This window comes from Chrysemys picta, chromosome 1 (assembly GCF_011386835.1).
Source record: "Chrysemys picta bellii isolate R12L10 chromosome 1, ASM1138683v2, whole genome shotgun sequence".
Lineage (NCBI taxonomy): Eukaryota > Metazoa > Chordata > Testudines > Emydidae > Chrysemys > Chrysemys picta.
Genome location: NC_088791.1, coordinates 76,261,581 through 76,405,759, shown reverse-complemented (window position 1 = coordinate 76,405,759; position 144,179 = coordinate 76,261,581). Strand labels below are relative to the sequence as shown.

Below are 144,179 nucleotides of genomic sequence, written 5' to 3'. Positions count from 1 at the left end.
TTCTACCTGTTCACCACTTCTTCCTGTAGCAGGTTTTCCTTTTAAGCTCCCCTCCCACCACCTCTAGGCAGAATAAGCCTTGCAGAATGTGCCTGATTGGTGTTGAACGGGCCCAGATGAGCTCCTAATTCTTTTGTCCACCAGAGTGAGGGTGTGTCCCTTCACACTCCCCAAGATCCCACTCAGAGGTCCTACTGTGTTTGGTACTGTGCACTCCAAACATGTTGCTGGCTTTTTGCTTTCCTAAGGTTATTCAGATGATTGTGGCAGATGTAGCACATGATTATCATGAACTGCAGGAACTATTTCTAATTCCTGGACTATAGTTGTTGTCTGTGCTATCTTACAGGTTAGAGGGGGTTATTATGCTACTTGCCAAAGGTAACTCACCACATACTGGAAGCAAGTCTATTCAGATTCCTTCCTCCCATTATGACAGCTGATCTTTTGTTATGCATACTGGTTCTGGTACCGATACCTTACAGAAAATCTGTTTGTAGCTATGCATTAATATGATAGATTCTTTATAGTAGCTTTTCCCCTCCACATGACCGTCCTCGGGGATTTGTGCTATAACCTGTGTCCGTCTGCTTATCCTCACATTTTGGAGCCCACCTTTGCTTTATATTCTGCTCTTCAACAAGAGCCAGATTCTACAGTTAGGCTTTGATTTAGCAGTCCATCCCTCACTTGACGTCAATGTCACTGTACAATTTGCACTAGTGGAGGACCTGTCCAAGGAGCTCAATTGGTCCTGAACTCTAATAATGGATTCCCATATTCTGAAGTTGTTCAGTACAACATAGTGTATTTCCACCTGGCATTTTATGTGTTTCCATTTCTGCCTGTAGTAGTGTTTAATACACTTTTCCAGACTCAATGAAAGGAACATTGCAAGCTCATCTTGATATGAGAATTCTGGTTTATGTGTTGTGGGGAATTTCTTTAAACATCATATGCCCCAAAAGAACAAGGGCAAAGCAAGAAGTTTAGTTTCATCTAAAGTGTGTCAATCTTAAAATTGCTGATTACAAAACCAATATTATATTAAAATCAGCAAATGCCACAGATTTAATAGCAGTGTTAACTAAGTTTCAGTAGTAATGCATCCTCCACCTGGGTGTTTACATAAAATTTATTAGGCAGAGAGTTTCTGCTATACTAATACTACTAAAACGTATAGCTTCTTATTGCCATAGAAACCTCCAGATATCTGGACAGAAGTTTGCTGTTGGCCACCTAACCTAAGGTCCATGCCAAAAGCCACTTATGTCACAGAAGCAGAAACTGGACACTAAACATATCCAAGTTAAGTAATCATACTACCCTTTTCATTCTTCTCTCCACAGTCCTGTTCAATCTAATAAAGAATAACTTTTACTGTTTGTAAAGCATTTTGCACATATAAAGCACTATATGAATGCTAACTCATTAAAATTCATAAACATTTACTGGTGTTTGTGTCCAGAGCACACTTTGAGCTGCTGGAGAAATTATTGCTAAATCCCTATGCCTTTTGGTGGATTTTTTTAGGCAGCTGTAGTATGGGTTGCCAGCTGCAAACAGCTCTCATCTGTTTATTTTTTATAGAATTCTCTACTGCTTTTCAGATGTTGGCTGTTTTCAGCCAAACAAGCATGAAAATAACTCTGACCCCTCCTAGAGTGAAGGTGGGGGGCTAGAATAAGGTCACATTGCAATATTAGACAAGTAGTCTAAATCATTTTCTTTACAAAAGTGAACAATGCGTTTGGAAGAGTATTCCTTAGTACCACTAGTTATAACAGCCTGTCCACTAATAAAACCTTTCATTCAGCAATGAAGAAATTAGTTGTACAAATAGACACGCAGCAAAGTTGCCATTCTACACCTCATTTCAGCACTAAATATGTTAATTTTTTTTCCTTATCCAAGACTTTTACTGTTTGTAAAGCATTTTACACAAATAAAGCACTATATGAATGCTAACTCATTAAAATTCATAAACATTTACTGGTGTTTGTGTCCAGAGCACACTTTGAGCTCCCATACATATCAATTGTTGGGAATGAAAGCACATGAAAAATGCAATGTATATTTATCACTTAAAAATATAGGTTTCAGTTTGTATAACTGAAAAGGAATTAAGAACTTTTTTCCCCCCTACTAGACGATGTAGTCTGATGATTTTTCTTTAAAACATAGTTCCCTTTCAATAAAAGCCAAATCAAATTTTAAACCCCCCAAATTGTTACAATAACCTTAGAAGTCTCAACTGCCAAACCCCATCCAATTTCTAGTCCAAACTGTAACTTCATACATAAGCCCACTACATTTTTAGTTCGGTATTGCTACACTTGTGGTATGTCAAAAAAATTCACTGGTTGGAAACCCCATTAATTAATACTTGTGTATCACACTGGGTTGGAGGATGAAGTTTCAGCCTCAGCTGTACATTTCCAGGCAGGTAATCAGTTAATCTAAAACACTTGTACCCTAATGTATGCAGGTCAGGCATGTGGTAGTCTAGTCAGGGCTGGATCAAGTACACGTGGGCTAGCCTATTCATTTGGGGCTACCCTATTTAGTTACTAACAAATTTATTTCAGCATAAGCTTTCGTGGGCTGCAGCTCACTTCTTCAGATGCATAGAGTGGAACACACAGACAGAAGATATTTATACATACAGAGGCTGCCTTTTCATGTTCTCTGTATGTATAAATATCTTCTGTCTGTGTGTTCCACTCTATGCATCTGAAGAAGTGAGCTGCAGCCCACGAAAGCTTATGCTGAAATAAATTTGTTAGTCTCTAAGATGCCACAAGTACTCCTGTTCTTTTTGCGGATACAGACTAACACGGCTGCTACTTTGAAGCCTATTTAGTTACTCATTCCTCTTCAAATAACACTTATAATTAACTAAATTTTGAAGAGACTGGGAGGAGTAGGTGGAATTCAGTTCCCCTGCAAAGGATGGCAGCAGCAGCTGAGGTGTTAGTCAGAGGACTAGAAGCTACTTGGACAGGAGTCCTTGGAATCAATCTCCAGTCAGGCTGATTGAAAGTAGTAGGAAGGGAGCAGTAGTCAAAACAAAAGCATTCAGTCAAAAGTAGCATGAAGTGTGGAGCCTGAAGGGAACACCCATTTACAGTAACTAGGGCAAAGAAACTGGCCCTCCCCATGGAAAAATCAAATATCCTCTTCTTCGCCATCTCTTCTTCTCATGTCTGCCTCAGCATTGGCTGCTAGAGGGTAGGTTCTTCAGGTCCAAGCAAATACTGGGCCAGATTTGCTCCTCCTATTCTGACACTCTCTGGTGTGGGGGAGTTCTTAACTGGTATAGCTAGATCCTGTACCAAGTAGGAGGAGCTGTTTGGGGGACAGAGTAGTGCTATATCAATTCTCAGCTTGCATATGGTCCTTTGGAGAACACAGCCAGTTGGCATAACTTGGAGTAGCCTGTAACTCCTAGATATTTTATACTCCTATGGCTCCTATTACTACCATATGTGTTCTATCCTTTAACGTATGGTAGTCTGAGAGGTAGGGGAGTGCTATTATCCCCATTTTACAAGATTACCAGTAGTAGTGGTTGAATTGTATTATGCTTAATAGTAAATTTGCCCCAAAATGACTTTTTCAGGATATCAAAACTATTCACTAATTTTGCAAATACTTTTGGCTGGGAAAAAAAATAAGATTTTTTTTAAAAAGTCAAAATGACAGTTTTTAACCATTTTGAAATTAAACATTCTATTTCAGAACTTAGCTATATTTATTTAAAAACACACACACAAAAGTGAAAAACACCCAACAAGAAAATGAAATGAAAAAACTAGAAAAAATAGTTTGGTATTGAAAAACACCCCCAAACACCCCCAAAACAAAAACACCTGCCCCCAAAATTGATTAGTTTGCTGTGCTCCCTAAGCTGAGATGCCTGCTTCTCACCCACCGCAGCTCTGTTTTCCAATGACTGTTTGTTCTAATTTACAAAAATGTGTAACCCCTTTGGGGTTTAGAGAGCATGGGGGAGGGGGAGAGTAAGAAAAAAGGAGGGAAACTCCAGGGGGCAGCGCTGGAGCTCCAAGGAGAGGGAGAGGCAACCTGCAGGCCCTGGAAAAGTGAAGCAGAGAGAACCTGCCTGAAGTATCACTGCTTCCCAGAGCTGTGAGCACTGGGGCTTGTGACTCTGCATTGGGAACGAGGGAGGCTGTAGCTAGTTAAGTGGGGAGGTGGTCGCTCTGGGTGGCTTTGCAGAGAGCGGCAGAAGAGGGCACTGGAGGGGTTTGTTGGGGGAAAGTTCACTGGTTCCGAAGACGACCAGGAGCACCCAAGACTCACCATTGGACTGGACCTTTGCTCAGGACTCCTGAACTCTGTGTGCAGACACATTGCTCAGTGTCTGTCCTTCCAGACTGTGCTACCACTGGGCCTGTGGGGCCTTGACTTGGATGCAACCCTGTTCTACTGCTCCCCCTATATTTCCCTTGTTGTTTTTCTCCTCTCATCCCTCTGTAAATAAATATTTCCCTTGGTTATATCCACTGTACTTTTCCTGTGGGTGTATGTGTTCACTAGGATTACCATACGTCCGGATTTCCCCGGACATGTCCAGCTTTTTGGTACTCAAATCCCCGTCCGGGGGGAATTGCCAAAAAGCTGGACATGTCCGGGGAAATAGGGAGGCAACATAAGCCAGGGTCCGCCCGGCCCCAGCATAACACGTCGCGTCCACAGCGCAGCCCAGCCGCCCGGCTACATTGTAGCGAGCTTGGACAGGGGAAGGGGCGGGGCGCAGCGGCAGAAGGCAGCGAAGGGGCCGCAGCTACCCCCGGAGGCCGGGCGGACCGCGCGCCCCAGCCGAGCCTGCAGGACCATGGGGAGGCCGGGCCCAGCCAGGGACCCTTCCTGTGGCCCCGTCACCCCACGCAACAGGAAGGAGGCTGCAGCGCGGGGCGGGGAGTGCGGCGTGTGCCGGGGCTGCAGGAACTCACGCTGCCCCGGTTGCCGCTGAGCATCCGAAGCCCCTGCCAGGCAGAGGCTGCCGGTTGAGCGGGGGAGCAGGGCAGGTTGGGGGTGGGTGCAGAGGCTGCAGGGTGAGGAGGAGCAGGGCAGGCGGGGGGCGCAGAGGCTGCAGGGGAGGAGGGGTGCAGGGGCTGCAGGGCGAGGAGGAGCAGGGCAGGCAGGGGCATAGAGGCTGCAGGGGCAGGGGCAGGGGGTGCAGGGGCAGGGCAGGCGGGGGGGCACAGAGGCTGCAGGGGTGGGGGGGTGCAGGACTGCAGGGCCAGTGGGGAGCAGGGAAGCACTTAGCAACCTCCAACCAAGATCAGAGCGGGAGGGAGGAGGGGGAATGTGGGGTGCTCAGAGGAGGGGGCAGAGTTGGGGCAGGGACTTTGGGAAAGGGGTTGGAATGGGGACAGGGAAGGGATGGGGTTTGGGCGGGGAAGGGGCGTAGTTGGGGCGGGGCAGGGGGCGGGACTGGGACCCCGTGGAGTGTCCTCTTTTTTAAATGTTTGAATATGGTAACCCTAGTGTGACGTTATTGATATAATCTGGGACCATATAGATCATTGTTGCAACCAAGGTCCTGTAGTGGCATGCAAATCTTGTATAAAGGGGGTCAAATGGGGTGTCTAAGACAAGGTTATGGTTTACTGGTTATGATTATGCTGTCTATATGTGTGTTTCAATTCTGTAGTTGAAGTTATGAATATTGGCTCTATACTGTCTGTATTTCAAACTTATGCTATGCTGCTGGGTGACATCCCAGACAAACTGGTGTTAGCTCTTCCTAGCCTGCTTGATGGCCCATTAAGGACCATCAGCTATACAATGGACCCATTGAGAGAAGGCAAATATGCCTTGAGACTCAGCAAAGTATGCAGGGACTTGCCCATGTGACTCCAGACTCCATTTTGCTGTAATTTTCCACAGTAAGAACAAAGAGGTGTTCTTAAACCTGGAAAAGACTATATAAGGCTGATGCCTCATCTCCATCTTATCTTCAATCCTGCTTCATACCTCTGGAGGAACTTTGCTACAAGCTGAAGCTTTGAACAAAGGACTGAGGACCCATCCCAGCAGTGGATGTATTCCAGAGATTTGATTTGAACCTGCAGTTTATTCTATCTCTGCTGCAAGCCTGAACCAAAAACTTTGCCATTACTGTATGTAATTGATTCCATTTAACCAATTCTAACTCTCATCTCTATCTTTTTCCTTTTATGTGTAACCCTTCTGCCCATCTAAGTTGGCAGCAACAAGGGCCGGGTTCTGTATCTAGGGGTTCCGTTTCAATAACGCAATGCAAAACCGGCTCGAGCCCCCACCCAGTGACCTGGGACAATTACATACCACCCCCTGGGCACCTCTAAGAGGCAATACTTCCCCTCTCGCAAGCACGGAGTCTGAGTGTAACAGAAAATGTTTAATAACATGAGGTACACAACATCAGCATTAAATGGAAAAAACACCACAACTAGAGTTTTTAGACCAAACCATGAGCGAAGACCCACCCCAGCAAATTGGGCCGTGTCCTCTCCCGTTGGTTCTTGAAACCAGCGACCCAAGAATCACCAAAGTCCCAAAAGTCCACCAATCCCAAAGTCTCTTGGGTCCAGCAACCCAAGAATCACAAAAGTCCCAAAAGTCCGACAACCCCCCAAAGTCTCTGTCCATGATCAGTGCAGCCCCAGAGTTCAGGGGGGGGGGGGTGAGCAGGGTGTTAAGGGGCACCTTACGTGATCCGAGGCCAACCGGCTGCTTCTCCGTGGGGTTCCACTGCAGCCTTCACCACGAACTGCTCCACTCCACCCGCAGTCCCACGAACTGCTCTGGCAGCCGCTCCGCTCCGCTCACCGACCTGTGAGCCGCTCCGCTCCGCTCACCGACCTGTGAGCTGCACCGCTCCGCTCACCGACCTGTGAGCCGCCCCGCTCCGCTCCGCTCCAGCCATCCCTTGGGCCGCTCCCACAAGGCTCTGCTCTGCTAGCTGCTCCTCCAGCCGCTCCGCTCACCGACCTGTGAGCCGCTCCGCTCCGCTCACTCCCCGCTAAGCTAAGTTAGCTTAGCTATAGCTTCAGGCTCCCCCACTAGTTAACACAGCCTCAGTGATCTCAGCTCTTAAATAGCTTTAGCTCTTTTGTGATTTCAGCTCTTAGTGATTTCAGCTAGTAGTAGGGGAGCCCCAGTGCTGGTGCACTATTGGCCCAAAGCGAACTCAGCTCAGCAGTCTGTAACTAGACTCCTAAGGGAATCAAAGTTAGCTCTGACATTCAACAGTGGAGAGAGGAGGTAGTGCAATTGGTGTTTCAACCCCCCCTTGGGGAGGGGGCCACACCATCAGGTACAAATACCTGTCCCCATCCTCTCTCAATTCACTGGGTTTTGTAACCCATGCCCCTTGACAAGCAAATGCTACTTAGGTAATGGTGAAAGACTCACTCAGTCCTTCTGTCATACAACAGTTCCACTGGCCTTGATTCACAGAATCAGGGTAACAAAACTTTATTCTTCCTGCCCCAATAACAGAGAAACTGGGGATCCCACACCAGCCAAAGTAACCACTTTGAGTTGCTGTGGTTTCATGCCAGGCGAGTGGGTGTGCCTATGCAAACAAGGTCAGCCCCTGGAGTTCTTTTCCACCCTCGCCATAATTTACCACCAGATGTCAGGGTAGAGCTCATCCTGACTCTGCTTACATATGAATAAACCTTTAGAATTTAGATTCTAAAGGATTGACAACAGCGTGATTTGTGGGTAAGATCTGATTTGTATATTGACCTGGGTCTGGGGCTTGGTCCTTTGGGATCAGGAGAACCTTTTTCTTTTACTGGGGTATTGGTTTTCATAACCATTTGTCCCCATAACGAGTGGCACTGGTGGTAATACTGGGAAACTGGAGTGTCTAAGGAGATTGCTTGTGAGACTTGCGGTTAGCCAGTGGGGTAAGACCGAAGTCCTCCTAGTCTGGCTGGTTTGGTTTGCCTTAGAGGTGGAAAAAACCCCAGCCTTGGGCTGTAACTGCCCTGTTTGAGCAATTTGTCCTGAGTTGGCACACTCAGTTGGGTTCCGCCAGAACCGCATTGTCACACCTAGTGTTCACTCTGGGGGGTTTGGAACAGGTGCCCCTGGGGTGGAAGGGATTTCTCCTGCTGCATTCCTGTGCACACTTTCTCTTGGCCAGAGCTGCCTGCAGAGCAGACTCCATCTTGGCCACGAGGGCGCTAAAGTTACAAATGGATACACCAATCATTTAACTGTAAACTGAATAACTTAATTGTAGCAACATCCCCCTCTACGGATGGGAGAAGCCCTATTGGTGGTTCTTCCCTTAATTCCTTCTCACCCTTTTGGGAAGTCAGGGACAGAGTATTTATTGACTCTAGATCTGAGATTAGGTTGAAGACCTGGTGGAGCTCAGGAAGAAGCTCATTGGGCCAGCGTCACTGCATTTGTCCAGTCTGTATCTCAGTCATGATTTCTTCCTGCCTGTTCCCACACAGGGTAAATTCTCTTCCCTTTCCTATCTCAAAACACACACATGTCCTAATCTGATTTGGAAGGATGAAGCAACTTTTTCTCCAACACCCTCACATTAACAAATACCTGGGGACAGCAGAGTCTGGACATAGGTGCATGGAAATAGAATGCTTATACAGTAGAACCTCAGAGTTATGAACACCTCAGGAATGGAGGTTGTTTGTAACTCTGAAATACTCGGAACTCTGAACAAAATGTTATGGTTGTTCTTTCAAAAATTTGCAACTGAACATTAACTTAATAGAGCTTTGAAACTATAGTATGCAGAAGAAAAATGCTGCTTTTAACCGTCTCAATTTAAATGAAACAAGCACAGAAACAGTTTCCTTACCTTGTCAAATCTTTTTTAAAACTTTCCCTTTACAGCACTTTACTGAATTTGCCTTTTTTTTTCTTTATCTCTGCTGTTGCCTGATTGCATACTTTCAGTTCCAAATGAGATGTGTTGTTGACAGGTCAGTTTGTAGCTCTGGTGTTCATAGCTCTGAGGTTCTACTGTATATCTCATCTGTACATAATCACAGAATGTCGGAGGGTCCAGAAATATCCTTCTTAATCCAGGTGCTTGGATGGAAAATTGAAAAAGCTTTGATGTTAGTAAACTAGTGTTGTGAAGTATGGAAGGTTTAGACACTATTTGGTCCAGCTCATCAGTAATGATTTCATATTTGTACTAATACCTGGAATTTGCTTAAATTATAAATTAATGTAATCCACTTACAAAAGGTTCTTTGTCTTCCTGTGGTAGCTACACCACATTTACAAGTTTGAGACTGCTACTGTCTCTGAACTAATAGTCTTAGGGTCAGATTTACCAAGATATTTACACAGCTAAAGATGCAAATAGGTACATAGGAAGATGAACAAAAGCAGGTGCCAAACTCCCACTGACTTTAGAAATCCATATGGTCCTGGGTCAATCCCTGACAGGTGACCTAAGGAGGGGTATCCTAACACTAATGTGCTTGAGTTGTGTCCAAAAGTGTGCTAAGAGTTCTATATGTATTTTATTAAAATCCTTGGTTAATTGTCTGATGGCGAGCAAGGGAGAATTGCCAATAGTAGCACAGTTGGATGGACTTTGAAAAGTAGCAGCTTCTTTAAATGCTCACAGGCAGCACATCTGTTTGAGTTCTAATGGTGAGAGCTCAGACTGATGACATACTGATTTAATGTAGCCCTAGCCAACAACTTGCAGAGCTTTAGTTGTTGGAAAAGATACTCCCTTCAGGGCTTTCTTTTAAAACTTGATTCTGTTACAATTTTACATCTAAAACAAAACTTGGTAAACATTGGTTTCTACCCTGTTTTTTTTTCAAAAGGGTAAGAAATACATTTGTTTTCCTTGCTTGTGCAATTTTTCTTGTGTTGTCCATAGCTGTAAAGGCGTTTGACTATCAAAACACTACATATCTCCTGAAAACTAAATTCTTATGTTGTTGCTGAGGACCAGGTAAAAATATCTTTTGCAATGACATGAGGTTTTGTGCTAAGTCTTATCCATTTTAAAAGCAGAAAAATTAGATTTAAAAAAAAACTTTAAAAAACATTCAGGGTAGAAACTATTCTCTATTTTTTAATTTCACACCTCAGAACAAACAGTCCTAGTATTACAAGAGCAATAAAACACAGTAACAATAAAAAAGCTACCAGCACACTCTGAAGATTAAATATTTTATACAGTTTGCTTTGTCGATGTTCTTATCTCAGTAAAGTTGTGGCTCTCCTGCCCTTATTCTAGTCTCACTCTTACATGCTCTCTGTATATTGTGCTCCTCTCATATGAGCCTGTAGAGTCTTTTTAAAATTTATGTTTTCTTGGCTTAGTCTACACCGGGGTTCCCAAACTTGGTTCGCAGCTTGTTCAGGGTAAGCCCCTAGCAGACCGCTTTGTTTACCTGAGTGTCCGCAGGTACGGCTTCTCGCAAGCTCCCAGTGGCCGCAGTTCGCCATTCCCGGCCAATGGGAGCTGCAGGAAGCAGCGCAGGCCGGGCCACCGCTTCCCACAGTTCCCATTGGCTGGGAACGGCAAACCACAGCCACTGGGAGCTGCAAGTGGCTGTAATTGCAGATGCTCAGGTAAACAAAGTGTCTCGTGGCCCGCCGGGGCTTACCTTGAACAATCCATGAACCAAATTTGGGAACCTCAGTCCTAGAGAGACCAGCAACATCTTCCTTGCTTCCTGTTTTCCTATCCAGTCACAGTTGCTAATACCTAGCCTTATTCAGACATTCCCACTGTCTGAAGGATTTAGGGTGCTTCACTGACATCCCCTCCTCTAGCACTACAAATGCTGCTCTCCTCAGAACCCCACTCTTATCAGCTGTTTTTCCTGCTGATGGATTCAGACATTGCTAGAGTTTAGGCAGCATTAGCTGTCTCTTCCTGCTGCTATCCCAGTCCTACTGCTGACAGAGGCTCTGTGTGCCTCCACCCCAGATCCATGTACTCAGGAGAATCTTCTGCATGTAAAAAGGAGGAGGGAGAAGCCAACTCTGCAGCACCATCAACCTTCTCCCTAGAGCTGGTTGAAAAATAAAGAAATAATTTTGCCAAAAAATCAATGAGGGTTTTTTTTTTCTTCAGAGCCTCCATGGGGGACTTTTCTCAGGGGAATTCCTGGTAGCTCAAATCCAATCGAGCTGCCTGCTGGGGATAACAGGATGGGGAGATGTGACAGGGGCTGAAAGAGCTTCAGAAAGTTGTGGCCTTCTGGGTAGGCTGTGGAATTCTGCATGAGGATCTTTATGGACAATACCTTCTCTTTCTGTTCAGAAAAAAAATGGTACAAGCCCATCTATTACCCAACATGACCCCCACTTTAATTGAAAGTAAGGCTAGTGGTATCAGTCAGCCTTGAATGTTAAATGAAGGTAAATAATATACTAATTAATTGTCTACTTTAATATTTTCCATCTAATTTCAATTTTTTTGTTTCCTGTACTGTTCCTAGCTGAGTTAATTTCTTTTGCTTTAATTTAATTTTAATCAATTGCATTTGGTTTAAGTAAAAGAAGATGGCCTAATGCTGTTAGAAGAAATGCCTTACTTCATTCCTTGGCTAAGTGTGATATGCTGTTATAGTTTACAGTTGCAACTCCTCAACAGTGCAATACCAATAAACTCGATAAGGCTTTCCTGTGGTGAAAGGTTGATCCAAGTATAATCATTCCTGACATTGTCCTAGCAGACACTGCCAATGGTATCCCTTATATGTTTGTTTTATTTTGTAGTTTCGCTGCTCCCATGGGAATTTGGATGTCTCAAACACTTTTCATTTATGTTCAGAGTAAAAATTAAAATCTTTCCAAAGGAGGACAGCTGTTTAGATAAATCCACTGGGTTACTTTGTGCTGTTTCCTCTTCTAACTAATTTTCTGACCAGTTTCCAGACTTCTGAGCTTTTAATCCTCTGAGACTGTTAAAATGAACTGAATCTTGCTTTGTTTAATTTTTTTCTTTTTCTTTTTAAGACAGCCTGTTGTGTGACTACTCTCCTGCCACCACAGTCTGAGAGAAATTCTTTAAGGTAAGAAAAGCTAAGGGTAAACAGTGAAGGGAATGTTGAGGGGGAAGAGGTCAAAAGGTAAAATGAGGGGTATTTGGTTAAGAACTGACAAATTATTTGCAGGCAACAATTTGAGAAATTTTGCCTCTTTTTCTATTCACAGATTATCCACAAACAGATTTTTAGGGGCGTGTTTGTTAATTTAAACAGTTTATTTTCCATGTGTACTATTTGCCTTAACTGTTGCTTGGAGTATTCACTATTTGTAATTTGTTATTCATAGTGAATGACTGGTTACCTGAATCACATGATACCACTTCTGCTTTGTGACTGAATGATTCCCAAGCCCACAATTTTCAAGAGAGCTGTACGAACATTTACATGTAATACCCAAAGATGAATGCATACCTTCATTCATATCTCCATGAGAGTGCAATGATGGACCAGTGGATAGGGTGCTAATATAGGACTTAAGACACTTGGGTTCAATTCCCTTCCCCACAGCAGGTTTCCTGGATTACCTTGCAAAAGTCACTTAGTCTCTCTCTCCTTCAGTTCCCCATCTGTAAAATGGGGATAATAGCACTTGCCTACCTCACAGGGTTGTTGTGAGGATACGTACATTAAAAGAATTATGAGACAGTCATATCCTATGATAATGAGTGTCGTAAGTACCTTAGATAGATATTTATATGGATATTGCATTCATTACTCCATTTCAGCAAACACTACTTAACACCAAATTTTACTCAACTATATATTTGCAAAAATGAATAAAAGGAGTTGCAAAACTGATTCACATCTAATGCAAACATACATTCACGAGGGTTTGCTTTTTGTTTTGTTTCTTTGTTTTTTGGCATAGCATGTGGTCAGCTCTTACTGTGACATTATCTAAACACATCCAGATCCAGAAGCAGAGCTCAGCTCTGAAAAACAACCCATAACAATAAAAAGAAGAACAGGAGTACTTGTGGCACCTTAGAGACTAACAAATTTATTAGAGCATAAGCTTTCGTGGACTACAGCCCACTTCTTCGGATTCTATATGCATCCGAAGAAGTGGGCTGTAGTCCACGAAAGCTTATGCTCTAATAAATTTGTTAGTCTCTAAGGTGCCACAAGTACTCCTGTTCTTCTTTTTGCGGATACAGACTAATACGGCTGCTACTCTGAAACCCATAACAATGGCATTTTGGGAAGAACTTGGGGAAATTTTCAATGCAAAATATTTTTCACTGAAAAATGCAGATTTGGGTCAACTGAAACAATTGACAAATTCTGATTCATTCAAGGAATTGTTTTGGTTGAAAAAAAAATGTGGAAATTTTGTAATGCTTCATTTTGGCATTTCTGAAACTAAGCGTTTTAACTTCATTTCAAGAAGACATTTTGTTTAGAATGTCCCTTATTTTTATTTAAAAAACAATTATATAAATGTGTCTAAAAACTCAAAAATCAAAACAATTTAATTTTGGTTCAACTGAAACATTTCAGTCAACACAAAACAAAGGATTTTTTTTTATTTGACATTTTGGTTCTTGAAACCTTCAAAACTTTTCATTTTGGGCTGATCAAAAAAAAAATCTGTTTTTTATACCTGTACCCAACTTTAATATTCACACAGTCCTAATTGTTGGTTTCCATGTTTAGGATTTCTGAATGGCTTCCAAACCATTTGTTTTTTCCAGTTGACAATTTTTTTTTTTACAAAATCTGCCCTGCAACTCAGTCTGGGATCTGAAAGACAAGCTGGGTTCTCCGACTCATGCAAAATCACTAGTAAACCTGAACTAACTAATTACTATATAGAGGTAGTTGAGGTGTAGGACTCAATGTAAAGAGTCTGCAATTGGAATTTTGTTAACGATTCTGTTGATGTATGAGCCAGAATAGAATACAGCTCATTCTCCCCTTCCTGCCTTTTTTCTTCAGCAAAAAGAGGCAAAGTAAGTAGATACACAGAAATACACACAGGGAACAGAGTAAAAAGGTTCAATGTTTACAGAGTCACTTTTCTGACAGCACATTAGGAAAGTGTAAAAAACAAAAAATGTGACCAGACATGCAATACTTACTTTTCCTGACCTAAACCTTCTTTGGATTACACAAGCCTGGAGATTTGGAATTATTTAAGTGAAAGGCAGAGCAAGGACAACTCAGCTCTCAGAAAGATATAACAGCCAGAAAGTGGGGTCATCACAACTGTCAGCACCGAATAGTGTTATAATTTACTGCTCTATCCAGCTGGTTGACTATCATCATAGCATTACCCACAGAGCTTTCCAAGCTGTGATTACTTAACCTGTAAAACAAACTCTAGTGTATCTCTGAAATGTTTTAAACAGGATGAGTCAGTTTTATGTGCCATACCACTTACACTGATGTGCCAGGTTAATAGTTAATGTCAGACCCATAAATACTTCATAGATATTCAATCTAAGGATAATCAGTGGATTCAGAAATAAGACCTTCAGACTGTAAATTTTTCCACAGTGCCATACACTGTGATTGGTGGACCCAGTAGAGTACATTAACAGAGTGTAAAAAATTCATTCTGCCACAATCATTTTTTTTCTTCGGGCTTAGTGTCCTGATCTATTTATCGATTTGGTTTCATCTGAGTAGTAATAGATGATGAAAATCTAGCAGTGAAAGTTTCTGTGTGAAACATTCTCTCTTTATTTTTTTTCTTTGTTCTACTGGCAGGTCTTAAACAGTCAGTGCTAAATCTACGTGGCCTTTGACACTGATGATTTAAAATGAAAAAAAAAAAAAACCTGTGTGATTTATAAAATTGAAATAATTTCATGAGCAGCATTTAACATTTTCCTTCTTTTGTTCCAAACATAAGTAATAATGTGCATTCAGGATAGCATTATTAAGTGGAAATACATTTGGTATTATACTGGGGTTTGGTTTCAGTATAAACTACTGCCAAGGGCCAAATTATCTGAGTTTAAATTCTGACCTTAGTTACGTTTTAGCACTATCTAAGGAAAAGTCATTCCAAGCGCCTCACAAAAGGGAAAACTATTAATTAGGAAAATATCTGGAATAGAAAGAAAAATAAATTATATAGCAAAAAAAGTTTTCAAGAATTTCACTTCATGCTTTCTCCAGCAGTGTGGTTAGCAGTATTTCAAAGAACAAAATAGTTCCAGCTGTGAACTGGACTTTATTTAGCTGACAGATTAAATTATTTTTAAACTGATATATTTTAATTACTTTTGATAATAAACCCCATTAAATGGTTTAAAATGTCATCTGCATGATATGAAATACTTTTATATTTACTAAGATATGGGCAATTGCCCTCTGTGTTCAAGTAGTAAAGTACTGGGCCTAAGAGTTAGTAGAAACAAGATATGCACTACTATCTATTGTATATTACATGTAGCACATCGGTTTACACTTCACTTCCAATGTGCAAGCAGGCCAGGCATTGCAGCAGTATTGACTTCATATTTTACATAGCTTTGTGCGAAGGCTGCATCCCCTGGGTTGTCTGGGTAACTATCTTCAGAACAGTGGACAGGAAATGGTTGACATGACAAAAGTATGTATCAAGTACAAATAGATGGGTAAGCCATGCTACTACAACAATAGTAACTATGCATCTCTTTTCCTGGGTAGAGTAACTAGCCCAGACCAGCAGTAATTCTCCCTATGCAGTAACTTCTTATGGGACTCTAAAGACAGCTGATGTATTTTCACATATACATTTGCTATGTTAATATTCCAAATGCTATTGTCTAAATTACATGCAGTTTCATATTATTTTAAAATCTCAAATGCCACTGCTTTTTGTTGCCTGCTCTTTACACTATCACAAAGCAAATGTCCATGTAAATAGAAAAGTAGATTATGTCTCCCACAACAAGGAAATGACACAGCTACCACCAGTCCTGGACTGTATGACTCGTGCAAAAGGCACTTTATGAAGGGGATCTGTACACTCTCTATGGCCCAGTCAGATATCTCTTTACAAAACCAAATATGTGGCTATGTATACGAATTGTGGATTTTGTTTAGTGCAGGATTAAGTACATAATGAGGCACTGGACTACCTTCTAGTCATTCTTGACTTTGAACACTCCTCTTCCCATAATTCACATAGCTGTGCATAATCACTTCCACAACATTCCCTGTGTATACCACTATCTTGCCTCCACCTCTCCTGGAATTCTCTTTCATGCCTTCTTTAGTCCTGACTATTCCAATATGCTTCTCCCTGGTATCCCCAAGTCTAAGCTCTATTGACTCCAGCATGTATAGTTGCTCACTTTCTCTCATGTACAAGGAGGCATGACAACATTCACCAAAACCTTATTGGCTTCCAATTTATTTCAGGATACAGTTCAAAATTGTCTTCCCTGACCCATATTCATCCAAGTATCTGTATAACTTTCAGCCCGCATAAATCCCAGTGAGTCCTGAAATGGTGGAAAGTCCTCTGAGGGTCTGCATGCAGTGATGGAGAATAGAAAACTTCTCCTCCACTGGGAACCTGTGGTGCGTTAGCACTGCCCAAAGCAATGGGTACACGGGTAGGATGGCCAGGGGATGCTCTAATTTAGCAGATTCCTGTGGCAACTTCTGTTGGTGCAACTCCTATGGACATTCAGCCACCACTGGCAGGGTTCTTGTGGAGTCCTGGCTGCAACTCAAAGATGTCCTTCCCAGGCAGTCACCCCCTAATGGGGAACAGATGGTGGTGAATCAGCCTAATACACAAAGGGTCAGGCTGTCTCTGAGAGATGTACATTTAGACTTCATTGTACCAATTTAGGTAATTCTGTCCCATTGTTTATTACACTGTGAGCGTCGCTGCTGGAGGGGCCACACTGAGACTGCTCAATCAGGGCAAGCTGCAAAGAATGGGGCAGATGATCCCCCAAAACTAGTGGTTTATTCTCATAATTAGCTGCACCAAACCAGTCGCAAACCAGCTTCTGTAATACCTTCCTGGTTACCAAGAAGCCCCAAAATACAGCTCCCCTAAAGCAATCCAGCCTTAGGCTCCCACCCAGACAGCCAAGTCAAACAGAGGGTTACTTAAAATCTTAATCACCGTATAGAAAATTCTACCAATCCAAAGAGATCGGATACATTACACACCAGGTCAATGAATATTTCATATTTTAGCCCAATACAGGCCTACAGCCAATCCTTATTAACTAACACCAAGATTTATTTAAAAAGAAAAGAGAGTTACTGTGGTTAAAAGATTATTATACATACATGAATAAAGTTCTTAAGTCAGTTTCATAGCAGAGATGGTGAGCAGCTGATTTTGTTAAAGTTCTTCCAGAAACAATTCAATAGGCAGTCCATGTGCATTTGTTTAAATTCTTCCAGGAGAAATTGCAGGGCTGATCCAGACAGACGTGGAGAAGTCAGTCTTGCGGCTTGAACTTCCCCTGACAAAGTTTAAGCAGATCTGAGATAGTAAGGATCAGGCCTGAGGCCTTTTTTATAGTTTCTATAATATCCTCTTGACAGCAGACATCACAGCAAGCATTTCTTGGATGAACAATAGGTAATATATATTGTTACTTTGATTAAATTTATTCATTAGCATAAGATAATTAACCATTCAAGCAGTTCATAGTTTACTACAAACTTCAAAGAGAAATAAAGACAATGATATTATTATGCCACAAATTTCATCTAAATGTTAATATTTCCTTTTGATCTCTGAAGCAATAGAATATAGTAACAGACAGGAACAGAATTTTATCATCTACAAGCTAATGAGATCACATTGTGAATCTTTTAACAAGATATAGGTAAACACAGACAAATACAATTAGTATTTACCTCTAATTCTCTAACAATACAGAACTCTAATCAATTTAACATGGCTTTGATAATTATCAACAAGGAATGGCCCTGATTACCATTTCAATACTTTTCTAATATGTCCTTAAAGGTTGATTTTAGGTCACTTGGCTCACTAGTTGCTTAACCCTCACTGGCTCAGTGTCACAAACACACACAGTGGAATTTCCCATCTGACTCAGAAAGGACTCCTATCTGCCCCTCCAGACAATGCTGGGACTAATGGGAAGAGACTTCTTTGCAGCCCCTATTGTGTAAACCAAGCATTTCTATTTCTCTGCCTCATCAACTCTCCATTTCATTTCTAATATTAGCTGAAAACATTGCTTTCTCTCTTGCCTATACCTCCTAATTTCTATCTCCCTCTGCTATGACTTAACTATACAAAATAAAACTATTGTATAGATGAATTGCAGAGGCCATAAAGTCTGAATCCATGGGAAAGTTATTATAATCCGTTTTCTTTTCTCACTATTAATTGATTCCAGAGAGAAAACACACATTACTACAAACTATCTAGTTCACAGTGCAGATGCCTAATCCTGCAGCCATTACATATATGTAACTACCATTGAAATAAATCAGAATCATGCATTTAAGAAGATTGCAGGATCAGGATCAGATTTACTTTCATATCACTTTTATTCATTGACAGAAAGTGTTTACTTCCCAGTGCATTATAAAGAGCGATAGGCAAACCACAAAAAGGCACAATGCTTGGATAAGCAACAAAAACTCTGGATCAAGAGTGGATGCTCTTCTGAATTATATCTCAACTGTCAAAAAGTACATGATTCTGTACTGCTGGGCTGGAAGTCTCATAAGATTATGTACTTCAGCACTTCTGTTTCAGTCCTGCCTAGAATGAGGCAGTGTAAAAACATACACAAACTATTCTATAAGAGGAAGCAAGTTACGCACATTTTTCAAAACTTAAACTTGATTCTATCAATATGCCAAAAAGGGTTGTGCTAATTCTTATTTTAACCAGTCTGACTATCCCTATTAATAATGTTCAATCATTGTTTTGTCATTTTTATAACACCACCTCTTTTGAACACCAGGTCCAAGCCCTGCTGCCCTATGAGGAAGTTCAAATCCAGATTCAAACCTTTCTAGCTTGGTCAACCTCTATAAAGTACCATTCCCTGGGCACACCGAAGTCAATGAAAAGACTCCTACTGACTTCAGATTTATATCAAAATTGTGATCCAAACATCATGATTTGGGCCCATCTCTAGTCTCTATGTAACAATAAAAACAAACACTGAAAGACAGTCCTTTATTTTGTTTTACATAATGTTTTACATAATGTGAAGTATATTGTAAGTTTTACAAAAAATCCGGTGGCTCCTGAGGGAATGAAGGTTAAATTTTTAATGACACCCACTTTAACTGGTTCCCTTCCATATCTAATATTGATGTTTCCATTATAATCAAATGCAGGTTTAAGTAAACAAAACTTAGTAATATCCAAGTTCTGGTATTATAATACACATTTTTCTTGATGTTATAGCTGTGCATCAGATGCCTTATGAAAGCAAACATTGCTCTAGATTAGTAGTTTCTCAACAATCTTACACTATATTTGTTGGCCAGATGTTATGAGTTTAATCCCAGGCAGGTTCTAACAGGTATTGATGATTTCATAGAAAACACTTAAGCAAGCAGTGTCAATGGAAGCTTCAATGCTTCATTATGAAGATAGGGAAAGTTCACAAATACAACAACTGTTTTTGCTCCGTTAATGTAAATTAGATATTTTCAATAAAGAGCTGAAAAATCACTATTTCTAGTATATAATTCTTTTTACTACCTAAGCTCTTTTTATACAAAACTTTTCAGAGATTTATAGATTCTAAGGCCAGATGGGACCATGTAGTCTGACCTCCTGTATAACACAGGCCATAGAACATCCCCAAAATAATTCCTAGGATATCTTATATATATATATATATGTATTTTTTCTAAAGCTAGCTAGATAGATAGATCCTTTAGAAAAATATCCAATCTTGATTTTAAAATGGTCAATGAAGGAAGGAGAATCCACCATGACCCTTGGTATGCTGTTCCAATGGTTAATTACTCCCGTAGGTAACAAGACATACATTTTTAACAATCTGGATTTGTCTAGATTTAATTTTCAGCCATTGGACCATGTTATACCTTTTTCTGCTAGATGAAGAGCCCATTATTAAATATTTGTTCCCCATGTACATACTTATAGACTAATTAAGTCACGCCCTTAACTTTCTTTTTGTAGATTCAAAGAGCTAAATTTATTTAGCTTATCACTATAAGACACGCTTTCCAATCCTTTAACCATTCTCATGGCTCTTCTCGGGACTCTCTCTAATTTATCAATATCCTTCTTGGATTGTGAACACGAGAGCTGGACACAGTCTTCCAGCTGTGGTCGTACCTGTACCAAATACAGTAAAATAATCTCTCTACTCCTACTCAAGATTCCCACGTATATGCATCCAAGGACTGAATTAGCCCTTTGGACCACAGCATCACATTGGGAGCTCATGTTCAGCTGATTGTCCACCACAACCCCCCATCTTTTTCAGAATTACTCCTTCCCAGGATAGAGCCCACCCCACATCCTGTGAGTATGGCCTGCATTCTTTGTTCCTTGATGTATACATTTCAATTTAGCCATTTAAAAAGGCATATTATTGCTTGCACCCATCTTATCAAGCAATCCAGATCACCCTGTATCAGTGACGTGTCCTGTTCATTATTTACCACTCACCCAGTTTTGGGGTCATCTGTAAATTTTATAAGTGCTGACTTTATGTTTTCTTCCAGATCATTAATAAAATTGTTAAATAGAGGTGGGCCAAGAACCAATCCCAGTGGGACCCCTCTAGAAAAAACACATGTTCTATGATGATTCCCCATTTACAAATACATTTTGAGACCTATCATTCAGCCAGTTTTTAATCCATTTAATGTGTGACATGTTAATATTATATTGTTCTATTTTTTTAATCAAAATGTCATGAAGTACCATGTCAAATGCTTTACAGAAGTCTAAGTATATTGTGTCAACCCTATTACATTTATCAGCCAAACTTGTAATCTTATAAAAAAATCAAGGTAGTTTGAAAGGATCTATTTTTCATAAACCTGTGTTGACTGGCATTCATTATATTACAATCCTTTAATTCTTTATTAATCAAGTCCCATACCAGTTGCTTTATTATTTTTACTGAGATTGATGCTAGACTGACAGGCCTATAATTACTTGGATCATTGTTTACCCTTTTTAAAATATTAGCTTTCTTCCAACCTTCTGGAACTTCCCCAGTGTTCCCAAACTTATTGAAAATCAATGGTCTAGTAGCACCTCAGCCAGTTATTTTAAAACTCTTAAATGCAAGTGATACATACCTCCTGATTTTAAAATATCTAACTTTAGTAACTCCTGTTTAACATGCTCCTGAGATACTAATAGAATAGAGTGTTATCATGATATAACTATCATCTGTTTTTCCCTCCAACTACAGAACAAATATTTATTGAACACTTCTGCATATTATGCATTATTATGGATAATATTGGACCAATACGATGGTTAAGATTATTTTTTTCCCTAATAAGCTTTAAAAGCCCTCCTCCTTATTATGTTAAACTCTGCTGGCTATAGATTTCTCTTGCTTACCTTGTCAATTTCTTCTATATCTCACTGGTCAGCACTTTATTCTGTTTGCTCATTATAAATGTGATCAAGTCATGATCACTTGTACCTAAGCTACCATTAATTTTTAGTTCTGTGATCAATTCCTCTTTATTGTCAAGACAAGGTCTAATATTGGATGTTGGATGCATGTTCGATGCAACACTTTTTGAGTTAGGAAATTGCCATTTATCATATTTAGAAATTCAAAGGGTGTTGTAATTCTGGCCTCATGAGACTACTCCCATATGTCACTCAGCTTGAAGTCCCCCATGATTACACAGCTATTTCCCCCTAAAATTACAGATAGGTGCATAGGAACCCAGTCAACCTGTTTCCTTGTGTTATTTGGTGGTCTGTTGCATACACCAACTAATACCCCATTTAGTACTTCATTTGTTAGGACACTGATTCATAAGCATTGAGGGTGGTTTTCCCCCCTTCATATAAAGGGGGGTTTTTTTGGAGTTTTTTTTTAGAAACAGAGTTTCTTTCCCGCCCAAACTTTTCATTGCAAAATTTACATTGTCATACACTGAAATTACAAATATCTCATGTGTGTGTCTGAACTGGTCAGTGTTAGGATAGTAGCCATTCACAAGAGGTTTTAACCCTTCAAATTTAGCTAGTGCCTAACAGTTTGAAAAAGGCCAGCTGGGGTGTTGTGCTGGAAAGAAGGGAAGGTTTATGACTGCAGGACAGGCCTCCTAAAAGTGAAAAGGAAGTGTTATTTAACCTTTCACATAACACAAGAACCAGGGGTCACCCAATGAAATTAATAGGTAGCAGACAAACATGAGGAAGTACTTCTTCACACAATACGCAATCAACTTGTAGATCTTGTTACCATGGAATAATGCAAAGGCCAAAATTATAGCTGGGTTCAAAAAAAAGAACAAGATAACTTCCTGGAAGATAGGTCCATCAACAGCTATTAACCAAGATTGTCAGGGATGCAATCCCAAGCCTTTGACTGACAGAAGCAGGGACTGGACAACCAGGGATGGATCATTTGATAATTGCCCTGTTCTGCTCATTCCCTGTGAAGCATCTGGCACTGGCCACTGGCAGGGGACAGGATACCAGGCTGGATGAGCCACTGATCTGATGCAGTGTGGCTGTTCTTATGTTCTTACCTGAACCAATTATTTTGTTTTTTCATTTTGGTGAGAAAAACTGAAGTTTCATTTTCAGGTAAACCCAAGATCCTCCCCCCCCGCCCAATTTTTCAGTTCAGCCACCAAACCGAAACCTCAACTATTCACAATAAGAAGCCGTCGAAAGAATTCATTGGGTAATGGAAGAATGAGGGGAGTTAGTATAGTCATTGAGCCACAAAATGATTCCTTGAAATCTGATAGATGGGGAAGTTAAGGTGGCTAGGGAGTATGAAGTTATATCAGCAGGCTCAGGTCACAAGGAAGGAATAAGGGACATCCTACAGGGCCAAGAGAGGAGGATTTTGATAGGGGACAAAAAGCCTAAGGACATTAAGATTTAAAGTTGCTTTCAGATAACATACTAGGCAAATTAAACACAACATATCAGATTGAAACAACCACCTTTTGTTCATACTTTGAGTCTGAGACATGCCTAACCTCCTTCCTCCCCCCCTTACCGCCCCCCCAAAAAATAACAGCTGATAAAAGCAATGTTACCACCAAAATGTGGAAGTATGTTGTTTATTTCTCCAGTGTGTCTTCTTGGCTTTCTTAAATCAACATAAATAAGGAAAACAGTTTTACAGAAATGTAGGAAATTTGAAATTAGAAGGTGACAGGGAGATGATCTGGTGCTCGGTTTATATTGAACAGTTGGACCCTCCACATAGTTGTCTATTTCCCCTTGCAAATAGAGGCAAAATGTATTGTACCTGCTGTGATTATATGTAGCTAAACACAAAGGCAACTGTTCTTTGTACTAGCTATGCTCTCCATGCATAACCCCTGCCTGAACTCCTTCAGTAGCCATCATTTTGTAGCACAAGTCAGTGCCCTCAAGTTCTTGCATTTCACACCAGCTTAGATAGTTGTTTTAGCATCTTGCCTAAGAAAGACCAAATCCATTTGACAATAGCTGGGGGCCAGCATGGTAAGATTCACAGACGATTCAGGGCAGCACAGCATGTGGCATGGAACATCCGAGTCCCTGTGTCTCTGCTCCTTAAAAAAAAGAAGACAATCATCAAAATCTATAGTAGCTGGGAGCCACATAGGGGACTATGCAGAAACCAGACCTAAAATATTTCATACAGAAAGGTGACATGAATTACAGAAAAGACAACATTGTGGAAATATAGACACAACCTAAGACATAGCTGTAGCCAGTGCTCCATAAAAGTTAGATATAAAACTAGCCCCAGTATAAGGAGTGGAAGAATGTCATGAAGCTCAAGGTTTGCAAACCTTTCATTCGATGTTTCCAGTTTAACAAAAAGATTGTAATGCACACACTAGTTTATGCGCTAAGCCGGAAGGACTTCACTGTGCATGTGAAAACAGTTCTGAGTCTTTCAGTAATTCCCTTTCAAAAACCCATGCTCCTTGCCAAGCCTAACACATTTGATCAAGCTATCTTGGAGACAATCACGATAAGATTAAATAAATTTAGGAAAGTGAACGCTATCTGAATTTCCGACTAAATCCATCACCCAAATGCTTTCACAAGTCTGTCCAAAAAGAAATACCATGGCCTAAGATCATGTATCTGGAATTTCAGGCAGGCTAATTCAGGTTCCAGGAAAGCTAGGATGGGGGTTCAAGTCAGGCATATAATGGGAAGCTAACTTCAACTTTGATTTAGGAGAAAATTGAGTCCTTTCATCATGAATACTGTTTTCACCAGAATTTTTTCCTCTTATCTCTGACTCCTGTTTTGTAGTCTCTGTACATCATTACTATTATTTTACGGTGTCCCCTCTCTTTTGTTTTTCACCATAGTCGCTCGCACACACACACCAGCTTTTTATATCTCTGCTCCTTTTATCACAGGATTTCCTTAGAGGACCACAAAGCCAATAATTCAAACTTGAGCTAATATTTCAAGCCCAAGATTTTCACATAGGTTCAAAACTAGACAAAATGAATTCACCCATCCCTACCTAACACCAATCTTCCTTGGCACTCCATTAGTCATTTTCCTTAGTCCCAAATTGATTTCAGTCATAAGCACAGTACTCTCTAATTTCAATATAAAAGACAAGCCATTTTTTTATCCTCTGAAGTAGCTCACCCCTGAAATTCCTACTTGCAAATTAGTCTCTTGTGCATCATGAAATCAAAAGCGTTTCATATGTCCAGGTAAATTAAACCCATACCTTGTTCTGTAAATTATTTGGTTCTTCCTCAAAATTCATCAAGTTTATTGCATATAGTCTCTGATGTGAATAATAAAAAGTGTATATGGACTGTAAAGATAATCAGCTTTAAAGAACCAATGGTACTTTATGGAGGAAAACATGAAAAATATTATTTGGAAGAAGTGTACCTACTGATCTATAGGCATCTTACATTCTGTGCTTGGAATAGGATTTTTGTTAATAATCGATATGTTCCTGTTAGTTATCCCTCACCTGAAATCATTCTAGGTTTGTAACATTTTAACAACTTCTCAACAAGCAAATTGTGTTGTCACAAAGACAGGATTAGGAAGCAGCAAATGAAAGCGGGCAGGAGCAGACTCTGAATAACAAACTTTTATTTTCAAGAAAGTCTCCCCAGAAATTAAAACATGTGAAGAAATTTCTGAAAATGAGTGCCTTGATGTCAGAAAGGTCTTCAAATTGAACGTTTTGAAGGTTTCTCATGAGTACTGATGACTCTTTAAATTATGATTATCTGGATTTGCCCCATTATACCCACCTTGCATTTGTAGCTTTCTAGACCCCTTCTAGAATAAAAGCATTAATTATTTCCACTCAAGATAATGTGTACTCTGTATAAGGTCTGGCTTAATTTCTGCACCAAATATAGCAATAAACCAATCAGAAGTAACATCAAATATATTGATATTATATTGAATGTGTCAATCTCACAGCTAAGTGTAGGGTGACCAGATAGCATGTGTGAAAAATCGGGACAGGCGCTTACATGAGAAAAAGCCCCAAATATCAGGACTGTCCCTTTAAAATCGGAACATCTTGTCACCCTAGCTATGTGTGTCAGCCTTCAGGATGGGTGTGGTTAGGATGGGAAGGATGTAGAGTATGAGAAATTTAGGCTTTGTTCCAGTTTCCACTCAAGTCAAAGAGGTTGGATTGGACCCTTAGTGAAGACACAAAACGCTATTATTTGGAAGGGGTGTGAAGGAACTCTATAAATACATTGAAGCATGAGAACTGGGTCATAGGTAGTAACTGGGAGGAACGGATTAGGTGTGAAAACAAAGTTTCAGGAAGGGTTTGTCTTGGTGATAGGCTCTACCCAACTGTTAAATTAAACAAAAATATACATAATTCGCCTGTCACAGAATATTTTCTTGTTTTCCCAGTGCTTAGTAGTCCTTTCCCAGAGAAAATCAGTCTCTCATGCTCAGCAGGAATTTACCAGGAAGTAAAAGAAGCTGAAGCACAAAAGACTTTAAATGTAGTTTGACAGTAGAATAATAGAATAGCTGGTCTACAGGAGCTAGACAAACTGTAAAAATACACTTTACCAAGCATGTTATTAGAGTACTTGAAGCAAATTGAGCTTGTAAACTCAGATATGGCCAAACCTATACCATGTGATATTCATTCCAATGCAATGAACATTCAGAGATTTGCAAAAAATATTTCAAACTACTGTTCTCCAACTTAATGTTAATATAGTGTATCAGATAACTGGAATTATTACAGCATTCAACATCAATTACAGCCATTAATCAAGACTATTGGTTAGTATTTACTGAATTCTTAACTTAGTTAACCATATGAAAGCAATTAGATCTCTGTGTTAGTGTTTAAATTGGTATGTGAACTTATATCAATTTCAAGAATTGTCACTGTTTTTTCAGTGAGGTGAGGTGGAATTTGCCTAGGGAGATGGAAACCTCGGTTTCTAATTTCATTTGTAATTTTTTTCCTGTATAATCACTATTAACAGGTCCAATGTGTAGATTGACTAATGATGGGTGAACATCAAATGGTTTAGTGTTTTGATTCAGATAAACAATTCTAAAGTGTGCATACTAACTCTGAACTTATTGTCTTCCTTCTATTTGGGGTAGAAATATCGAAAGAAATTTCTCTAATTTTGCATCTGGTGGCTGCAGGGAGTGGTAGCAGGCAAAATTGGAAAATAATGAAGAAAAAAAGTTAACTATTTTGCACCTCAAAATATTTGAGTTGGGATGTGGTTTGATTTTTGGGCTAAGATTAAGAAGCACTCTTCTTTTATCCCAATCTCAATCTACTACAGAAGATCAGCTTCAATAGCATACATAGAATTCAAATTTTATAGCCCAAGATTTAAAATCTAGAAGGCAATACAACATTCAATATGCCCAACTTTTGACATAATAATATAACATTTTTATTCTAGCAGTCAACCCATAGGATCAGACAGTGATCTCAAACAAGTGCAAGTCTGAGGTTACTCAGATCTGGAAGTGATGCAGTACTAGTTCTCACAGTGCTTGCAGTGCTGAATATTGACTTGGGCTTTTATTTGGATTTTAGCACTCAATTTATCCCTAGAGCATCTCCAGTTATATCTTGCAAATTGTTGTGCTTAACTAGATAGTTGAAAGGAAATGTTCTCATTATTTCTGCATCTTTCAATAGAGGCAATTCCCATTTTGTTTCATTTCAGATGTGGCACACAAAGCAAGTTACTGTGATATCTGTCTTCTGGAGACTTATTATTTATTTTTTGCTGGAATCTGAAATAAGTCACCTTGCTTCAGTTTAAGTCTTTTACTTGTTGTCCTACATTCAGTATACATAGAGAAAAGTTGATCACAGTCATCTTTATAACAGCTCTTGACCTATTTAAAGACTTATCGGGTCCCCCTTCAGTCTTCTTTAATCATCCCCCAGAGCTCTCCCGCTTCTCTCTCTTAACGCCTTCTTCACCCTTACCTTAGGGCTCCCTCTCCAGTGGCTTGAGGGTATCTTCATTACCCAGCCCTTCAGCAGTATTTCCTCTTCTCTGGCGCCTGGGCTTTCTCTGGACTGACCACAGTGAGCCCTTTTACAGTATCAGAGGGGCCTTAATTAGAGTCAGGTGTTCACATTAGCTTAACGGCCTCATCTGACTCTTTGCAGGTTAATTGGAGTCAGGTGATCACCCTAGCCTGGAGCAGTCCCCACTCTGGTCAGTCAGGGAACCGAAAACTGCTTATCCAGTGGCCAATATATCTGCCTTTGACTACTCTGCTGTACCCAACTGGCCTAGGTCTATCACTATATATATTTATATATAGTGATAGACAATATATATCAGTATATTATATTAAAGTCTCATAAAAGTAAAAGAATGAAGAAACTGAATAACATAATTTAAGAAAAACATCTTTTGCTCCACTAGTTTCACTCAATTAAAATAAATATTCTAATTCATCCTGTCGCTCATTCGGATTCCATTTGCATGTCTTTTCATCTCTCTTTTCATCTCAGATTATTTTTTAGTCTGACCACAATTGTCTTCACAGGCTCCAACTTTTCAAAGTGTCTGGGGTACATGACCACCAGCTCTGTCCCAGGCCCCACCCCCACCCCACCCCTTTCTCCAAGGCCCCATCCCTGCTCCGCCTCTTCCTACCCCTGCTCCACGACCAGTTCCGCCCGCTCCACTGAGCTCAGCAGATCCTCGCTCCTCCCCCTCCCTCCCAGCCTCCTGCACACCACAAAACAGCTGATTGTGGTGGCCAGGAGGCACGGGAAAGGAGGGGGAGGCGCTGATCCGTGGGCCTACCAGCAGACAGGAGGCACTGGGTTGGGGGTGGGGAGCTGAAAGGGGGCTGCTGGTGCCTATGATTGTCTCCCCATTTATCTCTGAGACACACTTGTTCCTCTTGTCTCTGTATCAGACCTGTCTACTAGATACATTACTTGTTTGAACTTTAAGAGTTTGTAAATTGTTTATTACTCTGCTTATGTCCCAAGTGCTCCAAAATGACAAAGGCGGAAAAGGGCATTAAAAATAACATATTAATATTATCTCAAAGTTTGGAGAATGCAGAAGGTCCCCCTTCAGTCTTCTTTTATCAAGACAAAACATTCCCATTTTAACTTTTTCTCAAAAGTCAGGTTTTCTAAACCTTTTATCATTTTTGTTGGTCTCCTCTAGATTCTCTCCAACCTGTCCACATCCTTCCTAAAGTGTGGTGTCCAAAACTGGAGTCTATATTATATCTAATGCCTCAGCAGAGCCAAGTACAGGGGAATAATTGCCTCCTGTGTCATATAGGACACTCCTATTAATATGTGCCAGAATTCTTGCTTTTCACAACTGCATCATAATAATGGCTCATATTCAATTTGTGATCCACTATACCTGCAGATCCTTTTCTGCAGTGCTACTGCCTCACTAGTTATTTCCCATTTTATGTTCATGCATTTGATTTTTCCTTCTTAAGTGCAGTACTATACACTTGTCTTTATTGAATTTCATCTTGTTGATTTAATCTGGACCGCACCAAGTGCTTTACAAAGCTGGGCCTCAGGCAACAGGTGCAACTGCACAGGAGTCAGCAAATAGATCTGTAAGCTGGGGAGTTTGAGTGGGAGTTCTGTTGGAGGAGAAGGGAGGAGACTGGTCTTTAGGGGCAGTGAGGGATCTTTTTGTGGATGATCTGTGTGTTTTTTTCTGTTTTGTATGGGGTTTTTTTCCCTTTGTTCAGTTTGTGAAGGCTTATAGGGGGCAGTGCAGTGTGAGAGAAGGAGAGCCCTAATTAGCAGGCACAGCTTCCCTAATTAGGGGGGCCTATAAAGACAGACAAACTGTTAGCCAGCAGCACGGGAGCCAGCAAATAGAGCTGTGAACAGGGGAGTTTGAAAGGGGGTGTGGGGAAGGAGTGTGTGGTGTTTTGGTTTTGTTTTGGATTTTTGGATGTTTTCTTTTTGGCTTTTGTTTGGTTTCTTTTTCCGTGACAGGAGTTTAGGCTGGAAGGCTACGACAGATACAGAGGTAGCAGTAGTAGTGACCCAAGAAATGGAAGAGACAATAAAGATGACCGGATGTTGAAGCTGCAGCATGTACATGATCCTAGAATGGGTACTTGAAAAGAACATTGTATGAAGTGCCACCTGCTAAACCTCCAAGTCTTGGAGATGCAGGTGTAAACTATGGCTGAGTTTCAAAGGGGATTCAAGCAGATGATAGAGCAAAGGCAGGCGGAGGCTGAAGGGACAAGTCTAGACTTGCAGGTGAAAGCTGGCCTGAAGAACTCCAAGGGGAGGCTGCTAGATGAGGAAACAGTCAGTGGAAGCATGTGATTATGAGAATAAGGCAGAGGAAAAGACCAGATAGTGAAGGAGAAATACAGTTCATGAACAGGTTTCCTGAGTTGGAAAATGAAGAAGGGGTATAGCAGGCTGTAACTGAAGGAGGGAGGGCAAAGAAGAAAAGAAGAGCAGCTAGTCCTGTAAGAAGAGAAGAAGAGCCAATGGAGATACCCAGAGCTCAAAGCCCCAGGAGGATAAAGGATGACTTGCAGAAGATTGAAAGGGTGAATAAAAGATAAGAGGACATAACAGAAGGAAGGATGGAGAATCACACCATCACCAAGAAAAGGCAGGTATATGTGATTGGGGATCCCCTGCTACAAAGAACAGACAGGTCTGACACTAGAGCTGGTTTGGAGAACAGAAGGGTTGTGCTGTCTGCTGGGAGCTAAGATATGGGATCTGGCTAAAGAGGATCCTAATGAGAGCAGGAAAGAATCCACTTATTGTCCTTCATGTGGGAACAAATGACACAGCCAGATTCTCACTGGAATGTATCAAGGGAGACTGTGCCAGGCTGGGAAAGATGCTTAAGAAAATGAAGGCTCAGGTGATCTTCAGTGGGATTCTGCCTGTCACTAGAGGAGGAGAACGAAGGGGAGACAAGATCACGATGATCAACAGATGGCTCAGGCAGGTGCTATAAGGAGGGCTTTGAGATGATTGACCACTGTGATACATTAATTGCCAGTGGAAAGTTCTTGTGGGATGGACTCCATCTGCGTAGGGAGAGAAATAGAGTTCTGGGATGGAGGTTGGCACAACTTATTTAAAGAGCTTTAAAATAGGAACTCAGGGGATATAGTTGTGAGATGCTCATGTAATTTCCATGCCTGATTTTAACATTGAGAGGGAGGAAAATAAAGTAAGAAAAGATGCAGGAATGTGAAAGGAACAGCTGAAGGTAGGAGAATGGATATTAAGAGGAAGGATAGTGCTGATACCAGTCAGATAGGCAATACTGGGAGTAAAATAACTGTACCCAATCGGGCAAGGAATGTGGGCAAAGCCAAACAGCAACAATCAACATGTTTGTACAAATGCAAGGAGCCTGGGTAACAAAATGGAGGAACTAGAACTATCAGTGCAGGAGGTGAAACCAGCTATTATAGGGATAATAGACACATGGTGGAATAATAGTCATGACTGCAGTAAAGGTATTGAAGGGTATGTGCTGTTCAGGAAAGACAGAAATAAAGGCAAAGGTGGTAGAGTAGGCTTATATATTAATGATGAGGTAGACTGTAAAGAAATTAGAAGGAATGGAATGGATAAGACAGAATCTGTTTGGGCCAAAATCACTTTGGGAAAGAAAGCTACCAGAGATACCCCTGATATAATGGTTGGGGTGTGCTACAGACCACCAGAATTCGCTCTGGATATGGATCAAGACCTCTTTAATGGAATTGTGTGATTATGGGAAACTAACTTCCCAGATATAGATTGGAGGTCAAGTGTTACTAATCATAGTAGGGACCAGCTTTTCTCGGATGTGATAGATGACACATTTCTTCACCAAATAGTTGCTGAACCAACAAGATGTGATGCCATTTTAGATTTGGTATTGGTGAGTAGTGAGGACCTCATAGAAGAACTGGTTTTAGAGGACAACCTTGGTTCAAGTCATCATGAGCTAATTCAGTTTAAACTAAATGGAAGAACAAACAAAAATAGATTTGCAACAAGAACTCAAAAGAGCTAACTTTAAAAAATTAAGGGAATTAGTTAGGGACATGGACTGTACTGAAGAACTCAAGGATCTGAATGTGGAGGAGGCTTGGAATTACTTTAAGTGAAAGTTTCAGAAGCTATCTGATGCCTGCATCCCAAGCAAGGAAAAAAAATTGTAGGGAAGGGTAGCAGACCAAGCTGGATGATCAAGCATCTCAAACAGGTTATTAAGAGAAAGCAGAAAGCCTATAAGGAAAGGATCAGCAAGGAAAGTTACCTCTTGGAGGTCAGAAAGTGCAGGGATAAAGTCAGACCTGACAAAAAACAAGCAGAGTTGGACCTTGGAAAGGGAATTAAAACTAGTAGTAAAAGCCTCTATAGCCATATGAATAAAAAGAAAAGAAGTGTGACCACTAAGCATTGAGGATGGGGTGGAGATTAAAGATAGTATAAGTGTGGTCTAACACCTAAACAATACTTTGCCTCAGGTTTTAATGAGACTAACGAAGAGCTTAGGGGTAGTGGCAGTGTGGCTAATGGCAACGAGGATAGAGAAATTACCACATCCAAGGTAGAAGTCAAACTCAAACAGTTTAATGGGACTAAATCAGGAGGCATGGATTATATTAAATGAATGGTCACAATAGCAAGGATTTTTATTGAATCTGTAAACTCAGGAGTCGTACCTATGACTGGAGAACTGCTAATATAGTTCTTAGTTTTAAGGGGGGGGGAGGCGGAAAGTGATCCAGGAAACTATAGGCCTGTTAATTTGACCTCAACTGGAATAAATTTTGAAAGGGAAAGTAACTAAGGACATAAAAAAACAACAAGGAGTCTGGTGGCCCCTTAAAGACTAACAGATTTATTTGGGCATAAGCTTTCGTGGGTAAAAACCTCACTTCTTCAGATGCATAGAGTGAAAGTTACAGATGCAGGCATTATATACTGACACATGGAGAGCAGGGACTGACATGTACATTGGTCAAACTGGACAGTCCCTCCGCAAAAGAATAAATGGACACAAATCGGACATCAGGAATGGTAACATACATAAGCCAGTAAGTGAACACTTCAATCTCCCTGGTCATTCTATTACAGATTTAAAAGTCACTATCATTGAACAAAAAAACTTCAGAAACAGACTTCAAAGAGAAACAGCAGAACTAAAATTCATTTGCAAATTTAACACCATTAATCTGGGCTTGAATAGGGACTGGGAGTGGCTGGCTCATTACAGAAGCAGCTTTTCCTCTCCTGGAATTGACACCTCCTCATCTATTATTGGGAGTGGACTGATTGAATTGGTCCTGTCAACACTGGTTCTCCACTTGCGAAGTAACTCCCTGCTCTCCATGTGTCAGTATATAATGCCTGCATCTGTAACTTTCACTCTATGCATCTGAAGAAGTGAGGTTTTTACCCACGAAAGCTTATGCTCAAAGAAAACTGTTAGTCTTGAAGGTGCCACCAGACTCCTTGTTGTTTTTGTAGATACAGACTAACACAGCTACCCCCTGATAAGGACATAGAGGTGAATGGTAAATGTAATAAAATACAACATGGTTTTACAAAAGGCAGATCATGCCAGACCAACCTGATCTCTTTCTTTGAGAAGATAACTAATTTTTTTAGACAAAGAAAATTCAGTACATCTAATCTACCTGGATTTCAGTAAGGCATTTGATACAGTTCTACATGGGAAATTACTCATTAAATTGGAGAAGATGGGGATTAATATGAGAATTGAAAGGTGGATGAGGAACTTGTTAAAGGGGAGACTACAACAGGGACATTCTGAAAGGTGAACTTTCAGGCTGGAGGGAGGCTATGAGTGGGGTTCCTCAGGATCAGTCTTGGGACCAATCTTATTTAATATTTTAATTACTGTGAAATCTGGAGTTTTATTACTGATTTCATTGGGATCAAAATCAGGTCCTTAGCAATTATAATTTACTGATGTTTCCAGACAGTTCAGAAAAAGATCAAGATTCTTAAGTTTGAAGCTACAAATCCACCCGTCTTTTTCAAGGATACAGTTTAAAGGTCATTTTTGGAAAGTGGCATCATTAAACCAGAAGTTTCATATAGCACAAGCTACTTAATGTCACATATAAGCCGGTCAAATTAAGAAAATAAAAAGAGGAAGACACTTATTTCAACTAAATGCAGCCTCTCAATGCAGGAAGCCCAAGTGAGCTCAAACAACTTAATGTTCCATTCTCCACTCCCAAGCTTTTAAAAATGAAAATATAAGAAATACACTTGAGTAGCATTCCATTTAAATGTAAACCATTCTTTCCAACCATAATCCATCTATTGGCATAATACATTTCCTGAGAATGATTAAATATGGAAAATATATAACATGTCAATTAATGAGTGGAGTCATTTGTTATGTGCTTATATATACACGCTAGAATTCTAGAATTTCCAGTTTTTGTTTCTGAAGAAATTATATCTGTTTTTGTTGAACAAAAGGAAGTAAGATTTTGCTAATTAGACCCTATGAAGTAGTAAGAAAAATATAAACAGACAAACAGGACTGTCTCCGAAATGACTTTTTATTCCATTTTCAAGTGTAGCTAGATAATGTTTTCATGTAGGTCCTGCAGCTTTAGCATGAAACAGAGTATCTATACATGAGTTTTTGTTGTTTGCATTGTATGACTTTGTTTTGCATGTTGTAACTCAAGCTAACTGATAGTCAATTGACCCCAGTGAACTAACATGAAATCGTAAATTATGTCTGATACATGTCACAAACATTCATCCCTAGAGACATATACTGGTTCCTGATTGTGGTGTACCCTACACAGATCTCTAGGGTAAACTCCGCCAGGGCTGTTTATGAGTGTCTCTTTTAGTAATTACAAACATTTGAGTGTCCAGCACTAGAATTTACCATTGTGTTAGTTACTTGGTAGTCAGATAGCCAGAGTTACAGCACAATCAAAAATTTTGGTGTGGATAAGTCAAAAGAAAAGCAAGTATTAAGCGGCAGAGAATCAAAGGGAATGAGGGAAATGTGTGAGGAACATGTGTAGGGCCAAAGTGACTTGGCCCTTACAAGATGATTTATGGGGGGTCCTGAACCTAGTTGGGGGAAAATATGGAATATCAGGGACTACTTATGTTAGGGTATATTGAGGTAAAAGCCTGGGGGACAAGTGAAATAAAGAAAAGGTTCAATTGGCCAAAAGGTCATTTGAGGAACCTTGACAAGTGTGAATAAGCTTTTTGATAAGCAACCAAGGTTTCAGGAATTTAATACATGTATCCCAGCAGAACCGCTAAACTTTTTAAAATTCACCAATCCCCATGTATCATCTGCTGCATGTTTACTGTGAATAAATAGTTTGCTCTGTAGGTAATATTGCTCCTGACTAAAATCTAGTCATATGACAAGATATGAAACTAAAATGAATCAAAACATTTACTGATCGATTTTAATGCTGCTCATACTGAATACTGACTTAGAAGAAAAACATTGGATTAAACAGACTTTTGGGGTATAGACAAAAATAAACTATTTTGGTATTGCCAGTCTCAAGCTTTCAAAACACATGAGTCAAGGTCACCAAGAATCATGAGATTAAAAAAAAATAAAACACCTCCTAGTTTTTAAACTAATTATCTAATTTTGGTTCTTTGGGCAGTTTTTAATTTGCCTTCTGCTTCCTGAGACATCGCACTACACTTGCTTCTCATTTTCAAGGTTTTCTCTAAAACCTTCAGGGCTTGAAGCTTTTTTTAAATGAAAAATCTCATGCAATCTCTTTCTAAAGTCGCAGCTGCAGAATCAAAACACCTTTCTAAATTCTCAGTTCGTCTTTCTAAACCTGTCCTGCCCATTTTGTTTTGTCTTGTTTTGTTTATTTAGTCTTCATCTACAGAGAAATGTAAATAAAAGTATGATTTTTTAAAACCAATTTTTGTTAAACCACTGTTTGTGTTTAAACCTGGCTTACATTGATTTAGCTTGTTTCTGTACATTTACAGGCACAAGATATACAGATATAACCATTTCTAAACCAGTATACAAGTACACACATAAAGTTGTGCTGATTTAACTAAGGTCATTTAAATTAGACCAGTGCAGCTTTTGAGGGGCAAGAACTGTCAGTTTCTCTTTTTGTACACAATGGGATTTGATGTCTTTTGGGCCTCTTGACACTACTGTAATAGAAACAACCACCACCATCACCAAAAAGTCCAGTAATCCACAAGCACTATGTAGGGAGAATCATACAATAGTAAAGAAACTTTTGCAAGGCAATCTAAACTTGGAAAATAAAGACCCTAGAAATGGACCTACTTGTCATATGGTGTCACTAGAATCATTCATAGTTCTTCAAATAAATTACATGAATGAAGTGTGCTTCTTACAGCCTATAATATCATCATAATCTGCACTATACAAGACCCAGGCATGACATAGGAAAGCATTCAAAATTTACAATCACAGTAAATGCAATCTCTTAATCAGCTAAGTACACATAGAAAAGATATAAGAGCATACTCATTCATGCTTTCCACATCTTCCAATAAAAGATATTCAAGACCTTTCATGACATCTTATCAAAAGAACAGACTACTAATGAGAATGCTGATTGAATCTACTGTAAGTTCTACTCCTTTATATATATATATGTATTGTGGCAGAGCTCTGACCTTGTCCCTGTGGGTCCTGCGCTTTCAGGTGGTTTATGCTAGCCTCAGAGGCTCACTACAGCCCTCCATGTAGCCCTTCTCTCTCTAGGGCCAGGGTTACAGTCTACTGAGCCCTTTTCATCATAAGCCAGCAAGGAGGTTGGTGAGAGAACTCCCACAGTCTCTGTTGTCCCTACAGGCTTATTCAAGAACAATTTAGCCTACTGTCCTGACAGGGGCCTGTCTTCCCCTCCCAAGAGGTGTTTCTGTAGTGGCAGGTTGGGGGGAACCCTGGCCCACCCTCTACTTCAGGTTCTGGCCCAGGGACCCTAGTGGCAGCAGCTGTTGGCAGCCGACATTTCATTGCCAGAGCTGCTACACTTCCCTGGGCCACTTCCCCACAGCTCTCCCGCTTCTCTCTCTTAACGCCTTCTTCACCCTTACCTTAGGGCTCCCTCTCCAGTGGCTTGAGGGTATCTTCATTACCCAACCCTTCAGCAGTATTTCCTCTCCTTGGTTTTCTCTGGACTGACCACAGTGAGCCCTTTTACAGTATCAGGGGGGCCTTAATTAGAGTCAGGTGTTCACATTAGCTTAACGGCCTCACCTGACTCTTTGCAGGTTAATTGGAGTCAAGTGATCACCCTAGCCTGGAGCAGTCCCCGCTCTGGTCCGTCAGGGAACCGAAAACTGCTTATCCAGTGGCCAATATATCTGCCTTTGATTACTCTGCTGTACCCAACTGGCCTGGGTCTATCACTATATATATTTATACACATATACAATAAATATCAGTATATTATATTAAAGTCTCATAAAAGTAAAAGAATGAAGAAACTGAATAACATAATGGAAGAAAAACATTTTTTGCTCCACTAGTTTCACTCAATTAAAATAAATATTCTAATTTATCCTGTTGCTCATTCTGATTCCATTTGCATGGCTTTTCATCTCTCTTTCCATCTCAGATTATTTTCTAGTCTGACCACAATTGTCTTCACAGGCTCCAACTTTCCAAAGTGCCTGGGGTACATGACCACCAGCTCTGTCCCAGGCCCCACCCCCACTCCACCCCTTTCTCCAAGGCCCCATCCCTGCTCTGCCTCTTCCCACCCCTGCTCCACCCCTCCTCGTCCAGTTCACCCCCTCCTCTAAGCACACTACATCCTCGTTCCTCCTCCTCCCTCCCAGCCTCCTGCACACCAAAACAGGTGATTGTGGTGGCCAGGAGGCATGGGAAAGGAGGGGGAGGCGCTGATCCGTGGTCCTACCAGCAGGCAGGAGGCACTGGGTTGGGGGTGGGGAGCTGAAAGGGGGCTGCCGGTGCCTATGATTGTCTCCCCATTTATCTCTGAGACACACTTGTTCCTCTTGTCTCTGTATCAGACCTGTCTACTAGATACATTATTTGTTTGAACTTTAAGAGTTTGTAAATTGTTTATTACTCTGCTTATGTCCCAAGTGCTCCAAAATGACAAAGGAGGAAAAGGGCATTAAAAATAACATATTAATATTATCTCAAAATTTGGAGAATGCAGAATTGCAAAGCAGTAACAACAAAAGGAGAGACACTAGGCTTAGCTGCAATGTCAAATGCTAGTGAAGAAGCTTTTGTCTATGGAAAAGCTGACATGGTAACCATCTCAGGGACTGTTAATGTGACACAGCTGTTTAACCTCACAACACATTAGTTCATAGAAATAACAAACATAATTAGGTTTGGTGAACTTTAAGTTAATTAGTATCAATGGAAAATAATGAATTATTTCAAATAGTGCCAAGACATAAATATAAACCATCAATGCTTTCTTAAATATTATTTACAGAAGTTAAATATGTTTGCAAACCTCAAATGTTATAGCAGCCTTCTGCTTCTTTTGGCAGGAAGAATAGTAATGTGATTGAGGACTTATCTACACTAGAAAGGATTTGTCAGTACAACTATATTGGCAAAGCTATTAACAAGCAAATAGTGCTAGCTGAGACATAGTTCATAGAATCATAGACTTTAAGGTCAGAAGGGACCATTATGATCATCTAGTCTGACCTCTTGCACAACGCAGGCCACAGAATCTCACCCACCCATCCTGTATCAAACCCCTAACCTATGTCTGAGCTATTGAAGTCCTCAAATTGTGGTTTAAAGACTTCAAGGTGCAGAGAATCCTCCAGCAAGTGACCCTTGCCCCACACTGCAGAGGAAAACCCCCAGGGCCTCTGCCAATCTGCCCTGGAGGAAAATTCCTTACCGACTCCAAATATGGCAATCAGCTAAACCCTGAGCATGTGGGCAAGACTCACCAGCCAGACACCCAAGAAAGAATTCTCTGTAGTAACTCAGATCCCACCCCATCTAACATCCCATCACAGGTCATTGGGCATATTTACTGCTATTGTCAAAGATCAATTAATTGCCAAAATTAGGCTATCCCATTATACCATCCCCTCCATAAACTTATCAAGCTTAGTCTTGAAGCCAGATATGTCTTTTGCCCCCCACTGCTCCCCTTGGAAGGCTGTTCCAGAACTTCACTCCTCTGATGGTTAGAAATCTTCATCTAATTTCAAGTCTAAACTTACTGATGGCCACTTTATATCCAGCTAAGGAGTTCTTTTGCTGGTACAGTTTATTCCAGTTCCCTGAACATAACAAGCTATACCAGAAAAAGGGCTTTTTTTTTGCCACTATAGCTATGTTAGTAAATCTTTAAGTATAAACTATGCCTAAAGTATTATAGTTGTATTCAGTAGATATGGATCTAACAACTTCCTATGTGACTAGCAATCTAGGCTAATCCTATGATGGTGTCCCTTGAATAGATATGTGGACAGAATTGGGAACGGGCTTTGTTGCAAGGATAGGTTCCTGGGTTAGTGTTTTTGATGTGTGGTGTGTGGTTGCTAGTGAGTATTTGCTAGTATTTGAAGGGATCGTCCTTCGGGATAGGCTGTAGATCCTTGATGATGCGCTTGAGAGGTTTTGGTTGGGGGCTGAAGGTGATGGCTAGTGGCGTTCTGTTACTTTCTTTGTTGAGCCTGTACTGGAGTAGGTGTTCTGGATTGTCAACTCTGTCCACATATCTATTTAAGGGACACCATCATAGGACCTAATCACATCAGCCACACCATCAGAGGCTCATTCGCCTGCACATCTACCAATGTGATATATGCCATCATGGGCCAGCAATGCCCTTCTGCCATATACATTGTCCAAACCGGACAGTCTCTATGCAAAAGAATAAATGGACACAAATCAGACGTCAAGAATTATAACATTCAAAAACCAGTCGGAAAACACTTCAACCTCCCTGGTCACTCAGTTACAGACCTAAAAGTCGCAATTCTCCAACAAAAAAATCTTCAAAAACAGACTCCAATGAGAAACTGCAGAATTGGAATTAATTTGCAAACTGGACACCATTAAATTAGGCTTGAATAAAACTGGGAGTGGATGGGTCATTACACAAAGTAAAAATTATTTCCCCAGGCTAATTTTCCCTTACTGTTACTCACACCTTCTTGTCAACTGTTGGAAATGGGCTATCCTGATTATCACCACAAAAGTTTGTTTTTTTTCCTGCTGATAATAGCCCACCTTAATTGATTAGTCTCGTTAGAGTTGGTATGGTAACACCCATTTTTTTCATGTTCTCTGTGTATATATATATCTTCCTACTGTATTTTCCACTGCATACATTTGATGAAGTGGGTTTTAGCCCACAAAAGCTTATACCCAAATAAATTTGTTCGTGTCTAAGGTGCCACCAGTACTCCTCCCGTTCTTTTTGCTGATACAGACTAACACAGCTACCACTCTGAAACCTGTCACTTAATCTCTGAGTCTCAGCTCCCCATTTGTAAAATGGGGATACTTCCTTTCTACCAACTTTTGTTCACTATTTCGATTTACCTGTCTCAAAAGAGGTTACAATCTGAAGAGAAAAAGTAGACAAAAGAAGGAGAAAGGAAGGGTAGCAGGGTGGTCACTGGCTCATAGCCAAGGATGGCTCCTGAAGTGCCCTGCCTCTGTATCCCCTCTTCAGGGCCCCTTAAGGACTCCATACAGTCTTTCCTGGGGCTAACATCACCCCCACCTCAGGTTGATGTAATAACAGAAAAGTTCAACAATCCTCGAAATAAAGTCCATCACCACAACACAAAAATCCACACAGAGCTCTGTCATTTACCACCACACCCAGAGCTTTTCTGGCTCAGTCTAATCTTCATGAAGCCACCACTCCCAGCCCATTCTAGCTGGAGCTCAGCATTGTGGTTCTAGTTTTCAAGACCAAAACGTTCTGCCAGTCTGGGGTATTCTGCAGGAGACTTCTGCTCATGGTAGCTCTTCTTTTGTAAGGTCCAGGACTGTTCCATTGAGTCCAATTGGAGAGCAAATTTTTACTGCAAAAATTTAGGACTGAGTAAGTTTAGGCACCTACAGAGTTTGGCAATAGTTAAGCGAGGGTTTTGATGATCCCAGTGGGGCCTGATTTGGGGGTTTAGGCACTTAAAGTGGAACTTATGCATCTAAATCCTTTTGCGAATCTAGTCCCTGTGGTTTTGGTTCTTCATTATTAATTGAAAAGTCTGATTCTTAAATTATGCTAACCTTCAGTTTGTAAAAAAATAAAAAGTCAATGATTGCCCAATGTGGGTGTGACATATTTTATATTTTCCCTAGGGAAGGGTAGATGAAATGTTAGCAGCACCTCAAGGTCCCCTTTCCAAAAAAGGAATAAGCTCCAAATCTGCTATGACATCTGAGATGTATGCAGTGTTGTTGTTGCCATCTCGGTCCCAGGATGTAGAGATACAAGGTGTGTCAGGTAATATCTTGCATTGGACCAACTTCTGTTGGTGAGAGAGACAAGCTTTCAAGCTACATGGAGCTTTTCTTCAGGTCTGGGAAAGGTACTAAGTGTCACAGCTAAAAACAAGATTGAACAGATCATTTAGCATAAGTAGTTAGCACATTTTCTAAGTGACCATTCAAAGTGAAATGGCCCATTAATACCCCTGACCAGGACACACCAACTCAAAGCACACCAGACCATGGGAGAACAACAGATGCAAAATCTGCAGCTATATCTCTACTGCTACAATGACCCCCCACCTTTCAAGATCCATGGATCCTACACATTCTGATCACAACATGTGGTGTACCTCATCCAGGGAGAGCAGCACCCGGGAAGTCTACATCTTTCAAATTTTTCCTTTGTTTTTCATAGATGACCTACAACTCCATATAAGGAGAGAAGAAGGTGACTTTATAGACCCCCTCCAGGCTGATACTGTGAAAGCCAACCACTGTGGCAGGTTCCTCTTCTCTGTCCTGTATTGACACTGAGATCTCCTTCTATGCAGGGCTACCCAGCAAAATTAAGCCAATAGCCCCAGGTCTGGCAGACTCACTAGTTTTCCATCTTCCTACAGCCAAGTTTTTTTGGAGTTTTGTGAAAATGTTATCCACACGGTTATCAAAATGTCATGGTTTCTGAAAATGTGGTTGACAAATGGTCCTTGACAAATGCAGGGCTAAGTCCTCAGACTCAAAAATCTACCTCATTTACCGGAAAAATCTTAGCTGATAGTTTGCCACCCAGAGTGAAGTGTATTTCAAGACATTAAGGGATGTCATTTGGTAAGATGGCAAAGTTCCTTCCTTTTCAGAAATGCTGTTTTTATAATTTAATGTTCCTGAAAATGCTAGGATGCGGGTGAGTATGTAGATAAGACCACAATACAAATTGTCTCTTGGTATAAAATTCTGGCACACTTCTGTCCTCAAATGAATTGCCGTCTATTCAGGTTCTCACGGGTTGCCCCTCACTAAAGTATAATATGTGAGCATCTTTCAGGTTGATAAGAATAAAATCCCAAAAGAACCATGTAAAAATTCAAAGCTTAAATCATTCAAGAATATCTTTTCTTTTAGCACTAATCTGTTATATCCATACTGTCAGCCAAGATAGTCTTAGACAAAATCTGCGCTTGTCGGAGTTCAGTTCCAGTTTAGCCTATTATAAAAACTGATTTCATATCTGTTGCAGGAAGCTGTTGAATCTGTATTTCTCCCATGCCAAAACAATGTTTATGAAATAATTCAAATAGTCATTTCTAGTCCTAGTTTACCCTGTACAATCTGACTTTTAGCCTGAGGAACTGAGTCACATCTAAGCACTTCCATAATATGCTTCCTGAAAGCACTAGTATGTGAACTGTTAGCCCTGTAAAACTCTTTATCGCAATGAGCTTTGGAGCATTGTTTTTTTTTTAAAAACCTAATAAAGTGATTTAGATGAGCAGTGCACTCCACAGTCATGCAACAATAATTCATTCTTGGGTGATTATGGGTAATGTGTCATATGACTAGAGAAACTGGCAAACCAGAGCAGACCAGTGGATCCATCTAGTCCAATATGCTGTCTGTGACGGTGGTGAGCATCAGATGCTTTAGACTAAGGTGCAAGAAAACCTCAACTGAATGAAATAAACTGCCTTGGAAGAAATCTCTTTCTAATCCCCATTAATTTGGGGCTGTCTTATGTCCAGAAGTAATGAGGACTATATCCTTCCTCAAAATAATAATGATAAAAAATTACCCGTTTAATGGTGGGTGGTCTATATTAATAGCTAATCTTTTTGAATCCTACTAAGCTCTTGCCCTCATTGATATCTTGTGGTAACGAATTCTACAGGTTTAGCATACATTATGTAAAAAAGTATTTCTGTCCATTTTAAATTTGCTGCCTTTCAATTTCATTGAATGTCACCTTTCCTCTCCAAACAAGAGTCTCAGTCTTTTACATTTCTCCTCATACAGAAGTCTCTGCAATTTTCGCTACCTTGTCTGAAGGCTATTTCCGTAGAATTTTTTTTGAAGATATGCATACAAAATACATTTTGTTAATCAATGCAATCTTATAAGGTTAGTTTAATCAAAATTAAAACACATTTGAAGTTCGGGAATCATCAGCATGGAGTCCATTCTAATAAATAGAGTAGTCCTGACAAAAAACACTGAGATCAAATTTCTTGGATGAATAAATTCAGATCTTCTCATAAACCTATTTCTTTTCCAAATAATAGACTGTGAACTGATAACCAAAACATCTGGCAGAATCCCTTCTGAGTATTGTGTTCTGGAACTACTAGGAAATAACATTATTTTCACTTTTCTTTTAGATATTATTTAGCTTTTTAAATATAGTTATTTGCATCATGTAAAATGCATTATATTAAAGTGTTTCCTGAATCCAGATTAACTAAATGCTGTATCTATAAACCTTAACACAATATTGGCATAAGATGCACAGATACTACTATGCATAAGTTTGTGAAAATACATTGGGTAAAATCCTGACCCAACTGAAATCAATGGAGATAGGATTTCACCCATTACATTTTTTTTTTGGCGGTAGGGCACCTAGAGATGCCACCAGTATAGTATATTGTGTACTTCTACTTTAGTTTAATTCCTTAATGGTTTAAATAGGCCTCTTGGGTTGTGTCTGACTCATAACCTTAAAGCGGTAATGACTTGGATGCAAAAAGGATGTTAATACATCTCTCATATTTTCATCACTATCACACAAAATGACTTAATGTGGAATTAACACAACTTGTATTTCATGCTAATCTCCCGAAATAGCAGGATAAATTACTTAACTCCCCTGGTAGTGAGGAGGGGGGGGGGGAAAAACACCTGCACCTATGTCAATATGTTCAAAGGCTACACATGTAAACAGCATAGAGAGCAAATGCCATAGAATGAACAGGATGAAATTACTCCTTGGTCAGATTTTAAAATTGAGATTTCCCAAGTATAGGTGGTTATTTGCCTGAAAAATTGTTTCTGAACTATCATGAGAATTACTGCTGCCACTATCATAGATAGCTCATGTTTCAAATTCTTAATTTCACATTGCTACAATGGCCATCTATTGGTTCATTGAATGGAGGAGGGAAAAGGTCAAGTTATCCATTAGTGTCATTACATACTATATGAGCACTTCTGCCCAGATGCCAGTATGCATGACATTATACTGTTCCTCAGAACATATTAAGAAAATAAGAATGGTCATACTGAATCAGATCAATGGTCCATCTAGCACACTATCCTGCCTCCGACAGTGACCAGTACCAGAAGTTCAGAGTGAGTGTACAGAACAGGGCAATTGGAGTAATCCATCCCTGGCTTCCCTTCCTGGCTTCTGGCAGTCAGAGGTTTAGGGTCACCCCCATGTGTAGCATTTCTAACAATCTTGGCTAACAGCCATTTATGGACTTTCCCTCCATGAGCTCCCCTAATTATTTTTTGAACCCAGTTATGCTATTGGCCATCACAGCATATCATGGCAATGACTTCCACAGGTTATATATGTGTTAAGAAAAAGTACTTTCTCTTGCAAGCCTGGGAGGGAGGGGGGAGAAGCAGAGCGGCAGCGGCAGTGGGGCACTCAGGGGACCAGGCAGAGGCGGTGCAGAGGTGAGCTGGGGCGACGGGGGCACTTTTTCTCCATGCCACGGAGTCGGTGCCTATGATGGCCGGCGCCAGAATACCGCCCCTAGAAATGTGTCACCCCAAGCACCTGCTTGTTTTGTTGGTGCCTAGAGCCAGCCCTGAGAGGACCTTCCCTGTTAGCCTATGATGACTTACATTCCTTAAGAGCCTTTGGTGAGGCACCTTGTCAAAGGCTTTCTGAAAATGCAAGTACACGATACCAACTCAATCACCCTTATCCACATGCTTTTTGATACCCTCAAAGAATTCTAATATATTGATGAGGCATGACTTCCCCTTACAAAAGCATTGTTGACTTTTCCATAACATATTGTGTTTATCTATGTGTCTGATCATTCTGTTCTTTAGTTTTTACCAAGTTGCCCAGTACTGAATTTAGGTTCATCAGTCTGTAATTGCCAGGATCACCAGGAGCCATTTTTAAAAATCACTGTTACATTACTTACCTTCCAGTCATCTCATACAGAGGATTGTTTCAGCAATATGTCACAGTTAAAACAACAAGGAGTCCCTATGGCACCTTAGAGACTAACACATTTATTTGGGCATAAGCTTTCATGGGCTAGAACCCACTTCATCAGATGCATGGAGTGGAAAATACGGTAGCAGGTATATCTACATAAAAAGATGGGAGTTGCCTTACCAAGTGGTGGATCAGTCTAATGAGACAATTCAAGTAACAGTAGAATACCAAGGGAGGAAAAATCACTTTTGTAGTGGTAATGAGGGTGGCCCATTTCAAACAGTTGACAAGAAGGTGTGAGTAACAGTAGGGGGAAATTAGTATGGGGAAATTAGTTTTTGAATGACCCATCCACTCCCAGTCTTTATTCAGGCCTAATTTGATGGTGTCCAGTTTGCAAATTCATTCCAGTTCTGCAGTTTCACATTAGAGTCTGTTTTTGAAGTTTTGTTGTTGAAGAATTGCCACTTTTAAGTCTGTTATTGAGTGACCAGGGAGATGGAAGTATTCTCCTACTGGTTTTTGAATGTTATAATTCCTGATGTTAGATTTGTGTCCATTTATTCTTTTGTGTAGAGACTGTCCGGTTTGGCCAATGTACATGGTAAATGCCCCTCTGCCATGTACATTGGCCAAACTGAATAGTTTCTAAGATGCCACAAGGACTCCTTGTTGTTTTTGCTGATACAGACTAACACGGCTACCACTCTGAAACATATCACAGTTAGTAGTTCTGCAACTCCATATATGAGTGCCTTCAGAACTCATGGATGAATACCATCTGGTTCTGGTGATTTATTACTGCTTAATTTATCAATTTGTTACAAAACCCTATTGACTCATCAGTGTGGGACAGTACTTTAGATTTGTCTCCCAAAAATAAAACTCTGGTGTGGGTATCTCTCCCACATCCTCTGCAGTGAAAACAGATGTGTAAGTTGGGTCTAAATAAGCTCTCCCCTGACGGGTAGCAATACACTGGGGAAGAGACTTCAGGAGCAGACTGCATTTTCATAGACACACCTACTCTGTATAAGTGTTCAGCCAACAGACCTGCTTTACCAAAGTGGTCAACTTTGGCTGGTTTTGGATTGAATGCGGGGGTAATGAAATATTCTTACCCTTATTGAATGAGTAAAGGGCAGCAGAACTATACCTAGCATGCTTTGATTGAGGGTGTCACCCTAAACTGAACCTCAGTTGCCAAGAAGGGGGCAGGCATGTCAGATCCCACTGAACATGAAAGGGGGTTAGAACAGGTGTTCCTGCCTGCTGATGTGGACTTTGCATTAAAAGTCCTAGACACCCTTTGACGCTCTGTTCTAGTGCTTAAAGAAAGGAGTTGACTGGACTCAGAGTCCTTGTTTCTGTTCAGTGATTACTAGAGCTGAAATCACTGATGAGCTGCTGCAAGGGTTAAGCCTTAGATCTGGTATGGGAACACTGTTGAGTGCAAGACAATGAAAAGGCATCAGCAAAGAAGTCCCCTTCTACTCACAGAAATAAATAGATCTGAAATCACTAAATGCTGGCCTAAGTGGGGGAACCTCAAAATGTGGCATCACAGACATGGCAGTGAGCAGCATCAGCGACAGCAAGCCATTTGCAGGTGTGACAACAGTAGCATTGGTATTGCTCGATGCCTCCCTCCATTTTTTCAGGGATAGGAGGTAGACCCATATGAATGAACCTCTGAACTCCTGGTTTACACTAAGGACAGCCATCTGCGAGTAGGGTGCAGTGGAGGGAAATGGGAGTGGCTTGTAAAAGGGGCATTCATTCATCAAACTTTCACAGCACCAGGTGGGAAAATGAGGTAAAGGACACTGCTCGACGTACTGTGGGGTGGGTGTTTGCTTATAGTTACATGCTTTTGAATCATGGTTCTGGTGTTTTCCCAAATTAATGCTGGGTTTCCTTTTCCTTTTACTAAAAGTTTTCTTTTGTTCTACACAGACTCAGTGCTTACAAGTGGGCAAGTATTGCCTCTTAGAGGCATCCCAGGGTAGTGTTGAGTTTGCCCAGATTACTGGGTGGGGCTCAAGCCAGTTCTGTTTTGCATTGTTAAAAGGAACACCTGGATATTGAACCTGGCCCTCATTGCCACCAACTCCACCTGACAGAAAGGTTTTATATGCAAAACATTCAGTTAGCTTTTCTGCAATGGCTTTGTCTTCTCTAACACCTGGATCATCTAGTGGCCCCACTGACCTTTTGACAGGCTTCCTGCTCCTGATACACTAAAAAACATTCTGTGCAATGTGCAGGAGGTTTGACTAGGTGAGCATGATGCTCCCTTCTCACCTTAACATCTATGAGATTTGCACCTTGACTTCTTTCCTGGCCTGCCTCATTATACTTTTATACTTAGCCTGCCAGAGTTTGTGCACCTTCCTATTATCCTCATAAGGATTTTACTTCCAAATTTTAAAGGATGCCTTTTTGCCTCTAATGACCTCCACTACTCTCCTGTTTAGCCATAGTTTAGGTCCTTTTATTATCTTTTTCTGATTGGGGTTATATATTTAGCTCTATTATGGTGTTTTTAAAATGTCCTCAACATAGGTGCTGACTCTGTGGGTGCTCTGGGGCTGGAGCACCCATGGGCAAAAAAATGGTGGGTGCTGAGCACCCACCGGCAACCCCCCTGTCCGCTCCTCCCCTCCCCCCCCAGTGCCTTTTGCCTGCGGGTAACTGTTTCACAGTACGCAGGAGGTGGGGGGGAGGGGAAGGGGAGGAGCGGGGACACAGCACATGCTCAGGGTGGGGTGGAGCGGGGGCGGGAAGAGGTAGGGTGGGATGAGGTCTTGGGTGGAGTGGGGGTGCGGCCTGGGGCAGAGCTGGGGGACGAGCATCCCCGAACACTTGGAAAGTCGATGCCTGTGGTCTGGGCAGTACCTTTGATAAGAATACAGCATTGAGAACAGAAGAAACTGTAACCTCCCTATTTCTAACAGTAGCAGAAGTACTGCCAGTACTTGTGAATGGCTTTTGCTGTTGCTGTTCTGTTTTTATAATTTTCTCCTTTACATCATGTATTTAAACTAATATTTGTTACAAAGTCATGTCTTATGGAGGAGCCTGGAAAAAAATAATTTTACTAAGAAACAGGACATATTAACACAAATGCTACTGGAAAAACTGAAATATCAATGTTGTGTGTCCAAGGTTGTGTGATACAGCTTACAATGAAAACTGTAACCACTGCAACTAGACAACACAAGTAATATACAGACCTGGAGCGTTAAAAAACTACCAGGCCTGAAAAAAGGGAGTTTCTTATGGCAGCTCAATGATATTTAATAGAATTCAGCCTCGAGCGGACAAAATCCCCTTCAGCAAAGTAGAGATTCTAATGTTTCAAAATGGTAAAACTATGGAGGACCACATACAATCCCAGCCAAAAGAGCTCTTAATCCTCTAAGAAGAAGAAAAAAAATCAGAAAACAAAAGCTCTTTAAAATATTTTTAAGTGTTTCATCTTTCCCCTCCCCAAGGCCAGCTCCGGCTTTCTGGCTGCCCCAAGCAAAAAAATAAATAAATAAATAACCGCGGCGGCCAGAACAGCAAGGCAAAAAAAACCAAAAAAAAACCCTGCGTCGCGGCCAGAGCCAGAGTGCAGGGGGACTCCCTGCCCTGCAGATGTGCCCCGGCAAGCGGGGGGATAGGAAGGGAGCGGGGGGAGAGAGAGAAGGGGGGCGGCCAGGGCTTCAGCGGGGCGCTGCCACGCGGCCCCTCCCGCCGTGCCCCCTGCCGGGAGGGCTCCACACCACTCCGGTCGACGGGGAGGGAAGGACACGGGCTGCCCTGCCGGGCTTGCTGCAGGGCGCTCCCGTCCTCCACGCCGCTGCCTCCTACAGGGCGGCCGGAGCGGAACAATAACAACAACAACAACAACAACAACAAAAGCGGCCATGCCGCCCTAGGATTGGGCGGAATGCCGCCTTATACAAGCTGCCGCCCCAAGCACCAGCTTGCTCGGCCCTGCCCCTCCCCCAGGTCTTTCACAGTAGAAGCCATTGAAAACTTCAGACCTAGTCAATAAACAAAAGTTTCCTTCCTAAACTCTATGAGGGAAATCTTGGCCCCCTTGAAATCAATGGCAAAACTCCTATTGACTTTAATGGGACCAAGATTTTCTTCCATTAATACAAAACTTCTTGTTCAGTCATATTCAAACTGAAATGACCACTGACAGTACTAAAACATCCTAGGGTTTGTATTAGAAAATGTTAGTGTTAGAGTCAGCTGGGTTTTTTTGTTTTGTTTATCAAATTTTCTCTATTAATTTTTTGGGGTTCAGGTAAAAAAACTGAAACAATTAATTTTTACAAAGTAGCCATTTTTTCTTTATAAGTATCTATATTACAGAAAATGGTTACTTTGTCAAAAAATAGACATATCTCAGGGAAATACACACATGCACAGAATGGGTAATTTTTATGCACTTTAGTTATGTTTAAATACAGTTGGGAACATTTGAATTAGAAAACATCATTCTGGCCACAATTCTGCAGTCATTGTAGACTAAGACAAGTAGACTACTGAGCATGTATGTCAGCTAGTCTTGGTTACATTGACTGCACAGTCATAATCAGCATTGTGTCATCTAACTCAAACATCCTAAATCACGTGTAAACAGGATAACATTTTCTAATGCTGGCAAGACCTGTGAGAGGGACATTTTATTTTTGTAAAGAAAAAAATGCCTCTAGAGGCAAGGGGAAGAATTTACTCAAGATAAACACCTCCAGAGTGAGGAGTAGCCTGCGCTACTAGAGTGCTAATAGTGAAATTATTTGCCACAAATAGGCCTCTGAACAGCCTCACAGACTCTGGTTATAATGCTTACTAATGAGGTATAGCTAGTTCCTTAGCATGAATCCTTATACTTAAGCAAGTCTCACTTCATTACTAACAGACAAAGTTTATATTGTATAACCCTAAGATTCACTTCTTGGCATTAGATTTTCTGCATATACGGTATGCAATATGGTAAATCCTTTTTAATCCTCTAAGAAATTACTGCTTAAACTAGGAAGCACAGTAATGATACTATTGTATTAGCAGTCATCCTTGAACTGAAATACTCATAACTGAAGAGCAATCCCTCCTCCACTCCTACCAATAAACTCTTGGATGAGTGATTTCTAGAGCTGGATGAATATAACAACAAATTCTCATGAGTGTTCATGTGAATTTAAAAAGGAATTCACTTCAGACAAACAAGTTCACACCCCTTTTAAGTTGGCTTTCTGTAAACATTCAAGTAATTGAATTTGAGTTGTACAAATGCTTAAGGAAAGTGATTGTTAAACTTGCACGCTTGAGTATAATTTATATGGGATGAGACACTGTTGGGAATAGCAAGATTCCCCAAATCCCTCAGAGTCTTGACTTAAAGGCAATTAAACAAGCCAGACAAGGGTCTGATTGCATCCTTCACAACTAGAACTAAGCATTCACACACAACTACTTCATGGCAATGTGACACATTGCATTTAAACTGTGCACCCAGCCAATAAATATTACAGAAGCCTATTTTTTTCTAGCAATACTGCCTCAGGCACGGCCAGTGTGACCTAGAAGGGAAAAGCTTTAACCCTGAACAAATTCAGGCTGAAAACTAGAAGAAGGTTTAACTGTCAGAGGGGTGAGGTTCTGGAACAGCCTTTTAATAGGAATGTGGAGGCAAACATCTTAGTTTTAAGGAAGAACTGGCCACATTTATGACTGTGCTTGTATGATGGTGGGGGGCAGGGCTCGACAGCCCTGGTGATCCCTTCTGGTTTACATCTTATGTCCCTAAAGCTCATGTTTCAGGGCTTCAGACAGACAGTCACCAGTAGGGGTCAGTAAGGGATATTTTTCACCTTTGTATCCTGGTGTGTTTTTTGGTCTCCTTCCTCTGACACATCAGGAGTGGACACAGCTGGAGACAGGACACTGGAGAGGATGGGCTCTGAGGTGGCACCAAGCATTCTCTCTTTCACATATTAAGCTTCCTATCTCTTGCTCACATGTTCAGGGTCTAACTGATTGCCATATGTGGCATTGGGAAGAAATCTCCCCCCCCCCTCCCCAGGTCAAACTAGCAGTGTCCTTGGGGGATTTGCACCTTCTTCTGGAGCACGGAGTGCAGGTCACTGGCCAGGATCAGCGGGGTATATTACACTCATAGGTGCTGACTCTGTGGGTGCTCCAGGGCTGGAGCACCCATGGGGAAAAAATGATGGGTGCTTAGCACCCATCGGCAGCCCCCCTATCAATTCCTCTCTCCCCCCAGCACCTCTTGCCCGCCGGCGGGCCCTGCCGATCAGCGTCTCCCCCTACCTCCCAGCGCCTACCGCGGATCAGCTGTTTCATAGAATCATAGGACTGGAAGGGACCTTGAGTGGTCATCTAGTCCAATCCCCTGCACTCATAGCAGGACTAAGTATGATCTAGACCATTCCTGATGGGTGTTTGTCTAATCTTCTCTTAAAAATCTCCAATGATGGAGATTCCACAACATCCCTAGGCAATTTATTCCAGTGCTTAACCACCTTGACAGTTAAGAAGCTTTTCCTATTTTCCAACCTAAACTTCCCTTGTTGCAAGTTTTGCTTCTTGTCCTATCCTCAGAGGTTAAGAAAAACAATTTCTCTCCCTCCTCCTTGTAACAACCTTTTACGTGCTTGAAAACTGTTATCATGTCCGCTCTCAGTCTTCTCTTTTCCAGATTAAACAAACCAAATATCTTCATCTTCCCTCATAGGTCATGTTTTATAGACCTTTAATCATTTTTGTTGCTTTTCTCTATACTCTCTCCAATTTGTTCACATCTTTCCTGAAATGTGGCACCCAGAACTGGACACAATACTCCTGCTTAGGCCTAATCAGCGCAGAGTAGGGTGAAAGAATTACTTCTCGTGTCTTGCTTACACACTCCTGCTAATACATCCCAGAATGATGTTCACTTTTTTTGCAACCGCATTACACTGTTGACTCATATTTAGCCTGTAGTCCACTATGACCCCCAGATCCCTTTCCGCAGTGCTCCTTCCTAGGCAGTAATTTCCCATTTTGTATGTGTGCAACTGATTGTTCCTTCCTAAATAGAGTACTTTGCATTTGTCCTTATTGAATTTCATCCTATTTACTTCAGACCATTTCTCCAGTTTGTCTAGATCATTTTGAATTTTAATCCTATCCTCCAAAGCACTTGCAACCCCTCCCAGCTTGGTATCAACTGCAAACTTTATAAATGTATTCTCTATGCCATTATCTAAATCATCGATGAAGATATTGAATAGAACCGCACCCAGAACTGATCCCTGCGGGACCCCACTCATTATGTCCTTCCAGCATGACTGTGAACCACTGATAACTACTCTCTGGGAATGGTTTTCCAACCAGTTTTGCACCCACCTTACAGTAGCTCCATCTAGCTTGCATTTCTCTAGTTTGTTTACAAGAAGGTAATGCGAGACAGTATCAAAAGCTTTTCTAAAGTCAAGATATACCATGTCTACCACTTCCCCCCAACCACAATGCTTGTTACCCTGTCAAAGAAAGCATTCAGGTTGGTTTGACATGATTTGTTCTTGACAAATCCATGCTGACTGTTACTTATCACCTTATTATCTTTTAGATGTTTGCAAATTGATTGCTTAATTATTTGCTCCATTATCTTTCTGGGTACAGAAGATAAGCTGACTAGTCTGTAATTCTCTGGGTAGTTCTTATTTCCCTTTTCTTAGATGGGCACTATATTTGCCCTTTTCCAGTCTTCTGGAATCTCTTCCGTCTTCCATGATTTTCAAAGATAATTGCTAATGGCTCAGATATCTCCTCAGTCAGCTCCTTGAGTATTCTAGGATGCATTTCATCAGGCCCTGGTGACTTGAACACATCTAATTTGTCTAAGTATTTTTAACTTGTTCTTTCCCTATTTTAGCCTCTTCTGATCCTACCTCATTTTCACTGGTATTCACTATGTTAGATGTCCAATCAACACCAACCTTCTTGATGAAAACCGAAACATTTTCTGTTATTGTGTTTCCCCCTCATTGAGTAATGGTCCTACCCTGTCCTTGGTCTTCCTCTTGCTTCTAATGTATTTGCAAAATGTTTTCTTGTTACCCTTTATGTCTCTAGCTAGTTTGGTCTCATTTTGTGCCTTGGCCTTTCTAATTTTGTCTCTACATACTTGTATTATTTGTTTATATTCATCCTTTGTAATTTGACCTTGTTTCCACTTTTTGTAGGACTCTTTTTTGATTTTTAGATCATTGAAGATCTCCTGGTTAAGCCAGGGTGGTCTCTTGCCATACTTCCTATCTTTCCTATGCAGTGGGTAGTTTGCTCTTGTGCTCTTAATAATATCTGTTTGAAAAATTGCCAACTGTCTTCAATTGTTTTTCCCCTTAGATTTGCTTCCCATGGGATCTTACCTACCAAAGCTTTGCTAAAGTCTGCCTTTTTGAAATCCACTATCTTTATTTTGCTGTTCTCCCTCCTACCATTCCTTAAAATCATGAATTCTATCATTTCATGATCACTTTCACGCAAGCTGCTTTCCACTTTCAAATTATCAACCAGTTCCTCCCTATTTGTCAAAATCAAAACTAGAACAGCCTGTCCCCTAGTAGCTTTCTCCACTTTCTGAAATAAAAATTGTCTCCAATACATTCCAAGAACTTGCTGGATAATCTGTGCCCTGCTGTGTTGTTTTCCCAACAGATGTTTAAGTAGTTGAAGTCCCCCATCACCACCAAGTCCTGTGCTTTGGATGATTTTGTTAGTTGTTTAAAAAAAGCCTCAGCCACCTCTTCTTCCTGGTTAGGTGGTCTGTAGTAGATCCCTACCATGACATTGCTTTTGTTTTTTATCCCTTTTATCCTTACCCAGAGACTTTCAACAAGTCTGTCTCCTATTTCCATCTCAACCTCAGTCCAAGTATATACGTTTTTAATATATAAGGCAACACCTCCTCCCTTTTATCCCTGCCTGTCCTTCCTGAGCAAGCTGTACCCTTCTATACCAATATTCCAGTCATGTGTACTATCCCACCAGGTCTCTGTGATGCCAACTATGTCATAGTTGTGTTTATTTACTAGCATTTTGAGTTCTTCCTGCTTATTCCCCATACTTCTTGACACTGTTGCCAACTTTCATGTGGTAAATAAGCACCCCAACTTTCACAATAAACCAAAAATCAAAGTTCAAAACAAAGCCAAAACAAGCCAATCCCTAAGAACCCCAACACTCTATCAGACTAGATCCCCCCCGACATGCAGTATGGGACTTTGGTGGGCCCACTGTGCACCCCTGACTCTCTCCCCCCATTGCCCCTGCTTGCCCTTACCTCTGCTTGCCCCCTCCCCCTTGGCCCAGCTTGGCAGGAGCCGATCAAAAAAAATAAGCAACAAGCTACAAGCCAAACAAGCAACAAGCTACAAGCCAAAAACTAGCCAACAAGTAACTCACAAGCCAATTAAGCCAAAAACAAGCCCAATTTCTGCTTTTTTCCCCCCACGATTTTGGCATGTCTGCTTCTTTCATTAGTATACAGACATCTAAGATACTGATTTGATTCCCCCTCCCCCAGTTCTGTCTTTATCTCTCTCCTTTATCCCTGCTATAACAGCCCATGCTCCCCCCAAATTCTGAACCTTCTCCCAGGTCTCCATGTTCTTGACTTACCTGTGGGCTTTGGTCACCTGCCCCCTTCGAACCTAGTTGAAAGCCCTCCTCACTAGGTTAGCCAGTCTGTATCTAAATATGCTCTTCCCCTTCCTCGATAGGTAGACCCCATCTCTGCTTAGCAATCCTTCTTCCTGGAACAGCTTCCCGTAGTCAAGGAAGCTGAAGCCCTCCTGGCAACACCATCTTCGCAACCAGGCATTCACCTCCAGGATGCATCTGTCTCTGCCTGGTCCCCTACCCTTGACAGGAAGGATTGAAGAGAACACCACCCGCACTCCCAACTCCTTCACCAGAGCCCTGTAGTCACTTCTGATCTGCTGAGGATCATACTTCGCAGTATCATTAGTACCCACATAGTTGATTAGCATCGGGTAGTGGTCAGAGGGCTGGATGATCCTCGACAATCCCTCTGTAATGTCTCATACATGGGCCCCTGGCAGGCAGCACACCTCCCGGGAGGCCATATCAGGGCGACAGATGGGTGACTCTGTCTTGCTCAGAAGAGAGTCACCAACCACCACTACCCTGTGCCTACTCCTGGGAGTGGTGGCTGTGATCCTCCCAGCCTTGGGAGTACATGGCTTCTCCTCCACCTCTGGGGGTGATTCCTCATCACTTGTTGCCAGGGCAGCATATGAGTATTCCATCGCCAGGGTGGGTGGATTGGGAGTAGGGGTCAAGCACTGCCTGCTGCCAGAAATAACCAACTGCCAGTGTCCTCCCTGGATATGTGACAGAGCCATATCCTCCTCCCCTGCTGGCATGACAGCAATCCTCTGTAGCTGGATAGCTTCCTCAGCCTTGGATGTCTCCATATGAATACTCTTGAGGAATTCCTCATGGGCACGGATGCTCATCAGCCTAGCCACCTCCTCCTGTAGCTCTCCCACCTGCTTCCTGAGAGATTCTACCTTTCATACTGGATGGTCCCTCCAGCCTGGCTTTCTGTGAGTGGGAAATGTAGGCCACAGTCTCTGCAAATCTACACCAGGATCTGGGTAGAGGCACCCATGGTTAGGTTCTCTGTTTGGATACAGGCGCAGGTGGAGGAGACAAAAGCAGCGTTGGGACTGGCGATGTGGCCCTTCCTAACCATAGCGATTATATTACAACTCCCTCCTACAAACTCCCATGTTTGCGGTCCCCTGTTCGTTAGCTTCCCTTAGTCGCTTAGCCTCTGGCTTTTAAGGCCTTCTCTCCTAGGTCAGCCCTACCCCCTTGTTAATTATACAGGAGGAGGGTGATTGCAAGGCTGATTGAGGCTAATCAAAGATGATCAAGGATGATCCAGGGAACAAAGCCTCAAAAAGTCTCCAGACACACAATCCCAACTGACCCAGTAACTGAAATAACCAGAAAGAGAAAGAAAAACACAAACAGCCAAACAAACTCACTCACCTCAAGGTTAGCACTCACACCTTGTTCGTTCAGCAGGGGGATCTCCTTCTCCCCCTCTCAAACTGCCCCATTTGTGGTCCCCTGTTCGCTAGCTCCCCTTGGTTGCTTAGCCTCCGGCGTCTGGAGGCACTGGGGGGAGGGGGAGGAGTGAGGGCATAGCGCGCTCAGGGAGGGGAAGAGGTGGGGCAGGGGCAGGAAGAGGTGTGGCACATAATAGTAGAGTCTCCTGTAGGCTGTAATATTTTGGCCAAATTTTGGTGGTGGGTTTAGAACGCTGGAGGTCAGACTAGATGATCTGATCATCCTTTCTGGCATTAAATTCTATGAGTCTAGCTATTTTCTAAATATTACTCCTGTTTACCTAATACCTTTCCCTAAATCTTTTCTCCTCTTTCAGATCTTCAAAGACACAGTGGCTGCTTCAAGTCCTCCTCCTGGTTATATTACTATCCAGTCAGAAAGCAAAAACGATTCTGAGATTTAATCAAGTCTGGTGGTTTTATCACAAGTCTCAGACTATCTGAGTTTAAATCCTGGCTTTTCTGAAGTTAACACAAGCTTTGGTGTTGACTTCAGTGGGGCCAGGATTTCACCTTTGATGTCCTTCTTAAAGCCCCAGCTCCTGGAATCCTGCAATTATATGAGACTCTCAGCTTTCATTTGAAAAAGAGAAGTTTATAGCCCTCATGGTTACAGAGAGAAACTTGAAAATGTGAATCTTAATGCCCCCAAAACCAGAAGGAAAATGAAGAGTCCAATATGTTTTTGTTAAGAAATCTCTTGGATTGGGGTCCAATTCACAGTATTTGAAAATTTGAGGTCGCCAATGCTGCTTATGAAACCAGTCACAACTTACTAACTAACCAGTTTGAATTTAGAGTATTGACTTTTGAATTCTGTATGCAAACTGTTCAATAATCCCATACATGGAAAATATAATTAAATATTTCTTGAGGAACTCTGAATGAAGAATAAATGTGAGAAAATTGTATTCTCCTAATAATAAATGGCTAAGTGAATCAAGTACATTAGTCAGCCAGCTGTAATGATTGGTAACTTAAAAGGTATCTTTAAACTGATTTATCACAATGTGCTCTTCAATCTAGTAACAAACTGTAGCAGGCTTCATTCTGGGGTCAGCAGGCCTAGAGGTCAAACCATATCCAACCAGTCTCTCCAAGTCTTGGGACAGCCCTTCCAGGCAGTCTGTGGGTGCTAGCAGCCATGCACACAGGTCATCTTCCTCTTACCCCACAAGTCCTCCAGGATCTCTCAGGCATCCAGGGAGAAGGATAGAGGGACCAGGTCTTCCCTTTCCACCAGCTTCTAGCCCAGGGCTCAAGGGAAGAGAACAAGGAGGGGCTCAGTCTCTTGTGGCTGCTACTCCAGATCAACCTCCCCTGGGCCACTTCCTGCCTTCCTTGGCTCTCCTTCAGTTTGTGGTGTTGCCCCAGCCTTCTCCTTGCACAGTCTCAACAATTCAGAGCCCCAGCTGGGAGGGGGACCTTCCCAGATCACTCCCAGAGTCCAATTGCTTCCCCTATCAGGAAGAAGGGGGAAAAAGAGGCAGGTCTGAGTCTTATTCACAGACCCAGTCTTCCCCCTCCAGATTACCCTACTCCAGCAGTTACCAGCTGTCCACCTTCTTGCACCCAACTCTTCCCCCAGCCAGAGCTCCCTTTAAGCAGGTCCTCCATAGAAATCATGCCCAGCAGCTGATGAGGGGTGCGACCTTCATGGTCCAATACTGTTCCACCACTCCTTTACCTTAGTGTGAGTCTGTGTAATGGGGTTTATAGACCCCAATCACAGCTCAACATTTACATTGAATGTCAGCAAAAGCACCACAATGACTGAAGATTATAGAAAGAGAACTATGACACAAATACTGTAGGTTCAAGTTAAATTACTAGTCAGGTTAACTTATAAATAAACTCCATGTACTAATGAGATATTTGGATTAACCTTTGTTTTCCCAATTTTTTTAATATTCTTATTTATTGGTAGGGCACCATTTATTAAATATGTATGTCTGAGGACAACCAAAAGATTATAATATTTAAATTCTCATGAGACTCTGTTATATTTGAAGCATTTTCTGTTTCCATTTACAATGTTTGCCATGAAGCTGAATTCATGTTTTGCCATGGCTCTGTTCTTTAGTACATGCTGATACATATGGATTTCAAAGTTATCTACATGAATATCAACAATAGATATCTGACTGAAAAAATAGGGAAACTGGGTCTGAGTCATGGATAGAATAATGAATATAGTTTTGTTAGTGGGTTATTGGCATTCTTAATTGCTATATTTTCTTTTTATTGAAAATGTGCAACTCTAGTGATCATTTCTGATTTTTAGTGTTTCTAAAGATGAATAAAGTGGATAAGAGCACTTTCAAAACCTTCCATATAATTCAGTACATCTAAGTTGTGAAAAATGTTCCCTACTTTAATTTATAACATAAAATACATTCCTTTTTCTGAATAATTCGTGCTAAAATGGAAAAAAAAACAGAATAAGTTTACAGTAGATATTGTTTCAATCTGACATGTAGATTTATTCATTATTCCTATCAGTAACATTCTAGGGGTGAAATTCATCCCCGAGCAGAGGATTAGCATAATGTATATGTAGTGTACATACAGGGCTGAAGTAAGTATGTAAAGCTTGTGTCAGCACTCTGCATAAGGGTTAGTTATTTCCTAGGTACAGACCAAGTTTAAAATAAACATAAGAACTTTGGATATGCAAATTTGGATTAATCAAACACCTCTCTAACCTCAGAACAAGGTATTCCCTGCCACATTCCCCTAGTTAACCACTCACCTTCTTCTTCTTCTTTCGTATGGCTTGGGTAGGTAGCAACAACTACAAATGCATATCTAAGTTTGATAGCCAGCACATTGCTGCAGCAGTGAGCTGGTGAATGTCCTTCAGGCTCCCAGCAAAAGAACGAAGGGGACATTCAGATATGATGTGCTCTATCATTTGTGCCTGGTGACCACAGTTGCATACAGGTGTTTGCATCATTTTCCATTTAAGGAGGGTTTGTCCACATCTCCCATGAGATGTCCTGATGTGATTCAATCTGCACCAGTCTTTCTGACATAAATCAAAACAGGCTGGTTCTTCAACAGGGACAATGATGAACTGTTTGTTTTGAGCAGTTGAAGTGCTCCATGTGACTCTCCATTGAGCTTCAGCATCAAAGTTGGGTGTAGGGATCTTGATACAGTTTCATGGAGGGTAGCAGGATTTTAATCTCATTTTTGGCAGGTTCTGCAGGTCATGGTGAAGAGGGAGCCTCGTATTTTCATTGACATGATTAGAAGAGCTGGTCAGACATCTCGCTTTCTTAATCTGCAGAGGCTGGATGTGCGATAGGACCAGGAGCCAGTCAACTGGAGTAGATTTGAGCATCCCCGACACTATGAGCATAGCATTATTGAGTTGATTGTCAAGGAGTTTAGTGTGACTGCTGTGAGACCACACTGATGCACAATATTCAGCTGCAGAATATACCAAGGCAATTATTGCAGTTCGGGTCTGTGGACTGGAGCCCCAGGATGTTCCAGCCAATTTTCTGATAAGTGTGACACGACACCTGACTTTATCGCGGGTGTTCTCAAGGTGTTGTCGAAAGGTGTTGATGTTAATCTAAACATCAAGGTCCAGTCCAGTGTAACGCCAAGATACTTGGATTAGCTTTGTGGCTGATGCTCTCACCTCAGAACTGCACATCAAGTTTGGTATTAGCCATTTTATTGTTCAGGTGGAAAGCAATTACCATGTTTTTTTGGATTAGTCCTAAATTTCCAGCATTAGAAATAATCAGCCATTGTGCTAAGGTCTCAGGTTAGGGTGCAGCTGATGGTATGGAGACTTGTATGCTGAACAGCTAGGGCAATATCATCCACATACATGAATTTCCATGACTCCGTTGCTGGTATAGCTGTGGTGTATAGATTAAAAAGTATTTGGGCCAGGACAGAGCCCTGAGGGATGCCCGAGTTAAGAATTCTTGGTCTACTGATCTGGACATTAAGATGTACCTTATAGCGGCAGTCCCCTGTCATTGCCGCCAAGAGGCGGATCGTTTGCCAGCAGTGAATGACGTGGGAGACCTTGAGGAGGAGGCCCTGTCTCCAGACAGTGTTGTATGCCGAGGACAGATCAATAAGATCAATTCCTGTCTTCAACTTACGTTGGAATCCTGCCTCAATTGGGCTGGTAAGTGAAGCTACTTGGTCACAACAGTTCCTCTTCAAGTAAATTCCTGCCTACTCCACTGGGAGGATGTCTTCAATAATATCATACAGATGGTGGACCAGCACCCATTCCATGAGCTTGCTGGTGGTTGAGAGGAGAAAGATGTGGTGGTAACTGGCTGCGTCTTCTGAGGGGTTCCCAGGCTTCAGTAGGGCAACCATTGTTGTCTGTCACCAGCTTGTTGGCACTTCTCCGGTTCTATGCACAACAGTAAAAAGCACCACCAGCCATTCCTCTCCCCATCTCTCCAGATTCTTGAGAAACTCTGGTGGAATGCCTTCAACCCCTGAAACTTTCTGGCTTTTGGTTTCCAACTGCACAACATTGATATCCTTCACAGAATATGTGGGAGAGAGTGGGGATTTTTCCAGTCATTGTTGAAGTTTTCTGTGGAGTTCCCTCTGGACCTCCTGGCATGTAATCTTCTCTGTCGGCATCTTCCTGTTAGAAAGAAGATGAGAGGCAACAGCATTTGCTGTCACCTTTGCTGACCGTTGAATTATTGGCTGGGATCCTCCAAATTGCCGCAGAGGGATCCTCCAAATTGCCGCAGAAAAGTCCATGTCTTACGCCTCGAATGGGTGAAATTGAGGCTTTCAATGGTCTCTTTCCACCTTTCCAGATGCACCAAATTCAAGCCATGCAGTGCAATGGCTTTATCTGGGTTGCTGCTCTTTTCATATTCCCTCTGGAGAGAGACTCAGATTCTTTTGTCCAGCAGGGGGTGAAAGCTTTGCAGTGACCATGAGGGATGTACTTCTTAGTGGTAAATTTTAGGATGACCGAAGTTTCTAGGTATTGGTTTGAGCTGTGGGATCTGAGATTCTGTTTCTGATGTGTAGGTGGACAAGTCAGCCTTGTGGAAATTCCAATGCAGCTTTGGCTCAGACCACAGAAGAGGCACTTCCAGGCTAATCTGGAGGATGATTGGGAGCAAGACGACAACCTTCACATGGTGCTTCAGTTAAGTGCTGGTGTTTTTTGTGCTCTGTGTTTTGTGAAAATCCATCAACATACCAATGTCGTCAATTGGTCACTGAACATCATTTTACTGACCTCCCAGTGAACGTAGCAATGAACCACTCACCCAGCTGCTACCATTAACAAAAGCCTGGGAGAAAACAAAGTTACTCACCTTGTGCAGTAATTATGGTTCTTTGAGATGTGTATCCCTATGGGTGTAGGTATATTTGTGCCCATGCTTCTAATCAGAGATTTTAGGTAGCAGCATCTGTTCGGCCTGCATATGCGCTCTCCCTCACTCATGGTTTGCCTTGAGGCTATCTAATGGTAGAGGGGTGGAGGGGAGGTTGAGGAACACCCATGAAGGACACATCTCAAAGATCCATCATTACTGCACAAGGTGAGTAACTTCATCTTCTTTGAGTAGTGTCACTATGGGTACTGCACTGTAGGTGACTTCACAGCAGTATTCCCCATGGAGGGCTATGAGGCTTCAGAGTAGAGTCCATTATTATGGAGAGTAGTGTGGAGCCAAAGATGGTGTCAGAGGCTGAGTCTCCAGTGATCGCAGTATCCCAGAAAAGTTTGGGCAGAGGCCCAAGTTGCAGCTCTGCAAATTTAAGGAATGCAATAAAGGTAGAAAGTGACCTTGAGGCGTGTGTGTGGATTCTGGACAGAGGCAAGAGGTTGTGTCCTTGGTAACAGTGAGTAATACAACCAGATATGGATAGTCTCTGAGCCAATATTGCGGCACCTATGGATCTTTCTGCAAACTAAAGGAAGAGTGTAGCAGACTTTGTAAAGTCCTTAGTCCTGTTCAAGTAAAATGCTAATGTTCTTCTAACAGTATGTGGTTTTGGGAAGAAAACAGGAAGATGGATTTATTGATTCAAATGAAAAGTGGAGGCTACTTTAGGGAGAAACTTGGGATGTGGCCTCAGTGTTACTTTGTCTTTAAAAAGACTGCGAATGGCACATGTACCATCAGGACCGCTATTTCTCCTATGCACCTTGCTGAGGTGATGGCCAGCAGGAATGCTGTCTTTATGGACAGGTGTAAGAAAAATCAAGTTGCCATAGGCTCAAAGAGAGGGCTAATCAAAGTTCTGAGATCTAGCTTAAGATACCAGGTTAGAGCTGGTGGTTTCACATGTGGGAAGAGGTTTCCAATGTCTTTAAGAAATCTACATGTCAGTCGGTGAGCGAACACCAAGTATCTGTCTACTTGACAGTGGAAGGCCATAATGGCCACTTAGATGTATTTTAAGGGAGCTGAGAAAGGGAGTCCTGATTTTTTATGGTCCAAAAATATATTCTAAAATCAGAGGGAGGGAGGGAGGATGATGTTCTGTCTGTGTGCTTAGAATAACACCAAATTTGGAATAGTTTTCATTTTTGCAGGGAAGTGTACTAAGTGGTCGATTTTCTGCTGTGTAATAATGTCTTTAACCTCATCAGAGTATTCTACCTCTAAGTTCTGGAACCAAGAAGGAGTTGAGCCTGGAGGTGGAGGATCCAAAATTGGGGTTTCATGTACAGTCCCTTCCCTGGGCCTCTCCCCAGTGGCTGTTGTGAGGGACCCAGGCTTGCACACTACTCCAGGCCCTAATCCAGGGACTATATAAGTAGCAGCCATGTGTCATTTCCCAATAACTAACTGCATTTCAGTTCCTTAGTCCAGTTCCCCACAGCCCCAGCCTTCTCCAAAGCTTCACCTTGTGTCAGGGCTCTTCTAAATTGAGGCCCAGCAGCCAGCCAAGAGCGCTTTCTTGCTCCCCTGGTCCCTGCCAGCACTGAGCTATCTGTGGTGCTGCAGTCTTTCAGCTACTAGGAGCACTGCCTTCACGCCTCAGGCTCCAAGCAGCAACTGACTCTGGTCTGCACTGCATCTCCTTTTATACTAGCCTGCACCCCTCCGATTGGCTAGCCCCTTGCAGGCTCCCCTCCTGATTGACTGATTCTCACGCAGCCTCTCTAAGCTGCTTGGAGGACTTAGCTCCACTACTAGTTTCCTGGGACCGGTGTGGCAGGACCCTTAGGCCTCCAGCACCATGCCTCTTGACCTAGTCCATCCCATCACAGAGGGTCAGGCAAGTTCAGAAGGGATGTGACAGGTGCACAGATGGCAGCTGATGTTGAAAGGGATAGCTATTTGGGCCCTCAATTAACCTGTCAAAAGTGCTTAGAGGAGTAGGGCTGAGAGGTCGTGGATTGGACTGAATGCTTTCATTTTTGCACCCTGGGTCTCTTACATTGTGGCTCATAATAGCACTGTGACAGTGGGTATTAAGGTGGTCATGACCTGTGCTATGGTTCAGAGCCATATTTTCTCTTTTGCCCAGCCATATAAATTCCAGGGAGCATAATTTGGCACCGGAATCCTTCAGAGTGTGAAGAGAAGCATCAGTCTTATTGGTGAAGAGCCTGAGCCCTTTAAATGGGAGAGCCTCATCTATTGTATGAAGTTCTTTGGGAAACCCAGAAAGGTATTGCAACAGGAGACCTGGTTACACAACTGCCATGGAGATTGAGTGGGCAGCCGTATCTACTGTGTCCAATGCTGTCTATAGCACTGTTCTGGCCACTAACTGGCCTTCCTTGACAATAGCCTGGAACTGCTCTTTTTGCACCTTTGGTAAATGTCTAATGAACGCATCAAGTTTCCCATAATTACTAAAATCGTATTTGGCCATTATTACAGCCTAGTAGTTCATACCTCTGAACTGCAACATCGCTGGCAAGTATGCTTTCCTTCCAAAGAGATCTAGCCTTTTCCAATCTTGATTGTATGAGGGTGACTTGACATGATGTTGCTTGCCACATGCATTGACTGAATCTACTACAATCAAGTTGGATTGAGGATGCTGAAAAAGAAAGTCTGCCTCTTTGGTTGGGACATAATATTTCTTATTGGCTTTCTTGAATGTTGGTGCGATGGAGGCTGGTGTCTGCCAGATGACTTTGGCAGGATCTAGAAGTGCCTTGTTATTTGGGAGGGCAATTCTGAACGAGGAGGAAGTATGCAGAATATCAACCAGTTTGAGATGTGTATCTGCTACCTCCTTTAGGGGTTGAAGTGCATCCACCACCCTCTTAGTAGGATCCTTAAAATGTCAAAAATCATCTGCTAGAGATGGGGGGGGGGCATCACAGACTCATCTGGTGATGAGAAGTAGAGGTTTGTTGGTAGAATAGCCTCAATTTTTGGGCTTTCCTCCTGCCCCTCAGAAGTTTCCTCCTCAGGTTCAGGGGCTCGGGATACTAAAGTCAGAGGAAAGCATCTGGCAGACTCTCTTTGAGACATACTGGATGCCTGGGAAGTGTGGTATCTGTAAATTGCCCAGGGTCCCAACAGAACCACTGGAGTGGGATAGCATGGGTGGTGCAGGTGCCCAAGGAGGCCCATATCAGGTTTGGGTTGTCATTTTGGTGGAGTTTGGGAGGTCCCCAATATTGTGACAGCAGACCCTGGTGAGAGGCCAGGGAAATAACTGGTCACTATCTGATTCATCACTGGGTAAGGGAGGTACTGACTGGGGTGCTGGTGGCAAATGGCCAAGTGTCATTGGTGAATACGAGCATTGAGACTTGCTTGATACCAGGGCCCAACTAATGGGGATTCCAGTTCTTCTGTGACCACCAAGTCTAGAAGGTACTGGAACTCTTGCGGTACTCTTGACTGACTCCATTCTGTGAAGGAGTGGTGATGCTGTGTTGTTGGTACTGATGGTTCTTTGTGAGAGGAATACTCCACTGAGGGGAGCTTTGTCTCACTTGGTACAGATTTCTTTGGTGCTGGTCTTTTTGAGGTGCTGAGATCTTTGTCCTTTTGTCTAGGAGGCAGTACTGCTGCCTCGGAGCCTGAGCCCCTGGCATCCTTACATGGTGCATCAGAGCTCATAGAGGAAGGACCCTGATGTTTATGTGTATTGTGCTTCAGAGCCGCTGGTGCTGTTGGTACCAAGGTGGCAAAGCGTGCTGAGAAATCCCTCTGGCTGGCCAAGGACTTTGCATCAGGGCTTGAAGCCCTTTTTCTTGAGTCTTTGTGGGTGGAATCCACTGATTTTTTCCCATGATTCTACCCATTTGAAGGTTGAAGGTGCTTCATGAATGTCCTGGAGACGGCTGGTGTCAGTTGGTGGCAGAAGTGCAGTCTCCATCAGGAGGAGCTTCAACTTCAGCTCATGGTTTTTATGCAATCTCACTGTTAGCTGCTGGCAAAGGGTGCACTTTTGTGGGATGTGTGATTCTCCCAGGCATTGGACACAGCTAGAGTACCCGTTTGTCACCGGAATTGCCTCTTTGCAGGAGAGGCACCCCTTAAAACAAGGGAGTTGGGCATGCCCCTCATGGGACTATCAGCTTCCAAAGGCAAGGAATGCAAAAAGTAATTTATTTTTACAAAAAACAAACCAAAACAACAGAAAGTCTAGACTACTAAACATGGGAGATGAGATCAAACAAATAAAACTTTTATTTCACAACGGGGAAACGAAAACTCTAACTATTAAAGGAAACAAAAAAAAGACTAAACTTAAACTACTATTTATGCTAATGACACAGATAAGGCAGAGATACTGCTCACTCTGTTCAAGGCCAAATGCAGTTGAGAAGGAACTGGGAGTGGTTCACCTGCGCAGTGCTAGATAGCCACGGGACAAACCATGAGAGAGGAAGAGTGCATGTGTGGGCCAAATTGACATTGCTACCTAAATCTCTGATTAGGGGCGCAAATACACATACAGTGGAGAACCATAGGGACACTACTCGAAGAAGAATAGACAAGTCTTACAGAGCCTGAAGTTCTGCCTCTCGTAAGTCAAGAAGCGAGGGAAGAGGATTCCAGAGGCAAGGCCTCCTAACCGAGAATGCCCTGCCACCAGTTCCCTTCCATGTAAACTAGGAGGTTGTTAGCCTGAGCACTTCAAAAGTTACAACTGTGGTGGTACCCCTGCATCCCTAAAGAGATTTCTCAGATAGTCAGGATTCTAATGGGATTAAGAACCAGGTGTTTATAAGGCTATAAGGCTACTATTTAAACAGTGTTGCTAAATCACAGAATATTATCTCATGACCAAATTTCATGTTATTTGGTGGCTTTCTTTAAGCTCAGCTCCTGGAGATGTGTGATTACAAGAGAATCTCAGCTTATATTTCCAACGTAAAAATGGTTATAGAGAAAAACCTGAAAACATAACCTGCAGGCAGCTAGTGGCTCAGACACAAGGAGACAAATAAAAAAGAATCCTAAATGTATTACTTTTAAAATCTCATGGTTCTTTAAGCCAATCTAATGACTTTGATGGCCTGATTCATGATGTTTTAATTCTTGGGGGTTGCAATACTGCTTACGTCCCACTTAAGTCTTCAGAGCAGTGAAGATTAAGTAATGCGGAGGTCTTGTTTCTGGCAGTCTGCACAGCGGTGAATTTCATTTAAAGATAGAAAGCCTGGGAAGTAACACAATTTAAAAAAAACAAACTGAAATGTAGATATATTAAAATAATGATGATTATTGCTGTTCTTAACTAATTCTCCCCATTGCCCTTTTCATGAATCCAGCCCATCAGGTGGAGTCTTATATGAAAAGGAAACCACAGCTGGACTGTTCAAGGATATGAAAGAAAACAGGTAGTTGTATTTGATTCAGTGGTACATGAACCTCCACACCTCATCACACATGTAACAGAAAAATTGCAAGAATATTTGTGCTAGTCTACAAAACCCTATTCTTTGGTATTATCTTATTACTATAAAGTAGTTCTTTCTGGGAAGAAAAAGCAGTGAGTGGAAATCTTACCCTCTCTTCAAAGAGTATATGGGTCCCTACATGTAATGGTACTCTGAGACCACAATAATTGTGCAGATGCTTCATGGCCTGGGTTAGTGTGTGTGTGGGAGATGTCTGTCTCTCTCTATACCGTTTGATTAGCCACACAACAAACCTACTGGCTCTGGCTTTGTATTAGGACCCAGGATTTGCCTCAGATTTATTAATTGTCTGAGGATATATCTACTCTTACTTTGGGCTGAACTGTACAATTTACATGGGGCCATAAGCAGGGTGGGTAGTGGTTTCAGAATACACAATCTTCCCATGCTGTTCAGCAGGGAAGGTGTGTACACACTTTGCTGGAGAAAAATGTTCTATAGTAAATAGAACTCTCATTCTGCAAGCTGGTGTGGAAAAGCAGGAGGGGAATGGCCCTGCCTTCTTCCTGCCCCATTTCAAACAATTTGTTTCCTGAAGTGAGCAAGCACCAAGCTGTTCCTCCACATTGGGAAAGATGTCACTGACAGGCTACACAAGAGGGCTTCTGGCATGTCCCTACATCCCTGAACACCCAAATGGCAAGAGGAACAAGTTACTTCTTGTAACCTTTTTAGCTGACATCTCTTTTTGGCCTGCAGCCCATCACAAAATCTGCAGCAGGATTAAAAATATTTCCTGCCCGTTGTGTAAAACTGGGGTTCAGTGAACAGATTCCTCCATTTTGCCACCTTCATCCCTCTTTCAATACACGCACATAAACACCATTGCTTTTGATATCTTTACAATGTACATTTCCCAATATTTCTGGCCTAAAGGCAAATGATGTAAATAGAAAATCAAATCCTTCTGATGGGTCTGATGCCTGAAGTTTTTTCTCATAGAAACAGCTGGGATAGAAGACTTTCCCGGGGTTTTGGTAATTATTGGCCGTTACTGAAAATTTATAAGTGCAGCAATAAAGAATATTTGAAACTAGAGACTGGGAGAGCGGTTGCTCATTGCTTGGCTTCCTGTGGATGCAATCAGAGATGACATATTACGGCAGCTGTGGTTCAGGTTCTGTTTTGCTATTTTAGTGTTTTACATAAAGTAACAAGTTTACACTAGTCTGTCAAATTTCATTTCTTTACCTGTTCCTTGATGCAATTTGTTTGTTTTTTCTTGAAGTCACAAAATGGAAAGAGGATTATAGAAATTCAGAGAGACAATGACTGTGCAAGGAAAACATTATGGGCCTTATTCAATTACAGCAAGATTCAAAACTCCATGAAGTCAGTGAAATCTTTCTATTGACATCCACGGTCTTTGGATCAGGACCTTAGAGATGACAAAACACAGGCTGGGTGAGCAATGGGAGAAGGAGGAAGCACAAGTTCACCATTTGCAAGACAGTCTTGGTGTTATTGACCTTGAGGGGGATGGCATGAATTCTGTTCTAGCTAGAGAAAAATGGTTCTTGTGCTAGAAATGATTAGAGGAGAGGTTATTTGGAAAAACAAAAGGCTGAATGAGGAGATGAGGAATAGCTTGGGTTATGCTGTAACATATACAGAGGTAACCTAACAATTACAGGGCCCATGGTCCCCTAATGTGGGCTGATCTTGCCTGAAGACCAAAATCTCTGTGGTTCTTCTGTTGAGTTTCCTGTACATTCCTCCATTCAGCATGAATGTTTCCTCACCCATCACTTCCCACAGAAACAGCAGAAGATTTGGCTTGCAAAACGCAAGATGCTCTGGTTTTTGCAAAGGCTCAAGTCTACCCCCACACTAGCTTTTGGTCCTTCCCTCTCTTCCTGGGCATGGAGGTTTGGGGAAGGTGGGCAAATTAATGCTGACTCCAGGCCTGATTCAAAATCCATTGAAATCAGTAGAAACATTCCCACAGACTTGGATAAGATCTTGAATAAACATTTACTTATCCCCTGAAATTCTGTGCTGCCATCCTTGGACTGTCATCCACACACAATTAGATCCCAAATCCCTATAGAGAGACTTCTTCAGAGTGTTTCACAGAGATGGAACTTCCCTCTTCTGTATCCCTAGGGCCAAGATCCACTGGTCCCTTTATCCTGTGCTCATGAAAGTGAATGGTATGATATGACCCTCTTTTACTGTGATGCATTCTGAAAATTTTGCACTGGTATCAACCTTGCCAACACTGGGGGGAAAAAATCTGCAGGTGGATTTTTCAAAACCACCTGAGTGACTTCGGAGCACGTTGAGAGTCACTGAGACTTCTGCTCCTGGGCACTCTTGAAAACCTCACCCTTCAAGTATACCAGGCTACATGTGATGTACATGGGAAAATATATTCCCCCATAATCTGGATACTTTATAAAATTATGCTTTCTTTCTAATTTCAGACTACAGAACACAAACCTGGAAGCAGGCTGTGTTTTCTTGAAGCTTTTAGAATTTTCCAGAAAACTTTGAAACAATTTTGTTGCTGAACTATTTTGGTGGTTTTTTAAAATTAAAATAGATGAATGTACATACTGTCTTTTTGTTGAGGTTATATATCTTACACATGTGGGCTGTGATTTTCAAAAGAAGTGGCATCCAACTCTCTAGGGTTCTAACACCAGTGCTTAATTTGTAATGAAAGAGGTGCTGGGGCTCAAGCAATTATGTCCTAGGGCTCAAGTAAATTTTTTTTACAGTCATAACAATGCAGCAAGCCCAGAAGTGCCAGCGCTATGAACTGCCAAGCCTACAGGTGCTGGGACTCGGCCCTCGAAAGCCCTGGCACAATTTAAGCACTGCCTAACTCCTTTAAACTCTTTTGAAAATCTCAGCCTCTGAGCTGAATATATCTCTAAGTACTAAAACTCTTGGAAATGCATTACGTTTTGTTTAATCTTTTAATCATATCGTCTCTACTTTCATAAATTTTAAGGTCAGAAAGGGCTATTATGATCTAGTCTGACCTCCTGCATAACACCTGAACACAGGCACAGAGAGGTAAAATACCTTCACAGCAGGTGGACAGGCAAGCAGGGAATAGACATGTCTCCTGACACCCAACACTGTATTCCATCCGCCAAACCATGCCGCGTCTCTCTGTACCTCTTTGTTGGTCTCTTTCGCGTTCACTCTCTCATTTTGCTAGACCACTTCCCTTGTCTGTTGTCAGGCCCCAGTACCTCTTTCACTGCATTATTAGATTACATTCATTCAGCTACATTCTCTCTCCCCCTGTCTTTATCAGCCACCTCTCTCTCTCCCCGTTGATGGTCTCTTTCCCCCTTCAACCATTTCACACTTTGTTAAGTTGTTTCCTCTTCTTTGTCTTAACAAAAGGGTTTTCCTGCATGTAATGTTCAAGTGTCTGAGTTGGTTCAAAATGCCTTAAATATAATTCATTCTTGCCACCCTCAGAAGCAACCCATTGGTAACTATTCTGGATCAAGAGCCTGGCTGTTGAGTAGCAATAAAGAGCAACGGTACTTTACACAGGGTGCCAACTGGAATAAAAGAAGAGCTGCTTAGAAGGTCTTTGTTTCTGAGCTTGGGAGGTTGAATTTTGCAGGTCATATTTCTTTACAAATAAGTTGAAGGTGAGAAAAACTATCACAAGATGAAAAGAACGATGGATGCAATGGAAGAATTAAAGTCTCAAGCACAAGCAAATTGACAACATGTAAAAGGCAGACTACTGCAGTGAAAGCACTTCACCTGGAACAAGTAAGTATTGTATGTAATAGTAAATATAAATGTCAAGAGCCTCATTGCTTAAAATAATTTGTGTCAGTCCCATACATTTGCACAGGATACTTTATTCTGTACAAAGACTACACAAAAATCTTTAAATTATTCCCCTTTCTGCAGTAATAATAATATCACCACAATATTAGCGTTCATTTCATAAGAATAATTAGCAAATCATAACACTCCTTACTCCTCGTTGCAACCTACAACTTGAACTATCACAGACTGATTAAGCAACGCTTCCCCCACTACAGCAAACGCAGTTTGCCCTTCCAAAGATGGAGGTACAGTATTTCACATTTATTGCTTTCAGCTATATGGTATTAAAAATTAGACATTTAAAACTCTGGCTAAGGCAACAGACATGTAGCTTATATGTTTAATAGGCAGTAAATGTTTCCTTTGTATTATCAAAACATTTGCAAAGCAGGTGATTTTCAGAAAGGAATTAAATCAACAATGCCAGCTAATCCTGAATCAAGGCTTGTGAGCTGAACCAATGAGCCAAAACAACAGTCGATTGCAACATAGTTTTAAATATATGAAAGAACATTTGGAAATCGTCCAATTAATTTCCTGAGGAACTGAGGGAGTGAAGAAATCTTTTATATTTTCCTTTGTGCTTACAGAACATAATGTCTCCCTATGGAACACTGCACAGCATCTACTGCCCTCACTAACCTATGTTGGCTGTATTTCACAGCTGTCAGACTAAAATTAACACTAGAGCTTTCTATGCTGGGTCATCTTATCTGAACTGGGCTTCCCTTTGCCACAAGATTAGCAGGAACTGCTTGAAACTAATCTATCCAAAGCTAGAGATCTGATAGGCCAGGTTAAAGGTGAAGTATTTCCTTACATTTAATGTGTGGCCACCTGAACAATATATAGGGCTCTATTCATAGAAACAAGTTTCAGATCATTTTTGAGAGACCTCTGCACAGTTTACATGGAGTATTACTTACATGCTTTAGGAGCCACATAGTCTTGGAATGTTGCCGCCTCAATCCTCCTCTTGGTCCTGTTTTGTAGATAAAAGAATTGCCTTATCTTCCCCCTGAAGGCTATTGATGCTGCTTTACAAATTTGAAGAGACTGTCATCAAAAAACAAACAACCATATGGTTAGTAACCATTTTTATTGTGTAGATTGCAGCATTGCCCAGAGGTGATCAGGTAGTTTATGGTTTGCATCTCATTTTGTCTCTGTCTTCTCGGAGATGTTTGGTTACTGGGGGATACCTTAATTGCTTCTGCATGTGTTGTATCTGTGCCAGTGGTGTCCTATGTTTCATTACCTAGCCAAGTTCTTTATTTCTGTGTAGCACTCGTGTCTACTGTAAACATCACATAAAGCCAAGCTACCATGTGCTATGTTCCAAGTTTGTCTTTAAAATCTTGGTGCAACTCCAGGTTGTTCTAGTGAACAACTGAGTATTAACTCAGTTTTTACTATGCATCATCACAGTTTTGCTTTACTTCTTTAAGATGCTTCACACATTTGCAATTGCTTTAATTTCAAAGTCTAATTGTAGTTGTTACTTTATTTAGTTGCCAACATAGATGGAATCCATTCTCGAGTTAAGTAAAGCCTTAGAAGAGAACAAATGGTTGCCATTTAGTGCCAAGTAGTTTTCAGCACATACTCAGTGGAAAATCCTATGTTAATTAATGTTATTTATTTATTTATGTGTCGTGTGACAGGGAGAGAGACAGCAGCATAGCAATCCTCTTATAATACATAGCTTGAGCTCACTGGTGCATGCAGAAAGGATGTAGGAAAAACATTCTTCTCCCCCCGCAAAGAACATTGTCCAGATCATCTGCTTTTCCCAACTAATGTGCTGCACTGATGGGGCACCGCAGGATTTAGCACCTACTATTAGTAAGGGTCCAGTTTACTCCAGTGAGACTTGGATACGGCCCTAAGTAAGATGAACTGCTGCTTTGAAACCAAATACAGTGTTTCTTGATTGAAAAAGGCACTGAGTTCAGTTGAGCAGCTTTTCAGTGGCACATTGGTGCATTATTGGCATGGGGAAAAAAAGAGAAGGGGAGAAAAAGTAGTTCCAGCCCTAGCTGTACTAGCAAAATAGGCAAATAATGTTTGTGATGTCCTCCCCAGCCAGTCACGAAGAATCCATAGTCTGGGTCCACATGACAAAGCAATGCTATCTGGCATTGAACAGGCAACCATCCCTTTTTTAAATATCACATCCTTTGTCTATATGACCTATCCCTCCAGCCATCAGAGAAAATTAGAGAGAAGAGAAGAAAAGAAAAGGAAACATCCACAGGATGAATGAGAGATTAAAGACAGCGTGAGCTTCCGCAGAAATACTGCCTGAATGAACTAGTGCTTCATATTCAACAACTCTACCATGAATTAATCATGTAAGGGCAATTCTTACTCCCTCACTTATGATAAATAGTACCTTACTCCACAAGTTGCTTCATGTATGTCTATGGGCTATTTGTGGTGTAAAGTACTATTTAACATGGCAAAGTAATAAGAAATTAGCCCATTAACTTAAGAATCTCACTACAATATTGAAATATATGGAATTTCATATATGGAATTAGATTCCTGTACCACAATCCCATGCTAACATGTAACTTTTGCCATGTTTCCAATATGTGCATCTTTGTTAACTTTGGGGCATTCTAATACTCAATACACAAAGACATTTAAGCACATGAGATTGTCTTCAAATTGGACACATACCCATACATTATTATCATTTGTTAAGCATTGACAGTATGTTCAGCTTTGTACAAGACACAAAAGTGATAGGGTTCCCATCTAAAATAGTTTACAGTCCAAGCCTGACAGAAAAGACATGAGGCACTGGGAAATACTGGGAAGGAAATTAATCTGGAATTCCTCCCACGGCATATTTATTAACTGACTTTTTGTGGGCAGTATCCTATATTGGAATCAGGCAGAGTGTTTGTTTTTCCAAAATATGTTAGCTCTCCTTCATACCTCACTGACTGTATCTGTTTAAGTAATGGGCTTTACTTAACATAAATTACAACCCAATCCTTTAACTTTATTGTGCCTTTATTTCCTGAAATGTAATAGTTCCCTAATTTTTTTGTTGGTTATAAGAGATCAGGTTTTCACAACAGGGATTTCATACTACCACAGGAGCTGCAAAAGCCCTGCTTTCATTTAGTATTGTGACCATGATTTTAAACCAAACAATTAAGAAAACTTCAAAATTAAGGCTGTCATGTCCATCTCTGATTTTATTGAGGTAGTGGAGCACATGATGAGCAAAATTATAGATTCAAGCTAGGATTGAGGGGAAAGTGGTAGTACTGTACTTCCATTATCTCAGAATAGCTTGAGGTTTCTCTTAAAACAATTAGCAGTGTGATATTTATTGTGAATAAATTTTCAGGATTTTCATTTGGAACCACATACGTGAAACCTCCCCTTTGGAGTTTGTCAGCTCTTGAGACATTGGACGGAGCCTCTTGGAGACCTACGCTATAGATTACAACAACAATGGTTCCAAAGACTTCAGAAACCATTTCCCAATCTGCTTAGAGTCTGAGTTAGGGATGGAATAAACTTGACACTCCACAAAAGCCAATGGGGAGTTTTTCATGGGATGATTTATACAGACAGTTTTCTGAACCAATGAGGAGCCAGGGCTGCTCAATCCCTCAGTGGCAGGAGACAGGCTGCCCCAGAAACAAAGAGACTAGATTTAGATTCACATAAGAGCATACATCAGAACATAAGAGCAGCCATACTGGGCAAGGCCAATGTTCTATCTAGCCCAGTATCCTGTCTTCTGACACTGGCCAATGCCAGGTGCTTCAGAGGGAATGAACAGAACAGATAACCATTGAGTCATCCGTCCCCTGTCATACACTCCCAGCTTCTGGCAGTCAGAGGTTAGGGATATCCAGAGCATGGGGATGCATCCATGATCATCTTGGCTAATAGCCATTGATGGACCTATCCTCCATGAATTTATCTAATTCTTTTTTTAACCCTATTATAGTTTTAGCCTTCACAACAGCCGCTACCAAAGAGTTCCACAGGTTGACTGTGTATTGTGTGAAGAAGTACTTCTTTTTGTTTGTTTTAAACCTGCTGCCTATTAATTTCATAGGGTGACCTCTGGTTCTTGTGTTATGTGAAAAAGAAAATAACTCTTCCTTATTCACTGTCTCCACACCATTAATGATTTTATAAACCTCTATCATATCCCCCCTTATTCATCTCTTTTAGAGTTGAACAATCCCAGTCTTTTTAATCTCTCCTCATTTTTGTTGTCCTTCTTTGTACCTTTTCCAAATCTAATATAACTTTTTTTGAGATGGGGCAAACAGAACTACATGCAGTATGCCAGGTGTGGGGAGTACCATGGATTTATACAGTGACATTATGCTATTTTCTGTTTTGTTATAACAAATGGATAGATAATTATCTATCCCTTTCCTAATGGTTCCTAATATTTAGTTAGCTTTTTTGACTGCTACTGCACACTGAGCAGATGTTCTCAGAGAACTATCCACAATGACTCTAAGATCTCTTTCTTCATTGTGGATAATTTAGATCCCATGATTTTTCATATATAGTTTGCATCACTTTGGAGCTGTTTGAGTTTGGAGGTGGGAGAGAAGCAGCTTGGCCTGGGGAGGCTTTGCTTAGCTCCTGATCCCCACAAAAAGAGACTTTGGACTGCTGGGATCTAGTGCATGACTGGATGGTTCCAGCCTGGTAGAGACCAGCCTCCAGGGAGGCAGAGAACCAACCTCATGCCAGCTATTGAGACCCGGCTGAGACCTCACAGGGCTCCAGACCAGAGAGCCAGGAGAAGACCCTGCTCCACCCAGGAGTGAAAACACTGTAAGCTGGCCCTAAAGGGTTATTTAAGTTGGCCAATCTTTGCAGAATTGCTACATCCATCTCCAGATTCATCCTAGACATTTCATCTGCCTGGGAAAGTGCTGGGGAGGGAGCTGGGGTTTGTGGTACAATTGTGAATGTTGGGACATGGGGAATTTGTTATATTCTTGATGTTTGAGCCTTTTAGTTACTCTTAGCCCTTTCCTTCCCTAGATCCTCTGTTTCTGGTCCCCAGTGAAGTCCCACTTTGTTATTGTTGGGTGTGGGATTTCATTGGTTGCGGTTTGTATTATTGTATTTTGTTTCTTTTGTACTGGGTCATACGGGGTCATAAGAGCAGTAGAATTAGTTATTTTCCCATGAGCCAGTACTCCTCATGTCCCAGACACAGAGAGGAGTCACCTTAGCTGGAGTTACCAGGTGCCACAACAAAGAACCCAGGCCCCAACCCATGTGTGGTGTGGGGAGAAGCCACTTGGTTAGCAAGCATGCAGGAGGAAGCTTGAACCCTGTCCTGGGAGAGGGATTACATGAGGAAGACAGATGCAGCCACTCACCATGGAATCATCCCCAGTGGATGTTCAATCAGAAATTTGTTTGTGAGTTAATGCTGGTTCAGACTGTATTAACTCCCACTGGGATCCTCCAAAGCTGCTAATTTGAAGTCACCATGTAGAAATTAATCCAGTGGTAGGACAGCTCCTGCAGTAGTCATACTATTGGGGATGAAAAGTAGGGGAAATCAGTCAAACAATGCTACAAAGATGTCATTCATCCATGTAGATTTCTCTACATATGCAATACAGAGACGTCCCTTCCATGCAGCCTAGGACCTGCAGTCTTGAGAAGTCAGATCCCAAGGCTTTTCTGCATCTCCAAAACCAGTCTATAAAGCTTGGAAATTCCCTCCTTTCTCCTTCCCTCCCTGTTTTGTTTTGTTTCCTTGGCATAGGAGAAATAATCCTTTCACAACATTTCATTTGGAACCATTATCATCTATTATGTATCTATTTACATATGGTTAGATTGAATAGCCCTCCCACCGGTTTGTACTAGGAGTGGTGCAGAGCCCCATTGCCTGGGAGAAGCTCTGAAGATTATAACTTGTCATATGTCTTCACTGCAGAGTTAGTGCAGGCTCTTATTTGAGTGGTGCCTCCTTCCCATTCACACACATAGCTCTCTTACTTGAGCTTAGCTGAAGCTTTTGACCTGGGCTAGCTGGTACAGTGGGGGTGTAAGTTAAAGATTGGGTTCCACTCCATTCGGGCTGGTAAGCTGTCCACTTTGCAGTCAGGACACAGGGTGAGGGCTGATAATCCTCCACTGCCTTCCTACAATTCCCCCTGTGTTCCCAGAAGGGCAGACAAGTTATCCCACAATTCACTGGGAAGGAACATGCAGCGGCTCAGTTTACTGAAGTGTTAGAAATCATGGGACATGCTCCCACAAATCCTAGCAAAACCCACGAGGGAGTGCAGCACTAGAGAGGACACAGTAATTCAGGTAGGGCTTTGCAGTATGGCTGCTTACACCCAGACTAGGGCAACCCAGCGCAATGTGCAGAGAAGACATACATCAGAGGTACAATCCCTGCCATACACAATAACGTGCTTTCTGTAGCCTGCCTTTGGATTTTACAGTGTGAAGCCCAAAGCCAAGAGCTGGTGCACGAAGAGTCAGGAGTATCTCCCCCAACCCCTCCTTGGATTGATTTGTGGACCCTAGAATACAAGAAGGAGAAATTCCCTTGATAGAAAGGTCTGATTTACTTGATAAATTACCAGCATCTCAGAATTTAACATTGATAACTTTAGACCTGCTACTTAGAGCCTGGAGACTCGCCCAAGAGTAGTGTGTTCAGAAAAAGAAGTGTTCAGAACATTTGTAAATGATAGATTGTTTTTAATAAATAATATGCAGGAGACTAAAATCATGAAAGGTTCATGGAATAGCATATTGGGGAAAAAAAAGTTATCTCCAACTGTTTAGCCACTCACTCAGGATTCAATCCTGCAGATAGCCAAGCAATCCCCTGAGAGGCTGAAGGCCAAACTTTTAATGGTATTTATGCACCTAAAGATGCAGATAGCACCTAGTGAGATTTTCAAAGTCCCGAAGTGCCTAACTCTCATTGAAATCAATGGAAGTTAGGGATCTAATGGGATTTTGAAAATCCTATCTGCATTTTAGCAGCCCAAATACCTTTAAAAGTCTGGCCCTGAGTGCTTTAGCTCCTGTTGACTTCAGAGAGGGTTGATCAGCAACTTCACGAAATGCTTGGTACCTTGCAGGATTGAGCCCTTGGCATAGGATTCTACAAGTCCCTGGTAAATACAATTCCATGTGAGTTCTAGATGTAGAAGGTTTACTGGATCAAGCCTTTCCCTTTCAAACACCAGAAACTTCTGAAATGTGATAAACAGTAAAACCCCATTTTACAATAACACCCATTTCCCCCCTGCTTGGGGAGCAAAAAACAAAACCATGGGAAAAATGAAGTTTGGGTATATGGATGATCAGTGCATGTCAGTGCAATAGAGTGGCCAATTTAAAATAAAAAGATAGCCTAAAACAGGTTCCTGAGTCCATATATAAAGATATTAATTAGCCTGATTTTCAGCAGTGTTGAACACCCAACAGCTCCCACAAACTTCTATAAGAGCCGGTTGGATGCTCAGTACCTTTGAACATCGGGACAATTGTTTAGGTGTCTAAAAATGGATTTAGGAGCCCAATTTTAGGCACTTATTTCTGAAAATCTTGGTCTGGACTCTGGTTGAGAGAGTCATATTTGACAGAGAATATAGGGCTTGACTTTATTTATTTTGAATCAAATAATTAATAAAAACATAATTTGTGATGAATTTGTATTTCAGGTTTCAGCCCAGAATCAAATTTATGGCTGAGTTATATTCCACTCCCCTCTCTCTGAAAACTGGAGATTTAAACGGGAACACTGAGGGATGTGGGAACTTTTGGGGACTACCCAACACCAGTGAGGGACTCTGTCACTGCTTGTCCTATAATCTGGGGGGGTTTTATGCTGTGCAGCTATGGCTCAGATCCCTGACACCAGTAGCTATCCCACAAGTACAAGGTCTCGGCCTCGCTCTCTCCAGTCCAGTTACTCCTTGCAGGGTGACACCAGCAGCCCTTCCAGTTCCGAGTCTCCCCAAATATGGCATCAGAGAGTTGAACCATAACTGCATAGCACAAAGGCCTACAAAGTTACAGAGCAAGCAGTGACAGAACCCCTCACTGGTCTGGGTGGACCCCAAAATGTCACAGGTGTTACTACCTACCACTTTGCTGCAGCGCTATAGCATCCAGTTGGAAGACTTACTATCCAGACACCTATATGATGCAGTTTTAAAGAGCAATGCAACAAGACATTCTGTTGGTAATCAGGACATTCATGAACTTCACTGATGTTCAATAGAGTACAGTCTTTTTCCTCTAAACTTTGTATTATTCTTTGCTCTTACTATTCATCCCCAGTGTGTTGCATTTCATTTTCATACAAAGAACAGGGAAGATGAAATCTCTCATAAATCTATTATAAAAAGCTTTCCAGTATTGTCTGCATATTTGAATTATGTTCTGGATACATACCATTTTTCAAAACAAATCATGTAAAACTTAGATTACATCAACTGGATAATGACTTTTCAGTTGTTTCCATCAGTATCTGGGATTTTCAGTTTTGATAGATTTATAGTTCTATTTCTTTGTATTTATGTCAGTCCTTTACAATGCATTTAAATTGGAGTATAGAAAAAATGCTTCAGACAAAAGCCAAATATCCAATATTTAGCTACCAAAGAATCAAAAAAGCTCCATTTTCACTAAATTGCAAAGTTCAATATAAGTTCTGGTAATAAAGAATAAAGATTCCATTGGAAGTCCTTTAAAAAGCAAGGCCCTGAAATTCAGATGATATGTAGAAAAATTCAGGTTCACAAATGAGCCACCAGGTTGGAGTTCAGAACTCTCACTATTTATCCAGCTATAGATACTCTGATATTCTGATTTTAATTTCAGGAACAAACTTTCATCACTGAGTCTTGGCTTTATGTAAAAATGAATCATCTCTCTGGATTTTCACAAGCATTTTAAGTGAGAGCAACGATCCTTTATGGACATTCAAAGTCTGCTGCTTTTCCCCAAATCTTCCTGCCCAAACTTCCATCCCTATTGCTAATGGCCATATCCCCCCCACTGCAGAATAAAGAGACAGCTTCCTCTGAGGCCACTAGTAGAGCTGATACATGAATCTATCACTACCTCGGTTAGAATCATTTTCTTCCCCCAAATCCCCAGTGCCAATGCTGTCTGATCTCTACAGGATTTTGGAAGAGGAAGCCCTTTATTGATTTCAAACACATGTCTCCAGAAATCATAGCATGTGTTGCCACCAAGACAAGATAAGTAATTTAATGGACTAAAGGGAAGGATTCACTGGAACAAATTCTGTCATGATTGTTTATTTAGAACCTGTTTGCGCTTGTATAAACATTTCTTGTTTCTCCTGAGATTTCTGTTTGATAGTTTTTTGAAGGAAGAGGACCCTATTCCTGACATTAAACCACTTCTGGTAATTTTTCCTTGACTTATTTTTAATTTTGTAAACCCACCAAGATGAAAATTTCTGTATAAAATATGACAGGATTATTTTAAAATGTTCAGAAGCTGAGAAAATCCACCCAGGTCTTAACTTTTAGGGCTTTTTCCAAGCTTGGAAGCCAAAGGTTAATGTATTTAATATCAATTGATAACTTTAAGCAAAGATTTTAGAGCAGAGAGAAACAAAATGTAACATAAGGTTTAAAAAATGTAAGATAACTAAAAACTGTTTTCAAATTCTTGCTGTGCTCTTTCTGGTGGATTCTATTCAAATCCAATGTAGTACATCACTTAGTAGTAGTAATGAAAAATACTTAGCTCTGGAACTTGTCAAAAATGTCCATCCAAATGAAACTAAAAAAGAAAGGAAAAAATTATGAAAAATTGTTTTATTTTCCAACAAACTCTACTTAGTACTTATATGGCCCTTTTTATCCATAGTTTGAATGGAGGCAAAGGTGATAAAGTATCATTATTGGGCAGGGGTACTGGAACAATTTTTATAGTGGGGGTGCTGAGAGTCACTGAACCAAATTGCAAACCCTGTATATAATGGAAACCACTTCAAGTCAGAGGGTGCTGAAGCATCCCCTCCCCCCACCCCCCCACAGCTCTAGTTCCAGCACCTATGTTATTGGTGAGATATTAAAAGGCACTCAGCATTTGTCTAACTCTGCTCCCATTGAGCTCAATATGAGTTTTACAATAGATTCCAATGAGAGCAAAATTAGGCCATTGCCTGAGCACTTTTAAAGTCCCATCCATGGTGTGTAAGAGACGTTCTGAACATCAACAATGGAATGCAGAGTGTAGTAAGTGAAGGCCCTAATGAAGGCCCAGTATGAGGCCTGAGGCCTGAACCAAACTAAAGTAATGGTCAAGACTTTGCTAACATAAAGCAAAGTTAAGCTGTGAGCAAGAGGCAGGCCCTGCTCACAGAAGCTGGCAAGAAAAGGGCTGATGTTGCATAAATATATATTCACCTCGCATAGTTAAACATGGTACCAAGATACACTATACCGGAACATTCCACAGATAACATGGAACAGGCCGACCCATCCCAATGACAGGGGCAAAAGGGTAAAATGATGGATAGAGTTGTTTTGATCGAACCAACATGTACAAGGTGAGAGGCGGCACCTTGCTATGTAGAGGGGTTGCACCTCAATACGTCAGAGTGATGTGTAACTTGTTTGTACCTGTGTATAAAAATGTATCCCTGGGGTGGTGTCTTTGTCCGGCCACGGGGGCAGTGGAAAGTCCCGCCACTGAGCCGGGTCCTTGCCAAGAGGCATCTATTAGTAGTATGCCCAGTAGATTAAGTAATCTACGGGGAACTGCAATTGTGTCCGAGATCACAATAAACCTGGCCGAGGTGCCTTTGTACCTTACTAGACTCTGTGGTCATTGGGGGTTCTCGTCGGGTTTGCTGTGTCAGCTATCTGCGCAGAGCTGGGGCAGCACACAGAGGGAACACATGCACGCAGCCGAGTGATATCAACAGGAGAAAGCAGAAGCACCACACCGGTACCGAGCCTCTGACAACACAGAGAACTACACCTACCTACGAAACAGCTATTTGCTGTAAGACCTCTCCTTGTTGGAGATGGAGGATCTGCCTCAATTCACAAACGGAATTCACAGAAGGAATGACTTAACAAACAAGATTAAAAACCAAAAACCAGAACAAACAAACAAAAAACCTAAACCAGTGACCACAAAAATGTTAAAATAACATAAAAATCCGCCACTCTCATCATCACCCTCTCTCATTACATTTTAGTCTTGATTCTACAATGAATATTACTCAAGGCACAAAATCAAAAGTCTTTTTTTTCCCTCCCTTTATTGGCCACCAAAGTATTATAAAATTAGATAAACCTATCAGGAAAAAGGTCACTTACAGGAGAGTTTTCGTTTTGTTCTAACTAGAAGTATTTCAGTCTCCGTGATTGGTTTCTGTTAGGGATGACTGCACTAGATAGATTAATATATCAACAGATTCAAACCACAGCCCAAATCTCAAATTGAACCAAACCTAAACACACCTCTCAAGAATGAAAACACTTAGCTAAGTACCCCCTTCTTTTTCCAGATCCCCAGAATGTCCCCTCTATTTTTCATACCCCATCTCAGAACCTTACTGGGCTAACAATCTCTGCTGTCTTCAGTGGAGTGGGAACATATTCGTGGAAGCTATAGCCAGGGGATGCCCCTTGAGCATGAGAAATTTGAATAAAGAAGCCAGTTACAGCACAAAATAAAAACAATCAGATATACGACTTCCACTATTCCTCTGCCAGGAATACCATCCAATGCTGAGGGTGAATGAGAATGAAATGGGGTCAGGGAACCTGTTGAAGAAAGGCTGTTGAAGGGTCAAGAAGCTTGGGAATAGCATATGGACAGGAGAAGGATGGGTGGAAAAGGATATATTGAAAGGAGACAGCCTGATTTTTTAAATTTATTTATTTAAAAAAAAAATTGTCTTTAAAGCACCTTTTAAATAGTATGTCCTGATTTTTATTTTTTAAACATGTCCAAGCCCATTCCTCATCCTCCTTCTCCCTTTCCTTTTTATACACCAGCCTGCTTGCTGCCTGTTCAATTTCAGCTTTGCTGATGCTGTGGGTAAACACCCTCTTGCAGAGCCAGATGAAGGACAGGTATCAGAGCACTGCTTGAAGTGATGCCATGATGCAAGTGCGTGAGACAGCTGACAGTTAACACAGCAGTGAAATTGACTGGCCACAAAATGCTGCCAAATGCACAAAATAAAACAATCTGAAATCATCGATTTTTTTTTAATTGCTGATCTTTTTCAGTTACAGTAATGTTAGAACATTCTTGTAACTATAGGAGGTAGAAAATGTGCAGATGGAATGAGATTTTCAAGTTGGCCTTTAAACTGCAGATAAATATTTCAGCATTTCCAGATTTAGCCAAATTAAAATAACCTTATACAGCTTTTGAGATTCCCCCCTCCGCCCCACTAGTGCCTGTCAGCTCAAGCAATAAAGAGAATCTACACTAAAATGCAAGTGAAGATCCATCTCACTCTTACGTCAATCTCAATGGGAATTAAGATCCCTGAAAAATGCTATTAAGTGATCAATTATTTAAGATATGGCACAGGGCACTAACACTGTTTATTATTTTATAAATATCAATAAACTTTAGAGTAACTGTCGCAACTAACAATCATTATCACTGTTACTAACTGAAAAACATCTAGCTTAACGATTTAACATAAATGTAAATATCTAGATTTTGGAAGATGCTTAACATGATTTTCCAATTTGGGCCTTCAGTTTTGAAGGTTCAAACAAACGAAGGTGCAAGAAGTCACTACATCTAGCTATTTGATATGTGCGTTCAGTCGGCTATTTAGACCTAAGGGATTGATGCAAAGCTCCTTGAAATCAATCAAAGTCTTTCCATGGATTTCAATGGGCTGGGTTCCTGCTCTAAGTGACATCAATTGTGCCTGCATTTATTTGTACTGCCAAAATTGTGGGCACAAAAAGGCATTTGCACCCCTGGAGACTGGAACAACATGGAGGTCAGCAGTGCAATCCTCCCAAGCAGACAGCCTCACCAAGGAGGCATTTTGTAGGCAAAACAGTGCCTCAACCCTGATTCTGTGTGGTAAAAGTTGTTGTGCACACACAAGACCTTGATTCTGCTTATATAGATCTTTTCTAAAAAAGAACGTGCACCATAACTCAGAGAATGGAGAACTTCTTATGATTGTGCTTGTCTCTACATGTGTTAATGTTACATTAAAAATGATAGCTTGGCTAACTGATCACATGGCCTGCCTATTTGTTGAAGTAAACTCATTCATTGGTGCTCTTAATTTTTATAAGAATGGCAACCAGGAAGGGGGTCCAACCTCTATGAACCTTCATATTAGAATGAAACATTATAATCCTGGTTCAAGGAGAGTACAGTGGGGGTGGTAAATGCAATGCAAGATTAATTTTGAATATTCTCAATCAATCCACAGCTTAAAATATTTGAAAAGGTGTTTACTAGATATGATCAAATACGAAATAAATTTGAGAAAATTATCATCTGCTCATGGATATTCCATGGGAAGAATAAAAGACTAACTCAGATAAAAATTTGTTGCAAGTTGTTTGGTCAGCTGTCTATATAATTAAATTCACATAAATATATAATACTCCAATATAGTGTTGTTTCTTTTTCCATGGCAATTTAGTCTGAACAGCCACCACAGTCTCTTCTTCCTGTAATTTTAATAGAGAGGAAGCTTTTCTGGAACCAGGCTCCTGACCTGAGCACGGATCCTACTATGGGTTGTGTGTGGATGTAGGTGGCATGCTGCTATTGTAAACACTCTAGCAAAGTCATAAGGGACGTAGAGTCTAAGTGGGTTGCTGCAGCTGCTTCTCCTTCTATTGTTGTTTCTTAGATATTTGCAGCTTCAAGCCCTTTAGGCTTAGTCAGTGTTGACTGAGCTGCTTTATGCTACTTTTAGGTTACAGACAGAAAGGAAACATAGCTTGAGGGCTTGGTTGGTATCAATAATGGTGTCCTCTTCTCTGAGTCCTTCTTTAACCAGCTCGTTCCCAGGATGAGCTTGCTGTTTTTTCTCTTTGTCTCATTTCTTTTTAAGAACCTCTAACATAAAGGGAAAAATATATAAAACATACTACCACCGCTGTTATATTTTATCCAAGCTGACACTTACTAACAATTCTTTAATTTTATACATTACCTAAGCTGTCTCCTGCAGATACTTCTCTTAAGATTCTGAATCAGAGCGGACTGGGAATTAGAAAAAAACCCAGCTCCCCCAGCTAGAATTTGATTTCATAAAATTGGCACTCTGTCTCTGGTAACATTGAAACACATTTATAAATACTCTCCAATGGGATCTCTGAACACATGCACTATGCATGCATTCAAGCTTCATTTTGACACTTCTCAATACACGCAGGGGAAAAGGGATACTAATTAGCCACACTTCATTTATGTTTTTTACACTCATTTCAAGCATGAGTATTTAAGAGTTGTCCTGCAAAAATAGATTGAAAACAAGCTTTTGTGTTAAATTGTATTACATCAGTCTAATTCTCTGCTCTGTTGTCTAGTGAACAAAATACAGAATGGAATGTAAATATTCTGCTTAGAAACCACATTAGTCTCTTTATTTGCAACTAAGCTCTATTGTATTTACCAAAAATATAGACATCTCAGTTAAGTACGCTATTTATTAAACCAAAAAATTACCCACTTAGTGTCAGTTGCAAATGGTTCTGCCTGAGCTAGAAACAGTGGATTCAGCAACAAATCCAATGAGTAAAGTGTTATCTGATAAATACATATTAATTAAAACAAATAACAGATGTTTTATTTCCTTCTTCTTACCAGGCAATTTGGGCAATGAACCTTTGTTCCATGAAAATTACATGAGTCTGAATTAAACTTCAATCATTATAGCAACTAAATTCCAATTTTAACAGGAGGCTGATTCCAAGGGTTGTAGGGAAAAAATAATTATTGGATACAATTTAGACTTAAATGCGTGGCTTTGCAGTAGGAAACTTCAGTGGTTTTAATATCTTACCAAGAATTCATTTTTGTTTCATTTATTTATTTGCATTTGCAGAAATTGGTATAGAACCAATTAATTAATTTTAATATATCTTCACATTTACTGATTGCCGTATACAATCTTCATTCATTTCTCATGATTAGACATTTGTCAAGATTTTGTTTTTAAGGCCTTGTTGTGAATATAAAGCTGGTGAAAATAGCTGAGGTGAATGACAATGCAATTTATACTTTGAATCAAATATTTTTTTCCTGGCAGTTTGCTGCTATTTTAGGCAGTATATTAGTGTGTATCGATGATAATGATAGTAGATAAATAACTAGCAATAAGCGTGTATGTGGGTAGGTGGGTGATAGAGAGAGAGCGAGAAAGAGAGAGAAAGAGAATAAGAAAAAGCAAATTGATCACAGGACGAGAAGACAGTATGGTGTCTACATCCCATCAGTGGAGAGGAACTTTGCCTGGGTTTACTTTTCAAAGAATACCTTTCAAAGATTTATTGGACTACAAAAAGAAAGGGAGAGAACCTCTTTGTTATCCATCACTTAGGGGACATAGGGGAGGGCAAACTAATTCCGTGTATATTCCAAAAAGACTGCAGGTGCTGGAGGCTTGACAGGAGTGCGAAAATTTGTTTTGTTGGTAAGCATTTCTGTGCGTTATCTCTGCTTAACATCACTTAAATTTCTGTTCTTTATTAATCAGCTTATTCTTAGTTTTACTATAAACCGTCTTAGTTAGTGCTGCTCTGTTGCAGGGTAGAGGGAGTCCTCAGCTAACCTAACAGTCTGATGTGTACCTGTTTCTTTGGAGGAAGCAAACTTAATTTCTGTGAGTGTGCTGTGAGAGGGACTGGCCACTAAGGGAGAAGTCTCTGGGAAATCGGGAACTGGTGTTCACTGATTGTTAACTGCAAGGCAAGGTTGATATTCACAGACTCTCAAGAAGTTTGTTGCTGAAGCAGACAGACAGGTGTGGTAGAGAGTTGATACACAGTCTCATCTCCAGCAATGCTCATTGTTACTAAGGCAGAGGGGTAACAGTAGTTTAGGGTTCTGGGCTGCCTTGAAGACAGTGTCACAGTGTGTGATGGTGGAATGCTAGTGTGTGCACCTTCATCGTCTCTCTGAGTTCAACCCCTGAGGTGCCAGGCCTCTTGCCTTCAAGGGAAAAAATTGCAAGGGAAAATTTTGCATTTCTCCCACACTTAGACTGGGCTCTGGGTTACAATACCCTGTGTAGCGACCATTCTCACTCTGCAGGTCCTTTTGAGATAGTCCAACTTTAAACTTTCTACCCTTCAACGAAACCATTTGGCACTTTATGGGAGTCATATGAATGTGGGTGTATCATGGGAGATGTAATCTAGTCAGGAAGCCCAGGTCATGAGAGAATATGGGCACCAGGCACAACAACTACAGCTCACGTGGGGCAATGTGGTACTGTAGGGAAATGCAGTTTAAAGTTGAACTTACTTTAAATGTTTTGGATCAGCTCAACAAATCAGAGGAAATATTTCAATTTGGGAATGTCAAAATATTTCATTTTAATGTAAAGAGAGAGAGAAAGAGAAGCCATAGGGTGTTTTGCCATTTTTGAGTTAAAATATTTTAGACTTTTTTTGATCCATGAGAAATTTCAGTATTTCAATTTTTTGTTCTCATTTCGGATATAAACAAATGTTGAAATAATGGAATTCCCTGCAAGATGAAAAATTCCAGTTTTTGCTCAACTCTAAACAACATGAATCCAAATCTGAGTGATCCTGTTTTAAAAGTGAAATTTTACATCTGCTTATCTTGACCATGAAGCTCGTGGGAGGCATGTGAAGGGCATTCTGGAATGCTGTTGGGAGGATCTGTTATTGCACCTACAGATGTTCCCGGAAACATCAAGATATATTAACAAATTGGGTATACACACCAGAATTCTGATTCTAAGTTGTTTCATTCATCCAGTCATGGAACAGAAACAGATGATGTGACTTATGTGACTTATGTGTTTAATCAAAACTAGTCTACCTCCTAAAATATCTACCAACCAAAAATTATTCACAGAAATTATTCTGTTAATGATTTTAATAATAAACAAAAGACAATTGAAAACTGCCTGTGATCAGGACATGAACTGAAACTAATTTAATAAATTATTTATTTCTATATTATTTATGCAGCTCTGCTTTACTCTGTTTTATGACCCAAATTCAGAAATTATTTTGCAAAGAAGAAATTAAGCCAATGGATTTTTTAAGTGTCCCTATGAAGAGCAGTTAAAATGAATAAATAAGAAGATATTCCATGTTACTATAGCAATATAAAATATCTTGGGCTTCAGTGACTTCTTTCATGGACTGCCTATTTATTGGCAGTGTGTTGCAAAAAATCATTATTTTGCACTGCTTTTAATATTTGTATATGATTTTTGGTATTTTCTTCACCGAATCCAATCAGATACCTACCTAGAAGCTTTTGGCTTTATGTAAGGTATAGCCGTTACAGGACTCCAAAGATCCTATTAAAAATTATATATCATTAAAGATTGTCAAAATGTTGTGGCAGTAATGTGGTCTAATTTAATGCAGGCATTATTTCTGGCACTGGAGGACACTGAATGGTACTATTTCATTTTCTACCATTAAAAAGTGAGTAATAATAATACAATCTTGAAAGGAATTAAGAACTAATACCCTAAATGGTATTTGAAGTGTAAGCTGTGTGCCGGTGTTCTTCTCCATTCAGTGATAAATTAGGTTTCAGTCAAAGAGACTTTCACAGGCATCAATTTTAAAATATAAGAAAACATACAGCGCTTCTTTTATTTGATGTAATTTATACTATTTTTGACCCATGGTATTAGTTGCCTTCCCACCAACGGTCTGATTCTGCCATCTTTGTTGACACTGAGTGGTACCATACTCTAGGAGTAGTACTACTGATAATACTCATCGTGAAAATAGAAGGTAGAATCAGGACTCAGATTAGGAGTGGGTTGGGTCATTTCATTTTGGGAGAAGACTTTTTATGAAAATATATATGTAAACAATACAAGTTTTGCAACATCTACAAACACAGAACATCAAGCATGGCTAATATGTTGAATTTTCTTGGTCTAGACCAGCAAGATTATCAGGAAATTACTATTTGCAACAATTGTAACGTGTTGTGCTCAAAAAGGCTTCAGATACATACTTTTGTTCATATTTATTTTCTGTGCAAGCAGAGGAAAACAAGTCTGGTGATGCACCGTAAAATAATCAGAACCAGACTGCATGTAATGGCTGTGCTAAAGATCAAATGCTGAGGACTGGGAGAAGTAACAGATATAGATTTAGTGCTGATAAGGGCACAATAAATTATCTTGTGTGGTCATTAATCTTTAAGTACTTGACAGCTAAATGACCCAGCTAAAGCTTTGGGAGTGTTTTTTAGTGTAAAGAAATACAAGAACAAGAATATTAAATCCATAATTACTTTCTATATCCCATACACCCCATTGAAATCAAACACAAATTAAATGTACCTATTTGCACTAGTGAGCACATCCATGTAAGGGATTTTTCTGTGATGCATTTCATAGTTATAATATTTTAAATCACTCACTGGTATTTTATCTCATGGTTCATTCTTACACGTAATAAAGATTATGCTCTCTGAACTGGTAACATTTAAATGTTTGGCACAGATTTCAGTGTCTTACAATTCCAAATAGAACTGCCGTCTATGAACTGTGACTCTGAAATTATTTCTTGGTCCAGCAGCATGATTATACTTTGATGAGAAATGCAAAGTTCTATTGACATGTCCTTTCTGATTTTATGCTAGGAGAGAGGATAGATGCTTAATATGTAGTTTTTAAATACATTTTTTAAATATAATTGCATATGTACTCTATACAATTGAATATCAAGCTGAAAATAACATTTGAAATATGAATTGATAAAGCAGCTTTCCTACAAGATATTTTCTATTACATAACTTCTTGACAATAAAACTATTTTATCAAATGATATGCTAACTACAAGCAAACAAAAAAGCACACGAAAGCTCTGAAGAAGTCAGAGGGCCATTGTGATTTTGTGGAGTGTTGGGATAACATAGTACATGTCCAGTTGTCTTTCCTATCATGATCATGGGCCTTGGATCCAGATATGCCTAGACTGAAATGCAGCTAGGCTGACAGAAGTTATTCTGTAGGAACTGGCTGGAAGAAATGGCAGAGTTAGATCAATTCTATCAATAAAGACTATTTGCCTCCTTTTGTTACTCACGTTCACAATCTGGGAGCCTGTTGCAGAAACTCCTTGTTGACCAAGTAACTATAGTATCCAAGATCACTTATCCTTTTGTGCTTGGAAGCAAGTTTGTGGATTTTTTGTTTTTGTTCTGTTTTTTGCAAGCCTCATCTCAATGACCCAAGTCTTAGCCACTTTGAGATTGTTAAAATGGTGCTGTACCATAAGGCACGTTTACAATTTCCACATTAATTCTTTGACAGTATTCTCCACTATCACTTTAATATTCATCCTTCCTGTGAACACTCCTGAAAATGTAATTACCTTCCTGGATAGTCATGAAAAGCCAACACAAAAAGGGTGAAAATATGCACAAAGCCAATTTGTTTTAAAACATAAATTACACCTGGCAAGGGACATAAGAGGCAATAAGAAGAGGTTCTTTAAATAGATTAGGAGCAAGAGAAAGAAGAAGAAAGTGTAGGTCCTCTACTAAGTGGGGAAGGGGAGCTAATAAGTGAAGACATCAAGAAAGCTGACATGCTTAATGCCCATTTTGCTTCAGTCTTCACTAAAAAGGTTAATTACTCAACATAATTAAAATTGACACCCATGGGGAGAGAATGCGATCCAAAATAGGGAAAGAAAAGGTCAAAGTATATTTAGATAAGTTAGATATATTCAAGTCAGCAGGACCTGATGAAATTCATCCTAGAGTACTTAAGAAACTAGCTGAAGCAATCACAGAGCCTTTAGCAATTATCTTTGAGAACTCCTGGGGGATGGGAGAAGTCCCATAAGACTGGAGCAGGGCATACATAGTACCTATCATTAAAAAGGGGAACAATGAAGACTCGGAGAATGATAGACAAGTCAGCCTAACTTCAATCCCTGGAAAGATACTGGAGCAAATGATTAAACACAGGGCCGGCTCCAGGCACCAGCTTGGCAAGCAGGTGCTTGGGGCGGCCACTCCAGAGAGGGGCGGCAGGTCCAGCTATTCGGCAGACGGTCCCTCACTCCCGCTCAGAGCGAAGGACCTCCCGCCGAAGTGCCGCCGCAGATCGTGATCGCGGCTTTTTTTTTTTTTTTGGGCTGCTTGGGGTGGCCAAAACCCTGGAGTGAAAGTAACTTAAGGGACTTACAGGTACACAGGGCTGGGGTCCTGAGCGGGAGGGGAGGAGGGGCAGGGCCTCTGGCTGAAGGGACGGGGCCTTTAAATCCCCAGGCCCTTTAAATCATTCCCTCTACCCCAGGGCTCCGGCGGCAATTTAAAGGGCCTGGGGTCTGGCTGCAGTAGCGGTGGCCGGGAGCCCCGGGACCTTTAAATCGCTGCTGGAGCCCCATGGTAACTGTAGCTGTGGCGGCCGGGAGCCCTGGGGTTTTGGCAGTGATTTAAAGGGCCAAGGGCTCCAGCCGCTGCCGGGAGTCCAGGGCCCTTTTAAATTGCCTACCTGGGGAAGCTGCCCCCTGCCGGTATGGTCGGCTGTGTACCGGCTCTTGGCAGTACGCTGGACCGGACCGGCTTACTTTCACCTCTGGTCCTACCACAGCATAAGGGGCTGGACTTGTTGATTTCTTGAGGTCTGTTCCAGCCCTACATTTCTATGAGTGAATAATCACACACATTTTGGGGGTTTGTTGAATATTCACTGAATTCCATTTGAGACCCCATATCACAGGGATAAGTGTCTGCTTTCTAACCAGACTGTCAAAGAATTTATTTTTCCTTGAGGGTGAAATGCCAAGGATTCACTCAGAAGCACTGCTTATGAAAGCAAATAAGTGCACTGAATATCTTTGTCTATTGGCATAGGGTATGATCCAAGTCCAATTGAACTAAATTGCAGTCTTGTGTTTCCATCTGTCTCTTACATCTAACCTCACTGACATGTTCTGCTAATGAATGGATTTTATAGGGGCAAAGGAGAATATCTAGACATGGGGCCTAATGGACAGTTCATCATCACAGGGATGAGAGAATTTGGGTACCCAGACAGAACTTGTGTCAGGGAAGAATGAAGGCCCTCTAACTATCTGAGGTGATAAGAGTCTAGATGAAATAGCTGATAAGAAGAGATCAAATTAAATTTGTTCCTCTTGACTTCTCCCTGTTGATAACAAAGGCATGATGAGCAAGGCAAGTGAGAATTTTCACGCATACCATGCTCAGATGACAAAGGGGTCTAGGGTTGGGGTATACATTTATCCTTTTCTAGCAAAGGACCATCAGCACTTCCAGGATCTTGGTAAAACCCTGGGGCTGCCATCAAAAGTAAGGGCCTCAGAATGAATTTTAATCTGGCTCTGAGCCTTCTAAGGATAGCTGATACCACCTCTTAGTACTACATATAGCCAATGAGATTTCATACTGTCTTCCGAGATTCATTGGGAGCACAAACTACAGGCTTGTTAGTATTGTCAGCTGAACCAACCCTGGACAGGCAAACGATGAGGAAAAGGGACCATTCTTGGGTCTCAAAACTATACTTTAGATGTCAGGCAGTACTTGAAGAAGCACATTCCCTTGGGTGTTCTACACACTCTTTTCAAGACCTATGCAGGAAACAATGGGTTAAGTTGTATGTTTAATAGGTATGTATAATCAGCATCATATAGAAAGTTTATTTTAGAAAGTGATATGAACCAGATATACTTGAAATGGATTTTCTAAAGGTATTTTTAATGTAATTTTCTGAAAATAAGGCCCTAAGCGTAACTATCTGTCTAGACTCTTTCCTGTTTTATAAGAGAATATGACATGTGTCCCCTGAGTGAGCTATTTTTTTTCCTGCTAGGTGGAAGATTTGATCCTTTCTTTTTACTCTTTTTAGCTGCACCAGCAGTACCACTAGATTTAAGGGCCTGTCATCCTTCCATTAAAAAATGTTGCATTTGAAGAGTTTATTACTTTAATTCACAAAGGGCTTCAACTTGGCACAGAAGCTTTTAGCAAAGTTGCAGGGGGATTTTCTCCTCCCTTCAGTATAAAATTTTATTTAAATCATGACATTTGTTCATTGTTTCCTTATTTTGGAATTTTTGTGCTTGTGACTTTTTAAACAGGCTTAATTTTTAAAAAAATAAAGAAAAGCTCTGCATATTGTTAGCCCTTAATATTAATTAGCCCCCTCTGGCATGTTAACAGAAACATTTGGAAGGAGCTGGGTTATATGAGTTTGTAAAGATTTGATTGTATATGCACAGTAACTCCCTTCCATAAATGTTTCTAAATCACATTGTTGCATACTATGCCCAGTGCAAAGCAAAGATAATATACAAAATCCCACTGATTTCAATGGGACTTTGCATATTTAGCATACATGGTTACACTCTCAGCAATGAAGGAACATGCTCAAGTTTGTTAGACCTTAAAATGAACCCAGCTTTACAATTGTCCTACTGACTAACTTGTACCTTATGGATTTGAGCCACTTGTTAAAAACAATCCTTCCCGTAGTGCAGATTTTTTTTTATTATTATTTTTTTTGTTACAAAACAGACAACTTGTTGTGTGTACAGAGTATAGCACAATGGGCCCTGATCTCTGATTGGCGCCTTCTAGGCACTACCACTATGCAAATACTGATAAACATCACACCCTGTTGTAAACAAATTGGTAGACAAGTGCATTGATTTATTTATGTGATGCAAGCCACCACAGAAGGAAATGGCTGTCTCTTTCAGCATCCCGTACCAATTAGTATTCCAAAGAAACCCCAAGGATGTGGAATGATTTAACGATTGGAGGGCAGAGTCTCTCGATAGTCGGGGATGTTAGAAAGGAAGCAAGTTCTTCAGATTTCTTTTCCCTTCTTACCAGCATCATGTAAATTTTGCCTGGGTTCAGCTATAGCCAGCTCCAGGTGCTGCTGTCCAGTAGGCAGTGAGAAAGCTGAAAGACGGTGCTGTCTATATTTGATGCAAAGGAGATGTAGAGTTGGATGTCATCTGTATACATCAGTACAATTTATGCCCCCAGTTCTCCCAATCACTGCATTATAGATGTGGAAAAACACAGAGAGGATTCAGTCTTGTGCGACTCTGAAGACTTTGTAGCTGGAGAAACAGTTATCATTAATGACTCTGGTTTTGGTCTGAGAGGAAGGACTGGAACCATGTTAGGATGCTTCTGTTGATCACTGAGGATTCTTGAAAGTGATACAGGAGAATCTGGAGATATGTAGCATTAAATGTTTCCAAGAAGTTAAGCTGGATGAGTATTGCTATACTGCCCCCTTTTTTAGGGGGAAAAAAAAACTATGATGTTTAAATTCTACCTTAGAACCTGAAGCATGAATGACCGAGATACATGATTCTGGCAGCTAACAGATGGCAATGGAGAGAATATGCAATACGTAGTAAAAAACGTTATCTTAATTCAAGACAAACCAGGGAAATTGTGCTACTTAGGGACAACCTTGAAAGTCCATCAGACATTCAGGCTGCACCAAATGGAGTATATCCAAACAGCCACAATATACAAACATCTGCAAGAATATTCGGTGACGCATATATTGCTTTAAAACTGTACCATAGTCATATACAAAGGTGTGGAATGGCCAGTGCTTGGTATTACTATTCAACATTTATTATTGTAGAAATACAAACAAATAAAATCTGGGCAGAAATACTGCCTAGATTTATACAAATTCTACTTTAACTATTAAAGATACTGTATTTGACTCTTACCAACTCCCATTAAATTAACCAACATCAGTGAGAAAAAAAAAAAACACCGAATGACCTGAAGATGCAATATAATGAGAATGACAGCATTTTAAAAATAATGCTGAAAATACTAAAAAAAACCTAACATTTTTCATTAACTAAAAGGAAATGTTTAAATAATGTTAAAAGTCTTACTTTGGCTGAAACAACAAGAACAAATAATAATTAAGGTTGCTATTCCTTCTGTACTAATGTACAGTGGTTCTCAACCTTCTTCATATAAATACCCCCTTTCCCATCCTGGGGACCACGTCCTATTTAATTAGGCTCTATCTGTGAACCTCCTCCCATGTAAAATATGGCAAAAGTGGTGTGGCTGTTACCCACCCCCAAGTTTGAAAATCATTTAATTAGCCTATTATACCCACTTGTAACGAGGAGTTCGCTTGCCCTCGCAACAAATCAGCCAGATACCTCTTCTGAGTGCAATCGTGCTTTTTATTTTCAGTGTCAGTTCCCACCACCTTCTATTTACAATCTGCTCCAAACCAGCAACCTGGGGGACAGTTAGTTTCTCCAGCCTTTGGATGCACAGCCTTTGGCTCATTCCTTTCCTTTCTCACTTCCTTCCTGCCAGCCTTCTATAGCCCCCTGGATAATGAGGCCCGCAGGTGCTTCTCTTCTAGCAATTAGGTGTCGCATACTCAGCCAGCCCCAATTAATGCTTCTTAATTGGAGCTCAGCTAACAGGGGCCTGGCTCAGGACCTCCTGGCCAGCACCCTGTTACACCACTAATATTTAAAGCAACATCTTTGGAAGTGAGAAGCAACATCAAAGTCCAGATAGGAAGATTTAAATCAGAGTGGCAGATTTCCTTACATTTGTTGTTACACCCTTAATAGCATTTTATGTAATATTTTCTTGGTATATTGGTTCATAAAGACCTGTTCATATTTTTCAATATAAATCTCACTACATTGGCAGGTACAGTCATGTAATGTGTACTTTCTACAAAACACTGGCACTCCATAATAGTATATTCTTGTCCTACCATTTGTTGTTTATGTAAAATCAACCATCGAGTTAAAATTCATTGTTCTTATTTATATGTTGTTTTCTTTGTTCTTTATTCACGCAGATTTATATTGATAGAATTTTAAAAGTTCTTCTCAAAATATATGTCTGAGGTTTCACAATATGTTATTACCTAAGAAATGTCTAAAACAGATTTTGATAAACTGCAAATAATTACATGATGTCTTGAGTTTTCAGTGGCAGCTCAGGTACTGGAAAACTTGCCTTGTAAAAATAATCACCTAAATTCACACAAACTTGCATACCTTAGGAAAACTTCAATTAAAAGTGAAGAAAACATTTAGGAGGTATGAACCTGCAACCTTAATACAGGCAAAACTCCCATTGGCTTTAATGAGTGGTTTGTCTACACAGGGATTGCAGGATCAGCCTCTTAATGTAAAGCTTTTGGCACAGACCCACATGACACTGTCACTGGCAAACAAGTGAAATGCCTAGATGAAATTACTATACGTTTGGTGCACAGTTGGTTGAAAAAAAATGTACTTAAAGAATAATTATCAATGTCTCACAGTCAAAATGGGAGGATATACCTTATGGGGCACCTCAGAAGTCTGTCCTGGGCTGAGTACTATTCAATATATTCATTAATGACTTGAATAATGAAGAGGAGAATATGCTTATAAAATTTGTAGATAACCCCATCTCGGATGGGTTGTAACTTTGGAGGATAGGACTAGAATTCAGAAGAACCTTAATAAATTGGAGAATTGGACTGAAATCAACAAGATGAAATTCAGTAAAGATAAGTGCAATGTACTACAATTGAGAAGGAAAAATCAAATGTACAAATAGAAAATGGGGAATAAGTGGTTAGGCACTGCAGAAGAGGATCTGGGGTTTATCTTGTATCACAATATGAATATGAGTCAACAATATGATGCAATTACAAAAAAGTCTAATATCTTTCTAGCATGTATTAACAGGAGTATCATAGTTAAGACACAAGAGGCAAATTTTCCACTGTACTTGGCACTGATAAGGCCTCAGATGGAATTTCGTGTCTAGTTTTGGGCTCCACACTTTAGGAAGGTTGTGGATAGATTGGACAGAATCCAGAGAAGGGTAACAAAAGATTTAGAAAACCTGATCTATGAGGAAAGGTTAAAAAATCCTGTGTATATGTAGTCTTGAGAAAAGAAGATGGTGGGGGGAGGAGGGAGTAGAAGACCTGATAGTCTTCAAATACTGAATGGCTGTTATAAAGACAATGGTGAGCAATTGTTCTCCATGTCCATTGAAGGTAGGATAAGAAGTTCTGGAATCCTCATCACTGGAAGTTGTTTGGAACAGGCCAGATAAACACCTGTTAGGGATGAGTAGGTGTACTTGGTCCTGCCTCAGTGCAGGGGTCTGAACTACAAAGCTTCCTGGGTTCCCTTCCATCCCTACATTTCTATTTAAAAAGGAGAAATAGTAAATAATTAAACATTCAAGGCTAGGTCCTAAGCCAGAGGAACTCCGCGTAGCTCCATTGACTTCAATGGCATCACACAGATTTTAATCTTGCCCATGAACTTCATTCTTAAATTTCTGAGGAAAAATGCATAAACCATATGTTGCTTTTGTTACAAGCCATAAAGTCACTTCTTTAACTGGTCAAAAGAAATAACGCCAAATAAATGTCTCTTTCCTGCCGCACTACTAAAAAAAGCAATGTAACTGTGATTTTTTTCTTACATAAGAAAATATAAGAACAGCCATATTGGGTCAAACCAAAGGTCCATCTAACCCAATATCCTGTTTTCTGACAGTGGCCAATGCCAGGTTCTTAAGGGAATGAACAGAACAGGTAATCATCAAGTGATCCATCCCCTGTCACCCATTCCCAGCTTCTTGAGTTAAAGTAATACTGTTCTCTTTCCCACAAGTTTCAGATATTGTAGAACTACTAAATTGCCACAAAAAAAAATCTGAACTTTGAAACATGCTGTCTAGGTTCTGAGAGTTGGTCTCTTTGTACGGTATAAAACAATATTTCTGCTTCACTTTCATTGTCATCAGTTAGATCCCTGCAGTGCAGTTTGCAAGAGTTCATAGGATTTGAGGGGGTTTCAAAGCATTTGAGGAAGATATTTTCAGAGTGCTTTGTAACATCCATATTTCTATTCCAAAAGATTGTAAAAATTCACTACAATAACCAGTTGATGGCAGAATATAAAATACTGAGTATTAATCTTGCATCACCAAAAAGCCCTTTTTTTTGTTTTGTGGATTTAAACAAATGTCCTCACATTCTCCATAGTGTCAAGAAAATATATTTGAGCTACAAAAAAATAAATTAAACTTTGTTTTAAAATGTTCAGAGGACAAAGGATATCTCAGAAATAGAATAGATACTTTAAGAAATTTCTTTTTAATCATAACATTCCTTCATCCACATACATGCTATTCCCCATTTTTCTGCCTGCTCATATCTTCTGCATTCACATACCAAGAGCCAAGCAATGTTTTCCCTCTTAATGCTGTTGTACCCCCCAATAGCCCTTCCTGGCATTTGTGAAGCTATTAGATTTTACTCAGATTGCCTGCTTGGTGATTCATTGGCACAATTTTCTGTTTGTTCTTGATTGCAAACTTACAGTTCTGAAGGAGTTTGCAAATTTTTGGAAGCAAATTATAGAGGATTCTTTGACAGCACTCAAATTCTGGTGAAAACCGCATAGTTATAAGAAACTTGTTTAATTCTATTGGGTATAACAATGTATGAGGCCATATTTTTCAGTCTAAGGCATAATAAAAATATCACAGAACATGGAATATTATGCATTAATTCATTGGACCTATCATTATGAACAGGTTAGCATCATCTTTGATTCTGAGCTGAAGAAGATTAATAGAGACAGAGGAGTACTACACAACCAGATGACTCTTTTACATAAACCATTTAAATTTTGTTTCATAGATGTTATATGACTTTGTCAACAGGACAGCTTATTTCCAGTACTAGTGGCAATGACCTAATATATTTTAGAACTTGTGATCTATTCTACCATGTTTAGAATACATTAATATATAGATGATTCTATTCTGAATATCAGGGGGAAAATCAGTTTGATAATCTATTTTATGATGAGAATATACTTTGATGATTTTGCAAGTCTTTCCATGTGAAACAGTTAGAAGAACAGAGAAAGTCATACTGGAACCATAAAGATATACTGTAATGGGGCGTAACTAACTCCCATTAAAATACTCAATATCATCGTGACTGTGTCTTCATAACAGCTTTCATTTTAAGTGCTGCGGAGCCATGCAAAGACAGAATGTCTCAACTTTGATTAGGTAAATAATGTGCTAGAGAGAAAAAAACAATGACCTTCTCAGGAGCAATGAACTAAATAACATCGATATCATACAGAAGTAATGACATGGAACAAGCCACATGTGATAATCTCTCATATAGTTAATTAGATTCTCATTGATAGTAAATTAATATTTAACATATAGTATATCTTCATAAACAATATTTGTTCCTATCTAAATTTCTCTTTTAAAAAGTCTTCTGAATAAAGAAGAACAAATCACTCAGATCTGGCTCTAGAAAAATGACAATTTGATAACTAGACTTAGGTTGTAGCAGCTCCCTTGTCAATCTGGCTGGGAGATTATTACTGTTTACTGACTTCTTTAGAATAAGAAAGGTTTGTGATAGGATTGAATTGACATATTAACTACTCTTCATGGACACTCTCCAGTTAAATGACAAAACAAAAACGTAAGCCTAGTATTTAATAGCCAAACTAATTGCCCAAGCCTGGCTAGGTGGAGTCCAACAAAGTGTTGCATTTGTCTACACTCAATACCACTACTGTAGCATGAATTTTCATTCACTGGTTCATATGATACCCCCTTCAGCCAGCATCAGATACACATAATACAGATATCAGCTTTGGGGACAAACTGTATTGGCAAGGGCCTTGTCCACTTATCGACTAACAACCTGAGACATTGTTAGTGAAAAAGTAGGGCAAGATTTTTAATAAGTGTCTGTAGTTAGGAGCCTAAATCCATATTTAGGTCCTTAAATAAGTGGCTTGATTCTGAGAAGAGCTGAGCACCAAGCAGCTCCTGCAGAAGTCAAAGAGTTCCTGAGTGTTGCTATCAGGAGGAAATAATGAAATGGAACAAATATTGTTTGTATGGCAGTAGTGTCTAGAGGCATCAACCTGGGATTAGGGATCCATTATTAAATCTGATAAAGATGGTGTTGTATTCCGAATATTAAAATATTTATCAGCTAGTGTATGATTAGTTGAGAAGAACACAATTCTAAATATGACTCATCATAGGAAATGCTTGTTGCTCTTATTTTTAAGTAAAACATATTTTCACAGATCTTCTAAATCTTCCATACTCACTTTCCACTTCCAATAGTCTCCAATTAAGCTAGATATAATGAAGTGTATTCTTAATACTTTTGTTATTAAAACTGTTGGATGTTTTGTTTTTCTCTTAAGGAAAACACTGATGAGCCATCAAAATGATGGACCAAATCCTGCCGTAATTACTTCCCTGCAAACCAGCTGACTTCAGGGGTGTAAGTGAGGGCAGAATTTGGCTTATAGTTTTGCATAAGATTAAATATTGCCATAATCAACTCTTAAATTCCCCCTGTATTGTCTGTGTGTTCCTACAATGCTTGTGTGGAATATTCCTGACTAAATGTAATGGGACTGTTGCCCCCTTACTAACACTCAGTGGGGATGTTTTGGTTGGCTACTCCCAGCACTAAAAGGGGAAAGGTCGATGGCAAATCAGGAGCCTGAGACTGACAGTCCCCAGGAACAATGGGGAGAGGCCAATGCTCCAGATCAGCCTGATTGACAGGGCGGGCAGGCTAATCAGAGAGTCAGGAGGCCAGGGGGGTCCCATCCTCCGTGTAAACTGGAATGGCCTGAGTCAGACAGAGTGGGGCCGAGCTAAGGAGAGAGCAGGGGCCCGAGCTAAGCTGCTGGAAGCAGAGCTGCAGCCCCAAAGCCAGAGCACAGCCCAGAGAGAGCAAACCTGCCCTGGGAGCAGAGCTGCAGCAACCAGAGCGGCCAGAGAAGCAGCCCAGGGAGCTGAAGGCAGAGCAGCAGCAGCAGCCGTGCTGAGGCCGAGTGGAGCTGGAGCTGGAGCTGGGGCTGGAGCAGTCCGGAGCCAGGGCCTGAGAAGGAGCTGGGACCTACAAGGAACAGACTGTGAACTGCCCTGACGTTCCAGAGAGACTGTTTGTGATGTTCCCTGCCACAGAGCAGGGTGATGTGTTTTCCTTTAACCTTTCCCATTTTTCCTTATTCTTTTTTAAAATTAATTGTTAATTAAACAACTTGTATTTGCTTTAAATTGTATGAAATGATCAGTGGGTCAGGGAGGTGCCCAGTGCAGAGAGAGTACCCCGGAGTGGGGACACCCTAGCCCCAGTCCTGGGTGAACACAGCAGGGTTGGGGGTTGAGACCCCCAAGAATCCTGGGCCCAGCCTTGTCGGGGTTACGAGGACTCTGCCAGACAGGAGAGTGGAAGGGGAGACCTCAAGGGCATGGAGGCCTCTGGGTAAAGGAAGTGGGAGCGAGGACTCAGATCCTTTCGCTAGCCCACTTCACCGGGGTAGTGCAGAAGCCAGGAAAGCTCCCCACAATAGCGGGATCATTCCCCCGCTTTCATAAAGATCTTTTCTTTCTCCTTAGAGATCACAGATCATTTGTTTTCATTTCTTTGACATTTCATTCATTATGTTTTGTGTTTCAACAGTTACAGGTTTTATACTAGCAAATAAGCTCTAAGAAAATGATGAACAAAGACTCAAGGAAAATAAAATGAAAAAAGTTACGTCATTCCAAGGTACCCACAAAATACAAGCACTTTGTTATAAGTAAAGTCAATTCCTCTACCTGAATAAAAATAGAATGGAACTTACATTTTAAACTAGAAGGGGGAAGTAAGATGGGGAAGGGCTCAAGCAACCCCATGGCTTTTGCAGTTAGGTAGGAAGACAAACATACAGCCTCATTGATCATCCTGCTGTGCCATGAACTAAAAATGGATGTAATTAAAAATAAACTAAGAAACATTTGCTAATGGGGTCCCCCTTGTATTCTTCGTTTTCACTCTGTATGACAAAATACATAGTCCCTGTATTCTACTAATTCTCTTTCATGGTTAGAAAATCAGTAGGTGAAGGAATATAGGAATCAAATTAGTCTTTAACAATAAACGAACACTTGGACTGAGTGTACATTATTGAGTTAAGTTACTCACCTACACAATGATAGCAATTTCTTGAGTGATTATTAAAACACTGGTTGATCTATAAAATAGATTTGAATGAAAGGTGCATAGGCTGCCAGTGTGATTTATTTATCATAATATCCTATTTTCTAGTGACAAAAAATTGGTCATTTAATATGACTGATTGGTTATGTCTTGCACCATTTTCATATGTTTAGTGATGACAATCTTTACAGTCAGGGCATAAAAGATTAGGCTAAGTAGGTTGTATGGTATAATAGCAGGTTTCTGATCTTAAGTAGTCCAGACATTTCGCTTTAAAATAACAAATGAAGCTGACAATGTCCAAGGTACAGACTCACCCTTTCATAGTCCCCAGGCCTCCTGTTTTATTTAACTAGAAACATTTGTTCACAGGTAATGATAGAAAACTGACAAATGTTAACTGACAGGCACCTGGTACTTGTTAAAAAAAGATAGATGGCTATTCATTAATCACATCACACTCTTTTCAGCTATGGAAGGTATACGACAAAAGAGAGAGATTTTATAACGCATTGAAAAACATATTGTCAGACTTACCAAATGAAATTGTCTTTTTTATTATAACAGCAATATAATGACAGTTAAATCAGCACTGCTAAAGGCCTCTTCCCACGGGTTTTGTCATTCAACAACTTTTTAAAAGAAATGGAATCTGGGTTGAATCTTGGCATTGCAGCAACCAATTTTTATTTTTCCATGGTTTTGTTTTGTTTTGCTTCTTTGGTAAATCAATTTAGCCATCTGAATTATAAAACAGAAGTTCAAAGGCTAAGGAAGTAGAAGTTTTGGATTCTTGTGTGTATCTATAACAACTTTTACCTTCTAAACTTATTTATTGAATAACTTGCATGGAGCTGTAGATTACTACTCCACAGAAATAGATGTGAATATTAGACAGTGAGCCATCCCTGAGTGCTATTTTTCCTTTCCTTTATTTTAATTACTGCAGTAAGCAAGTAAGCTAATCAGGCTATCAGTTATTTCTCCATGTGGACCTTATCACCTGCAGCTCCATGCACAAAATATTATGCTCTTACTGTTATGATATGTATGTCTCTTTAAAAGAATGTATTAAAAGGGTTATATGAAAATCTCATTTCAATTGAAATCCCATTGGAATATAGGATTTCCTTATTATTTACAATTTTCAGAAAAGAAGGAGGAAGAGAATATTTCCTGTAAGCAAATGAACTTGTGTCATTCCCAGCTAATCATTACACTGCAGGTTATCTCACAAACCACTCTTCAGGCCATGTCTGCACTTGCAAGCTTACTGTGGGCAGCACAGCTGTACCGATAATCTGTGCTGCTGGAAGAGCACTCATGAAGCCGCATTATGCTGACAGGAGAGAGCTCTCCTCTCGACATAATAAAACCAGCTCAACAAGCGATGGTAGCGATGTCTGCGGGAGAGTGTCTCCTGCCGACAAAGCGCTGTGCACATGAGCGCTTATGCCGGCAAAACTTACGTTGCTTGGAGTGTGTTTTTTTCACACACCTGAGCGATGAAAGTTTTGCCGACATAAGTGCTAATGTGTGAGGAAGAGCTTTTAAGTGAACATTATTATATTAACCACAAGGAGTCTGGTGGCACCTTAAAGACTAACAGATTTATTTGGGCATAAGCTTTCATGGGTAAAAAACCCCACTTCTTCAGATGCATGGATTGAAAATTACAGATACAGGCATAAATATATCGGCACATGAAGAGAAAGGAGTTACCCTGGGAGTTACCCGGGGCCGGGCCACCACTTCCTGCAGTTCCCATTGGCCGGGAAAGGCAAACAGCGGCCACTGGGAGCTGCAAGCAGCCGTACCTGGAGACGCTCAGTTAAACAAAGTGTTTCGGGGCCCGCCAGGGGCTTACCCTGAACAAGATGCGAACCAAGTTTGGGAACCGCTGGGTTAGATTGAGCCTTTTGGCCCAGCTCTGTGAAAGGGAAGGTGTATACCTGTATCACATAAGAAAAGACTCTCAAAAGCTTCGTGTGTTAGAAAGAAACCATTGCTCCTTTGATTCCCTCTTGCTACTGGGGGTAGAGAGAGAAGTTTGCTACTTTTCAGCCCTTCTGTGGAGGCTGGTGTGCTGGAGGGCTATGTGGAGGCAGAGCCATGCTACACTTCCAAACTCTTGAATCCTTGTTTCTGGGAGTGGAGAGTGCACTGAGCACACAGACAGGATCTGCACAGAGCTAACCCAGCTGTGTAGGAGAAAGAGAGGATTTACTTCTGTACATATCCTTTATGTTCCCTGGGTATAATCAAAGTCCCTGCATTAACAAATGCTAATTTGGGTTTTATAGTGCTGCCCATCAGCACAGTATGTAAGCCCCAGGAAAATATAAACTCTAAGTAGTGTTTATATGCTGTGGTGAGATGTGATATAAAGAGACAAAAATAATTCCAGAATATTAGTAATTTGCAACTAGTCAAGGGGACTTTAAGCTACCATAAATGACAGGAACTTTTTTTCCTTTTTACAACACAGAGCGTATCATATCTTGTCCTAGTGTGCAAGACACAACAATCTACCTTTTACATTTACACGCAGGGAAGGAACATTTGTAGATTTCCCATTCTATATCAGCTGTTTAAATAATACAACTAAAACAAAATAAAACCAAGTCAAAGAAAAAAAAACAGACATATTTTACAATGCAGTGTTTGCAGCAGCAGGACTCTGTTAAATTGAAGGTCAAAATCAGGTTGTTATGAATCATACTTGTTCAGCTTTATGAGGAAAATGACCTTTGAACTTCAAATTTCCAGATGTTACTATTTGCTGCGTAATGGTCAAAACAGATCTGTAACCATAATCCACACTGAGAGCTGGCAGAAATCCAGCATCAAACACATCATGCTATTTTTAAAAAATATATCATCCTAGTTTGGGTGTGCCCTACAGAAGGACAGAAATATTTGCATAAATCTTTACAATGAAATAGTCTCCAAAGGAATCTATGAACAATTAACTTAATTTTATTGAGACAAGTGCCTTATTTCCTTTTACTTTGGTTTGTTTCCTGGACAGATAACTCATCCATATAGTTTTGGGCGGAAAACTGAAATAAACAAGGCAAAATTAAGTTGTACATTTATTTATTAATTTTATTATATTTTAAAAATACCATTGGACGCCCAATCTATGCTATGAGTGCCTCTCTAATTAAAATACATAACACAATATTAATACAAAGAACTTCCCATACATAAGAGAACATCCACTAACCCCTTCCAAACTCAGCCTGCCTTCTCCCAAAAGCTGAAAGAGAAGATAGAATTGGAAGCATGCCTTGAAAATTAAGAAATCTAAGCTCTAGCAGACCAAGGACCACTGCTAATGACTGCCCTGAATCTTTAAGTGAGGGTGTATTTGGCTGGCTAGCCCAATGAAGGGAAGAGTGCCTTATGGCTGTGGGGGAGGGGAGATGAAAGCTGCTGCCAAAAGGGTCAGCCTGGTCCCTGACTCATCCCCAAGGAATGCAGGGTTTAAAAGGGGCAGCCCTGCCCTGAAGCCTCCCTTTTACATGGAGCAGGCTGAATCAAGACCCACCCTTCCTCCCCCTTAGGTGGTAAAATACCAGGTTTGGTCAACACCTGCTGTGGGCATTATACTAGCTGTCCTTTCTTTTGGGGGGCTGGGAAGGAATTTTCCCCCTACCACCATATTGGCTTGGGTGCAGTTGGGTTTTTTTTCACCTTCCCCACAGTGGGTTCAGGAAGGGCTCTGTTCATGCATGGCTTGACGAGGGGTAGGCTGTATGTCGCAACTCATTATTTAAGTGTAGGGCGGATGTTCAGTGCAGGTACTCCATAGGAGAGGTATACTGTGACCAGATAAATGGCTTGGAAAAGGACTTAAAAAGAGGTGTTCCTTAAAAGAACGAATGGGGGGTGGTTGGGGACTCCTATGATTGATACGGCAGGGACCCAATCCTCCATTCTTACAGCCCACAAAAGCGGGTGGATGGTAAGGTCCTGGCAATGGATTTGCTGGAGGGACCTGGAAGGAAAAAGAATGGGAGCTGGTAAAAGCCTCCCGGGTAATTACGGAATAAATATGGGGTTACCTGCACTGTACACTGTTATCTGCCGGGTAATCCCAGACCATCTAATAATAAAGTTGCGGCCTGATTAAATCCATTAAATGTCTCCTATCCTTCTTTCGGCATAGCCAGAAAAAAGACTCCCTGTTAACAACTGCTTCATTTATATGGAGGAGAATCTAGCTAGATCCCCTGTACTGATCTTAGATGTATGTGCAAAAATGCTTTTCTGAAATATGTATGTGCTGTATAGTATAAGAACCATAGGTAAGTCTGAGGGGAAAAAATGGTGGAATTTCATACAGAAAATACTTTGCTGTAATCAAAGATGAAAAGACTGTACAGCTGCAATCTCCCCTGCCGTGGACAATGCGCTCGTAAGTGGTAATCTGTTGTTTAAGTGCTTAAAAAAAACTCCATGAGATTCACTTCATGGGGCTCCTACCACATTCTCCCCCAACAGGTGGGAGCTTTCACAGGGAGTTGTGCCTTCTTCAATCCATGCAACCCATGGACCCCCGACACCCACTCCTTCCGCACTACTCCCTGCATCATGGTTCATTCACGAGCAGAGCTGACACTGCCTCTCTCACCACCATTCCACTATCCCTCTATATGGTGGACAAGAAGGACAGGCGATAGAAGTCATAGTGGTAATCATGCAGCTAAGAGCAGTATTAATTTCCACATAGATGTATGGTTTCCATCCTTGATATTTATTCTAATCTGAGTACCGTCCATATATGGCATATAGAGCAGCTATCCCAGTTCTAACAATTCCCATCTCCAAATCTCAAATTGTGTGGTGCTCACACTGAGGGGCTTTCAATGCTCAAGAGGTGTAGTGAGGAATCAGGCAGCCTAGTCAGGACATTCCACTCAATAAGTACAATACTTCAGGCCCCTTTCTGAATCAATGACCACTTTTTTGCTGAAATCTATTGTGTGTGGCAGAAGGGAGACTGTAGTTCAAAGTCAGTAATTACCTGAAAGTTAAAAGGACACTCAAGGTGGATGAGACAAAAACTTAGCACTGTCTGCAAAGTCCATATAATTCTCTCTTTCTTTCCCTCAAAAGAAATGCTTGAATATTATTTATTCATTTATTTATTTATTTTTAAATCAATAAAGGCAGCCCAATGCTTATGAAAAAACTCTACAGGAATAAATCAGACTCCACATGCAATGAATGCAAAAAAGTGTTATAAGGGAGCAAGTTGGGTAATTTCAAGCCCACGTTGGGTTATAAGCAAGAATAAGAAACTACTGTTTGAAAAATTACCTTTGAGCTATCAGCAATGCTGGCTGTTCAATTTTCTCTTTCAGGAGGTGTAAGCATGACTAACGATATGTCTAATTTTCAAATATAGTTTTTTCCTCTTATCATAGTGGTGTAGTATAAGGGAAAAACAATAATAATAATAATAATAAATAATAACCACAGATGCTCATGTTAGGTAAGACATGGATCAATAGAACTCTTCTATGCTAATAATTGTCCCCAAACAACTGAGAGTTTTGTTCCCTTTTCACTGAACTGTTATAGGCAGAAGTGTTATGCAGATTTCTAAGCTTGGTTATTTATCTGTGAAAAGAAGCCATGGGAAACATGAAGAGAAATCCATTTTTGCTTGGTGGGAGTCATACATCCAATGTCAAAGTGGAAAAGGAGAACCTCAGTTTACAATTTTGACTTAAACAAATCATTCATTACTTGTTACCAATGTAACCTTAGCTCCTACCTGGAAACAGTCTCCCAAAGAGTTGATAATTCAAATTACAAAAATAAATTTAGGGCAGAAGAATAAGCCCTGTGGTTGATGTTTGGGGGAAAAAAGGCATATGCAACGCCAACCTGAAAGTTACCAGCTGTAACTTTGTGTATTCATTCTGCAGTGTTGTGATATGAAGTAACACCAAGACTATTGACACTGGCATCTCTAAAAGAAAGAGAGGTGGTTGTTTAGTGTATATCCTTGTAAAGTTTTTCTCTTTCGTTGCTGATGTTTACCAGGATCCTTGTCCATATGTATCTGTTTGTATTTTTCATTTCTCAAATTTGGTTTGAGTTAACCTTCTTTTGTAACCACACATTCCCTTTGGTGTAAAACTCCCTCGTAGATATATGAAAATGTAATAGAAGAGAAAATTAAAGAAAGAAAAGCTTTGGATGTGTAACCATTCAAAAGTTATACGGGAAAATGGATCAGGAAGAGCAGGCTAATTACTTCCACCGTTCTGGCTTGCAAACTATACTGAAAAGATTTGCCTGAAGTGCTCACTTGTCTGGCAATACCCAGAATGTCCTTCAAACTCACAGCTATCTCATTGGGCTGGCTCTGGCAACTGACAAAGTCTGATTTTGAGGATGTATAGTTTGCAGGTAATGCACACCTGATACCACATAAATGACTTTCCTTTCTTTTTTAGCCAAACTACTTCCTTCACAGATTGCAAAGGCAAGTATTATTCTCTCCAGCCTGTGTTTGGTTCACCAATCAGGATGTAGGAATATTCAAGATGTCGGAGAATAACACAGTTCTCACTCTTTTGGTTGGGTACAGCAAAGTCAGATACTTTATTCTCTCTCTATCAATTGCGTAGAGGGAGAGAGTGCACTAGGAAACAGGGTCTCCCCCTCCTAGGCAGGTCTCTCAACAGGTAAACAATTACAGCAAGCATTTATACCTTTTGTTACAGACAATAATAAGCAACAGCTGCATTTTGTTTATACATTGGTCATTCTGATATCTTGTTTTTCTCACTTATGCAGACTTTTAGTCTACATTCCATTTATCTACACATTATCTACACAAGGTCGCAACAACTTCTCACACAGTTCTTTCCCACTCGCCTCACATAATCCTCGCTTCTACAAATCTCGCGTTATTAGGGTTACAGTTAGCCTGACTCTTGCTAACAAACTGTCATGCATTGCAATCCTCTTCCTGTCAGTTCTTTCTCTGCTTCCACAAAGATATGCCTGGTTAATACACACTCAGAGATAAAAAACTATCACCACCAAGACAGATCAGCCAGTTTTCCATAGTTCTGCTTCACAATTCTAAACTAGTCATTTAATTTGATTGTAATTAGCCCTCTCTTTGATGATTTCTCTTCAGTCTTTTACATTGCTAAAAAAAGCATGTGAACAGTTGCATTGTAGTATAATTTACATTTCCTTGTAAGATGATCCAAATGACATTCTGCAAATTGCCATTCTGATCCAAATAGCATCTGAATTTAGATTTCAAGAAGCAGCAGCTATTTAAGTAATTCATGACATCATAACACAGTCCCCTCTAGAAAGGCAAGGAAGTCACACGGATATCATCCTGGAATGTTTGTTTAGATAGACAATATCTGCTGAATGAATTTTATTAAAAAGAAATCAGCCAATCTTCTCACAAAAGACAGTAAATCCTAATTAAAACTTAATTTCTGTGAACAATTATATTTCAGCATAAGCTTAGAACTTAAATAGGCTCAAGTAACTAAAAGAACACAGCAGCTGGAGGTCTACAACAATTTTGTTTTCTGCAGAAAGACATATTTAAGATATGTGCTGCTACCCCAAAATCATAAAAGTACCTGCTAAAGCGGATTAGTCATTCTACACAAAGCCACTCAGAATACTAATATATTTCTCTCCCTACTAATATGAATTTTCTTATTATCTAGAGAATGAGGCTAGAATTTTGAATTGCAGCTTACTCCAAAGAATACGATGTCCTGAAAAATTACCATTGCTCAATGACCTGATTTGTGGGGTACTAGAAATGGAAATGCCACAGCAGCACAGTGTATACACAAGAGACATCACAGTAGAAGCAATTACTGATTCTCACCCCATTCCATTGTGCTAGGTCAGAACAAGCCCCTCCGTTGCTCAGCATGCAGAGCAACAACAATAACCATATTATATGCACCATATTGCTTCTGATTAATCTTTTGCTATTTCTTGGACTGCTATTATTTTTTAGTCATCACACAAGTACACAGCAGGATAAGAACGAAATGCATGATGAATTTTGCTCTTGTGTGTCTCTGGGTGCAGTGCAGATGCCCCATTCAAGAAAGTTTACAGTGAGATTTCTTTCAAGCCCAAGTTTGAAGGTCTAACTTTTGTTCCTATAAATTGATGTTGTGAACTTTTTGGAAGCTATCTTCCCTTTCTTTGAATATAACAGTATTGCCAACTCTTACATTTTATCACAAATCTCGCCATAGGTGGTGTTTTTCTTAAAGCCTTAGCTCTTGGAGCCATGTGATTATGAGATAAACTTAGCTTTCATTTAAATAAAAAAACTGGTTCTAGCTCTTATGGTTACAGAGAAAACCTGAAAAATACCCCAAAGCGTCAGAAACTAGAAGGCAAATAAAAAGAACCCAACATTTATTACTTGTTAATATCTCATGATTTGTAAGCCAATTTCATGATATGGAGGGCCTGAATTATGATTTTGGAATGCTTGAATTGGTGAACCTGATATAAACAGTGACACTATCTAATAATAATATGTTATATAACTAAGAGAGAGGTTGGCAATGAATGTATACATGTTATTTTAAAGTAAATACCCCCCAACCCCATTTTTCATGTTTGTTTGTATAACAACATGACAAGCTAAAGCTGGAGAACCTATGACTTAGCCAAATGCTTTCTGTGTAGGTGAGGTTTCCCACAGGAGAAAGGGTGTGGTAGGAACTTGGGGATTTCAATTCCTTGAGACAATTACTTTGATCGCTGAACTATAACCTTACCAAGTAGTATGCTGGGATATGTAGTCTGGTAGGACTAAGTATTATCTAGACCATCTCTGACAGGTGTTTGTCAAACTTGCTCTAAAAAATCTCCAATGATGTAGATTCCACAAACTCCCTAGGCAATTTATTCCAGTGTTTAACTATCCTGACAGTTAGGAAGTTTTTCCTAGTGTCCAACTTAAACCTTGTTGCAATTTAAGCCCATTGCTTTTTGTCCTATCCTGAGAGGTTAACGAGAACAATTTTTCTCCCTCCTCCTTGAAATAACCTTTTATGTATTTGAAAACTATCATGTCCCCTCTTAGCGTTCTCTTCTAAGACTGAAATTTACTCTTGGAGATCACGGAAGTCAGAAATCCATGACTGTCAAAGACCTCTGTGACTTCAGCTAGCACTGGCTGGAAGTTTCAGGGTTCCCACCAGGTGGACCCCCACAGCTCCAGGCTACTAGGGGCGGTAGGGGGTATCTCCACAACTCCCACCATTTTGGATGGCAGGGGGGACCATGTCCGCTCCCAGCCACCACGGGAACCAGGGGGAACCCCCGCAGCTCGGAGATGCCAGCAGAGGGGGACCCTGGAGCTCCCAGCCATCTGCAGCTGTCCAGGCTCCCCATTTTGCCATGGATATTTTTAGTAAAAGTCAAGCACAGGTCACTGGCTTCTGTGAATTTTCCATTATTGCCTGTGACCTGTCCGGGATTTTTACTAAAAATATCCGTGACAAAATCTTAGCCTTACTCATAAGTCACATTTTCTAGACCTTTAATCATTTTTGATGTTCTTCTCTGGACTTTCTCCAATCTGTCCACATTTTTCCAGAAATGTGGCACCTAGAACTGGACACAATACTCCAGCTGAGGACTAATCAGCGAGGAATAGAGCGGAAGAATTACTTCTTGTGTCTTGCTTACAATACTCCTGCTACTACATCCCAGAATGATGTTTGCTTTTTTTTGCAACAGTGTTACATTGTTGACTCATATTGTCATCCACTATGATCCCCGATTCCTTTCTGCAGTACTCCTTCCTAGACAGTTATTCCCCATTTTGTATGTATGCAACTGATTGTTCCCTCCTAATTGGTGTGCTTTGCATTTGTCCTTATTGAATCTCATCCTATTTACTTCAGGCTATTTCTCCAGTTTGTCCAGATCATTTTAAATTTTAATCCTATTCTCCAAAGCATTTTCAACCCCTCCCAGCTTGGTACCATCTGCAAAATTATAAGTGTTCTCTCTATGTCATTATCTAAATCATTGATGAAGGTATTGAACAGAACCGGACCCAGAACTGATCCCTGGGGGACCCCACTCGACATTCCTTTTCCTCTTGATTGTGAACCACTGATAAATACTCTCTGGGAACAGTTTTCCAACTAGTTATGCACCCACCTTATAGTAGCTCCATCTAGGTTGTATTTTCCTAGTTTGTTTATGAGGTCATACAAGACAGTATCAAAAGCCATACTAAAGTCAAGATATACCACATCTACCACTTCCCCTCATCCACAAGACTTGTTATGCTGTCAAAGTCAGCTATTAGGTTGGTTTGACCCGATTTGTTCCATGCTGACTGTTCTTTATCACCTTATTATCGTCTAGGTGTTTGCAAATTGATTGCTTAATTATTTGCTCCATTGTCTTTCCCTGTACTGATGAGCCAAAAAGCAAAAATGCACATCTGGGCTTGTTCTGCATATGTCAGTGATTAGATAACTCCTTAAACCCAGAGAGGAGGGTTTTTTGTTTTGTATCTTTAATGGGTGTAAGTTTTTTGGGGTGGGGTGGAGAGGGAAGAGACTGAATTTGAAAGTATTTCTTCCTACTGTGGCCATCTGTGTGTCTAGGACCAGTCTGGATTTAAGTGTGACCCCAAGACATTTAACAAATTTGACAATGGGTCATTGGATAGATGCCCTTTGTTGATAGCAAGATCAGTGTTTGAGCTAGATTTTCAGTGTTTCCTACTTCCTACTGAGCCAGTTACATTTTATCCATCTAATTCACCATCCATATTTCTTCCAGGCACTGGGATATGGTGGTGGTAGTAGAGGTTGCACTGGTGGAGAATGATATCTGGAGCTGAGTGTCATTTGGCATACTATGGGCATTCCTGTCCATCACATTTCACAGTTTCAGTTTCTGGCCCTTCTTTGTCTTTGTTTCCTCCTTTCCCAAATCATCTTCCCTTCTATCCTCCAAGAGCAAAATCAACTCAGAAAGTGGGGAAAGAATCACAAGTTGTTGGTTTTTAAAACATAATACTAAAAGGAGCAACAGTTTTTTTCCCCCTCCGCAGTTGTACAGTCCCATGTGTTTATGTTTAGTGTTTATTTCCTTCTCTTTTGTACACATTTTTGAGTTTTGCTGTCCGCTCAAGTGAGAGGGAATTTGATGTGGTTTCTTTGTGTAGCTAAAAAGTTTGGACATTCTGTAGGTAAAAACCCCGGACATTCTGAGTAGAGGCCCAAGCAGAGCAGAGGGGTTTTCATAGTGACCGTAAGTTGTTGCTTATTGTGGGAGAGGGGCACCATAAAGTAATTTTGCAAACCCCTGTTTGACTGGCTAATAATGGCTGTCAAGAAATCACAGTACCAAATAGCTTTGTGGAGGTAATACAAATCAGACTCCACAACAAGAACAATGCAACTGGGAAAAAATGTATATGTAGGCATAAAGCTCTGTACTGCCTCCTTGCAGTGTAACTAGATTAGGCCATTCAATTTCAGTAATAATGCTATTTAGAAGGGAGGGATACAGTTAAATTATGTTGTTTTTCACAATTGTTTAAATGTAGACTCCATCCCTTACTAACTAGAAAATCACACAATCACATATATTTGCAGATTAGATACCATGGTGATTGTCCCTTTGTTTTCTAAAAAATAGCATTATTATTTAAATTGCGGTAGGGCTTAAAGGGCTCAACCAGGTTGGGCCCCACTGTGGCAGGTAGTGAATAATGTGAACTACATTAATTGTGTACAGTACAGTGCAGGCAACTTCCTCAGGCAGTGTTCTGAACATCTGCAGGGTGTGAAGCCTTTGTCAACACATCAATCCTGTGAAATGTATGTGAGATGAAAACTTAGTTAAAAATTACATTTTGAGCACATTCTTGTCAGCTGCCATTTAGCTGAAAAGTATAACATTTGTGATTAGTGGCACTAACATCCAAAATCGGAGACTGAAACCCCATTTATATCCTGTTTTAGTTCTTGTTTAACAGCCAGATGAGGAACGGTAAATGTTTAATATTTTAATTTTTAAACAGTGGATTTATTTGTCAGAGCGTTAGACTGGCATAAAAAAAGAACAGCAACCAATTTTCTTTCTCTGACATCTTGCTCCCATACTGTCAGTGTCACAAGTAATGCCAGCTGCCACCAAAATTAAATGGAAACAGTAGGCTCATAAAAGCAGATTTTAATTAAAACATTGTTTTCAGATGCATTTGTATGTGGCAAGAAGCTCAGTGCAAAAATTTCAGGCTAGCACTTTGACATGAGTAGCAAGACATGAAAAGAAGGTAACAAGGAGCACCTCAGTAGTTCTAGCAACTTCCCAGGGAACAAATCAAACTCTAAAATGGAGTCTACATTTAAAATCAACAAATCAAACTCTAAAATAATAAAAAGGAGGAGTGAGAGCTACACTAATAAGGAAAAACTTGACAATGTTTCAAGGAAGTAATGCTCTCATTTTATTACCATTTGAAGCTGTGCAGAGCAGGCTCTCTGACAATCCACCCTGCCACCCACAGGTCCACACTGACAGGTGCAAGTGGCCTGGACAATATCTTTTGGACAGTCCACAAAATATTGAGGGAATGAAGTAAGCCTTTTCAGGGGCATACCATTGTGTTCTCACCCAGGGGTATCTTCCCCAGGGAAATATGGGCTTTTCACTATGACCTGATGTATTCCAAAGGAAAAAGGGGGAAACATTACTCCTCAGAAATCTATTTTATGAGTCAGAATGGAAGTTTCCCTGGCAGAGATGGAAGGAGGTGTACTCCTTTAGGGAAATACCTTCTTCATATTGAATTTTGGTGTAGGAGTATTATGCACGTGTATTTTACCATTACATTGAAATTTATTAAATGGATTTTTAAAAGTTGTTTCTCTCACTTATTTTGTCTTCTCTTTTCCCCTTGCTCAATTTTTCTTACTATTGTATATCTATCTTTTCCTCTTCCATTTTCAGTGTTCATCCTTCTTCACCTCTTTACCTTCATCCCTTCTTTTGCCCACATTATTTGGTCTCCCTTCTTCCCTATGCTCTTTTAGTCCCTTCCTCCATCTCTTGTCTTTATCTTTCCCGATATCTTTCTATCTTTCCTCCCTTTTGCCAACCTTTCCCTCCATCTACATCCTCCTTAGTCTCTCTCCCCTTCTTCCTCTATTATTATTATGTGTATTACTTAGAAACCTCAACTTACATCAGGGTCCTGTTGTGCTAGCTACTGTACAGACACATAATAAGAAAGTTTCTGTCCCAAAGAGCTTACATTCTAAATAGACAAAATGTAGGAGGGGAAACAGAGACAGGAAGTGACTTCCCAGCATCACCCAGCAAGCCAAAAGTAGAAGTGGGGTAAGAATCCAAGTTGCCCATCCAATACCTTTTGTGCTAGACCCACTAAGATCCTAACCCCATAGCCTCAACACCACAATCTTGCTACTTCCCTTTACTAACCTAGCCCCAATCCAGCACAGCATGTATACCTGTGCATAACTCTAAATGTGAGAATAGTCCAATTGAAGTCAACGTTGGAGACACCTATGAACTTACAGACGAGTGGCAGAAAGAAGTCATAATTCTTGGAATTAAAGTCAGGTGACCATATTCACCCACAGCACTGCAGAGAGTTTCTCTCCTCATAGTATCATTACATTGCTAGTATACATTATTTTATGATAGTAAAAGAAAGAGCCTAGAACTGAGTGTAGAAGATTCTGGAATTTAAGAGTGTAGACACTTTTTAATGTTATTATCCATTTAGAAAAAGTAATTAGTTAACATTTTCTAGAGTGATTAGTAAGTTTGGGAATCTCAGTTCTTGTGTCCAACTTCAGATAAGTTAAGGGGGTCTGCCTTTGAGAGGGTGGGTGTTAAATACTATTTGAAAAAAACCCTTTACGGTGTCTCAAGCTGAGCACCCAAAAATTGGGGTGTCCAAAAAATCACTAGTCCCTTTTGATGTTGGCCGTTATACAGTAACTCCCTCCCCCCCTCAAAAAAAGTTATAAAATATATTGATAAATCTTTAAAAGGCTTTTTAAACTGTAATAAAAAATAGTAAAATCACCATTTCTCTAGGTTTCTGTATTCCTGTGTGGAAGTGCTATTTACTAAAAACGCTTCCTCCACCGAGAGGGATGAAGAATGGAAGCATTCAGGGAAAGCCATACTCTTAGAACATGAACTGAAACTCTTAGTGTAGCTCTAATGTATATGTCTCCTTTTTCTTGGATTAAGAAAATACAAAAATACACTGTGATGAGAGATTGCTTTTAGCTGTGACTTGCTCCATTTTTGAAATATACGTTTAGCTTTCTCAGGAAATTCAGATAAGAATATAGGAACAGCCATACTGGATCAAACCAAAGGTCCATCTAGCCCAGTATCCTGTCTTCTGACAGTGGCCAATGCCAGGTGCCCCAGAGGGAATGAACAAAACAAATAAACATTAAGCAGTCCATTCCCTGTCACCCATTCCCAGCTTCTGCCAAACAGAAACTAGGGACACCATCCCTGCCCATCCTGGCTAATAGTAGCCATTGATGGACCTATCTTCCATGAACTTATCTAGTTCTTTTTTGAACCCTGTTAGTCTTGGCCTTCATAACATCCTCTGACAAGGAGTTCCACAGGTTGATTGTGCGTTGTGTGAAAAAAGACTTCCTTTTCTTTGTTTTAAACCTGCTGCCTATTAATTTCATTTGGTGACCCCTAGTTTGTGTGTTATGAGAAGTAGTAAATAACACTTCCTTTCTCCACACCAGTCATGATTTTATAAACCTCAATCATATCCCCCCCCGTCAGTTGTCTCTTTTCCAAGATGAAAAGCCCTAGTCTTACTACTCTCTCCTCATATGGAAGCCACTCCTCCTTTTTTTTGCCCTTTTCTGAAGCTTTTTCAATTCCAATATATCTTTGTATAATTGGGATTATGTTTTCCAATTATTTTTCATTTATCAACATTGAATTTCATCTGCCATTTTGTTGCCCAGTCATACAGTTTTATAAGATCCTTTTATAGCTCTTCGCAGTCTGCTTGGGACATAACTTTCTTGAGTAGTTTTGTATCATCTGGAAACTTTGCCACCTCACTGTTTACCCCCTTTTCCAGATCATTTATGAATATGTTGAAAAGCACTGGTCCCAGTACAGACTCCTGGGGGTCATCACTATTTACCTCTCTCCATTCTGAAAACTGACCATTTATTCCTACCCTTTGTTTCCTATCTTGTAACCAGTTATCAATCCATGAGAGGGCCTTCCCTCTTATCCCATGACAGCTTACTTTGCTTAAGAGCCTTTGGTGAGGGACCTTGTCAAAAGCTTTCTGAAAATCTAAGTACACTATATCCACTTGATCCCCTTTGTCCACATGCTTGTTGACCCCCTCAAAGAATTCTAGTAGATTTCTAGAAGATCCCATCCTTTTAAATAAATTTTCTGTACAGTGACAAGGCATCAAATTAAAGACATTTGTTGCTTCTGCAGTAATCAGAAACAGCATTTCAGCAAACTGACTAATGTGTTTTGACCACATCACATAAGTCTGTTGAAACCATAAAGTATTTATTATAACTAACGGCCTACTGCTGCTCCATTTGAGGCCAGCGGAAAAGCTTTTCCACTGACATCAATAGCTGCAGCATCAAGTAGTTGTTATTTCCTTTTATAAATGAGGCATTTTACTATGGAAACCTTTTAAAAATTAAATATGAAAAAATAATCTTCCATGCAGACACCATGCAGTTCTCAAATCTAATTCATTTATTTAGTGGTGCTTGCTTAAGCCTTGATTTAGAAAAGCATTTAAGCACATGCTTAACCTTAATCTTATTCAGCAAATTGCTGTGCTTTAGTAATTTGCTGGATAGGGATGGACTGAAGTAGGTGCTAACGTACTTTGTGACTCAATCCTGCTCCTATTGAAGTCAATGGCAAAACTCACACACATAGTGGGAGAAGGATTGGGCCAGTGCTGAATGAAGATGAACGTCATGAATGGTGGGTGAGTATTTCAGTGTATCAGTATTTTAGTGTTTCATAGGGAATGTGGGACAAATCCCAGCAGCTTTACACACTGAGTAATCCTTTTTCATGTGGGTAGTCCTATTGAACTCAAAGAGACTATACCTGAGAGTAAAGGCTATTCAAGTAGAACTTGTAGAATCAGTAGTATACACCAGTAGTGCCAATTAGGGCAGTTGAGGGCAGGGGGATGAATACCCTCCTCCAAAGGTTTTGGCACTTGCTCAAAGTTCCACACGCTGTGGAACTGGGAGCAGGGAGGCATGCGCAGGCTTCATTTTAAGCAGTGGTCCAATACTAAATCAGCACGGCGCCATCCAGAGTGGTCTGGAGCGCCGATCCAGGTGTGTGGTTGCAACACCGCTGAAATTTGACATGGCTGCCTGTCTCTACAGAAGGAAGGGCAGCCAAACCAAATTCCTGTGAGTGGCATTGTGATCTGGTGCACAGTATTGCAACTCCACTGAGATTTGGCCTGGCTGCCCCTCTGTTCAGATGCAAGGGCAACTGAGCCAAATGGTGTTGAGACCTGGAGCACAGGAGTCTGTTCCTGTACAATATTTTCACACAGGGGATTACAACCCAACTCACGAGTAATCCCCTGTGTGATGGGTTGCCCCCCGTTAAGGTGCCACCTGATGTACTGGGATACCACTGAGCCCACCTGTTCCACCAGCCTGAGCCCCCTTTACCCTGTTTTGCTGAGCCAGTCTCTTAAGCCTCCTCTAGCACACACACAGGTAGGGCCACACCCAGCTGCAGAAAGACACAAACACTGAGATCAGCTCTGGGAAGACTCAGCTTCAGGGATTTGCCCCAGCACTCAGGTGCCCACCTCCCTTGGAGTGCAGACCCAAAGGTATATTTTCTTGTGCTGTATAGAAAGATCTGCACAGATCAAGCTCAAAAAAATTCATCCTCTCCCTCAATGTTAGGAGAGATATGCACAGCTTCTTGCCCCTCCTCCCCCGATATGGATTGCACAAACTGGGTTACGTTATAAACAAAAAATAGGTTTATTAACTACAAAAGACAGATTTTAAGTGATTATAAGGGATAGCAAACAGAACAAAGCAGATTACCAAGCAAATAAAACAAAACATGCATACTATGCTTAAGATCTTAAAGAGACTGGTTTCAAGAAATAATTTCTCACCCTAAATGTTGTTTTAGGCAAGTTGCTGAGTTTCTGTAGCCTAGAGTTCCAGTTATTTCTTCTTACAGACTGGATCCCTGTCTCAGCCTGGACTCACCCCTGCCTTTCCTGTCAGATTAGTTCCTTTTTCTCTTCAGGTACTTTCAGCAGTCTTTTTTCTTGGGTAGGCAATGGAGGAGAGTCCAGATTAACCCCCTTCCCAGCCTTAAAAAGGATTTACCTAAGGCAGGAAACCTTTGTTTGATCCCCATCCCACTACAGAGGAGAAGTACCAGCAGTGTCCAAGATAGTATTTTGTATCAGGTAATTTTATCATCTGACCTGGCAGTGTCAAAGCAACAGGTTTATTTGCAATGTCCACAGGAAGGAACTCGAGGCAGATGGGAGACCCACATCTTCAAAGACTCATTGTCTTTTTCTTATGGCCCATTAAGTCTGATTGCTTACTGTCTGGTGGACGTTTCCCGAAGTACACATACAGTTGTAATTGCTACATAGTCAATACTCCTAATTTCAGATACAGAAATGATACATGCATACAAATTGGATAATTACATTCAGTAAATCAGAACCTTTCCAATTATATCTTACATGAGGTATCTTGCATAAAGTACATCTTAGTTATGCCCTATTCATATCATAATCATATTTCTATAAAGAATATGGGGTGTAACGTCACATCCTGTGTGATTCATCAACTGAGTTCATGAGGGAGTCCTAACTGCATAAGGACTGCAGAATCAGCAATATCTTGTGCTGGGACAGGCTTAATGACCTCTTTAAAATATGACATAGACAAGCTATACAAGTTATATGGAGGTAAACTGACTTAAATAATGTTAAATGGCACATCTGATTAACTGTCAAGTATTCACCTGCCATTTGGTATTAGTGTTTCCAACTTGTTAGTTGTTCAGGTTTCAGCAGTTGCTAGGATGGCCTTATTTGTTTCCATCCAGCCAGGAGATTACAAATGTTTCTTTCCAAGGCAGACTTTACAGCCATGACTCACTTCTCCCAGCCAAACGAGTTAAACTTTAGAAGACAACACTCAGCTGCTGCCTTTTCAGGAGAAATGTATAGCCAAGCAACCAATTTCAACTTTTCTGATCACTCAGCTGAGAATACTAAACAGTTCCTAGATTAATTTTTAAATTGACTTGCTAGTGTATGTAACCAAAGAAGCCATACATTGCCGCCTGTCACTTTGAGGACAGTGGGGGAGGGAGACTGTTTATAACTCACTTTTTCTTCTTCACCCCTCATCCTTACCACAACCTCAAAAGACTCTGCAGACAAACCCCCAATTCCCAAAAGGGGGGTCATTGTCTCTCCTTTCCCCCATCAGTGTTCCCCTGAGCCAGATGAAATAACATGAAGAGATATTTATATTGTGTGTTTCAGTAATGAGTTCTTATCTATGCACTCCTGTCAGTAGGCGCATAGCTTTTAGGCACAACCCGCCAGTCACAAAGGCCCAGATCCTCAAAGGGACTTAGGTGTTGCACAGCTTAGTGTTGCAACACCTGACCCCTAGGTAGCCTGCCCCCTGGTGGAATCCTCAGTCCTGAGCTAGGCAACCAGGCTTCCCATACAATGCACGGGGAGAGTTAGATGCCCAAGAAAGGGATCCTAGAAGCCAGTAAGGTGAGCAGGGAGCTGCCTAAACCAGCCAGGACTAAAATGCCAAAGAGAGGGGCAGGAAGAGTAAAGGGGCTTAGGTGCCTGGTTGATGTACCACAGATAGATACCTCCCTCTGCTCAGGATCCTCAGTCCCTCTCCTCGTCAGCCAGGTCAGCCACTTAGGTAGCTCATGCCCTAGCAGCCAAAACCATGTATCTCTCTCTCTATTTCTTATTCACACTCAATACCTCTCTCATGCTCTGCCTACATTTACCTGGCTTTCTTTTGTGTAGGTGCTGTCCTCCCCCTCAACAGTGGCCTGCATTTGGCCCTCTGCAATGGTGTCTGACTGATATCAGGTTTCAGGCATGCTCAGAGAATGCCCCTACAGGATTGGGCCCCACTGGTGAAGTACAGATTCTGCCACTTCATTTGAGAATCCCACTTCAGGGCCTCTGGAGCTTCAACTTGACTGAGGGCTCCAAGCTGTGCATTAGCTTTGGGGCAACATCAGGGCTCAGGTGGCTTTCTGAATGCCAACTGGCAGAGACTTAGGCACTCTGTGATTAGATGGCAGCTGAGTGACAGTTTTGAAAATGTCAGTAGTGCCTAAAATGGCAGACTTACCTAAAGAGGCAGACGGCCCTCTAAATGTCTGGGTATTTGAGTATCTGGGCCAAAGTGCCTTTGGATAATCATTAAATATTCAACTTTCTCTTGTTTTAAAATATTCAGCCATCCAATCAAGAGACAGAAGCAACATCATGTGATTCAGGTGACCAGACATACACCATGAAGGGCAAAGGGCCAATTATCAAAGCAAACTGTTAGGAAAAAAATAGCATAACCCCCTCATTTCCTTCCTGGGTTACTTGGAGCAGGCAACATTCACCTGTGTGCCCAGATGCCTGATGTTGACAGTAAAGGAGATCCTAAGTATCCCAGTGGTGATGTTGGATAGGTGGGAATCCTCTATCCACTGATCTGCTGCAGTCCTTTTACTTGTAAAGGAAATAAATCTTGGCAGCACCTCCACCTTGCTTGGCCTGTACATGCTCACTGGCGTGCCTTGGGAGCTTCCAGAAATAAACCTGAGCTAATCTATGCAATGGCTCTAACCCAAAAGTACCAATATACAAGCAATACACTCTTAGACTACAGTTAACACACCTTTACTTAACAGTTTAGGAAAACATGATATAGGACTGAGATTAATTAAAATGTCACAACCACTTTGAATCAGTGGGCTCTTCAATAAATCAATTAACAAATGCAGTTTACAGTAGTAAATGAAAATTGACTTCCATATACACTGGCACCATTTACCTCACCTCTGAGTATGCACTCCTCATATTTCAGAGATCTAGAAGCTTGCTTGGGCACACTTGAAGACCCTGAAGCCAGGACATCACTCTGTTGGTCCAGTAAAATAGTCCAGCCTGAGCCAAGGCAACAAGGAGCAGAGCAATTCTAACTTGGGATCATTTCAAGTTTCTTGACCTCTCTGAAGACAAGAGATGTTATAACCAGAGGTCAGTAACCCTGGATTCTGATTAGCCAATAAGACCACTTCATTTCTTCTAAGACTGAGGGAAACCTCTTAAAGTCTCTTTGCTATCCCTGTTCCCCTGAAAGCATTTTCCCAAACAACAAATGTGGTGGTTACTCTCGCTGTCTTCATTGCATACTAACCTCAGTCAGTTCCGGTCACCACAACTGTCTCACCCCTGGTTCCAATGAATCCCTCTACAATAGCCTTCTTGATTCCCTGCTTGGTCAAGTCCCAGCAGTTTCTCAGTAGCACCTCCTGGCTTAGAGAGAGCTCCACAAAGCAATCTCCAGTCCCTTGACCAGGATCTCAGCTCCTCACAAAAATGAAGCCCATTGCATGCTGCCTCTGAATCCAAAACAAGGCTCTCCTCATCCCTGGAAGCAGATGGCTCTCTCTTCTGCAAGGCATCATGGGAGTTGTAGTCTCCAAGGTTGGATTGCAGCACTCAGGATTCTCCCATCTGGAACATTCCTAAATAAATTCAGAGGCCCCTCTAACAGAGGAGGCCTATAATATCTAAACTTTATTTGCATAATCTATTTGATGAACAATGTTATCAATAAAAATATGGTTGTAGAAATCATGGCTGGTTCATGAATGATTCAGAAACACAAAAAAAGGGTTACATTTTTAAGATGTTTTGTTGATAACAAATAATCCAACCAGCTGTACTAGGAAATGATACATGTCTAAGATAAAAAATCACGTATTTTGCCTGCTCTGGAAATGTTCAATGCAGGAACTGAAATTCCCGGGGAAAGAGCCCTTGTCACCATTGAAAGTTAAATAGATTTATATTTTTAAAAACAAAATCAGCTTAGAATATGGATTGCTTTCAAATGTAAATCAGTTTAAGTATTGAATTCATTATAGAAAACAAATGAGCAAGAACAAGAGAAAACCCTGCTTGAAATATTGAACTAATTTTTAAGTTGAATGAAATTACATATTGAACTGTTTTCAAACTGAGGGCTGTCTAAATGTCACTAAGTGAAAATGTATCATCGCAAAAGAATAAGTTTAGGAAAAACAATATAGAAAACAAGAATGAATGGCATAAATAACACTATAAAAACTGGACAATTTTGTGTTGATACTGTCAGTTGATATTATGGGACCGGGCAAACACAAGCAAAACAAATATTGCAATGTGGTGTTTGATATCCTTGAAAAACCTCCCCATCAGTATCAGTATTGAAATGTAAACTCCGGACTGGGTATGAGACAACTACAGTGTACATTTTCTTGCAGTAGATTTGACTTGTTTCAGGATTCCTTTAAACAATACATTGTCTTGATTTGTTAGAATCATCATTTCACTTCATTTACCATATCCAGATATAGGAAATACATTGAATGCAGGTTCTTAAATACAACATTCATTTTGTTTAGATTCAACTAAGTTATTGGGTACTAAGTGAGCGATTGCTGACAGAAAATTTCAACAATTTTTGGGCCTGATTCTAAATTTACCTAGAAAAGGGTATATCTAGCAGTAACTATTGAAGCCAGTAGTGTTACACTGAGAGTTACTTAGCAGTGTAAGTGAAATCAGGATTAGGGCCATTGAGTTTTAGCAGTAATTTAATACAAACTGTGATAGACCCAGACCAGTTGGGAACAGCAGAGTAGCAGAAAGGAGATATACTGGTCACTGGATGAGTAGTTTTCTGTTCCCTGAGTGACCAGAGCAGGGGCTGCTCCAGGCTAATAGACCACCTGACTCCAATTAACCTGCTAAGAGTCAGGTGAGGCAGTTAAGCACCTGACACTAATTAAGGGCCCTCTGATGCTATAAAAGGACTCACTCCAGTCAAGCAGGGGGAGCTAGGGGAGAGGAAGTGTGTGTGAGGAAGTGGGAGCAAGAGGTGTGCAAGAAGCTGAGCGTGAGTAGCTATACTGCTGGAGGACTGAGAAGTACAAGAGTTATCAGACATCAGGAGGAAGGTCCAGTGGTGAGGACAAAGAAGGTGTTGGGAGGAGGCCTTGGGGAAGTAGCCCAGAGAGTTGTAGGTGTTGTGCAACTGTACCAGGAGGCACTCTAAACAGCTGCAGTCCACAGGGCCCTGGGGTGGAACCTAGAGTAGAGGGCGGGCCTGGGTTCCCCCCATACCTCCCAACTCCTGATCAAACACAGGAGGAATTGACCTGGACTATAGCTTCTACCAGAGGGGAAGGTCTCTGGACTGTTTCCTGACCCACAGGGTGAATCTGTGAAGCGAGTAAATCCGCCAATAAGCGCAGGACCCACCAAGGTAGAGGAGGAACTTTATCACAAAACATAGATTTTACATAGAGCTTGTTCCTGCAAGGTGCTGAGCATCTGTCCCAGCAATGCACTTAAGAACATGTCTAACTTAAATCATGTTAGTAGTCTCATTGACTACTCATATGCCTGGCATTATGCACATGCTTTACTGCTTGTCTGGATGAGCACCTTGCAGGATCAAGCCCACAGTCCCTAAATCTCAGTAATGGCTTGTCTGGATGAACAGGTAGCACAAGGCAAGCTGGGCTGTGAATCTACAGTGCACTAGCCTGCTGCACACTAACTGTCCATATGGACCCTGCTACCATGCAGTAAAAGTTCCCTAGTGAGTACTAACGTGCTGCCATTCAAAGTGAAGTAAGTTGATGAGCACAAAGGAATTTTTAGTGCGTGGTATCAAGGTCCACAGGAACAGTTAATTCACAATAAGCTAGCGCAGGATAGATTTCCACCACCACCCTCACACTCAGGTTGCCATACACTAACTAACTCTTCATCTGGACAAGCCCCAAATAGGTTGTAATAGTCAATTATGTGGATATGAGACCAAATGAAAACCTCAGGTTTTGGAAAATCTCTGATCAGGATTTGGAACCAAATATCCATTCCCCTTCTATCATTAAACCCCTACCAAAACAAAACCCTGCCACAAAGCAGAATTTTTACCGTGAAAAGAGAGAAGTGCCAGAGACACTGTGAAGTCCTCTGTGACCAGAGACTTTACTGTTATTGATTTGAGGTGGAAGGTGCTCAGATACTGCAGAGATGGGTGGCAGTATAAAACCCTAGATAAGATAGCTGTTGATGAGGCTGACTGTTGATGAGATATGCCATTAACATATAGAGGTAAATTGTCAGAAGGCCAACCTCCATTTTACAAGTGACATTTGCACTCAATCTAATTGTAAGGCACAAATCTACAAGGTTTGCTTTCCTCAATCTGATAAGTAAAGGGAGCTGCGATTACCCTGATTTGTGTCTGTAACTCATTTTGAAGGCACAAATATATGGGTATGTCTTCACGAGCAATGTTAAAGCACTGCTGCGGCAGCGCTACCACGGCAGTGCTGCCACAGCAGCGCTTTAATGTGGCTGTGTAGTCGTGGCACTAGTACTGGAAGAGAGCTCTCCCAACACTGTAAAAATCCCACCCCCATGAGGGGCACGGCTCCCAGCGCTGGGGGCACTGTCTACACTGCCACTTTACAGCACTGAAACTTGCAGTGCTCAGGGGGGTGTTTTTTCACACCCCTGAGCAAGAAAGTTGCAGCTCTGTAAAGTGGCAGTGTAGATGAGGCCTTAATCTCAAAGAGGGAAAGTGGCAAGGACATTGATATGTTGGCAAAAGCAATTGTTAATCGGGGCAAGGATTTTAGCTACTCTCTCCAGCTTCAAATCTTCTCCACAAGACAATGACTACAAGAAGCCAGACAATCTGATGACTAGACTGAGGATCAGGTCAAAGTATTTGGCACTCTGTTCATAACAAAAACAAATAAATAAAAGTTAGCCCCTGTAGATTGCTCTTCAAGATGAAGATTGCTGCTGGTTTTGTCCTAATGTTTGATAGTGGTTTTCAATAATTATGGGTTGCTAGGGTCTGGGATAGGTGCTAATTTTGTCTGGTTTTATCAATCTGTACAAATAATACTGAATGACCTGTATTGGATACCCCCCCCCCCCCCCCATGTGAATCTTGGACCCATAAAAGCAATACAGTTGGGTCCTCATGCTCGTCCACTCATAAAAGTAGAAGTTGCAATTTAGCTCTTAAACTTAAAAAAAATTGTTGAGATAAAACAAAGGTAGTAATTGTTGTTACTAAGTTTGCATCTTTAGTCCCAATGTTCTGGACTGTTTTCATTATTTGTATTACAGTAGGAACCAGAGACCTCAACTGAGATCAGGACGGCAGTGTACTAAATGCAGTACATGTACACAGAAGGTCTAATCCAGTGCTCACTGAACTCAATTAGAGTCTTTCTATTGACTTTAATGGGCATTGTCCCATGGCCAGAAAGAGACAGTCCCTGCTCTGAGGACTTAAATGCTAAATAGACAAAAAGAGAGAATGGTAAAAAGATAAGTGCAACATTATTATTTCCATTTTACAGCTGTAACACTGAGGAACAGAGAGTTAAGATGATTTGCCCAAGGTCACAGAAGAAATCTGAGGCAGAGCCAGAAGTATATTCCAGTGCAATGCCTTAACCACAAAACCACATCACTGCTGCTTTTAACAAAAGGAAAAAAAGTTTTCTTTACTAAGTCACCAAAAGAGCATTCTCATAAGTTCTGTTCTAACTGTTGTCAGTATATAGAAATCAAAATCAAGTAGAGTGAACCCCCATGCCATCTATACTGCAAACAGAACTACAGCATGACCTCATTTTTTCCCTTTCTTCCATTTTTTATTTTTGAATATCCAACATGTTTCTGGTCTATCCATTTAATGTGTATTTAGATAGTGGAGAAATAATTGAATCTCTTTCTAAGGACATGTTTTGAATGTTCATGCTCCTCTATCTCTACTTCACTACTTATTCTGAAGTATTCCAGGTGAGAATACAAGATGGGATGGTCCCAGAGCTCAGGCTGTGGCCGAGCCCAAATGTCTATGCTGCAATAAAACAGCCCCACAGCCTGAGCCCTGGGAGCCCAAGTCAACTGCCATGGGCCGACTGCGGGTGTCCAATTGCCATTTAGACATACCTTATATGTACAAGGTGCCTTCACCATACCACTGAGCACATGTGTATCCATTTAGGGTTTTTTTAAATGTGGGGGGAGAGGGAGAGAGGAAAATCAATTACATTTTTTCCACTTTTGCCTGGTGTTTTACAACCAGTTTTCTGGCTGTTTCTGTGAACCAGCATCTCTCATAACCAGCTGCTTGATGGATACTGGGAACAGTGATCTTTCCAGCCCATTGGTGTGTAACTCCCTCCTCCTCATTTTACTAGAGCATCATGAGTAACACACTGCAGCAGCCCTCCCGGTAACTCAGTGCTACTCTGAGACTGCTCTTTTTTCATGGTTCCAGTTGCCTGAAATGTACCAGGGTTACAAAAGGTTATTTCAATTGCATGACAACAGTCAGTATCCATTGCCTCCAATGGCTACGTTTACACGGGAAAGGGCAAAACAGGTGTGAGAGCGACCACAGTCCTGAAATCAAAGTAGAAGGGAGGGCTGGGAAGATAAGATATCCTCAACTTCCACCCTGCTATGCCCCAAGTTCATGAGGAGCTCCTTAAATCATGACAACTCTGTAATGAGGTATGTAAGTTATGAGATGGATTGTTTGTCTGCCCTGTGTGAAAATCCATGCAGCAATGACTAGAACTACTACCAAAATCCTCTCCTCACAAGCAATGAGCAAAACCAGGGACAGAGTTTCCAGGACCCTCTTTTTACTGATCCCACAGTCTCCATCAGGAATCTGGAGGGGATATTCCCAGGACATTGCATCCCATATGCCTATTTATTTGAACATGGTTTTCACATTCATGAAATCTACATAAACTCAGTGAAGTCACCCATATTCACATTCTATCTCCAAGCAATCCGAAACAGAAATGGATGGAGCTGCCAAGCCACGAGCTGCTCCCTCCAACTGGGCGTGTTAGGAAATGAAAGAGGTACTTGCATTTCCTCTCTGTCAGGCTGGGCAACATGTTTAGTAAATAACATCTGTATAAAGAGAGATTAGGCTCGCAGTTGAAGCCTGTAACCAACGCATTTAATATACTTGTATAATTAATACAGATAAACATATTCACCCATTAGTTTGGAATAGTGTCTCACTTCTTCGTCTGTTAAGATCCCGCCTTCAAATCCTTCCTTAAAACACAGATATTTAATGAAGACTTCCAATGTTAATCTCCCTCATCGTCTCCCTTCTTTTTCCCCCATAGAATCATAGAAGATTAGGGTTGGAAGAGACCTTAGGAGGTCATCTAATCCAACCCCTGGCTCAAAGCAGGACCAACCCCATTTAAATCATCCCAGCCAGGGCTTTGCCAAGCTGGGCCTTAAAAACCTCTAAGGATGGAGATTTCACCACCTCCCTAGGTAACCCATTCCAGTCCTTCACCACCCTCCTAGGGAAATAGTTTTTCCTAATATCCAACCTAGACCTCCCGCACTGCAACTTGAGACCATTGCTCCTTGTTCTGTCATCTGCCATCACTGAGAACAGCCTAGCTCCATCCTCTTTGGAACCCCCCTTCAGGTAGTTGAAGGCCGCTATCAAATCGCCCCTCACTATTCTCTTTTGCAGACTAAATAAGCCTAGTTCCCTCAGCCTCTCCTCATAAGTCATGTGCCCCAGCCTCCTAACCATTTTCATTGCTCTCCACTGGACTCTCTCTAATTTGTCCACATCCTTTCTGCAGTGGGGGGACCAAAACTGGATGCAATACTCCAGATGTGGCATCACCAGTGCCGAATAGAGGGAAATAATCACTTCCCTCGATTTGCTTTCAATAATTCTATTAATGCAGCCCAATATGCCATTAGCCTTTTTGGCAACAAAGGTACACTGTTGACTCATATCCATATATCATATTTGTCTATGTGAGTTAGAATATAAACTCTAGAGTCTGATCTCAGTTGCTCCAATATAAATCTGGAATAATTCCTTTAAAGTCTATAGAGATCATCCAGATATACACCAGTGTATATACAAGTACTTGTAAAATGCTATGTACATGTAAGACCCCATGAACAACAAATAACATTATTCATATTGAACTAGAGTCTGATGTAGGAAAAATCAGTGTTACCACCTCTTATAATTTTATCTTGAGTCTTGTGATATCTGGTAATTTTCTTAAAGCTCCAGCTCCTGGAGTCATGTGATTACATAAGAATCTCAACTTTTTTTAAAAGTAAGTTTCCAGCCTGAATGGCTCTGGACAAAAGCTTGAAAAATATACAACCTAAAGGCTCAAAACCCAGCAGGCAAACAAAAGGGACCTAAATTTTATGATATTTTAAATCTCATTTTTTTTCTTAGCACAATTCATGATTTTTAACACTTCAGGTTGCTGAAACATCAGAATGTGCAGCCCAAAAAAGGGGCACTGATGGTAAATATGGCTTTTAAACACCTTTGTACCACATGGATTCTGCCTGTGTTCAGAACCAGCACAGCACTTGTTCTAGGTTAGGGCAGTCAGAGCAACTGCTCTAACTTACAGCAGACTCCTTATGATGGCCAATGGGCTGCTTTATGGCCCCAAATGGTCCTAGCTCAGAGTGCTATGGTCCCTCCCACTCCCATCCTTAGCCACACCTGTACTCCAGGGCCAGTGTGGGAGGGCAGGGAAGCCTATAGCCATGTTCACTGGTTCAGTACAACAATGCCTATAATAAGGAAAATTTGCTCCTGAGATACTGCAGCCTTTTTATGACAAGAGTGGCATGCAGAACCTGGAGAGGGGCCAGACTGTGACCCATTTTTTTCATCTCATACAATTCAGGTGAAAAAGATGATAGGTTTAAAACATGAATTGCAAATTGACATGGTCCATATAATGGTGGCAGCAGCCATTGGTCACCACCACAAGCTTGCTTATATTGGTGGAGCAGAACCTGTTTTAGCAGTGGTGGGAAAAGTTTAGACAGGTCACCAGAGTGTTAACAAGTCTCTGATCCAAACCTTCAAAGCAAGCTGTGAGAAAGGAGTGTGTGCTTCTGCCTAACTCCTCTCTCTGCAGACTCCTGCTACTCACTTATTGTTAGCCTTGCTTTAATATCATGTCTGATGAAATGGGTATTCACCCACGAAAGCTCGTGCTCCAATACTTCTGTTAGTCTATAAGGTGCCACAGGACTCTTTGTCACTTGCTGATTTGTAAGTAAACAACCCTGAACCCAGCAGCTCAGCTCAGTTCTGGTCACAAAGGCACTCAGGAAACTAGACAATCTCAGTCAGCAAAGCAGCCATTCAGCTTTTTTTTTTTTTTTTTAAGCTTTCACTGAAGTAAAAAATCCTTAGTGAAATACTGTCAGGACTCCTGTTGCATAGTCACTCTCAGTGGAGGGAGAAGGAAGGCTATGAAGGAGCTGCAGCTTAGGACCTCAATATGAATTACAAGTACACACAAAGATCAAACCCTTTTGGCCTCTCTTAAATCTGCTATCTTCTCTGAGAACTTTCAAGATCCTTCATTTTGCACAATCTGATACAGTAGAGAAGAAATAGGTATTTATCTAAAAATAATTTAACTACATGGTTTATGCAAAACAATATCCTTCTGGTTGCATATAGTATGCGAGATCACGTAATTCGTTAGCATAACAGTGCCAGCTTTCTCAATGAGTTAACAATGAACTGCTGATAAATGACTTATCTCTTACCCTCCTGCTAATTGGTGCAACAAGAGATAACCCATTAATCTTTTATTTTAATCCTTCAGTGGTTTTCAGGAATCCTCTTTACTGAAAGATTATTCAGTGTTGTAAATTGATTCCATATTGCCATTCTGTGCATGAGCTAACTTACAACGGAAAGACCATTTTGCCTCTTTCATGTGAGACCTCTACTGTGATATTACTTCTATTGTCACCACTACCCTGTTGTAAATTTTCTGAACGTATCAACATAGTTGTGCTGCCTGCATGACAGCAAGCTGCACTGATCTTGCATAGTTACAGCAGCCTATACATGCTATATTTTTTGGCTAAAAGCACAAACAGAAGACTGACTGTTGATAAAGATGATTGCACATCATACTTGATTGACTCAGGAACTAGTCAAAGCAAAATCAACACACATATTGTCAGTGTTAGGAAGATAATGTTCAGGAACAAAAAAAAAAAGCTGCCACTAAGTCCAAAAAGCATAAGCTTGAATGGAATTAATTGGGAATAAAAGTATTTTCTAACCTTAAATACTGTAGGTACTTGATTAAGAACAAATGTAAGAAAATAAATATCAAGTAGCTAGATAAAATCGGTAAATTCAACAAATAATTACTGATATTATAAAAACGCAATGCTTATGCCCAAATAAATGTGTTAGTCTCTAAGGTGCCACAAGGACTCCTCATTGTTTTTAATGTACAACTGGAGTTGAATGAAAAAAAATAAATAAAAATGGTAAAAAAATTCAAAATTTAAAGATTGTTTCCATTTCAAGGGTTTGAAACTGATCCATTTTTCATGTTTAAATTTTTGTGTGAAATCATATTGATGGTTTCAGTACTGTTTTTGATTTAAAATAATTTAAAAATGTAATTACAAATATCTTTAAACAATAATTTTCTAAAATCTGCAGTGTTTTGAGAAAATCTTGATTTTCCAAAACAGGCAATTTTTCAGTGAAAACAAATTTTGTTTGAAAAATTTCAACCAGCTCTATATACAAATAATGGAACAAGGTAAGATATTAGATATTTATTATTCTTTATAGTCTTTTCTAAGAAGTGTTCATTACTATAGTATCTAAGCAAAACACAAACAAAACAGAATTTAAACTCAGAACCCATCTGTATTATTATCCCAATTTATGGCCTATACAGCAAAGTTTTGAAGCATGTGTTTAACTTTAAGCTTATGAGTAGTCCTTTTAGAGTCAATTCACCTACTTCACTTGCATAAAGCAAGTAATTTATAGCCTGGATCCACAAAAGAAGTTAGGTGTTTGTAGCTCTCAGTACTGCAGTGCCTAAACTTCAGGAACCTAGAAACAACAAGATCCACAAAGCCTGTGTTGTGTGCCTAGACTTCCTATACTATGGGTCGGCAACCTTCAGCACGCAGCCCAACAGGGTAATCCACTGCCAGGCTGTGAGACATTTTGCTGATGTTGACTGTCTGCAGGCAGAGCCCCCTGCAGCTCCCAGTGGCCGCAGTTCTCTGTTCCCAGCCAATGGGAACCGTGGGAAGCGGCAGCCAGCACAACCCTGAGGCCCACGCCGCTTCCCACAGCTCCCATTGGCCGGGAATGGTGAACCACGTCCACTGGGAGCTGCGGGGGGCCATGCCTGCAGACGGTCAGTGTAAACAAAATGCTTCACGTCCCACCAGCGGATTACCCTGGTGGGCCACGTGCCGAAGGTTGCCAACCCCTGTCCCATTCAATACATGGGGAGAGATAGGCACTTAAGAAAGGGATCCACAAGCACCAGCATGCTAGGCAGGGAGCTGTCTTATATAGCCAATGAGATATGCCAGTGAGAGGTAAGCCCTGTCCCTCTCAGAGAGTTAGGTGCTTCAGTCTGGACTGCAAAGAGATGCCTATCTCTGCTTGCAATCCACAGCCTGGGACCCCTCTCCCAGCATTAGCAAGCTTATGCACCGAAGGCATAGTTGTAAGAAACACTGGAGCAGGAGGCAGTGATGGTTCCTTTGTAACTTTTAGTCCAGTAGTCGGAGCACTCACCCAGGATGAATTCCCCCCCTCTGCCTGCCTGATAGGAAGAAATGATCAGAAAAGGGGCATTCTACCTGTGAGAAGAGTGCTATTCTGATGCGGCTCTCTCTTAATCTCTCCTGTTGATGCTGTTCCACTTTGAAGCCGGGGGACTGGGCCCTGGGTCTCCCACCACCCAGGCGGGTTCCCTTACTACCAGGCTATGAATCATTCTATCATGTGCTCTCTCTCTGGCCCAATGACTATTTAATTATATAACACACTGAGGAACAGCTTCAATAGGACAGACTGAGGGAGATCCACATCAGAATATCCCACAACTCAGTGTTTGAAGCAATCCCCTAAAATGGGGGGGGACCCAAGTTCAAATCCTTTCTCCACATCAGTCAGAGGGGGGCAGTGAAGTTGGATCTCCCACTTCTGGGTGCATGCCCTAATCATTGAGCTAAAAGTTGTAAGGGTGGCCCCTCCTCCTCCCTGACTGGAGTTTGAATGGGGCCCGATCCACTAAGTATGATATATGAGGGGTTATTTGTGGTTTGTGGTAGGGTGGTTATTTGTCATTTTGGATTGACATAATTTTGAACAAGTGGCATAATCAAATCTCCTTGGGTTACTCATTTAAGGTACAAATTGGTAACTTTGTCCATTATTAATTATTCTTACTCTTTATATTTTAAGTAATGCAGTTCTCTAAAACAATTGTGGTCAGATAGCATTTTCTCTCCAATGTTGTTTATTTCAATATGTATTTACTTCATTTCTATACCCATAGGACTTCTAAGGCAGGGGAACATTTATATACAAATACTGGGATTGGTGCCTAATTGTAATTGTTTTAGAAGCATAATTAGGTATGTGTAATTATTAAATAATTACAATTGTCATACATTTTTAATATGATGACTTAAACCTGAGCGTTTTCCTAATTGCCCAGTTTTATGTAAACCTCATTGTTTATGCTGGTTGAATGAGAGAACCAAAAGGGCTGCTACATCTTGGGACACACTTCTACAAGAGGAAAATTTGTTCACTACAGAGGATTTGTGTTTCTCAATAAGCAAAGGAGAAACAGTCATCAGGTTGGTAATCTAATTCTATTGGACTAAATCTTAGCTTCACGTTGTGCAAGTACCAAAGGTTTAAAATCAGAGCTGAGCAAATAATGGATTTTTTTGGTTTGGGAGGTCAAAAAAATATGAGGGGGGAGGAAAAGAATGCAGTTTGATTCAAACGCAAACCATTTTTTTTTTCAAAAATTACATCACATCAAAAAAATTTTTTGTTTTGTTTTGTTTCGAGTCAACCTACATGTTTTGGGTTGTCCTGAGACACGTTTTGGGTTGTCGTGTGTGTTTTTGTGTGTGTGTGTGTTTTCAACCGGCCAAATTTGTAAAGAAAATGTTGTATCAAAGAAAAAGGCAAAATGAAATGCTTTAAAATGGTCAAAAGAAAACATTTTGACTTTTTTGAGGGGTTTCTTTTTTTTCAGTCAAAATTATTAGTTGAATTTGACCCAAATTAGCGAATAATTTCATAGCCCTACAAATGCATTTGCAAATTTCTATTCGCTGAAAAAATTTCACCCTACTCTATCTGAAATGCAGTGAATAATCCATGTTTGTGCTGCTAAAACTAGGCTAAAGGAGAACTCTGGAATCTTCTGCACACTGTAGAGCAATACTCTTCAGTGGTTCTCTCCACAGGGCAACGAAAAAGGGAAAGGGACAGGGTGCTGGAGTGGCCAATAGGTCTACATACAGAAAGTGTTTCTAAGCTCAAAACCTAATGTGCATACATCAACTACACCTCCTCATATTTAGGAACTGTGAAAACAGATGGCTGTGCAGAAGCATCAAGCACGATGTGTATTTTGAGAGGAGGATCAGTTTAACCTATATCCCAAGTACTTTCTTTACACAAAGCCCGCTGTTACTCAGTCTTTACATGAGTGTTAGGATTTGGGTTAATGCAACTAACCTTCCAAGTTTTAGCATGTAACAATCCTTGAGCCACTACACTTCTATTAGGGAAGAAATTCCAGATACAGAGGAAATGGATACTGCCACTTTTCCTTCAGCAATGGCAACAACAGTAGCAGTAGCAGAAAATATATATATATATAAATATAAAGGCAGAGGCCTGGAAGAATCAGGATCTCTTCTAAAGCATGTTTCTATTCAGAAATAGCTGATTGAAAGTCATATTTCTGTGCCAAATTCAGAGCAACTGTAATGTTGTTTCTCCATCAAATTTGCTCCATAATGTACAAAGCCTTCATTATGTTATGAATTTCTTTTTTCACAATGACCGTATATGATCTTTCATGTGCAATTGCCTGATTCAGATAGAGGAAGTGTTCAGGAGCTATGTATATTTTTGTTTTAAGTAGAGCCTCCCCTGATCTTTGACTCCTACATAAAAGCTTTGCAGGAAAATCCCAGTGCAACTCGTTTTCTTTCCATAGACCATGATATTTAAAATGTAACCACATACCATTTATGAAACCACATAGAAGACAAAGAGAAGGTAGGTGAATACTAATTTAGACAAAGTGATACATGTCAGTCTGGCTTGGAAAAAAATCCTTCTGCGCCACATAAATTCTTAACATTCACAGACTTCAAATTACCTTGGTTGCACATTCAATGGTTTTATAACATATTACTTAAAAGAAGAAGAAATCTGATGAAGTTGTTACTGTGAATTATGCTAGCTATGCTAAATGCTATGGCCTGTAGAAATTTAATTTAAATAAAATAAATGGTGCAGAGTTTTCAGTTGGATTCTTTAATTCTCTTGTCTAATGCTTAAGTTGATCTCAATGGCTGCTAGAAATTTGGGGCCTGGTTCTCCTCCCACTTACACTTGTGTACACTGATTCTCCTCTCACCTACATTAGTGTAACATCATTTATTTCAGTAGAGTTACTCCTGATGTGCACTGCTGTAAGTGACAGAATAATCCAGTGCTTAATGTCAAGTCCCTCTTTGGCAGCTGATGGTTAGATGAGAGGCTGTGCTAGGCCAGCAGGACCCTGGGATGTGAGCATTAGTGTTGGTAGTCTATACAACAATTCAGGGATGTAACATGAGTTGGTCGAGTTATTTATATTTTGGGGGGGAATCAAAACTTGTAACATCCCCTAGAGTAGAGTAACAGGTAAATTCGGGAAGTCTGAAGGGCAGATAGAACTTCAATATGAACATCATCCCAGGGAGTAGGAATGGCAAAACAAGGTTCTTTACAGAAGCTCAGCTGTATTTTTATTTGTTGTTGATGGCAGAAGGCAAGGCCTTGATCTTTTAATGTCCTATATTCAGGGTAAGGAATAACTGGTAATCCCCACATCTAACACTAGCCCATTCATTGGGAGGGAGATGGAGTAGATGACCGGTTAGGTCTTTTCCATCACTTACCTCTATGCATCCGAAGAAGTGGGCTGTAGTCCACGAAAGCTTATGCTCTAATAAATTTGTTAGTCTCGAAGGTGCCACAAGTACTCCTGTTCTTCTCTATGATTTCTATAGATAGACAATTTTGTCATTTTTCACATGGAAAAAACTGCTTTGAAAAGTTTCCATTCTTCATATTTGGGAACCAATTTATAGGGAATTGACAGTGATTTTCACAACTATTTAAGGGACACATCACTTTAGATAATATATTTGGACCTGAATACAATGCACAGTCCTTAGGCCCTGATTCAGCAGACCACGCATGTTTGGCAAAGCACTTAAACTCATGCCTAACTTTCGACACATGTTGAAATCCCATTGTGTTTAAGTGGTTTGCTAAATAGGGATAATTTTAGGTACAAGCTGAAATGCTTTGCTGAACTGGAGCCTTAATGAATACTTCCTTGATAAGCTTGACCTAATTAATATAAAGTGATCACTTTCTCTAGGGATTACTGGTAGTTTAGTTAGATTATCCTTTTTTCATGTTCAGATGTAAAATAACATCCACTAGAGATTGAATGTAATCCATAAATTATGCCTCTGAGACATGAACTGAAGTCCAAGATAAGAAAAACTTGGGTTTTATGCACTCAGTCACCCAGCCTCTGGGGGAAGAAATATAATGCAGTTTGTATTTTTCGAAGTTCACATGACTTCAGTGAAATTTTCATTATACATTTACAACCTCCTCTTCTTTGCGTAATTAGTTTCTTGGCATAAGCCACATTAATAACAATCAAAAGAAGCTTTGAAGCTTGCACTACAAAGGAAGCCCGGAAACAGGATTCACAGTTTAAGAACTAAATGACACAAAAATACTTCCCAGTGTGTCGCATCCTTGCTTTTCTGGTCCAGACCCAGCAAGATCTGTCATTCTTTGCCCAAGAATGTTAAGTCTTTCTTTCTATGGATGTATACCTTTGTACTGATTCTTATAAAGGGAAAAACAGACGCTAAAGAAAATGGAGCATGTTATTGCATATGTTCTCAAATATTTGCAAATCAGACCCATGCCAATTGTGCCATATGGTTTCATAAACTGATTAAAACAAATTGGACGTGAGACCCTAGAGGTAGGTTTCTGAAATGGGTGAAATCCTCTCTCTGCCACCAATCTCATGTGAAAGGCGAGACAGCATCTTTGCATTCTTTCAGTCAACTACAGAGCAACACAACAGTGATATATATGTCCCAATTTTTTAAAAACAAATGAATGTTTTTAAATTTTCTTTATACAGAAAAATACATTTAAAAGATAAAATCTTGCAGTCATAATGTGACAGGGAACTGCGGTTGTATCAGCAGACTTAAGAGTTATTACCTAGCTAAAATAATTTAATTCTGTTTTCAAACAGTACTAGAGATTTCTAACACACACACACATACCCTCTTCCCCTATTTTTTATGACATTGTCCATATCCCTGCAAGTCTGGACTTAAGCCATAGCAACTGAAAGGAAAACCATATGAGAAGAAAGGCATGTTCAGATCTGAAAATAATAGCTAGTATCCAGTGGGTATTTAATTCAAACACAAAAGAACAATCATATCTGGAATTGTTTAAAAACATTAATTCTCATCTGCAACCAGTTGGCTGTTTAATTTTAAACAGCAAGAATATAGGTGATGAACACATGTGTAGCTAAATCTTGCTAGTTATTCATCAAACATGCCAGCTACATTATTCTTTGCTGATCTAAGCAGCCTTTGAGAAATTGATTTTCACAGGAAAGATATTGGGCATGGGACAGGAAATAAGTCCACAGGGGGAAAAAGCTTAGACACCAGAGGTGGACAATGGGTTAAGAAAATATCAAAACCTAGCTGAATTGTCCCTGTACAAGTTGATCAAACTGATAGAGTAAAATGGAGCTCATTCTCCACTGCCCTATGCCTATGTAGTCATTTGCTGTTGTATAAAATTAATGCAAAGTGGTAGTGAAAAGTCACCAAATCAGATGGTAATATTTTACCACTACTTTGCACAATTTCTAAGTGATTACCCACCGTGCAAAGAAAGGGAGAAGCAGGCCCTCTTTGACTGGGTTCAGCAGACTCAACAGCACAACATGATACTATTTGTTTGCAATATCATATTGCAACAATAGCTCAGAGGAGCTCACAGAAAAGGAACCCATTCCAGCATGGATCATGTTTCTCCCTATGTGATCATCCTTTCCAGCCAAGTATGAGCCTCAGTTTTGATTACAGAAATATGATTAAGGTTTGAAAACTGAAATAAACAGGGGTCTTTTCAATAGTCATTGTGCTAATGATCTGTAGAGAACACAATTTGCATCAATACCTGTATTTTATAATGTAAACTTATGTCTAGTAAAAGGGGCTTGGGACAGGATGACAAAGGGGACTGCTAACAGGACAAAGAGTAGAGCTGTGGGAAATATTCAGCTAGAACTCTTATCTCTATGCCCCCAAATCAGGGTTTGTAGTTCTAGTGGAAATATAAATGTGTGTAGATGCCAAAAAGTCCATTGGATCTAAGGGGTACCTAGTCACTGTGCTAGGGACCACAGAAAACTATTTGTCCCTGTTTTTAATCTAGCCAGCATATGGCAACCCCATAATGTCAAGCTGCCTTTCCTCTACATATCCTCTGAATACAGCATTGGTGAGGAGGCTCCTTAGGGCCTGGGAATGTTCAGAGTATAACTTCCAATTAAACCTGTAGAAGTTCTCCTCTGATGTGAACCCCTTGGGAAATGAAGTTTTCCACATAAGCCTACTGCCTAGGTTGGTAGAAGTGACTGAGCATTTATATCCACTAATCAGTGTTTGGTGGTCTATGTCAAGTGAAGTGCTCCATTCTCTGATCATACTCTATTTCTTGAGCTCCCATGATAAAAACACCAGGTTTGGCACAAACAAAAATGGCACTCTTGTCGGCATTCAGCAACATTTAATGGGACTTAACTATTACTTCACTTCTAGAGTGTCATCCTGCCAAATGATGCAAGACTGAATCCTGTGAGGATTAAAAGCTGAACACTCTGGCTTGATCCAGGACAGCACTGGGCAAATGCTTAACAAAACATGTGAACAGTCCCCTTGAAACAGGAGTAGAATTGAAGTCGAGGCAACTGCTCATGTGCTTAAAGCCCCTGTGAATAAAGGATTGTTCTCTTACTTATAACATTTTATAGCAATGGAACTTCTACCACTTCCTTTTGGGAGATTTCTCTACAGTCTAATAGATTTGACCATTGGGACTTTTTTGTGATACTCGGCCTAAATTTACCTTTTCTTACTTTTATTCCATACTTCCAGTTATATCCTTTTGGTGTTTTTACACTTTACATACTGGTGATCAGTTTTCAATTGTCAACAGCTAGTCCCCATAGTCATCATTTAGCCATGCTAAACTATTACATATTTATATGATAAAATTCAGGTGTGCTTTCTTTCCAAGTTCTAAAACAGCTGTAGACACATACCCAATCACAGGAAAAAATCAGATGTGTTGGTCCCCGGCTCCCCTGTGATTTTGAGTGACAAAATGTGATTTAGGATGGCAATTCTGAACGATAACCCAGAAAATACTAAGGGATTGCATGTGTTTGGGAAGGAATTGAAACATACAGCTCAGAGCAATAAGGATACATTTTATACAAGAAAGAAAGTGTGGGAAATAACACAAGTTATTTACAAGAATTCTGAAACTCTTTTTTTCTTCATTTGACATATTTTTTTAATAGAAATGGCTTACAATAAAATGGAAATTTTAACCAAAACATTCTTTATGTCAAAAAACTCTGAGGGTTTCATTAAAATAAAAAGTGGTTTGGAGAATTTCAGGTTTTTTTAATTTTCATCAGAAAATTCCACAGGAAAAAATATCATTTCCTGACCAACTCTAGTTAATATCCTTGATAAAGGCTGCACCTACTATTAATAAACTGTAAATTTTCCTGACCACTCAGAATCCAGGGCAAATACAACAATTGAAAACTCATCTATGCAACATGATGTAGCCTCACATACAAAGAGTATCTTAATGAGTTAAAAAAAACTTAGTGAAATTGAATTCCTGTACATAATAGTCGGACATTTCAGCCAATATTGACCTGCAACAGGGAAGTGCCTTTATGTCAAACTATTGTCTGGTTATCAAGCTGTAGCTTTTTCAGCAGTTTCTAAGAAGCTACCACACACACACACAAAAAATTAGTGTGAAGTGACTAGCTTGAGACTCTTTGATTAGACATTATCAAAGCTGGCTACGTTTCAGTCAATTAATGTCCCTGCTGTTAGCCAATTTTTTTCCAGTGTTAAAATTTCATTACAGTTCTCATTTCTATGTCAATGCTATATTATGTTAATATTACAGTAATCAACTGTGAAAATTCCCAGATGTATTGTGGAGGAGAAAAGGAAGTCTTTTATCAAAAGCCAGTTCCTGCTTCCTGAACTTACAGCTTCTAAAGTTTCTCTCCAGATAATAGAGTGCAGTCAGAATTCAGGGCATGGGAGAAGGAAATCACAGGCGTGCGCGGATCCACATACAAACGCACACAAGCACTCAAGCATTGTACAACGTCTCTATATAGAAGCGGAAGTAGCAAATGAGGTGCAACAGCAAAATGAAAGCTAAGGAAGGTGACGTCCCAGAATCTGTATAATGTCTTGTATAAAGTCTGTAGCATAGAAATGTAATTCAATTACTTCTGGAAACAGGAGTTTGAAACAAACCATCAAAGGAGCAGCCATCAAAGTCATAGCAGTATTGTACCTCTGTACAATGGTAGCATGCATGTTAAGTTTAAAGGTCAAAGAGATGAAAAAAGAGAGTTGCACTAGTCTTGTAAATTGTGTACGGTTCTCTGCCAAATACTCTGATGGGGCTTGAATAAGTTCAGCTACAGTGCTGCTAAATTCTACTATATAAAATTAAATACATATAATAATAAAGAAAATGTGTGATTTTGTGTTATTTTTAGCTATGCCTCCCCCCACACACACACTTTTATTCATCTCACCTCTGAGACCTAAGGTAAACTCCAAGCAGAGACCAGAATAGCAAATCATTTACTTTTAATTACTTCTCCAGGAAATCAGTTAATGGCATTCACCTTGGGTCATTTAAAACTTCTATCACAAATCTTTAAGCCACAAATGAACTAGAAGAGGAAAGCTGTCTATTGCACATGGTGTGATATTGGTGTGATTCTTCCCAGGTGCCTATTTCACTAATTGATAAAGAAACATAAATACATTATGTGGCAAAAATATGGCCCATGAATTGTCACATTTTCCTACCTAAGTAACTCACGTTCTGCACTTTTTCTATTGTTCTGTACCTCCATAAAAACCCAAGTTGGTACACACAAAATGGATTAACCACTGGCTGTCTGTTTTCCTAGCTTGATTTTCATTTTGAATTATCAAAAAAATTTCCCATTCCCAAAAATTTTCATGAACCAAAAAAAAAGAAAAGAAAAAAGAAAACCACAAATCCATATAGACTAAAATTTCTTATTTCAATAATTTTGAAACATTTAATTTTGATTTAGAATTTTTTCTCTAAATTTATTTTAAAATTAAAAAAAAAGTTTTGACTCAAACGTTCTGGACTGAAAATGCTGAAAGATCTCGTTCCAACAATTTTGAAACCTTTTCACCAAAACATTTTTGATTCAGGAGATTAATTGAAACCAACAATGTTTGGTTTGAATGCTGAATCAGCATTTAAAAAAAAAATCTTGTCAGAAATTCCTGATCAGCTCTACTCAAAATTGTAAATGGGGAATCATCATCTAGCAGGTGTTTCTAGTGGGAACTGTTTCTTGCCCCTATTCTATTTATCAGTGATGTAGAAAAAATATAAAATCACTATGGGTAAAGTTTGTGAATGACAAAGACTAGGGGAGTGGTAGCTAATGAGGAGGACAGGTTACTGATAGAGAGCAATTTGGATTGCTTGGTAAATTGGGTTCAAGCAAACAATATATGCTCCAATACTGCCAAATTTAATTCATAGCTCTAGGAATAAAGAATGTAAGCCATACAGGATGGGGTACTTTATCTGTGAAGCAGTGACTCTTAAAAGGACTTGGGGATCATGATGGATAGATAGTTGAACATGAGCTTCTAGTGTGACACTCTGGCCCAAAGGGCTGTTGCGATTGCTGGATGTATAAACAGGGAAATATCATAGGAGAAGGGAGGCTATAGTATCTCTGCATTTGTTACTGGTGTAACTGCCACAGGAATACTGCATACAGTTATGGTGGATGTTAATAAACTGAAGACGGTTCAATGAAGAGCCACAATAATGATTAAATGGAAAATATGGCACATACTGAAAGACTTACGGAGCTCAAACTGTTTAGTTTAATAAAGAGAAGGTTAAGGGATGATTTGATCACAGTCTATAAGCACCTACATGGGAAACAGAAAATTTGATACTAGATGGCTCGTCAGGCTAGCAACCAGATGTAGAACAAGTTCCAATGGCTGGAAGTTGAAGCTAGACAAATTCAGATTAGAAATAGGTGCAAAATTTTAACAGTGAAGGGAACTGATCACTGGAGCAATGCACTAAGGGCCATGGTGGATTCTCCATCACTGAAAGTTTTAAAATCAAGAAGGGTGTTTTTCTAAAAGATACTCTCAAGTTCATACTGAAATTAATTTAGGCATGTCCTATGGCCTGTGTTATGCAGGAGGTCAGACTAGCTGATGGCAGTGGTCACTTCTGTCCTTATAATGAATGAACTTTACATAGACAAGGTGGGTGAGGTAACATCTTTTATTGGACCAACTTCTGTTGATGAGAGAGCTCGTAAGCTTTCTTACCAACAGCTATAAAAGATATTACCTCACCCACCTGGCCTCTCTAATATCTTGGAACTGATGCAGCTACAACAGGGGTGGGCAAACTTTTTGGCCCGAGGGCCACATCTCGGTACAGAAATTGTATGGCGGGCCAGCTGGGGCAGGGGATTGGGTTGCACGCGGGGGATGAAGGCTCTGGCTGGGGGTGCAGACTCTGGGGTGGGGATGGGAATGAGGGGTTTGAGGTGCAGGAGGGTGCTCCAGGCTGGGATCAAAGGGTTTGGAGGGTGATCAGGGCTAGGGAAGGGGGGAGCAGGATCTGGGCAGTGCTTACCTGAAGTGGATCCTGGAACAGTGGCCCAACCCCCTCCGGAGGCGGGGCCACGCCATTCTGAGGGCTGCCCCGTCTGCAGGCACCAC

General features: G+C 40.6%; 1 long non-coding RNA gene across 1 annotated transcript; it reads right to left on the bottom strand.

The window, feature by feature from the left end:
* Positions 1 to 23,247: 23,247 nt before the first annotated feature.
* Positions 23,248 to 80,950, bottom strand: LOC112059665 (uncharacterized). The gene is made up of 3 exons (XR_002888951.3): positions 76,533 to 80,950; positions 72,072 to 72,201; positions 23,248 to 23,723 (listed from the first exon to the last, which is right to left on the bottom strand). It is a non-coding gene; the product is annotated as an uncharacterized LOC112059665 (long non-coding RNA).
* Between the last annotated feature and the right edge of the window lie 63,229 nt (positions 80,951 to 144,179).